At 38.5% G+C, this 139236-nt stretch overlaps 14 protein-coding genes across 22 annotated transcripts in view; 4 read left to right on the plus strand and 10 right to left on the minus strand.

Moving 5' to 3' along the window:
- LOC141432811 (uncharacterized) overlaps window positions 1–554 on the minus strand; it is a 4234-nt gene extending 3680 nt beyond the window's left edge. The window contains exon 1 of the mRNA XM_074094598.1: window positions 295–554. Coding sequence (XP_073950699.1) covers window positions 295–412 — 118 coding nt within the window. The 5' untranslated portion in view covers window positions 413–554. The remainder of the gene's footprint in view (window positions 1–294) is intronic.
- Window positions 555–6536: 5982 nt separating this feature from the next.
- Task7 (TWIK-related acid-sensitive K[+] channel 7) lies at window positions 6537–13665 on the minus strand. 3 transcript variants are annotated; one of them, XM_074094594.1, is made up of 8 exons: window positions 13409–13665; window positions 13118–13303; window positions 12491–12708; window positions 11738–11912; window positions 10849–10955; window positions 10444–10562; window positions 9344–9449; window positions 6537–8081 (listed from the first exon to the last, which is right to left on the minus strand). In XM_074094594.1, the coding sequence occupies exons 2-8, from the start codon at window positions 13242–13244 to the stop codon at window positions 7959–7961; spliced, it is 975 nt and encodes a 324-aa protein (XP_073950695.1). In that variant the 5' UTR covers window positions 13245–13303; window positions 13409–13665; the 3' UTR covers window positions 6537–7958. The 3 variants fall into 3 exon arrangements, with proteins under 3 accessions (XP_073950695.1, XP_073950693.1, XP_073950694.1); XM_074094592.1 differs by having other exon boundaries at window positions 6537–8102; XM_074094593.1 differs by having other exon boundaries at window positions 6537–8102; window positions 13392–13665.
- A 1371-nt stretch (window positions 13666–15036) lies between these two features.
- On the plus strand, window positions 15037–79906 carry GluProRS (Glutamyl-prolyl-tRNA synthetase). Of its 2 annotated transcripts, XM_074094600.1 has the most exons (31): window positions 15037–15177; window positions 15267–15599; window positions 16461–16611; window positions 18138–18254; window positions 19015–19141; window positions 19948–20140; window positions 21147–21318; window positions 22884–23042; window positions 24184–24258; window positions 25355–25499; window positions 26306–26553; window positions 27569–27776; window positions 29554–29742; window positions 62951–63148; window positions 63637–63849; window positions 64224–64424; window positions 65333–65533; window positions 66623–66811; window positions 68024–68125; window positions 68933–69034; window positions 70038–70196; window positions 70461–70578; window positions 71365–71513; window positions 72215–72415; window positions 73108–73225; window positions 74579–74718; window positions 75920–76046; window positions 77865–78106; window positions 78463–78623; window positions 78993–79136; window positions 79681–79906. In XM_074094600.1, exons 1-31 carry the CDS (start codon window positions 15141–15143, stop codon window positions 79844–79846), a joined length of 5085 nt encoding a protein of 1694 aa, XP_073950701.1. In that variant the 5' UTR covers window positions 15037–15140; the 3' UTR covers window positions 79847–79906. The 2 variants fall into 2 exon arrangements, with proteins under 2 accessions (XP_073950701.1, XP_073950702.1); XM_074094601.1 differs by lacking the exon at window positions 64224–64424.
- LOC141432816 (uncharacterized) lies at window positions 31361–36922 on the minus strand. 2 transcript variants are annotated; one of them, XM_074094603.1, is made up of 5 exons: window positions 36477–36585; window positions 34058–36268; window positions 33564–33832; window positions 32845–33212; window positions 31361–32341 (listed from the first exon to the last, which is right to left on the minus strand). In XM_074094603.1, exons 1-5 carry the CDS (start codon window positions 36488–36490, stop codon window positions 32117–32119), a joined length of 3087 nt encoding a protein of 1028 aa, XP_073950704.1. In that variant the 5' UTR covers window positions 36491–36585; the 3' UTR covers window positions 31361–32116. The 2 variants fall into 2 exon arrangements, with proteins under 2 accessions (XP_073950704.1, XP_073950703.1); XM_074094602.1 differs by having other exon boundaries at window positions 31392–32341; window positions 36362–36922.
- Window positions 37242–44713, minus strand: LOC141432821 (uncharacterized). Its single transcript, XM_074094612.1, has 2 exons — window positions 43679–44713; window positions 37242–37907 (listed from the first exon to the last, which is right to left on the minus strand). Exons 1-2 carry the CDS (start codon window positions 43982–43984, stop codon window positions 37242–37244), a joined length of 972 nt encoding a protein of 323 aa, XP_073950713.1. The 5' UTR covers window positions 43985–44713.
- Window positions 47379–49141, plus strand: LOC141432818 (EF-hand domain-containing family member B-like). The gene has a single exon (XM_074094604.1). The coding sequence runs from the start codon at window positions 47475–47477 to the stop codon at window positions 49041–49043; it is 1569 nt and encodes a 522-aa protein (XP_073950705.1). The 5' UTR covers window positions 47379–47474; the 3' UTR covers window positions 49044–49141.
- Window positions 49229–52391, minus strand: LOC141432826 (allergen Tha p 1-like). The gene is made up of 2 exons (XM_074094616.1): window positions 52169–52391; window positions 49229–49536 (listed from the first exon to the last, which is right to left on the minus strand). The coding sequence occupies exons 1-2, from the start codon at window positions 52350–52352 to the stop codon at window positions 49355–49357; spliced, it is 366 nt and encodes a 121-aa protein (XP_073950717.1). The 5' UTR covers window positions 52353–52391; the 3' UTR covers window positions 49229–49354.
- On the plus strand, window positions 49561–52162 carry LOC141432819 (uncharacterized). Its single transcript, XM_074094605.1, has one exon. It carries the CDS (start codon window positions 50066–50068, stop codon window positions 51623–51625), a length of 1560 nt encoding a protein of 519 aa, XP_073950706.1. The 5' UTR covers window positions 49561–50065; the 3' UTR covers window positions 51626–52162.
- LOC141432820 (uncharacterized) lies at window positions 53436–63944 on the minus strand. 5 transcript variants are annotated; one of them, XM_074094611.1, is made up of 4 exons: window positions 63882–63944; window positions 58097–58522; window positions 56306–56479; window positions 53436–54570 (listed from the first exon to the last, which is right to left on the minus strand). In XM_074094611.1, the coding sequence occupies exons 2-4, from the start codon at window positions 58484–58486 to the stop codon at window positions 53890–53892; spliced, it is 1245 nt and encodes a 414-aa protein (XP_073950712.1). In that variant the 5' UTR covers window positions 58487–58522; window positions 63882–63944; the 3' UTR covers window positions 53436–53889. The 5 variants fall into 5 exon arrangements, with proteins under 5 accessions (XP_073950712.1, XP_073950710.1, XP_073950711.1 ...); XM_074094609.1 differs by lacking the exon at window positions 63882–63944 and adding an exon at window positions 60516–60813; XM_074094610.1 differs by lacking the exon at window positions 63882–63944 and adding an exon at window positions 60494–60813.
- Window positions 79907–80506: 600 nt separating the features above from the next.
- On the minus strand, window positions 80507–81400 carry LOC141432827 (uncharacterized). The gene has a single exon (XM_074094617.1). The coding sequence runs from the start codon at window positions 81271–81273 to the stop codon at window positions 80656–80658; it is 618 nt and encodes a 205-aa protein (XP_073950718.1). The 5' UTR covers window positions 81274–81400; the 3' UTR covers window positions 80507–80655.
- Window positions 81401–81890: 490 nt separating this feature from the next.
- LOC141432825 (uncharacterized) lies at window positions 81891–83511 on the minus strand. Its single transcript, XM_074094615.1, has 2 exons — window positions 82723–83511; window positions 81891–82068 (listed from the first exon to the last, which is right to left on the minus strand). Exons 1-2 carry the CDS (start codon window positions 83323–83325, stop codon window positions 82012–82014), a joined length of 660 nt encoding a protein of 219 aa, XP_073950716.1. The 5' UTR covers window positions 83326–83511; the 3' UTR covers window positions 81891–82011.
- A 193-nt stretch (window positions 83512–83704) lies between these two features.
- Window positions 83705–89491, plus strand: LOC141432823 (ribosomal RNA processing protein 36 homolog). The gene is made up of 4 exons (XM_074094614.1): window positions 83705–83942; window positions 87305–87555; window positions 88743–89020; window positions 89328–89491. The coding sequence occupies exons 1-4, from the start codon at window positions 83871–83873 to the stop codon at window positions 89465–89467; spliced, it is 741 nt and encodes a 246-aa protein (XP_073950715.1). The 5' UTR covers window positions 83705–83870; the 3' UTR covers window positions 89468–89491.
- A 2080-nt stretch (window positions 89492–91571) lies between these two features.
- On the minus strand, window positions 91572–99168 carry LOC141432822 (uncharacterized). The gene is made up of 7 exons (XM_074094613.1): window positions 99071–99168; window positions 96666–96689; window positions 96051–96256; window positions 94624–94756; window positions 93919–94092; window positions 93340–93521; window positions 91572–92076 (listed from the first exon to the last, which is right to left on the minus strand). The coding sequence occupies exons 1-7, from the start codon at window positions 99117–99119 to the stop codon at window positions 91960–91962; spliced, it is 885 nt and encodes a 294-aa protein (XP_073950714.1). The 5' UTR covers window positions 99120–99168; the 3' UTR covers window positions 91572–91959.
- A 4396-nt stretch (window positions 99169–103564) lies between these two features.
- On the minus strand, window positions 103565–121146 carry LOC141432814 (uncharacterized). Its single transcript, XM_074094599.1, has 8 exons — window positions 121006–121146; window positions 116694–116717; window positions 116171–116376; window positions 113889–114018; window positions 112191–112355; window positions 107125–107303; window positions 104130–104236; window positions 103565–103734 (listed from the first exon to the last, which is right to left on the minus strand). The coding sequence occupies exons 1-8, from the start codon at window positions 121049–121051 to the stop codon at window positions 103626–103628; spliced, it is 966 nt and encodes a 321-aa protein (XP_073950700.1). The 5' UTR covers window positions 121052–121146; the 3' UTR covers window positions 103565–103625.
- Between the last annotated feature and the right edge of the window lie 18090 nt (window positions 121147–139236).

Consider the following 139236-nt stretch of genomic DNA (forward strand, 5'->3'; position numbering starts at 1 on the left):
ACAAGTGTACTGTATTCAAGAATCATCGGATTTTTGTAGAGCTAAATTATGTATCTTAGAATAGTTATAATATACAATACCAAGAAAAGTATAAATAACAAGGAAATAATGCGATTTATGCGGTCATAAAATGCGATTTGTGTAATAACGAATACTACGGAGATAAAATAATATTGTATATATTAAAGTGACTATGTACTATTTTTCAAATGCATTAGTAAATTCAAATTTAACTGTAAAACAAAATAATTGTAGGTACTTTCCTACCTCAAATAAAATAATTGTAATACTTACATCTCGACGCTTTGCTCACACCATCTAAGCCAGTATCGGACGAAGGCAATTTAAAGAATGCCACACTCCTGCCAAAATAAAAAACGAAAAACAAAAATAACGCCCAGTTTACGTGCATTTTGATGAAAAGCTGACTGGCCACTGGCTGGAATTCTTCGGGTTGAGTTTCTCACTAATGCCTAAGTTAAGCTAGTCACTAATTTCACTTAATTAGTCGTAGGTCAGTGCCACTCGATAATCTTACAATAATTACTTTTAAAATGTTCGAGCCAATGGACATTCTCGGGGTCCATTTTTAAATCACTTTTCAAAATTTATTCTAAATGGATAAATAACAGGTCTGATTTCTGAAACCGGTACCCTGAACAAAATTTCAAACTCCCTAGACAAGAGGATGAAAAAAGATTTTATCTTTACTTTTTGATGACACAAAATATAGTGATGCACTATAATTTTCTATCATTACATTACATTTATATTTACTACTATTCTGATTTTTTCCGCCCCAACAGTTTTGATTTTAGGGGGGGTGGGGGGTGACGCTCGATTTCAATGAAAACTTGCACTTTAAAGTTGAATACTTCGCAACCCACCAATAGTTTTAAAATACCTATCCAACGATACCCCAATAATGTTAGTCGAGAAAAAAAAAACACCCCCACTTTACGTCTATAATTTTTTTTTACTTTTTTTTATTGTAAGTACCACTTTGTCGGCGTGTCGGGAAACCTAAAAACTATAGATACTAATTAGCTATACAAAAGCGCAAGGGCGTCGCCAGCCGATGATCCAGGGGGAGGCGGGAGGGGGTAAATTGATATAGGGAATGAGAAAAGTATGAATTGTCGGTACAGTCGAGAGCACATGAAGCTATTCACTTGTAGTATAGGTACGAGCCTTACGAGTACATCTACGGCGTTTGTAATAATTTTAATTGGTTGCTTTACATTTGGCAACTTTTTTAGAATCTCTAGGAAGGTCCAGCTGCCCCTCCATGCCCCCTCTCGGCGACGCCCTTGGAAAAGCCTCGCGGTCATTAACAGCGGCATCTATCGTGAAATAGTAGCAATAATAAAAAAGACGCATTTACAACAATAAGCTAGAGACACACCTGTGCACGATAACAGAATCTAAACGAGTTAAGAATTACAATACAATACTATTTATGAGTCATCATCCTAGCCTATATACGTCCCACTGCTGGGCACAGGCCTCCTCCGAGAATGAGAGCGCTTGGGCCGTAGTTTTTTTGCCGGCCCCCTCAGAAACCCAATGCAGATCAGGAACTTCGTCACATCATTGAATTACTTCACAGTTGTTTGTGCTTTCCTCACAATGTCGTCCTTTATTGTATTTATAGTTCGTGGTAAATTTCAAAGTTATATTGTAAATGAATTTCCAAGTTTGAAACCACGACCCTCTGCTTGAAGGGTCAAACTCAAACCGCTAGGCTTTCACGGCTCACGTGTTTTATGAATAAAACACCTAAATAAAAATTAAATTATGCAACAAATAATGCATAACAAAATACGCGATACTTGTATATATTGTAGATGTTTTTACACTAAAGAAGCAATATACAGCGTGACATTTGGAGACGTAATCTTATTAAGTTTTTAGGCTAGTTAATTGATAACTATATGCACTAGTCCTTACATTAAACAAAAACCGTTTATGTTTTGTTAATTCTTCCCTTAATTAAATCAGCAATGCAGTAAATCATAAACAATAACAAAAAATAAACGGTTTTTGTTTCGTGTAAGGACTAAAGTGGCAGTGGGCGGGGCACATTGCTCGCAGGACTGATGGCCGATGGGGCCAGAAGGGTCTCGAATGGCGTCCGCGGACCGGGAGACGAGCTGTCGGTAGGCCTCCAACAAGATGGAGCGACGACTTGGTTAAGATCGCGGGATCGCGGTGGATGCGGAAAGCACAGACCGGTCTGAGTGGAGAGCCTTGGGGGAGGCCTATGTCCAGCAGTGGACGTCTTTCGGCTGACATGATGATGATGATGAAGGACTAGTGCTTGTAAATAGCTATCAATTAACGAGCGTAAAAAAGTAGTTTCTGATTACGTCTCCGTTGTCGAAAACGAGCGTGCGGGTCACCTGATGGGAAGCAATCACCACCACCCATAGACACTCGCAACACAAGGGGTATCACAGGTGCGTTGCCGGCCCGTTGAGGTTGATAGGCTCGTTTTTTAAAGATCCCTATGGCGTGCCGCTCCGGGAAAGCAGTACCTACCAGGATGCTGGTGCCATAGTTAAGTCGTATGTGGGAAAAAGTTCCGCTTACAACGGATGGTGCTAGATTGCCATCCGTCAAGGTGGTGAGGATGGAATGATTGAGTCTGATTGACTGCATATGATGTATGCGGTATAAGTAATAATAACCGTTAATAGATAAAACATTTATTTCTAAACATTTGGCACAACATCATATTGAAAACATTACTATTAAATAAATTAATATAAATTCAATGAAGGCCCACTTGTCTTGGTTTTACAAATTAATCAATAACAGTTAAACCTATGTAGAAAGAGATCAAATCATATCACAGCTAATTAATTCGTACACATCAGTGAACAGTAGTGATTAAATGTGTTCCGTGTTATTCTATCGTGTCATTTATCTTGCGTAGTGCAATATGTACTTTAACTTGCAGACAGAGGTTAAAAATATCCTTATACAGAAAATAGTAAATTATATTATACTTAGTATTTCAAGTAAACAAGCTTCCGACATTTTATGTCACATATAATCATAATTGTGGCAATTATGTATGAGATTATATATTTTTTAAACAATTACGTCGCAAAAGTAACTGGCGGCATCCAATAGGTTGAGGAATTTTTGGAAGAGATAATTGTAACTATTCTATAACGGATTTGCATTTATAAAGTTACATAGGGTCGCAATGTCCAATCACGTATAAAATAAGATAAAAAGTTAGATAACAATATAGTAAAAATAAATAACATTTCAAACTATAATTCAACTTCTGTCTTATGTATTAAAATACTTTAAAAATTGTGTACAAAATCACTTACGTCTATCTTGTGTTTTTATTTAAAATATGTATCTTATTATAGAGCAGACTTAGTGTTTGTTTGTTTGTAATTGTGACTTTTGCTTTGTCAGTGGGTAACTATGAACATAAGAACTGGGTTGATTCCTGGGTAGAAGAAAAAATATTAGCGCGTCATAGTTCGGGGTAGGGGCCCCGTGACGTAACTATATGCTAAAAAATGGTGCACAGCGTAACGTCATTGTTTAATTGACAAAAGATAAAAATCGTCACTACCTACTTTAAAAAAAATATCGTATCTTAAATCAATCTATCAACAAAATTGAAGCTTGACTTGGTTGATGAATGTTCATAAAGTTCACTCAGAAAAATTATCTATTATGAGGTACGACTTTTTTTTAAAGTAGTGACGAAATGCATGTCCAATCTTTTAAATAATCTAACTGATGTACAAATTAGATTTTTTAAGGACACTGACCTATTGTTAATCATAAAATAAAATAAAAATATAAAAATCATTTAATTCGGAAAGCTGGTTCCATATGTTGTAAGTAAGTAATTTTGGGATGTCCAATAATATATTATACCTACATTAAGTAGTTCCAAAAACTTTTACAACGAATAGCCGTACGCATACCTTCTTAGACTCTAAGATCCCAAGGTTTCAGTATGCGTATGACTAAGGCTTAGATTGCTTAGAGCAATCAGACTAATATTATAAATGCGAAAGTTTGTAAGTCTGTTTGTTTGTTTATTTGATTGTTTGTTACTTCATCCCGTCTAACCATTGAATCGATTTAAATGAAATTTGGTATACAGATAGTTTGCGTTCCGGGGAAGGACATTAGCGTTAAATTGACAAATATTATTAGACTAGTTTGTTGATATTGGAACAAAAAAAATGCTTTTCAGTTCAAATGTTCAAAGTTATACCCATCGGCACTTTACTTTAAGTGTCAATTTAATATACATAATTTTGGCACAAATAATACTGCTTTAAAATAATTTATTAGCTACGGGAAGATTCAAGTAACACCTATGTTGGCTAGTAAACTAACATTTATACTAATATAATGGTCTAAAAATTTTATACTTTAGGATTTAATCCTACTTTAAAGTCACCCAAAATGGAATAAATCAGGATGAAAAGTTACGATGATAGAAATGAACATAAAATTGACATTTTACTTTCTTATACATTTGAATAAAATCGGAATTTACCTACCAGACGGTATTGCATTCATCATTTATTGTATTAAGTTAATTTAAAAAAAAAGTTGTATTGCATTGAACTCATCAGTCATTGTCTTGAGTTCATCAATAAAGAATATTCGTACTGTATTGTATTCATTAGTATTTTACCGTTATAAATCGTTTATAAAGGCAGACCTTTTAATTAGCTATGAAAAGGTAGGCAATTTTCTCAGTTTTCTCTTTGACGTATAATTTAATACGCATTTCGTCACTACTTTAAAAAAACTCGTATCTCAAAGTAGATAATTTTTCCGAGTGGACCTTATGAACATTACGTCAAGGTTCAATTTTGTTGACATATTGATTTTAGATACGAGATTTTTTCAAAGTAGTGACGATTTGTACTTGCCTGCGGTACATTTATTAGCTTTTCATTCTGATTTATCTATAGTCAACTATTCTTGGAATCATATCACCCGTAAAAACCATTTGCAAGTGATACAAACAGGCGCGGTCGCAGCATACATTTTGGAGGGGCTCACTTATAATAATACATCGCGGCTAGGGGCAAAAAATTGCTTTTTTTTTAAGTACATTTGTCCCCTGTGGTTCCCCCCCCCCACCTTCGGCCCGCGCCTGGTTAAAAATTGTGCTGAATTGAAAATGGAACTGAAGTATAACATTACTGCTAATTTAAACCTTGTCAGCTAGTCAAAATTTCAAAACGAGATGTAGTTTTAAGCTGCGTTTAAGGGAAAGATGTGCCAAAATGTGTTTTCATTAACCAATAGAAACGCTTCATTTACCTATCCTCGCACAGCATATCTCTCGTGGAAACACCCGAGCAGAGCGAGGCGAGGTAAATGAAGCGTTTCTATTGGTTCATGAAAAACACATTCCTCTCACATCTCTCGTGGAAACAGAGCCTCATAGTGATATACATATTTTTACCAATTTGGAATAATATTTTTGAGTGATACAATTTCAAAAATGCCCTGCAGGCAAATTGGTCAATTTGGGTGTACAGTGCGACAAAGATCTGAATGAACGTGGCAAAAAACAAAACTCCACATTTTTCCGCGGACGCCATTTTGAAATATTATATAAGTATAGGTACTTATGTCACTCCGACAGTTTGAAATTGACAAGATTTCATATCTCTAAGACCGTAATTTGATTCGTTTTCTGTATTCTGTTTGGAAAGAGAAAGACGCTGATATTTTTAAAATTTCGCTTCGATTATTAATTAATTTATTACAATTTTTAAGATGTATTCTAAAAGGACATAACTCCTAAACTACCACACCATAGATCCATTACTTTTGTCTAGTCTCTATTAAAAAAAAGATCACATAAATCTGAAGTAGACGTTCTCAAAATTATGACAGCTCCTTTTTCTGGTGAAAAAGGCAAAGGAAACATCTATTCTGTGGTAGGGTTGGCAAATTCAGATTTTTTTTTCAATTTTTTGTATTTTTTTAAATATGGAGAAATAAATTATAATAAATATTTTCCCATGTTCAGGAGGCAAAACTCTTTCGATTCCTGTAGTAATTTACAGGTGTTAAAATAAATGAAATCTTGTCAATGATACCTCATAAGTTGAAAATCGACTAGCCTTTTAAGCTACAGACACACAAGCATACATAACCTTCCTTCCTTCCTTCGGGAAAACGTGACCCACGCACACATTACTTTCACGTTCATTACTTTCTTTGTTGCACTGTGGGTGAATACATTTTAAACACACGACATGCTACGCATTTAGTACACGAAACAACTTGGCTTGACTACCTCAAAACCAAATAAAATCACAGGATATAACTTAAAAATATGCTTATCTATATCTTTATTTATGCATAAAGTGAAACCATAGTGCAAGCACAGGTCTTGCCACAATATGACGCTCGAGTAAATCCCGATTTAGCATCGTGGGCTCCCCTACTACTATAGTTACGTCAGTTTGGCATCTGTCATTTGAATCATGTTAGAAAAAATAGACTATTGTTGAAAATAATTCAAGGTTCCGTAGATCTAAACAAATAATTACGGAACCCCTTGTCAATCACTTTTTATACAACCAGGTTGATAAATGTTCTAGTTTTTTCCTTATGTTCTAGATTTTGAAAGTTTATCTACTTGCAGTTTTACCGTAACATTTTTCATTATATATCAACCGTAGGACGTCCGCTGTTGGACATAGGCTTACCCCATAGACCTCCAGTTGCTTCGGTTGGAAGCGGCCGGCATTCAGTAAACCCAAGATGGAGGAATGACCTGCAAGGCTACTACGAAACTCGAAGTTCGTGTCGTACCGTCCCTCTCGCTCTCGTATTAAACAGTACAAGTGTCAGAGAGACCGCACGACACGAACTTCGAGTTTCGAGTTTCGTAGTAGCCCTGCTGAGGGTCTATTCCCTAACGAGTCTGACACTCGCGATCACAATCAAATCCTGATCCTGGGCTGAGATTCTAAATTAGTTTATTGTTTACTTGTATTCTGTGTGGCTATCCTGTATTGTTCATGTTGGCAAATAAATCAATCTTCTTCTTCTTCTTCAAATGACAGTTTTCGCATACAAAAACTGTAGCTTGATGGTGATCGCGAGTGTCAGAAACGTTTCTATTTAACACACTGCACAGCACAGGCCTCCTCACAAAATGAGAGGGTTTGCGTCATAATTCCCACGCGGGCCAAGTGCGGATAAGTAAATTCTCACAATTGAATTTCTTTACAGGTGTGCGTAGGTTTTCTTACGTTGTTAACCTTTACCGTAAAGCATATGGTCAATTTCAAATATAATTTGGCACGAAAATTCCGAAAAATTCAGGTTTGAACCCACGATCCTCTGCTTGAGAGGCCATAGATCAAACTATTAGATTACCTCGACTTTTTACTACACAGTGGTTAGATGTTAAACCATAACCGTAAAATTACAAAAGTTGCATTTACAAATAATGTTTTTTAGTTGTAAAGTCTTTTGCGGGTCTTATCCTTGGGAACCCCTGGCTAAATATAGCTAGACAACCCTAATTTCTTCGAGTAATAACATTTTAAATAATTAATTTGTTTATGTCAAGCGAATTGTAAAAGTTTAGTTTAACAACATCAAGGGTCGCACTGAAATTTATTTGTTTGGCACTTTAAATTCACCGTAAACTTTCATTTAAAGACTTATTTCTTTGACATGGAAGATTTGTTCACTTATTTATTACAAATGCAGTCCGCTAATTATTTTTATTGATAAAACAATTTTAAACAATTATTAACCGTATAAAACAGAAAACAACACGAGAACATCCAAACGACATACTCCAAAACCTCAAAACGAAATGGCGATATGGCCCGGCCGCGCGTTTGACAAGAACTGCGTCATAGTTTGCTATTGCGAGACTACAATACTTATCAACTCTCGGCGAAGTAGATCGCTGTGTAGCATTAGACGGAGGCGCGCTCGAATATGTCCAGGTCGCGAGCGGAGGCCGAAGTCTGTAGCGGTCGTGACGCGGCGAACAGCTCGGCCTCACAGGACTTGTTGCCGAGGCAGTTGCACGAACACACCTGCTCGACCGACAACCGGGCCTGGTCAGGCCCCTTCTTCATAAACGTGATAGATAACAGGAGACTGACAGTTCGGAATATATTGACTCTAGTGTAGCCGGGTTTTATATCGGCTAATTTAGACCGAATTGTCTGTTGCCTGTCGCCTTTGAAGTTTATGAAATAGGGGCCAATTTGACACGTTAATGCTAGGGTCTCGGGCCTGGTGAGGCCCCTACTTCATAAACGTGATAGATAACAGGAGATCATGACAATTCGGAATTAGGTTTTATATTGGCTAATTTACCAAATTGTCTGTCGCCTGTGGCCTGTCAAGTTTATGAAATAGGGGCCATTTTGACACGTGAATGTCAGGGCTTCTCGGACCTGGTCAGGCTCCTGCTACATAAACGTGATAGATAACAGGAGACTGATAATTCGGAATATATTGACTCTTTGTGTAGCCGCGGGTTTTATATCGGCTAATTTAGACCGAATTGTCGGTCGCCTTTGAAGTTTATGAAAAAGGGGCCATATTGATACGTTAATGCTAGGGTCTCGGGCCTGATTAGGCCCCTACTTCATAAACGAGATAGATAACAGGTGAAGGTGACAAACAATTCGGAATATATTACTGACTCTTAGTGTAGACGGGTTTTATATTGGCTAATGTACCGAATTATCTGTCGTCTGTTGCCTGTCAAGTTTATGAAATAGGGGTCAGTTTGACATGTTAATGCCAGGGGTTCACAATAGCTATCATATACTGGGTGAAAAAATGAACGGTCTAAGTGGAATGATTTTCGAAAAAAAACAAAATACCCGTCTACGCAAAAATAGTGTCCGATCGAACATTTGGTTTCGGTTTAGGCAGATTTCGGAGTTAAAAACGGCGGTTTTTGGGCAGAAAATTTGCCTTCAAATCAGTTATCAAAATCTGTAGTTACGAACGGTGATAGGAACGGGTGCGTTTAATTTTATTATCTTCATTATTTAGGGTACTTTTCTTGTACGGCTCCTAATTTTTTTCAGTTTTGGTGCACATAGGTAGATAAGATGAAAAGCAAATACAGTGAACAAAAAATAGTTACTAAAAAAGTTTCTTTTTTTTTAGTAAAAACTTATTTCATGTTCCTTATAATATGTGACCGCGCCATTAGTAAAGAACGAAACATTGTTTTAATGTAACAAGCAATTAAGAATAAAAAATATTTACATATTTTATTAACAGGGTGATTCTTCCTAACCCACCACGCTTTATTACGTAAACTATAAGTACTCACAGAGGCTTGATCGTCGTGTCGTCGGCCCGCTATCCCGTGTGCATCCAGGGGCAGAATAGTCCTGGCAGCTTCTTTCTCTTCGTCTCTCGCGTTTTCTTCCGCTTGCCTGTTATTAAAAAATACATATGTCAATCTTCACATTATTTACCTTACAAATCTGTAGTCAAGTCATTTTTCGCTATAGTGGATTTATTGAGTCGTCTATTTAAAAAAAAGTATGTTTGATACAGAGCTTGAGTCGACAGTTAAAGGAGGGTAGGCAAATTGTCCCTTATGTATGACCAATAAGGACAAGCGATATGACATCGGATAGGTTATTCTAAGTAGTAAAACTTTTACTATGGAAGGTTTTGTGTGAAAAAAGTTATCGCCGCATAAAACTAGCGAGTTAAAACGTCCTGTGTCGCAGAACATAAAAAGTTTTGTAATTGTTGATAATTATGTGTCTTGATGTTTTAGTTTTTTTTTTCGTTTTCTAATGTTTTTGGATAATTCTAACTTTTTTTTTACAAAGAGATTTGACAATGAGGGCTATCGCGTATGAATTCGCCGCTAGAGGCGCTAGTGTAGCGTGAGGTCTCCGAAATGTCAAATCTCATAGTTTTTGGGTGAGCTACGCGGGTTTATTTATAATTAGAATAATTTTGTGAATATTTTGCAATATCTGAAATTAATTATGGCAAATATGCGTTCCGGGGCAATGAATGTCTGTGTTTTGAGACAGTTTTGTCTTTCGGAAACCTTTGTCCTCCCTTTTTTCCGAACAAAACGGGGACTATGCAACACTGTGGCATGCTCGATATTTTTATGGTACGGTTTTAAGCTGTATTAAATATGATTTTAATCTAAACTTTGTTTTCACGCCCGTAATAACAGACTTTGAAAGTCATACTTAAAAACCTCACGCAACAGTGCGCCATCTAGTGAGACAAAAACGATAGCCCTCATTCTTACGGATTCTAGGTTTTATATGAGGTGCTTTATATGAGATGACGTCGTGTAATCAAGCAAAATCCATTATGGATGAAGTGACGGACTCTCACCAGCTAATAAACCCGGCTACATGTACCCCTGGAGCTTTCCCGTTTTGGTTTACTTACATGGTCATGAACCGTAGTACGAGCAAGTTGATACTCGCGGCCACCACGGCCAGTCCGAACAGGATAAAGACCAGGCTTAGGGCGACGTAGCCCGGCTTACTCGTTAGAGCTTGGTCGTTCTGTTAAAGTAAGCAAAGCACAGAGTAAATAATAGTACAAGTATGGAAATTTCCGCTATGCATATCTTGTGTTGGCTGTAACAGGAACAATCAGTGAATAAACCAAAATATTCTCACAATGGGTATAGGAGAGGTACCCTAAAAAAAGCATCCTATATACGAAATTACGTAATTTTATTGCGAATCGTACCAAAAGTTCGCTCTATGCAAATTAGCGTTATTTCTACTTTATCAAACCCGATGCGTCTAGTACTAAATGAGCTCATAAAACTCAAAAATTAGTTACCTGTAAAGCTACATAGTCCCCAAAGCCGATGGTGGTAAGTGTGACGAAGCAGTAGTAGAAACTGTCAAAGTAACTCCAACCCTCGTATCGGGAGAAGACAGCAGCGCCTGTAAAGTTTATATGGGTCACTCATGAACTTTATCGAAAATACAAACTGAGACATGGATGCACAGAAAAACCAGAAAAAGACCAACGCTAACGATGTCGCTAGTGCTGCTGCTCAAGTAGCGTACTCGTAGTAGAAAAAAGCAACCTGAGCTATATGTGTGCATAGGAGAAATTTGTGTCTAGACTCCTGTCCAGCGGTGGTGTAGGGGTTATAGCACGCAGCACGGATTGCTGAGGACCTGGGTTCCATTCCCAGCATTGTTCTCTTTTTCTGGTTTTCACGGGATACCCGTAAAAGTAACAAATTTGGAGTTGAAATAAAAAATACAAAAAGACTCCAAAAAAAACTTAGTATTTTTTTTGACTTTTTTTAAATCATAATGAGTACTTATCATTTTATACAACAATTGAGTAGTTTCCTGGGTAAAAAAAGTATTATACTAGTTACTGAATCAGTTACATCATCAGAAAATATTGGGCAGCAATATTTTCTTTTGTCAATCAAACAAAAAATGGCAAAGATTTAGAGCGTCAAGGTTCGAGACCAGTCCTGGATTTATAAATAGGCCGTATAGGCCTAGTAGTTCTTTCTTTCTTCTTCTAAATAGTGTCGCACGGCGCAACGACAGGTGGAACTTTAACTGGCTATAGCTTCATCATTTTTTTTTGTTTAATTGACAATAGAAAAACCGGCCAAGTGCTTCCATAAGATAAATTTAATCAATGGATTGTGAAACAGGGCTAACTATGATTACTAGCCTATTATAATGTAATACAGTACCAGTGGTAATTATGATGCTAGATAACATCCCCGTAGCAAACATGAGGTTCATCTCCGTAGCTTCCGTGGTCTCACACCGGAGATAGCACTTAGCTCTCCTAATCACCACGGAGGCAAACTTGTTCAGACGTTCACCAATGCTCTGGAACATGATAAGGCCAAGAGGGATGCCGACCTGAAATATAATGGAGGTTAAAAAGCTGTTTTGACATTGTATAACATGTACTTGTATAGTTTAAAAATATTTTTTTACAAAAACAAAACAATACCTTGTTGAGTTTCTTGCCGGATTCTTCTCAACAGAGGTTATTCCCAACCAAATGGTAGTTTTTTTTTCAAAGTCAAAGTCAAAGTCAAAATATCTTTATTCAATTTAGGCTATAACAAGCACTTATGAATGTCAAAAAAATCTACCACCGGTTCGGAAAAACCTCTTTTGAGAAGAATCCGGCAAGAAACTCAACGAGGACATTCATAAGTGCTTGTTATAGCCTAAATTTAATTAAGATATTTTGACTGACTTTAAAGTACATTAGGCAGTTGTTCTTCTTTTGTTTTATGATAGAGGAAAACGAGCAGGTGAGTCACCTGATGGAAAGCAATCACCGCCGCCTATGGACACCCATAACATAAGTTGAGTTATGGATGCATTGCCAGCTCTATGAGAAAAGAGTATGTTCATAGGGTAGGTTTGGTTTTGTTACTCCCTCATTTATAATATTAGTATGGAAGGATTTGTTAAGTAAAGCTTACCATAGCATAAGCCATACAAAAGGCCTTCCCTCCAACAGTGACAGGTGTGGAATGTCCGTATCCGATCATGGCCAGTACTACAGTAGCAAAATAGAAGGCTCCAGCAAACTTCCACTGAGGCCCAGCTTTGTGGGGTTTATTCTCTATGATTACAATCTCTATCATGTGATAATCTTCTGGCGTTATGTTGTATTTGCGCATAAGGCCGCTTCTCATATCTGGAATAACAATTAATTTTGAAAAACTTTCATACTTTTCATTCCATTTCAGATGTTGTATTTTATGAATTCCAATGTTGAAAAATGTCAGGAAGCTACACAAAATCAAGCACAAGCTGCATTTTACTGGGCTTGGGTTATATTATGATTGGGGTGCAGTTAGTGTATGACCGTGCATTGTTGATTCAGAATGAACACAATAATAATTTCAGGTTCTGCATTATAAGTAGTTACTCACTTCAGGTGGGTAATTAAATTAGAAGTTGTACTAAAACCACATCCTGGAATTGTACTCAAAGAATAAGAATAAAGAGCTGTAGCAAAAACTTCAATAGGTTTTTACAATTTTTTTTTTATATCATGTTTGCCAGTAACTTATTAAAATTGACATTAATGAATCGCTATTTACCTGATAAAACTTCCCATCTCTTGCTTTCAGTTTCTGACTCTAAAGAATCAAACACTGCAGCCCCGATCAGTAGATAAGTGAACGTACAAACCACCAGGGACAAAGTGCGGACGTTCTGGCGCTTCATGATAATTGCGGCACTGCGCCAATCCGCGCCAAAATATTATTTAAAACATCAATACCGACCTGAAAGAAATTGCGACAAAATACCGAACTGAGTCAGACCAGAACTGTTAATCATCAAAATAACGAGAAGTATGGAAAGTTCAAATACTTTTTAAGTTTAATTACTCTTCTTGTTTTGTATAAACTACGGAATATGATAATATTCGTGAGGTATTTTGTTCCGCATTGCAGATTATGATTTGATAAAAAGATATAAACGTCTAATGGTTTCTTTGGCTTCCGACAGTCTCATATTTAGTTTATTTAAATAGGAAGCTATTTTAACTTAGAGAAGACACATTGTGATCTTTTTCATTAACAAAATAAATAATTTCTAATCACAGCACGAATGAATACACAAATCATCGTCAGTCAGTTCGTATGATTTGGTTTGGTGTTGCTATTGTAAATATTTATCTTTTGTCAATAATAGTGATGCATATTTCTCATGACGTCCATTTTACCGGTTTTTCTATTAGATTTGGGAAAAAAAAACATTGAATATTGAATTGAAACGAAATTGCTAAATTAGTATATCTCAATGCCCTGAGGGGCTACTAAATTGCTTGGGCCTTAAATGAATAACGATATTTTGACTTTGACTACTACGAAATTCGAAGTTCGTATCATATAGATACATATCGTATAGATACATACACACACTCACACGCGCACTCACACATTTACACACACACACTCACACACATACACACACACACACACACACACGCGCACACACACACACACACACACACACACACACACACACACACACACATAATTTTATTAATTTTTCCTTTTCTTAATAAAAATGTTTCAGTTTACTTAGTAGCTACTTGGATATACGTAGTTTACTCTATTAGCTCGCATACGTGACGAACACTGACTTGCAAGATACGGGCCTTGCCTAGTTTGTGAGTCAGGATTCAACTTTTTTAATTGTGCTATGTTTAACCTAAGTTGTCTTTTTCTTTGTAATTGTTCATTCCTCTCTTGTGCAATTTTGTCTTATTGAATAAAGATTTTATTATTATTATTATTATTATTATTATTATTAAAAAACCGTCCCTCTCACTCTCGTTTTAAATAATTTAAGCGTCAGCGGGACGGCAAGACACGAAGTTTGAATTTTGCATTTCGTAGTAAAGAGCCTATTTACAAAATTTTAAGCTTCGGTGCACATTGTGTAATTTCGCATTTTATGGGATTAGACAAAAACATCAGAAGCCAGTTAACGTAAAGGTGCCACCACATGCAGTCGCTCGTCGCTCGATTGCAACGATAAATCTGGCCACTTGACCCCATTTTGAAGGTGAATTGGAATTTCCCGCGACTCAAAAAAGTAGCGTCAAAGAAATCGCTCGACGCTCGCTTCCAGTGTCAAATCAGGTCACGTGACATATAGCGATAAAGCTGAAAATGTTGAGCTTTATGGCTGGAAAAAAAAACACCTTCAATTTCGGCAAAAAAAAAATGTTTATTTTTTTCATTCACTCCTATTTTTTTTATTTGTATCACTGCCACGATGAGAATGAGATTAAGTAATCAGCTTACAAGGCCAAGATCAATCCTGCAAGAAGCAATCTTGTCACTACGGCTCCACGCGGCGACTTGACGCTACTTTTTTGAGTCGCGGTAAATTCAAAATCACCTTCAAAATTGGGTCAAGCGACGAGCGACTGCATGTGGGGGCACCTTTGACAGAACGGCAATCACATCACGTCAAATTCACGACAATTCACGTCTCAGTGACAGTGACAGCTTGACAGTTCTTCTTATGCTAACGTGGGTCGGCACACACGGTTTGCCTTTTCGTTACCAAAATAATTAAAGAGTGGCAGCCAAAAATAACTTCATCATGAAGATCGTTTGCAGCAAATCTAACCCACCTTTAGGTAAAAACCCATACTTTCACACAAAAGACAGGAATTGCGTCAGCTTTTGGAGCCACCCTCAATTAAAGTACTTTCTCTTTGATTTATAGGTGGTTTGCTGGCTGTGGAACTTTACCGCGCTTTGGGGAAGATTATCGAAGTGTCATGGGGCTCCGAGAGCACTGTTACTCTGCCCAATGGCTCTAAATCCGTGCCATATGGAACTAGTAATGATTTGATAAGGATATTGGAGAATGCTTTCAATAAAGCGGCTGGACCACTTCAGAAGGTCACAATGAACCACTGGCTGTCTTTCAGTCTCATTTTGGAGGACGAGATACCCAAATCCTTAGACTATTTGGACAAATATTTGGGTGCATTGACTTACTTAGTAGGAGAGGCCTTATCTGTGTCAGATTTGGCTGTGTTTAGTGTCCTCCATGGTAAGATATGCTATTATTATCAAGATAGAATCTTATTTATGTAAAACTTCATGCCTAAGTTGTACTAGTATTACATTCATTCAGGAAAACTTGATGTATCATGTTGCAATTATTATTCAACCCTTTGCATGTGGTAGGGAAAAGAAACCCTGCCTTCTAATCAACTGTCTGTCTCATATAATTCAAATATTAGAGATTAAAATAGTCTTAAATTTAGCATGTATAAAAAGTATAGTAAGCAGCTTATAAAAGGTTAATTACAAAAAACAAAAAATCTTAATTTTTTTAACTGTGGTTTTTCCATTCTTTATATAATTTTAGAATGATGATATCCTGTGGTCATTCGACAAAGCAATAGCAGGCCTGCATTAGGAACTTCCTTGCATCATGAAATTAGAAATATCTCATTCTCGAGGATCACAACAATTCTTCCTAAGCTCTTATTTCATTAAAGATTTAATCTTACTAGTTTTTATATATTCAAATCACATAAAATTCTGATATCCGTGATATGTAAATACATTTAGGATCATAAAAGTGTTTTATCTAATCTATATGTAGGTAACTAATCTTGTATTAAATAGGCGCAAAAATAAGTAAAATAAGTAGTAGTAAAAGTAAGTATTAACAAATTAAAAAAATCTCTGTCATATCCCACTAATATTATAAATGCGAAAGTTTGTAAGTCTGTTTGTTACCTCATAACGTCTAAACTGCTGAACCAATGTAAAGTAAATTCGGTATACAAATAGTTTTTAATCCAGAAAATTGTATAGTTCCTGTGGGATAGCGATAAACGAATATGCAGGCGGAGTCACGGGCCACAGCGTGTTGTCAATAAAGTTTATGTTGTTGCTTTAGTGTCCAGCAAGTTCAAGGAAGTATCCAAGACCAATGTTCCAGTAAACATCCAACGTTGGTTAAAGCTGATTGAAGCCCAACCACCAGTGGCGAAGGCCTTGAAAGAGCTACCAGCTGATGTCTTGGACAACCTCAGCAAAGCTTCTTCAAGGTAATTTACACTGTGTTAAAATTGACTTTGTGCTATGATGACTTTATGTTATACATACTGTGTAAAAATTACCATTTTTACAATTATTTACATTATTACAACCGAGAACATATTCAATGTTAATTAACTTCAATGTCACTTCAATTACCATGTGTGCCTCTCCATTATTAGACCCATTATAATACTTAAATTATCTTTTAGCTATCTATAAAATAAAAATGTGTTAACTTTGCACCAAAAATTACAAAAAAATCAAGGCATACGGTAGTGTGTCAGGTATACGTTATAAAATGGGCAATACTGCAGTGGGTTAGTAATTTACTGTAAAAACACCATAATTTGACTAAGAGTGCACTTCCAACTGTACTTAGGGCCTAAGCTAGCTGGCGCGGGTGCACTGTCCGGGCGCGGGTGCAGGGAAAATCCGTAGCACGCGACGCGACGTAAAATGATATCTTGAACATGAAACTACCGTGAGACTCACTCATATTAAATGATATTATAACGGATAACTCACGTCTTAAACCGAGTTTAGCTCGACATGTTTCGGGCTATTTCGTAGCCCTTCCTCTCAGGAGCAGGCGACTCGGCGGCTGCCGCAACACGCACACTACGCGCCACCGCTCTAGTAGTAGTAGTAGTAGTAGTGTGCGTGTTGCGGCAGCCGCTGAGTCGCGTGCTCCTGAGAGGAAGGGCTACGAAATAGCCCGAAACATGTCGAGCTAAACTCGGTTTAAGACGTGAGTTATCCGTTATAATATCATTTAATATAAATGATATCTTATGCAGTTAGCGCTGCTCATACTATCGCCTCAGCCAGCGAAGGCCCTTAGATTCTCCCAATACCTAACCTATAGATGCGGAATCGGCCTCAGCCGATCCAAAACGCATTATTTCCACGCAAGCAGAGCGAAAAAGACGTTTTTCCGTCAGTGTACGTCGCTTCGCGTCGGTCGAGTCGATCGACGTCTATTTCGCTCTTTTTTAACCCCCCGACGCTTAAAAAGGGGTGTTATAAGTTTGACCGCTATGTGTCTGTCGCACCGTAGCTCTTAAACGGGTGGACCGATTACAATGCGGTTTTTTATTTGAAATCAGGTTTTCTAGCAATGTTTCTTAGGCATGTTTCGTCAAAGTCGAAGTGACCAAGTCGGGGGTTTTCCAACTTTTTGTTGCTTAGGTTATGTGTGGACACGGGTGACACTTTCCCGGCCCGGATAACACCGACATGGAAATACCGGCCCTGTTTTTTGTGTACACGTCCATAGAAACTGACAGGAGCTTCGAAAAACAGGGTCGGTATTTCCATCACGGTACTATCCGGGCCGGGAAAGAGTGTCACCCTGTGGACACAAAGCATTTTTTGTATGACCCTAACTTTTCCTTAATTAACTACGAGTTACTATACCTTGCTCGTTTTTAATACCTACATAGCTATTTTGAACTGTCAAGCTTCCTAAATAGTCGTTTTGTCACTGCACTTGAGAAAAAGGCACTTAATTCACTTGACATTTTATTAATTTTAGGAGATCACCACCAGCCAACGATGCCGGCTCCGGTGCCAAGCAGGAGGGCAAATTTGTGGAATTGCCTAATGCTGAGATGGGGAAAGTGGTTGTGCGCTTTCCTCCTGAGGCCTCAGGGTATGTTCATAAAAAAATCTGTTTATTTCAATAAATGACAAAAATCTTCCACTTAGATTCTTTTTTTCGAGGCTTACGTGCACCTGTGTGACTTTGCCAGCCTCATTGGAAGACTCGACGGCACACTTAGATTGTAATCTTAATTTTTAAAGATTTTAACGAATCTAATTGTCGTTTTTTTAATTCTAATGTTATAATGACAGAATGTCTTGTCTTATCCTGGCCTGTATGACGTTCCACTGTTGGATACAGGTTTTCAGTATATTGGACCCGCGTAGGAACTACACAAGCCCTTTCATCCAAACAGGAGGCCTGTATATCATCTAGATATCTATTTATTGACTAGCTTTTACTCGCGGCTTGCAGGCGTGCACTGATAAATCCGCCAGTTGATTTTAAATTAAGGGTTTATACTAAATTGACATGGAATTTTCTGACCTAAAATGACTTATTGCGTCCGAGTTGAGAAAGTTTTGGCTGGTTGTAGGATTTGGAGTTTCTATATATTTGCTCACTAGATGGCGCCAGGCCACGGTCCTGTTTCTCAAAGCTTATAAGTCTAGTAAAATTAGTGTTTTGTCTCGCAAATTGAATCAGAAAATGAAACAAAAAACCTAATGTTCAAAGTGCAATGATGAAATAAATAAATAAATAATTTATTAGACTAATATTCCTTGAGAAACTGGGCCCAGGAGTCACTACATTAAATTATTATTAAATTCGCGTTTATACATTTTATAAACATTTTAAAATATTTCAGATACTTGCACATTGGGCACGCTAAAGCGGCTCTGCTAAATCAGTACTACCAAGAGACTTTTGAGGGGAAACTCGTCATGAGGTTCGATGACACCAACCCGGCTAAGGAGAATGTTGAATTTGAGAAGGTAAATTAGTAATTTCTCAGCCTTTACCTCTAGCAGTTGAATTGAAAACCCGGAATTTTTAGCTTCATTTCCATGGAAATTCTCATAAAATAACATCTTGGTCTTCATTTAGAGATTCACTGATTTTAATAATTCCCAAATATTCTTGTAACACTATACTAATCACTACTAAGTACAATATTAAAAATCATTATGAGAATTTACAGCTTGAAACCGACTGACAGCGTTGGCCGAGTTGGCGCGGAGACGGTACCGGTTGTAATATTCGTGCTAACATGAAAGAGTCCCTATAGAATACCGCGCCACGCTTATTTCCCGCGCGGTATTCTGTGTGGCCTCTTTCATGTTAGCTCGAATATTACAACCGGTACCGCCTCCGTGCTGCGCTGCACCGCTCCGCCACCGCTGTCAGCGGGTATCAAGGTTTAGTCATAACGCCGTCACCGGCACCTAAGTTCTCCACGTCCATTACTCGCTGGCTCCAATTTAGCCGCGTGATGTACAGTCGGTGCCCTACGTGTCCACATTTCTTAGCAGCTGGTATGAAAAAGTGGATACATAAGTCAGGGAACCGACTGTACTCTTTACAGATTCTTCTTCTTCTCTCTTCAGCTCATAGCCACGCAATGCTGAGTGTAGGCTTCCTGCATTGCTCGCCACTCATCTCGGTCCAGTGCTCTCCTCATCCAGCACCTTCCCGCCACTTTGACCAGGTCGTCGGTCCACCTCATCTCCTGTCTACCAACGTTTCTCCGGCCGGTTCTGGGGTTCTTTACAGATTGCTCACTCTCTATTACCCTGACCAGGTGATCCTCGAAGACGTGGAAATGCTGGAGATCAAGCCGGACATGTTTACCCACACATCCCAGTACTTCGAGCTGATGCTGCAGTACTGCGAGAAACTTATCAAAGAGGGGAAGGCTTTTGTGGATGATACTCCGGCTGAACAAATGAAGAACGAGAGAGAACAGAAGACTGACAGCAGGAATAAGAATAACTGTAAGTAGATCTCTGGCTTAGTTGCTCAGCAAGCTATAACATAGAGAAGGCTATGCTCAAGGTTTCTCTATGGGAAATGAAGAGATTCGAAGAACGAAGGTCAATATTCTAGGGTCGAACGGGTATTTTTTTTAACCATTTGGTGGGTTCAAATCCCAGTTCAGACACAACATTATTCAAAAATCTTTGGATGCAGTTTAAATAGTTTTTAAAATCAAAATGAAGTCTTATTTCGGTAAGATTTTCTATCTACAATATTTAAGATACTTTTCCTCCATGTGGCAAAACCGTGGAACACCTGTGTACGTGCATTTCTGGCACTGAATAAGTATGTTGAGAATGAAGCAAACCGCTTAGTGCGGTCCAATGGAGTGCTAACAACACATAGGCGCTCCCCTCGCCTGGCGTACCGTTGGCAACAAAGATAACACTCTATTCTTTTTTTTGCCGTTTTTCTGTATCACACTTTCAGGCAAAAGCCTCTCCATCGGACTTCCAACTTCCCCTATCGGCAGTTACATCTTGCCAATTGCTTCGGAATACGGCCAGGTCGTCCTGTCACCTCAGTCTCGGTCTACGGCGACGTCGTTAATGCCTTGATCGCACGTACCGAGCAAGCGCGCGAGGCAGTAAAATATTTCTCGGCCGAGACTGTGATGTAAGCGAGTAACTGTTCACACGTTTTGAAATTAGGATAGTTAATTCAGTTGCGCGCGGCGACGTGACAGCCGAGTGGCTAGACAGTGCACGTTCAAACCTGCCGAGTGAGCGAGCGAGACAGTGAGGGTAAGGCCACTCGGCCTAGTGATTAGAACGGGAGCCGAGCTACTGCCTCGCCGCTTCGTTTGAACGAGCACTCGGCGCTATGTTTATACGCACCGAGTACTCGGCCGAGAGCACTCTCGCCCGTTTGCTCGGTACGTGCAATCAAGGCATAACCGTTTTGGGGCGCCCACTGGGTAGTAACATGTGCATGTCAGCCTTACTAATCAAACTATTTTGACAGCGGTAGAAAAGAACCTTCAACTCTGGGAAGAAATGAAGAAAGGGACAGCTACGGGTGTGCAATGCTGCGTGCGTGCGAAGATAGACATGCAGTCGCCCAACGGGTGCCTTCGGGACCCCACCATATACCGGTGCAAGCCCGAGCCGCATCCCAGGACCGGCACCGAGTACAAGTAAGTTTTAAATACTTGAGCTTTAAAAAAGCCAAGTGGTTAGAGAACCTGACTATGAAGCTTGAGGTGCCGGGTTCGATACCCTGTCAGTGCAGATATTTGTATGAATAATATGGTCTTGGATGTTTAATATTTATTGTATAATACTTCCCCCGTGTGGTGTCGGGTTAGAATTACACCTCTCCATTGCTTCCGTGGATGTCGTAAGAGGCGACAAAGGATATAGGTTATGGTATACCGTAGGCGACAGGCTAGCAACCTGTCACTATTGTACCGTTTTTGACAAACTTTAACCTAAAATTGCTAAAAGTGGCTCCGAAGGTAACGTTTCGTGTGCTCTGCCTACCCCATTTGGAAATACAGGCGTGATATTGGCATTTGAATAAGACTTATGTGTCATTGCTGTTATAAATAAATTATTTTCTTTCTTCTTTCTTTCTTTACTTATAAAAGTATGTGTATCCGTTGCATAGTACCCATATTACAAGCTTTGCTTAGTTTGGGACTAGGTCAATTGTCCCATGATATTGATTTACTTACTTATTTATTTTTCATGTTGTGTACAGTCAAGTGCAAAGATATCTACACAGCCAAAGTTACAAAAATATGTATACACGATTTTAATGTTACATGCATAAAGTCGTCTATACATATGTATTTTTGTAACTTTGGCCGTGTCTTTGCACTTGTACAGAAAAATTATAAACTAAACAGTTTTTGGTTCTCTGGCTTTTGTTAGCTAGACAGATTTGGATGATATTTGATATGCAGATAGCTGGACGACGGGAATAACACATAGGCTACTTTTTATCCTGATATTCGGATCGGAATAAAACACAGTGCATCCTAGCATGGAGGCCAGGGACAATTTTATTGCATCTTCATAGCAAGCCTTGTATATATTCATGCTTGATTTCATATTGTTATTTGTTTTAATAAACTTATTATTAATATGATTAGTTTTTTTTTTGGAGTCTTTTTGTATTTTTTATTTCAACTCCAAATTTGTTACTTTTACGGGTATCCCGTGAAACCATATCGAAAATACAAACTGAGACATGGATGCACAGAAAAACCAGAAAAAGAGACCAGCGCTGGGAATCGAACCCAGGTCCTCAGCAATCCGTGCTGCGTGCTATAACCCCTACACCACCGCTTTTTTCTATGCATACATATCTCAGGTTGCGTAAAAGTAACAAATTTGGAGTTTAAATAAAAAATACAAAAAGACTCCAAAAAAAAAAAACAATCATAATTTGATTGCTTAGTAGCGACATCTCTTGTCTGAGTGAGCGGTTGGTTCCGAAAGAGTGTGACGTCTCTCGATGCGAGCGGAACATAGATGTCGCTAGTGCTGCTGCATAAGTAGCGTAGTAGAAATAAGCAACCTGAGATATGTATGCATAGGAAAAATTCGTGTCTAGATTCCTGTCCAGCGGTAGTGTAGGGGTTATAGCACGCAGCACGGATTGCTGAGGACCTGTGTTCGATTCCCAGCGCTGGTCTCTTTTTCTGGTTTTTCTCAGTTTGTATTTTCGATATGTTATTATTAATAATCGTTTCAGAGTGTACCCAACGTACGATTTCGCCTGCCCAATAGTGGATTCCATCGAGGGCGTGACGCACGTACTGCGCACCATGGAGTACCACGACAGAGACCCTCAGTTCTACTGGTTCATCGACGCGCTCGGGTTGCGGAAACCTTATATCTGGGAGTACAGCAGGTAACAAACTATATTGAAAGAGAGATATAACATTTATTCGTGACAATAGGGATTTTGACACCATTAAAAAATAATTCGAAGACACGATTCTAGTAAAAAAACGCTTTAAAAGCCCTGAAAACTAGATTAATTTTCGATTAACTGCAAAGATATTTTGTTGCTTTAAAACAAATAAATAGTTAGTTGATTGAGTTGGCGAACAAGTGACGTCATACGTTGCTATTTCCATTCAAACTCTATGGGAGAATTGTGTTTTGACAGCTCATAAAAAGTACGTCAGTTGATTTTGTGGAGTCAACATCTCTAGGGATTGCAGAAACAACAGACAAACGAGGAAACAATGTAGGCACAAGCAACTATCAGCATAGTGAAGGCTCGAGAGCCAGCGCTGGTCTTCAGTATCATCTTAGGGTGCACTTTGACCAGGAATAGTATCCGGGTCTGATGATGATGTTTTTGTAAGCTTTGTCGCCTTCCGTGAAGTCGCCATGCGATCACAGCCGAAGACCAGCGTTGGCCTACACGGCCAACACTGCTGAGCTGAGACCGCTTCGCGATTTCGCAAAAACTTGTTTATATTTCTATTTGTTTTTCAACTTGTCTATGCGTAATGTAAGTATATGTTTTTGCGAGAAGCGAATAAACGGGTAATTTTAAGGTTTTAGAACAATTCTTTAATTTCTAAGGTTCCGTTGTCAACTAGTATAGTGTGGGGTATCGTTGGATAGGTCTTTTAAAAACATTGGGGGGTTGCTAAGATTTTTCGATTTACTGATCTTTTTGCGAAATATTCAACTTAAAAGTGCAAATTTTCATTAAAATCGAGCGTCCTTTCCCCCCTCTAAAATTTAAACTGTTGGGTATTGTTGAGACATTTGAAAAAATTCAGGATGGTAGTAAGTTTATATCAAATTTACAAGGAAAATTATAATGGCTACGATTGCTTGAGAATTAGTAGTAGTTTAAGAGTAAAAAGCATCCTAAGGTATAAAATATACCTAAACTTGGAAGATTCCGTACACATTACGAAATCCTTTGAAAAATATTACTTAATTTTTTCGTAATGGCTACGGAACCCTATCTTGGGCGTGTCCGACACGCTCTTGGCCGGTTTTAATTGATATTTTCCGTTATTCTTTAGGTTAAGCATGACCAACACTGTTCTATCGAAGAGGAAGCTTACGTGGTTTGTGGAGCAAGGACTCGTTGACGGATGGTAAGTAAAGTAACATTCTGTCATACAATAGTTTTAGAAATATACTTGTACCTATTTATTGCCATTATCACACAAGTGCGACCCAGAGTGCGATGTCCGATTGTGCGACACTTCTATTGAACGACAGTGCATTTCTGCGATGTGATAGTATGCGACGTTCTGTTCGACAATACAAGTGTACAAATCCGTTTACCTTTACTTGCCCGAATTTCACTTACCATACCAACGTTTGCCATAAAATATATAGAACCGTGCTGTTTTCAGGATTTTTTTAATGTCATCATATAGAAGGCAGTAGGTTAGGTTAGGTTAGTTTAATATCAACTCTGAAGAAATTACTATTTTAGAAATAAATTACGTTATGGCAAATGAAAATTCTAGAAAACGATACATTCGGGCAAACGATAGAGAACCGTACAAATCAACGCACGTAAAAAGAGCTCCTGGCGATATACCTGCGCAGTGAGCGAAATACAGACCAAATTGGAGGCGGAGCAGTGCGGGACGCGGGAGGGGAGCGCGCGCGCAGCCGTCACGCCATTGGCTTGTTAGTTGACAGATGCGCAACGTATCCCCTCGACATAGCCACCCAAAGCTCTTTTTACGTGCGTTGACTTGTACGACAGTATCTATATGCGAAGTAATATTGTGGGCAAAAGGAACTGCTACAAGAAGAGAGTTAATAGTATTTTATGCAACTGTATCGTAATAGGGGTCCTTAAAAGACGAGTGTGGGTTTATGCCGAGTTTCATAATAGGGTCACATGAGTGTTTTAAGGCCTAATTACGTACAGTTGCATACAATATTTTATCTATATCCATATATTAAATCCACTATCATGTGTTCCGCGAACCATTGAGAATGACCTGCATTAACTCTTACTAGGTAGGTATGTCTGCCCCACGAGCTGCGCCCGCTGCGCGCGATTTCTGTATCGTAATGATTATTACGATACAGCCGTGTTCATAATAGAATCCAATGTCGTAATGCTGGTCTTTACCTATGGTTTTTGAACGCATAATTGAGGATTTACTATATGGGTGTAGATAAATTAGGTTAGAACTCCGATTCACACTTCGCCGGTTTTGTTTTTAGGGACGACCCTCGCATGCCGACAGTGCGCGGGGTGCTCCGCCGCGGCATGACCGTGGAGGGCCTGAGGCAGTTCATCAAGGCTCAGGGCTCCAGCCGCTCCGTTGTCTTCATGGAGTGGGACAAAATATGGGCTATTAATAAGAAAGTATGGAAGCAGTTTTTAATTATTGTACTGTAATTTGTACAGTCAAGGGCAAAAATGTCTTTACACTTTAGAACCTTTTCTTTGTATGCCTTTTATACAAAAATTCAATCATGAAGTGACAGCAACAAGGGCCCTATACCATAAAATTACAAGCGCTACAATTCTATATAATCATTAACTTTTCCTACAAAAAAAGCGACAATTATATAGAATTGTAGCGCTTGTAACTTTTGTGATATAGGGGGAAGGTACTAAAGTGTAAACATATCTATGACCTCGGCTGTACACTATCTTTTTTAACTTCCGACGCAAAAAGAGGGATGTTAAGATTGACCGCTATGTGTGTGTCTATGGCACCGTAGCTCTTAAACGGGTGGACCGATTTGAATACGGTTTTTTTTTATTTGAAAGCAGGGTTTCTAGCGATGGTTCTTAGACATGTTTCATCAAAATCGGTTCTGTCGTTTTTGAGATATTGAACTTTGAAGTGACAAAGTCGGGGGCTTTCCAACTTTTTGTTGGTTAGGTTACTTTTTCTTGATTTCCGTTGAAATCTTATGACGCCATCTGTTGCCGAGTAGGTGTATTACAATACTATAGGATTGCACTGCACCACAGTGGGGTATAAAAATGCGGTATTTAGGGGCTGTTTCACCATCCATTGATTAGTGTTAACTGACGGTTAAATGTGATGCCGTCTCCGTCTATTCGAATAAAACAAATAGAGACGGCATCACATTTAACCGCCAGTTAACGCTAATCAATGGATGGTGAAACAGCCCCTTAGTCTACTGTTTTTCTTACAGGTCATCGACCCGATAGCGCCTCGCTACACGACGTTAGAGACTAATCCTGTGCCTGTAAATCTAAAAGGCGTAAGCGCCGACAGCTGTTTGAATGTGGCTCTGCACCCTAAGAACCCGGACGTAGGGTCCAAAGAAGTTTGGGTCTCGAAGCGGCTGCTTATTGACCAGGCCGACGCTAAGGTCCTGAAGGAAGGAGAGAATGCCACGTTTGTTTATTATGGGAATATATTGATTGATAAGATTCACAAGTAAGTTCACAATGATGCATGAAGCGCAATATAGTCTTTATCATAAGGGCACACGGTGCCCGTGCCCAGGCCCCCCCGAAACGCCGATATACTAAAAAGAAGGGGAAGAAATGTAGTATTTACTTTCTTTAATTTCCAAAGGAGCTCCAAGTTCTTGTGTGGCCAGGGCCCCCGTATGGCTTAAGACAACCCTGGTGAAGCGGTCAAAGTTTTGTGCTAAAAAGTGTCGCGCGAAGTGACGTCACGCGGAATTTTAACTGGTCTGGTCATATCTTAACCCTTAATAAGGTAGAGGCGAATTAGCGACCACCTGCATTGAGTTGGAAACTGAACCTTATTAATTTCATAATACGTCACAATTTCCATTGTAATTATTGAAAATACGACTAGCTTTAAAAATATTCTTTGTCAGGTACATATGTATTTGATAGCTGCTTTTGATTCTGTGGTAGTATGCTCCAATAAATGGGGCCTTATTAAGGGTTACACATACAGTCGTACATCAATAAACATATAGGTAAACTAATAACAATATAAATCATCATCATCATCATCATCAGCTGGAAGACGTCCACTGCTGGACAAATGCCTCCCCCTTAGAACGCCACAATGAACGACAACTCGCCACTTGCATCCACCGGTTTCCCGCCACTCTCACGATGTCGTCAGTCCACCTAATGGGAGGCCTGCCAACGCTTCGTCTTCCGGTTCGTGGTCGCCACTCGAGGACTTTTCTCCCCCAACGGTTATCTGTTCTTCGAGCGATGTGGCCTGCCCGTTGCCACTTCGATTTGCATATTTTTCCAGCTATGTCAGTGACTTTAGTTCTTCGACGAATTTCCAACAGAACAATATAAATGTGTCCTATATTTTCTGAGAATCTAACTGACGTAGGCACTAATAAGTTTTTTTTAGGCAACTACCCTATTCCAGCTCACATTATGTAATTCGTGTTAAAAAAAAACAAATTTTCCCTAAACCGTGTTCTGCAAGAAATGTAATCTATTTCTTCCAGATCTCCCGATGGCACGGTGACAGGCATCGACGCAACACCCAACCTCGACAATAAAGACTACAAGAAAACCGTGAAACTGACGTGGTTGGCCGACTCGAACAAGTCACCCACCGTCGAAGTGTACTGCGTTTACTTCGACCACATCATATCGAAGGGTGTGTTGGGGAAGGACGAGGATTTCAAGCAGTACATCGGACACCAGACTAGAGTAAGTCCTCTGTTTATCTTCTTTGTCGGATACTCTTGACAGAGCAGTCGTGGTCACCGTAGCACGACGAACATTTCTACGCCAGTTGTCCCCGGCGCCATCACTTCTCTGGCGCAAGTGTTGAGAGGAGTGTATAGGAGAACGTCCTCTTGATCTTTTGCCATTGATCTTTCCCTGCACCTCAAGTTGCTCTTTAGAGTGCTCCCCACGTCAAGTCACATGTCCGAAGTATCGGAGGATACGATATTCCACTATGGATGACAGTCTCTTCTTCACCTGCAGTTCTTTAATGAAAGAAAGAAAGAAAGAAAGAAAACATTTATTCGTGACATTACATGACGTGAAGTGACATGGATAAGAATAATAATAATAAAAACAGAAATAGAATTCGCGCTGTCATCGTTCATCCACCATTACATCTCATATTTCGTATTCTAGAATTTTTACCGTACAACGGCAAAACCTACTAGACACTGGCAATATTGTCCTGGACAGCCTGCCTCCATTACATGCCGAAGGATACGTCTGCAAAACCGCATCTCGACTGTGTTGATTTTTTCGGTATTCATAGGGTTCGCACAGGCGTGGGCAAGATAAATTTTGCGAGGCCCTGTTCAATTCAATTCAATTTATTTAATTCAGATAAAAATCCATATTGGTTTAGTAACGATGTCCTATGAGCTAGTTTTAGTATGGTAGGTACCTACATTTAATTCAATTCAAATTTAGGAGAAAGTGGCTCCATCAATTTTTGATGATTCTGCCAGTGTCGAGGTTGACTGAGACACGGCGAGTAGGTGGACGTCTTGTTCGAGAATCTGCCAGTTTTCGGTGGGATAACTACCGTTACTATCTGCAATGAGGATATACACTAGGTTTCAAGAACTAATCAACAAATAATATGAAATGATATGATACAGTTACAGCTAAGATATGATATACAGTTCAATAATAAAGTTAATAAGTTTAAACAGAATGAACATATAATTTGTCTAATATTCCACAAAATCGAGGGAACACTAATGACAATAATGCTTTAAAAAGCGTTACTTTTACCGGTGTAGTACAACGCGCAAATCTGCGAGCCAGCATGTTATCTCGAACAGCCAGCGACCTACGTTCCCTCTCCAAATCAAAATTGTCCTTTAGCTCCTCATTCATATGGCACACCACATGACGATGACGGATTTTTAAATGAGCTAAAAACGAGAAACTTTCGAGGCGCCAGGCCCCTTCGACCGCGAGAGTCGGCGTAGGCGACGTGGACCACAAGCTCTGAGAGTTGGTACCCGAAGGGTCCAAACAGAACCCATTCATACACGTGTAAGTCCGTCCGTCATCTGTCACACATATTTTACAGTGAAACAGTCGGAGCTACAGTCTTCAAATTTTCACAGGATAAGCATCTTGTTGATTTAAAGCCATACATGGCTTAAATATTTACGAAGAATATTTCCTATAAGCCTGGATATTTATAGACACGGCCGTTTAAAGCGTTTTTTTTATTCTACTGGATGGCAAACGAGCAAGTGGGTCTCCTGATGGTAAGAGATCCTGCAACACCAGGGAGATAGCAGATGCGTTGCCAACCTAGAGGCCTAAGATGGGATACCTCAAGTGCCAGTAATTTCACCGGCTGTCTTACTGTCCACGCCGAAACACAACAGTGCAAGCACAGCTACACAGCTTTTGACATACCTAAAATTTTCTACGGAACTTTCGGTGCAAGAGACCGACCCGCACTTGACTGTTTTTAAGCTTCTACTTTTGTTTACAGTGGGAAATCCCAATGATCGGCGAGCCCGCGCTCTCGACCGTGAAAGTGGGCGACATAATCCAGCTGCAACGCCGAGGCTTCTTCCGTGTGGACGTGGCGCCCGCGCCGCCCTCCCCTCACTCCTCGCGTGCCCCGCCACTCGTGCTGTTCCATGTGCCTGATGGACATACTAAGGAGATGCCGGGACAGGTTAGTGGGTTCATTTATACACTGAGATATAACAATTACCTACAATACAATTATAGGGGAAATAAGGTCACGGTAGTCCGGTGAATGCGAGCGGCGGATGATTTTCTCCCGACTGCCCGAACTATGGATATGTTTATCGAGCGTATGTCTGCGTGTATGTTGTACATATGTTTTGAACATATGAGGTAGGTATCTTTAGATTTGTCATGATTGCCGGAGTGACATAGAAAGGATCTCGCGCTGCTAAGCAAATGTGATACCCTGTACCCTATACTGGTGACCACGGCCATTGCAACGTGGCCGAAAAGTCAAGGGAATGAGGGCTATCGCGAATGAATTCGCCGCTAGAGGCGCTAGTGTAGCGTGAGGTCTCCGAAATGTCAAATCTCATAGTTTTTGGGTGAGCTACGCGGGTTTATTTATAATTAGAATAATTTTGTGAATATTTTGCAATATCTGAAATTAATTATGGCAAATATGCGTTCCGGGGCAATGAATGTCTGTGTTTTGAGACAGTTTTGTCTTTCGGAAACCTTTGTCCTCCCTTTTTTCCGAACAAAACAGGGACTATGCAACACTGTGGCATGGTTGATATTTATATGATACGGTTTTAAGGTGTATTAAATATGATTTTAATCTAAACTTTGTTTTCACGCCCGTAATAACAGACTTTGAAAGCCACACTTAAAAACCTCACGCAACAGTGCGCCATCTAGTGAGACAAAAAACGATAGCCCTCATTGTTGTTGTTGTTGTTACCAGCGTGATAGATAAGTCCCGGGTGCGGTAATAGTTATATTATAGGTAAAATAGGTTAATAATAGGTATTATAGGTTGCCGTGGTGGCCTAGTGGTTTGACCTATCGCCTCAAGCAGAGGGTCGTGGGTTCGAACCCCGGCTCGCACCTTTGAGTTTTTCGAAATTCATGTGCGGAATTACATTTGAAATTTACCACGAGCTTTGCGATGAAGGAAAACATCGTGAGGAAACCTGCACAAACCTGCGAAGCGATTCAATGGTGCGTGCGAAGTTCCCAATCCGCACTGGGCCCGCGTGGGAACTATGGCCCAAGCCCACTTGTTTTGAAAGGAGGCATGTGCCCAGCAGTGGGACGTATATAGGCTGGGCTGATGATGATGAGGTATTATAGGTTAAATTTAAAGTTTTTAAGTCACGCCATAAACTGTCAGTTCCACTACCAGATTATTGTATCGCCGGACTTACGTAAATATGCCAAAATTCAGCTACCAACCATCGGATACCAGCAAGTGATCGAAAAATATTTTTTGAAGCAAAAAACATTTAGTTACAGCTACCTACATTAATACCTATCTGCCACAGCTGAGCGTGCAAAAATATCTTGACACATCCTACCGGCCCTAGAAATAAAGTTGTGTCAGATATTGGTGTTGGTGACTGTACATACGGATAGTGCAAGTTATATAAAAGTTTGTGAAATCGCGAATTCCATTCTGATTATCTTAAAAACGAAGCAGGACGTCTTCTGATCCATTTCATTATTTTCTAATGTGTAAGTGTACTTTTTTTCTACTGTGAATTACCAGGTTATTTCTAATTAAAGAATTAAATGAAACAATTTTAACCTTGCAAGTTTTATTTCTTTTTTGCTCCGCACTAAGAATAATACAAAAATAGGTAGTTGTATTTATACCTACAACTATAACAACTGAAATAAATACAATTCTAACGATGATAGTATTTTCAACTAAAATTATCTTCACTTCAACAATAATCATTTTAACAGTCATAATATCTATTGATATCCAATAGTTATGTATCCCTTTGAACTTTGAACGCCTCTATAGCATGTAAAAGTTATCTCAACACGCCATACCATTCATTTATAATTCCAAAAACTAATTTGAACTTTGAGCACACACGTTGGTCGCTATTGCACGTTGTAGCACAGAGTAAGTAATAATACAAGTACAGACGTTTCATTTCCTCGCAAAAAGGGCATTTAGCCATATCGTACATTTTTTATGCTTCTCTTTCCATCGCATAATTCGTATTCGTTCGCACGCGGCATGTGTAGGGTTGTCAAGCCAGGGATGCAGTGTGGGCATGAAATGTTCTAGTAAATAGAAAAATAGATACTGTAAGCGAAGTTTCAGTGTAACTTGTGAGGTTTTAATCTGTACCTATGCTTATCTAGGCACAAGACAGTCCATCGGCTAAGTTTACTAAAAAAAAGTCCGTTTCTTCGAACGCGGTTCAACGGACTCTTCGGCGGTGGCTCTGGACCGTAATCTCAACTTAATCTCAACCGCTTGGGTCAGGTAGGCGTTAAATGAGACAATGACGTAAGCACGACAGATACGAACAACTTGGCGTTCAAAAGTTAAAGGTTTATTAGAAAGTTTCGTAAATAAAAGGGTCGGCGAAAACGAATTCTATAGCGATGCGACTATTGGGATCCATCGTTAGCATTTTTTTAAGAAGTTTCCATAAGGCGTTTAATTTGCTCTTGTCTTCGGTCCGATTAGTCCCAAATTTGGCCCATTCGTTATGGTATACCTGAAAAAGCACACTGTGTATCCTTTCCTTCTTGTAAAAGTCTCGGACCAATACTTTGCCCTGTAAACAAATAAATAATGTGAATATTAAATTGAGGGTAGCTTTGGCTGGTACAGTCGCCATCAGATAGTTCAGAGCGGCCAAGGTGAACAAAAATATCGAAACATGAACTCCAATACCTTAATAATAGAGTGCATGTGCCGATATTTTTTAACACCTTGGCCGCTCAGAAATATTTGGTGGCGACTGTACAATGGCAAGCTACTAGCCGCAAGTATATACCAGAAACCAATGTAGCAAACAGTAGTAGGTCATAGAATTAAACTTGAAGAAGCAGGAAATGGACGAACGGAGAGCGACTAGCTAGGGCCTAGTCACTAGACGAACGGGAAATTGGACAAACGGTGCGGAATTGAAACAGATCGTTCTAGTATAAACGCCGGCAGGTCGAGGACTGATGCAAGACACCCACGCTACGCCACTGGTTACCATTACCATACTATGTTATACCACGTCTTAAGTACTTAGTACAAAATATGAACAGCAAAAATTAAAACACTTACTTCTCCTCTACTCCCGACGATCCTAACAAACGTATCGCCCATAAAATGCTGGCTCCTATAATAACAGCGATCCAGCATATCATAAGGAAAATTGTCCAATGTGCAGAACTGTTTGTACAGTATATCGTTATTGTAGAATCCGGGAAACAGTTGGCGGTTGGTTGCCATCTCGTACATGACCAAAGCAGTTGCCCACACGTCGACACCATAGTCGGCTTGATACCCGAGTATCAACTCTGGGGCCCGGTAGTTCACTGTACCGACGTTTGGTAGCATATCGCCCCCGTTGTATAAGAACGCTTGGTCGAAGCCACACAGCTTTATTCTAGTCTCTGAGTCGTTTATTAGGACATGAGATGGGTTAATATCTGAAACAATAAAAATGTTGCAATATTAAACGAAACTATTAACAACCTACGAAAAGGTACAATGACATGCAATGACTCTTTATTCAATATAACATAATAAAGAATTAAAAAATATTGTACATTGAAAATTCAGGTAGGGTAAGCTAATAGGCGGCCTTGTTAGAGAGTGATCTCTTCCAGACAAACTTTACAAAGAAAAAAAGAAAGGAACATATTAAAGAAGGTCATCAATGCAAGTATAGAGTCATTAATACAAATACATAAAATAAACATACAATGAACACAAAATTACATAGATGGATTGATTAGTCAATAAAAAACCATTATTTTCAAAAAGATAATTAAAAGTACCTGAGTGGATAATATTGTTGTTCCTCAATATGGTAACGGCAGCCACCAATTGTCTGCTGAATTCTTGCACCTTGTCAATATGGAAACTCTTATTGTTTATATTCATGGCTTCTTGTAAACTTTTAGGATAATATTCCATTACATAACACCATTGCCCTGCCACCAAAAACCCGTGTTCGTAACGGACGCAGTTGTAATTGCTTTCCGGTACGCCATATTGTAATTTCATCATCATTCCTTCTTTGTGGGCACCTATTTGCCATGCTTCCCTGTGAATAGTAAATTTAGAATGAAGAAAGTATTGGGAAGGTTTTATTTAAGCAGTACTGCAACTGCAGCTCTATTCGTTTCGCGTGCTGATTATAAAGTTTACATCGGATTTGAAGTATATCTAGAACGAACTTACGAAAGATATTTAGATACTGCAGTAAAAAGTAGAAATGGGATAAGGCTGCCTTTTTTTACTTTACATAGCTTTTGAGGAAAATACTTACTTGCTATCTTTCACAGCCTTGATAGAACCACTGCCATTTTTGCAACGATATATTGTAGAAAATCTTCCACGGTGTATAAGGTCAGTTATCGAATATTTTGCCCCAAAGTATTCCCGCATTCTACATTCCAATCTTCGGGCATAAAAGTCGATTTCTACTAAATTTTTGTCTGCCTGTATTGATCCAAAATTATTGGTTTTAGTTTGAGGACTACATTTATTTGGTACCTTTGGTTGAAATTTCGCATTCATGTTCTGTGAATTTAAATTATTAACAGTTTTTGATTTGACATCTTTCTTGTCCTGTAAGTTTGTTTTTGGCTGATTTTGTGTGGTTCTCGGATCACCTTTTACCAAGTTTGTCTTACTATCCTGTTTTTCTGTAGCAGGTGTAGGTGTATTCACAATCACAATAGATGCAGCTCCAGCCGAAGTTTTATTTGATTCATTTGGTTGACATTTCGCATTCACATTCGGTGTGATGTTATCTGTCATGTTATCCACAGATTTTGATTTACCATCTTTCGTGTCTTCTGGGTTTGTTTTTGGTTGATTTTGTACCACTGTATTTGTTCTTGTATCACCTTTATTCACCACCCACATCCTAATATGACCATCACGATTTTCATTGGTAGTTGAAGTTCGATTTCCTGTAGAAGCAGACTTTTTTTCATCTTTCTGGCCGTCTGTAGTGTTTTCTGCTTTTTCCTTCATATCTTGTGAGATTTTATTCTCTAGCCACGTTGTTATATTAATATCATCATTCTCGTTGATATGTGAAAGTTGCTTATCCGTGATAGCAGAGTTTACATCAACATTTAATTTATCATCTTGATGCGCCTGCTTATTTGATTTTGGTTGATTTTGTGTCACTGTATTGGGCGTTGTCGTATCACTTTTATCTACCTGCATTTTAATTTTATTATCATGGGTTTCCTTTGTGAGTGGGATTTCTTCTCTAACTATAGCAGATGTTTTGTCGTCATTTAGTTCTTTCTGCGTTTGAGTCTTTGTTTGTGATCGATCTTGGCCAGCTTCGGCACAGTGTTTAGTATAAACCGGGGTAGTATTATGTGTAACTGTACCCTTATTGGTAGTGGCATCTTTTTTATCGTCTAGGGACGGTATATTTTTCACAGTAGCATTTTTTATTTTGACATCATCTGACTTATTTTGGTTAGTCATAAGCTCTTTACCCTTATATTGATTATTTTTTGTTTCACTATCAGGTTTATGATTAAACAAAGTGCATGTGTCGGATTTTCTCAGTATTTTGTCCGATGCATGTATTTTATTATCAGAATTACAGAATAAATGTTTCTTTTTAATATCGATTGGTCCATAATTGTCTTTGGAATTCATGATTCCTTTTTTATTTTTTGAATCGCCATTAGCCTTTAATTCATCATAGTCAGTATCTAATATTAATATTGGTTCCGAGCCAGTTTCATTTGTTTTCAGTTTTACAGCGTCAACCGTAAGCACTTCTTTGGGTTTAGTATCGAAGGAGCTGTCCTTTTGTAATGTGAGATCAATTATATCATTTTCTATTAGAGCTTGTGTACCTTGCACTTTAGCCATGTCATTATCACAATCGTTATCAGAGTCTTCTATCAAAATAACTTCGTCTTGATGTTTATTGTTGTCAACGAAAATTGACGCCTTATCGGTTTCAACTTTAATCGAGTTAACAGTGGATGTATGGTTATTATCGCTCATAGTATTGCTTTTATACTTTACATCGCTTGGCAAAGTCCCATTTTCATCTGTGGCTAACTTCTCTACAAGCGTACCACTATCAATATTTGCAGTAATATCTGTTTCAGTATTTTCTTTTTTTAATTTGTTAGTATTTTTAGTGTCAAACTGCGTAGACGTTAAATTGTGAACTTCTTCGGACTTTATTTCTGTATACGTTAAAATGTTATCGTTTTTTGATTTTCCATATCCAGGAAGTGTGACAGACTTGGATAACCTTTTCATGTTCTTTGAATTTGTGGCACTTAAATCTTTACAGCACTCGGCGCAAATCATACTTTCATTGATATTACTTGCGTAATTTTCAATAGTCTTAACTTCTTCAACAGCATTTGATATCTTGTCTGCCTTTCCATTAACAGATCCAGCTTCTCTTTGAGTTTCTAGCATGTTTTTACTTTTCAATTCACTAGTATCAATATTATTTTCGGCGATAGTGTTGTGATCTGTAAGGCTGAAAATAAATATATCTTCGATTAATACAGCAACAGAAACACAATTAAGTAAGAATAAGTAATTTATTACGTCATTTTATTTTATTACCTACCTCTCTACTTTAATAACTAATTCTATAGCTTTGTTTTCTGTTTTAATATTCGACTTTTCATTACACAGTGTTAAACTAGAATCATTAGTTGTATTATTTTCAATGATTTTTTCACCTTTTGATAAGCATTCATAATTGTTAATCATTGTGTTTTTATCATTAAGTGTTGATAAATCGACATCCATATTTGGCGGTCGCCTGTTTTCTTTTAAATTAACCGAATTATCTATTTTAACTATGTTACTCTGACAATCATTTAGACTTTCGACGATTTCATCTACATTGAAATCGTCAAGAAAACTGAGGTCACTATAGTTTTCATAGTCTTCTTTATCCCCACATTTTGATGATTCGTCGTCAGTTGTGTCGTCTTTTTGAAATAGTATGTTTATTTCCAGTTTAATTTTTTTACATTTGTTGCCACCTGATTGATGCTTTCGGGTTTTAGTCTTGACAGGTTTGATTTTTTCTATGACTTCTTCTGTGTCATTTTCGGTGTCAAAGGATATTATTAAATTTTCACTAGGCACAAATCCTTTTCTTTTGGGCATCGTGGGAAATATGTTTTTGCATTTTCTTTTATCTTTGATTTCATATTCTTTGGTGATGTCAGGTGCTCTGCGTTTAAGTTTTGCCCTTAAATCAACATCAGAGTCGTTGGTATTTTTTTCTAAACGGTTTGAATTATGGTTAATTTCATATTTATTGGTGTGTTTTGAATCGTCTGAATTGTGGTTTTTAATTTTATTTACAACACTTTTTATTGGAGAAGTACTTTTCCTAGATTTAGAGGAGTCACGTTTTATTTTTTTACTGTTGATTTCTTTTGATTGTTTGTTTTTGTCACTACCCGATTCCCTTGATTTCTTCCCATCAACCTTTATTTTTTTCGTGAAATATTTTCTCTATTTGTTTCACTTTTTTGCGTTTTTGGAGGTTTCTTTTCAGTAATAGCTTTTAATATTTTAGATTTAAACTTTTCTTTGCGGAGGTTTTTATCTGATGAAGATGAAACTTTATCGTGAACTTTTGTTAGGCTAGTATCTGATTTACCAGACAGTTTAGTAAATTCATTCTGACGCTTTTTTTTAAATATTGTTTTCGTTTGAGAATCTTTTTTGGTATCTGATATTAGATGGGTCAGTTCGTTTTTAGATTTTGGGTAAATAGCTTCTTTGGTAGGTTTAGGTTGAGTAGCATCCTTTTCAGCTTCTTTATTAGCTTTTGTGTGGTTAGACTTCACTGTTGGTAAGAATCGTGCTTTGCTATCAATTGATTGATGAGCTTCTTTATTGAGTTTTGGTTGAGAACATTGTGCTTTTGATTTTATAGTTACATTAGTTCCGTTTGATAGTGAAAAGTCCTTGTTTGGTTTAGGCTGAGAAGTATTTGTTTTAGACGAAGCAAGTTCTTTGATAGATTTTGTCTTAGGGATAGTTGTATTTGTGTACATTTCTGAGCGAGCAATTGGCAAATAATTTATTGGTTGAATATTTTCATTGCGTAGAGAAGCCAGCTTCGACGCCGAAGAATGCCAATTATATGCCTGTCAAAGAAAAATAAAATTGTTATAAACCGGTAGCATGTTTTTCCATTTATGGTGTCAAGTCAAACAAAAAGTATTAATTTTTGTTTTGTAAAATCAAAGAAAGAATAGATAAATCTAAAAGTGGTAGACCTCAAACTGATCTATTACTATTCTATAGTTTTTTTTAATGTAGGTGTAATGAGCGTATGTTTACTGGCAAATTTAGTTAAACGCCATCTTGTATTGGAGATTACCGGAATAAATGCTGCAACTAATTATATCTAATTATTTAATAGGCAGCGTAATATCTCACAAAAAAGTCACAATTAATTTATCTCAATCAATCAATTACTGCCCTGCCTCAGATGGCTGACAGAACGATTTCCTTGCAACAAGTCTAACATTAGGCTCTTCTATCTCTATCTAACATTAAATTCTATCATTAGAGTTACCCACTTTACAGATTTTGATAGATGTCATTAAATTTTACGTAAAAATAAAAAATAAACAATGAGACATGTTTTTTTATTATATACTTTGCCCAATAGGGGATATACATTATGTATATGCCTGAACAATTTAATTAATCAAATAGTTTTTATCAAATTGCTATCTCATATTGGTAATTTTTTATAATGCCCGGTCATAAAGTATTTTCTTTCTTTCTTTAATTATGGAAAATTACCGATTTATCAGTTGGTCCACATCACATACACGATAACTATCGTAGCTATTTTTTATTTGTTACCGATTCGCCTCGTATTCCTGTTACGTTGGATTCTCGTGTCGTGATTGACAAATTTGCCGATTTGTAGTATGAAACACGAAATAATCTGTGTCGCGATTTCTCATCCTAGGTACATTCTGTAAACATGCGCAAACTGACGGTGCAGGCAGATACCAAAGGCAGATATAAAACTGTCGTGTGTAGCAAAGGAAGCAGGTCTCAATCCGTATCCGCGGATAGTTAAATTTGAATACATTTTTATCAATGGGAGCATGGGTGGATAGTGACATCACTATACCTAATATTGAAACAACAGTATAATTAATGATGATGATGCCTTTAGCCTACCAGTTTGTAAACTCCCATATGGTCCTATAAGTCGTGGCAGTTAGCGTGTTAGTTTGATGTATCACTAAAATACTTAACATTGTCCCTAAAGCTGCCCGTCCACTGTATCGGAATCGGAGCGTACGCACCACAGATATAGATTACACAAGATCACGCAAATGCATCTACTTCGCGTGTCCGAACCCCGATCAAACGTCGGGATTGGCACCATACAAAGACTGACCGCTAACTGACTAATCATGACTAGTGACTGACTCGAGCCCCACGGCGCGGGCGGGCGGCGCATTTGAATCGATTTTGCGCGGACATCGGGGAATTCACATCGCTAATTCGCTCTTGAGACGTCACAGTAGATGTAAAAACCGGCCAAGAGCGTGTCGGACACGCCCAAAATAGGGTTCCGTAGCCATTACGAAAAGTCTAAGGAATTAAAATATTATTTTTGGCGTTATCCAGTGTGATCTATATTAGCGGAATTTGCTGCGTATATTTTATTATTAGTAGGTACCATAGTTGCGCGTTATCCCGATGCGGTGGACGCGCAGCTTAATCTAGGCTTAGCTGAACTGAATGTATCGCACCGTAACTAGTTCCTCGGATCGGTTTCGGTCTCGGTCCGCGCTGGCTCCGGAGCTAAAACTGAGCGGGAGCTTTGAACGAGGAAACTTCGGTCGATGTGAACGAGACAAATAGTATTATTTCAAAGCGTATCCTGCTCATGTGCGAGAGAGACGCATTTATTTTACAGTACAGGATACCAAAGAACCATAATTAGAAATAAACGAAACTACGACAACATATCTGATTAAAGCAACATTCCGATCTTTAGCTCCCAGTTCAGTTCATCCGAGATCGGAGCGCTCCCTCCCGATGACCGAGATCGGAGCGCGCGACTCTATTAAGTCTGCTGAACGAACTGTTATCGGATTCGCATTTTACAATATACATAGAGGTCCAGTCAGTAAAAAAATCCCTACTGCACCACGGATTTTTCTTTATTTATAAATTTGCTGATGGTTTAAATCAGTTCCAAGAAATCGTGTCAGCATTGTCGACATGCAAAATAATATTTACTTATATGGCTAACCCGAAACCATACAAAGAATATAGCATATGCCTTAATCTTTAACAATATTATTTTATAATGAGCAAGCATCTAAGAAATTTTAATCAGACTTCGCTGAGTGACTTGTGTTTATACTTTATCACAAAATATATAATAGTACTAACGTACACAATGCCCACGCTCCGCACCGATTCGAGTTACCCCACCCCTCAAGCGCAGATTGCAGGAAAACCGCAGGAAAGCAGTCGGGTGCGCAACGCGATGTATGTCGGCCGTACGGCACTAAGTTCGGGAGCAATAATTTAGCGAAATGGTAACGGTACCCTACCTACTCCCTTTTATAATTAAAAAATGATTTCTGAAGTTATCGCGATTAATACATGCAATAACTACCTAACGGATAATTCGTTTAAGTTTGTAGTCGTATATCTATTGTAATTTAAAATAATAATGCTTAAATACACAGACAGACACATTTTAAGTAGGTTTAAATAAATAGGTAAGATTAACGATTACATTTATTTGCACATATCTAAGCCATACCTACACATAAGTACCTTTAAATGTCATTTGTAGTAGACACTTATAGTACTAGGGTTTTGCGATAGTCAGCCCTGTGTAGCTTACGCACACATTGACGCATATACAGCGATCGTCGTGCTTATGTAGATTCAAGTTGATTTAAGTTTTGTGAAATTATAAATAAATAAATAAAGAACGCGTATTTTGTACGTCGTGGCCGCCGTGTGACTTTATACAGCCTGGAGCGCAGGTGCGGGCAAATACGCCGCCAGCTATTCCAGTTCCATGTATTTTTTTTAATATATCCGAATTATAGGAGCCACAGTGATATGTAATTGAATAAAAAAAAAGCGAATTTATTATTTAATTTATTAGTACCTGGGCGACCGAGCTTTGCTCGGACTAAAACTCGATAACAAGCGTTTTCCCAGAAATAAGACCAAGCTAAATCGATTTTTCATCCTCGAAAACCCCTACATACCAAATTTCATCGAAATCGTTGGAGCCGTTTCCGAGATCCCCGAAATATATAAATATGCCACAGACTTGACCTAACTAACCATACAAATAAATAATTTATTGAATCAGGCGTTACTAAAAAAAAAAAACTGTTTTATCGAGCCTTGCGGTGAAAGAAAACATCGTGAGGAAACCTGCACAAACCTGAAAAGTAATGCAATGGTGTGAATTTCCCAATCCCCACGGGCCCGCGTGGGAATTACAGCCTAAGGCTTCTCATTCTGAGTGCCATGCAGTGTATCGTATATAGACTAGACACAGATGTTTTATTAGTTTATATCTATGTACTCATACCTGTCTATTTTTAGTAAGTATTTAGGCCAATTTTAGGTTTAACTTAAAACATTTTGTGATGTGTCTACTCATGTTTCTCCCAAATTATTGGACGGTTAACTGGAAGAGGTCTCTTTAAATAAATAAATAAAATAAATAAATATCATGGGACACTTGATACCAATTGACCTAATCCCAAACAAAGCAAAGCTTGTACTATGGATACTAGGCAACGGATAAACATACTTATATAGATAAATACATACTTAAATACATATTAAACATCTCTTTATGGGATAAGTTGTACTGTTTCTCACTGTAATCTGTTTTATTTATGTGTTACATACTCACATACAATGTCTATTAGGGTGGAGCATATATGTATGGAGAAAAAAAAAGTTGTTTAATCAGTCTCAAATACCTCTAAAAACTTGCAGTTTCTTAGGTACATAAATGTTTTTATATTATTTTTCGACATATGTTTTAGCCCTCTACCTTACCTCGAAGATTTTGATTCATATTTTCACATAAAAATAAATAAATATTTTTTATACTGAAAAGTGATGGGACATCAGTTTCAATCAAAAATTGTATCAATACATACAGTTTCGTGTTACAAGTCACATAAACATACTTAAATGAAAACATAAGTACTCACATACAAATAATAAAAAAATACCTACCAGCTTTTAAGTTAGTAGTAGTACAGACAGTCAACGTCATAAATAAATGATCACTTTTGTACCTTGTCGCTTTCAGTCGTTACATGACCACACGGCGGCCACGACGTACAAAATACGCGTTCTTGAATCTACATAAGCACGACGTCTGTACACGCGTCAATGTGTGCGTACGATACACAGGGCTGACTATCGCAAAACCCTAGTACTTACTACAAGTACTACCAATGACATTTAAAGGTACTTTTATGTAGGTTATCTTATCTATTTATTTAAACCTACTTAAAATGTGTCTGTCTGTGTATTTAAGCATTATGGTATCCAATTACAATAGATATACAACTACAAACTTAAACCAATTATTCGGTAGGTAGTTATTTCATGTATTCATCGCGATAATTTCAGAAAGCATTATTTAATAAAATTATTGCTCCCGAACTTAGTGCCGTGCGGCCGACATACATCGCGTTGCGTTGCGCACCCAACTGCTTTCCTGCGGTTTTCCTGCAATCTGCGCTTGAGGGGTGGGGTAACTCGAACCGGTGCGGGGCGGAGCGTGGCCATTCTGTACATTAGTACTATTATATATTCTGTGACATGACTTATGGCTTTTCAAACATGACGTTAAAGTGACAAGGTAGAAAAGTGATCACTTATTTATGACGTTGACTGTACCTAGTGGCTTAAAAACTATTTTGATATCTAATTTTCACTAGAGTTTTACTTGATTTTAAAAGGAGGATGAAGCTCAATTTGGTTAGTATATTTTTTGCTCACTCAAGTTTTGCAGGTATAAAACAGGTAAAGATCAGTCACTGCCTCACTAACAATTGCCTTTTGATAAATTGAGTGTGTCCCTAATTAGAGATAAGGCAGTAAAGCAATTAAATTCCCATATCTGCGTTACTAAAATCTAATTGTAACCATAAATTAACATTTGCTATCATAACAGCCACATATATCTGTCATCGAATAGGAAGATAATTGGTTTTAGTTCATGGGTTATATTTGTAAATTTTGGTAATGTTGAAGATATCTATAACTAACAACTTTAAAGAAACAATTCTTGCATATCATTTAAGTAATTGTTTCGATTTTTTTATTTTTTTTTTATACGACTGGATGGCAAACAAGCAAGTGGGTCTCCTGATGGTAATGGGATGCTTCATTTCTTGCATATTAAACAAGTTTTTTTCTGCAAAAGCATATTTCTGAGGTTGAGCCTGAACTAAGCCCGGTTAATGAGGTATTTAAATGTTTTACAATTCAACCCAATTACTAAATGACATGATCATGCCACACTTGCACCACACATTTAAGAATAATAATATAAATAGTTTTATTGTATGATATAATACATAACATTGAATTATTACAAACACTGAAATGGCACTCTCATACTTATGATTTTTTTTTACCTGCAACATACATGCTGTGTATAGTGTTAACTTTTTCAATCATACAAGACCAGAATAAAAATTGCAGAACTACTCATCTTTTACACAAGAATGTTTTTCCTTATAGGTACTTATATATTTTAATGAAAGTTTTATTAAGCAACCCACATGGATATGAGCTTGTTGCTAAGTACAAATAAATAAAGTCAAAATTATGTCAAAAACAGTTGTGGTTTTAAAATTTAAAACCAACTTACTCTGGGAAGCTTTGACGTAGTTCCGCCAATGCTCTGAAGGAAATTGGTTGCCCAACTATTTGGCTGCTTTTTCACTTTAGTAACATCAATCAAAACATTTTCATTCACACTAGAAACACGAGGCTTTACACCAGCATTATTAACGAAGGCACTTTTTTCACTGACTTTAGCAATCTCTGGCACTTTGGTGGAAGAACTGGTGTTGTTCAGCTTTGACTTTTCCGGTGAAGGCTCATAGCAGGCTACTGTAGGCACTATCACAAGATTGGGGCTATCTTGCTGAATAACGTACGGTACCTTCGACATTTTGTCTCAAAATGAAAATGATGTCACATTTCCAGAACACGTGTATTCATTTGTTATTTGCTTTGTCGACTATTCGAAAATACAATAGTGCACTAAGAAGGTAGGTATAAGAATTTGTTCTGTCAGCAGCTTGTATTTCTTGAAGTTTAAAACAGTAATTTTATGATATAACTGTGTAATAACTACTACTTGGTACTTTCGTAGGTAGTCCTTAAAATTAACGTGTGATCAGTATGCCACTTTTGTCGAGAATATTGTGTTATTTTACAATCACTATGATATGATGAATGAACTAATTCATTTTTCCACTCAAGCAACGTTACTCTATTAAAAAATATACACTTTACTGTCTGGATTTTCAATCACGCAATTCGCGCACATTTTCATAACCTCCATGAACTCGGCTAATAACTTTGATATAGAAATCTATTTACATATGCTAAAAAACTTGTTGCAGTTTGATTTTATTCGTGTTTCCACTTCCAACTTATGTTGTTTATTACAGGTTTAATTGGATTCACAAACTAATAAGAGATACTACGTTTGTTATGATCGTACTTGACAGATACCGGGTTTTTTTGACAGGACATACAGATTTCCATTTCAGGCGCCGGTTCGGTAGTGTTGCCAACGCAAAAAAAAAGCGAGTGCAGTTAATATACGCCTGAATAATTAACGCCCTGAAATGTACCTACGACAATAATAAATGCATGCAATTTTTTTCGGTATTACCCGGGCCGGGAAAGTGTCACCCGAGTGAGTACATCATTGTCGTACTCGTACAACAAATTATTCAGTCGTGGCGACAATTATTCAGGTGTACAGTCAAGGGTATAAATATATATATAATGTAGGTAACGCTACCGAGACGTCAAAAATATACTTATTACTTACACCACAACCATATCCGTCCGGATATCCTACTTAGAAACTTGTAGGTATAAAGGTAGCTCGTAGGTAACTCGTAGGCAGGCATAGCACAAGCTAAGAAGTCTGAAAACCATAATTTTTCATGTTTGCTCCGTAGCACTGGCTATTCATAAATAGGTATACGAATTTGTACGGAGCCCTATACTCGGGGCGCGAGCGCGATTATATATTTCTAATTTACTTACTTTAATCTCTAATTCTAGCTATAACTGGTTATAGCTAGAATTTTTATAATTGGTTATAATAGTTAAAAAAATTGTAATACACGCACATGACATTAAATACCGTATTAACTCAAAATAAGACGGTATTGAATAATAATTTTAATCTAACCTCTACATAGAACTCATTATGTAATACAGAATTTAATCATTTTGAGTTAAGTAATACGGTATTAAATGTCATGTGCAATTTTTGTTTTGGAAAAATTTATTTCTGCAAAGTTTCTTCTCTGCAATGGTGGTCTTTGCGAAAGCGCTGACTGAGCTAAATAACAAAAGAATAAGTAATCGTACTAACCACTTAGGTACCACTTATATAAAATTGTATACATGTACGTACCTCGAAATCAATTTTGAATCTTGCCGAAACGATGAATAAAGTACTACCTACGTTAGTTTTTAACATGAAATAAATTAAACCACTTTATTGTCAAAATTTCGCAAATTGCACACTTAACTGTAATTCGCACTCACAGACACTGATTAACAGCACTTTCTGACTTGCTTCCCAACAGCCGTTTTCCAATGAAATGAAGTATTTAGTGTAACAAGAACGCAAAAATTTGGCCATGGTAGGAAAAAGAGCGAGCGAGAAAAAACGAAAATACCACGACAAAGTAAAAAGGGTAGGTTTATTTCTCTCCCGCTTAAAGCAACGCGTCGGTGCGGGATGGCAAGATCATTTGAGACGATTTATAAGAATTGTGGCCATGTCTAGCCATTTTTTTGTGTCTCTCCTTCCTCTTTTACTTAAACAAAAATAAAGGAATGCAATAGACGAATGGCGCACGTGTAGTGTAGAGTTATATAGTGCTCCGTTTCTTTTCTTTTGATATCTCTTATGATAAAAACTTTGCAAAACAATGGCGGAGAGTCCTTTGAATTTAGTAGGCTATGGCTATGGCGTTTACTGTTTAGTTAAGCATTGAGTGATTTTCTGACTGAACCGGCACGTTTCGTATACCTACTTGACACACTGCAGATGTGTTGGGGGCTTACTACGAAATTCGAAGTTCGTATCGTACCGTCCCTCTTAATCTCGTATTTATTAATTGATATTAGCATGAGCGGGACGGCATGATACGAAGTTCGAGTTTTGCACTTCGTCGTAGGTATAGGGCCAATTCTCGCGAAATAATGTGAGCAGCAAGGCTACTACGAAACTCGAAGTTAGTGTCGTGCTGTCACTCTCGCTCTCGTATTAAATAGTATAAGTGTCAGAGAGGTCGCACGACACGAACTTCGAGTTTCGTAGTAGCCCTGCAGGTTTGGTAATAGTATTTTTTCTACTCGCGTTGTACAACTATAATGTGCTACTAACGATATCGCTATCGGTAATCCAATGAGTGCATTGTGTGATCGCAAGTGACATTTCATTGTGAAACGTTTCACAATGTTCTTTTTCGCACTATACCAAAAGATCTACTGTTACCCATGATCCACTGTAACCTACCTTCCCCTACTAATTATTAAGCAATCTTAGCCGTTATAATTTTTCTTGTAAATTTGATATAATTAATACTCACGTCTTAAACCGAGTTTTATCCGTTACAATATCATTTAATATGAGTTGGTGTCACGGTAGTTTCATGTTCATAATTAATAACATTCTGGAATTTTTTCAAGTGCGGGGGACGCTCCGTTTTAATGAAAATTTGCATTTTAAAGTTGAATGTTTCGCAATCAGATCACTGAATCGAAAAATCATCTTGAAAACCCAATGGTTTTATAAGACCTATCCAATCCAACGATACCCCACACTATAGGGTTAGTCTAGAAAAAAAATCTCCCCCACTTTACTTGTCTATGGGAGGTACCCTAAAAATACCACTGTCGGCGTGACTAATATGTAGGTATATTCACGCCAAATTAGTTTTCTAGTACTAACGGTCTCTGAGCTTACCTGCAAGCAGACAGCCAGACAGACATGGCGAAACCTAGTTGACTAGGTACGGAACCCTAAAAAACAGAATCGCGAGGTCTACAGATCGCAGAGTTACTAAACAACGAAATTATCTAAGGCTTAGTATAATTAACGCATATTTACTGCCGACATAAGTGTACCTAGATTCAAACCTTCGCCGGTCGTTGTTTAAATTGCTCAGTCCTCCAATCCAAACCAACTCAGGTGTTCACTTGAGTTTCATCCAGTGCTTTAATTAAAAGCACGTATATCTTAATAGTATCTATGCTTTGATGAATTAACTCTATGTTATCTATAAATAAATAAAAGTCAAAATTGTCAATACGATTCCACGTCACTTTAATGGCAACTTGTATTGATGAATTTATTTTGTAAAATTATTTACCTATTCGAAAACCATTAAATTTTTTTAAAGATGCCTATCGACTGCCAACGGTCAACCTCCGGGGGAAAGGGTAATTTGGGTATGTTCATAGAGAGAGATCCGCAAATCTGCGCAGCGGGAATACCATCAGCCCAACCTGATGATAAAATATCAGATTCTTTGCAACATTACCTGTTGAAAGACGAAGTAGACTCCCTCATCAGTGATGCTATCATCCCGCACAAGCCACCACGACCTCTGCCTCCCTTAAGACACCCAATGCCCCTTGATAAGCGATATGGAGGCTTATTTAGCGACATGGCAGCCCTTATTAATCCTCCCATCCTGACAAAGTTCCAAACTCTCGTCGAAGATTTCAAATGCACCCCTTATGCGTCTTACTGGCACAAACCTCTCGGTGGAGTTCGAGACCCTACTCCTATGTTGCCGGAAGGTTTCGACACCAAAGGAACTACGTTTGGGAAGAAAACACCATTTCATGGAACATTATATGATATAGTTATGCCAACAACACCGATGCCTGAAAATACGTCGCGTAAATTTCCCGGAGAACAAACGAATCGTAATTATTGTAAGCCTGCGTTTAATCCAGACTTAACGTTCGGTCATCGAACGGGTGTTGACAAACGAGGTACATATGCCAAATGCTGCCTCACCGACGACAGAGTTAAGATTGGTACTGGTGGTCGCGTCGTCATCAACAGTGTGTTAGCAAATTTCCAAGATTTCACACAACCGAGAATAGGCACTGTGCTAGCTCCTTGCGATAACATTAAAGATGTGCCATATGGCTACGCTTTTGGCAAACTCAAGCGTCCAGATAATTTGCCACAATGCCTCACAACTTGCGAATTGAACCCCGGGATAGACGTCATCAGAAAATGTTTGAAACACTTAAATTCTCTCCGAAAATGTCTATCTTCCCGGTATTTACCTACATTCTTCCATAATTTTTACTTAAGTCTCAAGTTTTTTGATAAATCGAAGTCAGGCTGGCTCCCAAAACAAGTTGTTTACGATTTTTGCGGAACAAAATTTATCAGATTTGACCCGTCTTTGATCGAGCCTTTACTATCTATGTGGCAAGCTTTTGATGGGAATTGTATCGAGTATAAGACCTTCGTTCGCGTAATTAACTATAGGGAGCCTTCTCCAGAAATTCCTAAAATAGCGGATTTACCAGATGACTGCATTGATTTTCGTACAACGTACACAGAAATGGTTAAACCAAATAAACCTCCGGATAACAGCCGTATGGCAGGGTTGCCATCAGGCAGATATTTTGATATGGACTACCCTATAACTCCAGAGGGTTGCTCGAGGGCTGCTCGAACCTGTCTTCCGCACGAATCTGACATGAAATCCTGCTTGAATCCTAGCGTTTTAACCTTACTCCATGTGTCGCATCGAGACATGTATGCAAAACGAGAGCCCGATGTTGTAAGAAGAGTATTTGAGAAAACCGGGGAGAAGTTCACTGATGAAAGATTTGAGACCGTTTGGGAGGAGGCAAAGAAGTTACATTCTGAAGGGTGGGTATGCTATGAAACGTTTAGATGTGCCTTGGAAAAACTTAGCAATGAAAGTAATCAAAGTTAATTGATAATGTGTGTATTTTATATACCTACCTACTTTGATAGACCATACTTACTTGATATTTGATAAATACCTATTATTAGCTTATGTTACGACAAGCTTTACCTAGTATTTAGTACTTATCTGGTTTTGTTCTTATATTTTATATTTTGTGGATACTACAAATGAATAAAGTAATACGAAGCATGCACTGTAATTCAATGTTTTATTATTATTATTTTATACAACACATACCTACTTAGTTTTTGACATCTTCTCAAACACGTCAATTTTAATAGGTGAGTAGCTATATTTTTTATTCGCGAAAATCCTGTTCAGTTCTTGAGGAAATCTTCGAATGCCTTGTGGTATTTTCCAGTAGGATCATATTTAGCAACTAGTTTCTGCCATAGATCAGGATGCTTCGCTTTCAACTCGTGGACCAACTTCTTTCCGACTGTCTTCTGCTTGTCAGTGCACTTCGCGCAATTGGTTTCCAGAGCTTCGGGCAGTTTTTCTGTCAAAAAAAAATTTTAAGGAAAAAAAACCATAAAAATAATGTTCTACCATTTTGAAGTCAAGAGCACTAGCCAGCAAGAGTGGTAGAAGGAGAAACCCAATAGATAGTATGTAGGTAAGATCGACAACTGTCTATTCATGCTGGCTCGTGCTAGGCACCGACTCCAACCAAGTCAGAATCTGATAGGTGGATATTAGACTGTTTGTATATTAGACTTGGAGAAATGGGACCTAATTGGAATAATTCCATTCCAAAAAAAGTTTTATATATTGGTTTATAAAATGATAACCTCCTTTTTTGAATTCGGTTAAAAAGGTAATCTCATCTCCTTCGTATCTATTGTGAATGTCAGTTACTTCAAATCACAGAATGTAATTAATAATTTCTTAATGACAATGACAGACAATAAAGATTCATTGTCAAAAACATTTTGTATATTACATAACAAATATTTCTAAGCGTTTATTGTAAGGGTTTTGATTAAGCTTATATTTATTAGGTGATTTTAAGACCAAATCAAACGAGAATGCCAATTGATTGTGCAAGAGCGCCCACTGGCGGCAAGGGTAACGTTGGAATGTTCATCGAGAGAAGCCCGATGGTATGTGCGGCAGGCATAGTTACAGCTCAGCCTTACGACAATGTGCTAGACAGTCTCAAACATTATCTACTTAAAGATGAAGTTGATGCACTTCTAAGTGACGCAATCAAGCCAGACGCAAAACCAAGACCCCTTCCACCCTTGCGTCATTTGCCACAAAGAGACAAGCGCAACGCTGGACCTTTTGGAGAGGTAGCTGAACTAATCAAGCCGCCTATAAAATCCAAGTTTCAAACTCTAGTAGAAGATCTAAAATGTACTTCGTATAGTTCTTATTGGAAACCCCTCGGACAGGTCCGAGATCCAGTTCCCAATCTGCCAAAGGGTTTTGATGTATATGGAACAACGCTCGGAAAGGCTCCAACACTCGGAAGCTACTCTTTGTACGATGTTGTAATGCCTAAAAATCCTCCACCAGATAGAACACCTAAAAACAAGCAAGCTGGTACTCAGGTTGATCGCAATTACTGCAGACCAGCTTATAATCCCAACAAAATATTTGGCAAACGAGTCAATGTTGATCCAAGGGGAATTTACATGAAATGTTGCTTAACCGATGACAGAGTAATGAGTGGTACGGCTTTAAAGATGCCTTTAGAAGTAATACAAGTGACCTTTCAAGAAGAGAAACAAGCGCGACTGGGAGTCCCATTAACACCAAATAACAATATTAATAACGTTCCTGAAGGATACAGCTTTGGAGTTCTAAAACCTCCTGATAATCTTCCCGAATGCCTTACGACTTGTGAAATGAATCCGGGCAGAGATTTCTTTAAGAAATGTCTTGGTCACTTGAATTCTGTGAGAATTTTTTTGAAAAAGCGCTACGAAGCTAGTTTTTTCAAACATTTTTACTTGTATTTGAGATATCACGACAAATCTAAATCTGGTTGGCTTCCAAAGGAAATTGTTTACGAACTGTGTGCTAATAAATCCATCAGATTCAATCCTGACTTAATTGAGCCCTTGCTCTCTTTATGGAAAGCCTTTGATGGCAAAGAAATTAAATACAACTCGTTAGTCCTCGCTATTAACTTTACACAGCCGTCTCCTGAACTTCCTAGGATTTGGGACATACCAGACAATTGTATTGATTTTCGTACAACTTATTCAGAAATGGTGAAACCTGGCCAAGAGGTCGGTAAACGACATATGGCGGGCCTGCCATCGGGTAGATATTTTGATAAAGATTATTCTGCGACGCCAAACGATTGCTGTAAGGCAGTTACCGCATATCTTCCTCAAGAGTCTGATATGAAATCTTGCTTATCCCAAAGCATTTTAACCATACTCGGAGTTAGTCATCGAGACATGTACGCCAAACGCGACAAAGCAACCGTCAAAAGAGTCTTCGAAGCAGCAGGCGAAAAGTTTCCGGACGATTCTTTCGAAAAAGTTTGGGAAGCTGCTAAGAAGAATCATTCGCAGGGCTTGGTTTGCTACGAGACTTTCCGGCGAGCCTTAAAAGAAGCACGCGGAGAATAACAATAATAGACATATTTAATCATATTTAGAGTTAATACATAGTTTTAAAGGTAATACTAATAATAAATAATAATAAATGTTTATTTGACATAAAACAGTTCTACAAGACTTGAATACTTATATCAGACTCCAAACTAGGCTGAGCCTGAATCTTGGAAGTCCGCGAACGCGATTTATCAAATACATAGGTTTCTTTGCCTCACTCTCAATAACTTACACTCAGAGTAAAGTGCATTAGTTAGTAGGATGCCGAAAAGGTTTCCTCGGCTAATGCTTTGAATCCATGCTATATTATAAATGCGAAATTGTGTTTGTGTGTTTGTCCGTCTTTCACGCCGTAACGGATCGACGTGATTTTTGGCATAGAGATAGTTTATGGGCCCGAGAGTGACATAGGCTACATTTTATCCCGGAAAAATGCACAGTTCCCGAGGGAACAGCACACGATAACCGAATATCACGCGGGCGGAGCCGCGGGCAAAAGCTAGTATATAATATAATTGTTACTTTAGCATAATTTAGTTTATACATGATAAAGCATACCTTTAAGTTGTTTCACTTCAGCGGTACAGGGCCCTTTATCGATGAGGCAATTGGTGTAGGCCACCAACAATCTCTCGTTGTTAAGCACATCCGAAAGATCAATATCATCAAAGGAATCGTCGTATTTCCTATCCGCTGCCACCACAAACGCGGTTAAGCACAAGACCAGAATAGCAGTCTTCATCTTGCGTCGTCTTCCTGGTTACTGTTATTGACATATTTGATTCGTTGTTTATATAGCAAGTCAACTAAGAAAAATTTATGTTCTCGGAAAGCTAGACACTATGGTCACGTTGTGAAGTAATTGTCAGCAAAGTTGATATAATTGCGCATACTAATAAGCTTCTGAGTACTGATGGCTACGTATGTGTCTGATACAATCAATATAGCTCAGACTGAAACGACATAATTGACGCATTTCAAGGAAGGATTTGATTGCGATTATTATATCCATATTGGAGTTCCTACAAAGAGGAAGAGGTTGCTAACTTGAAACAGCATTAAGTATTTTATTGACCAAATATCCTACGAATGTTAAGGTGATTATGTCAATAATGGTGGTATAACCATTACACTTTTTAGGGTTCCGTAGCCAAAATAACAAAAACGGAACCCTTAGTTTCGCCACGTCTGTCTGTCTGTCAGGTCTGTCTGTCCGTCCGTCCACGGCTTGCTCAGGGACTATCAATGCTAGAAAGAAATTTTGTACGGGTATATATGTAAACTATGCCGACAAAATGGTAAATAAAAAAACATATTTTTTTTAGGGTACCACCCATATACGTAAAGTGGGGTGTTTTTTTTCTCATCCAACCCTATAGTGTAGAGTATTGAAGGATAGGTCTTTAAAAAAAATAGGGGTTTGCTAGGACGATTTTTCGATTCATTGTTTTTTTTGCGAAATATTTCTTTTAAGTGAAAATTTTCATTAAAATCGAGCGTCCCCCCCTCTCAAATCTAAAGCGGTGGGTGGAAAAATTTCAAAAAATACAGTATGGTAGTAAGTTTATCAAACTTTCAAGGAAAACTATAACGGCTAACTTTGCTTGAGAATTATTAGTAGTTTAAGTGTAAATAGCAGCCTAAGGTATAAAATATACCTAAACTTGAAAAATTCCGTATAAAAAACGAAATCCTTAGAAAAATATTACTTAATTTTTTCGTGTCCGACACGCTCTTGGCCGATTTTTTCAAACATTAATCAGCATTTGACCGGCTTCATCGTAAAAAAAAGAATTAAAAAATCAACTCTTTAATATATTGTACTTAATTGGTTTCGATTATGAATTATAGATCTATCAACTAATTAAATCAATTAATTACTAGGAACTTTTATAAGGTTGCAACTTGATTTTTTAGTTACTTAAGTTGAAGTAGGTACACTTACAATCTAAGCATAATATGATTAACATACGACAAGCATTATTTTAATTGTTAAAAAATTATCGTTTCTTAAGTAATCGTATCGCTACATTGATACACTTAAATTAAATAAGACAAAGTATATTCTTAGAGGTACACCTAAAGCAAAACAATAATCTGTTCTCCATCCAAACGTAAAAATTCTAAATAAAAAACTTACTAAAATAAAACAGCACAGAGCATTCATTCAGATAGGTGGGTTAAGAAACTTACAGTATTTGAAATATGGAAGCTTCAATATATCAATTGGCAAGAACTGAAAATATTTATTATAGTTCTAAAAACCTTTCATAGCCTAGCTAAGGTTTTTCAATCTTCACAAAAACTTCGAAATTTTCATTTATGTCACAAGAATTTTCATTCTCACGTTTGATATTCTCGGTTTTAATTAAAATATTGTTGTTTTCGTTGATTTCACTTCTGAAGCTTTCTCGATTGTTAATAAAGTCTTCATTTTCACTTTCTTCTTCGCGTTTAATATTTTCAACTTTGATATGATCGCTACCATTAATTTTTGACGTAACAACCCGGCCATTTTGCTTATTATAAATATTATGCTTATCATGATTCTTATTTTTATGCTCTTCGATGGTTTCAATATATGGTGGGCTAGCAGGGCTATATTGGCCTGCTTTTACACCATTTCCTGTCTTACAATATTCATGTATGTCTTCATTAATGGCCAGCGTATTTGTTGGATCAGATGGACTGTACGGACTTTCTGTGGGTTTAAAATCTATGTTCATATAATTTATCCAATCGGGTGTCTTTATAGGAGAATATGGTCCGCTTACATTGCCCATGTAACCAGGGCTAGTTGTGGGTGAATATGCTTCTGTTTCGAGCGGTCGGAGTAATAGTGTTGACGTGGAGTGTAGAGACCCTTCACTGTATGTACTTGTGGCTTCTTCACTCATGATGGGGGTGCTAGACGAAAGGGCTGAGTATGCCTTTATAGGGAAGAGAAATTGGTTCTCACGCTGAAAAAGAAATGTTAATGGGTTGGCTTGATTAAACGCTCAGTGAAGTCACGCTTTAGATGCCGTATCAAAGGATGCAGTACACTTTGAACACCGATCAATGTATGGAAATATTTGTTAAACATAATTAAACATTTCCGAAAAAAAAGTACAGGGGTATTTAGTCAACGAACCCAATAATCTGCTGAAATTTTCAGGAAGAATTTTGAAGTATCACAGTTCCCAAGGGAATAGACCGATTTTGATACGTTATTTTAATCGAAGGCTATTTTGAACTTATCAGGTTACCTGATAACCGAAATACCTAACCAAATTAGAAAAAATAAAAAACACCTAACATTTTCATTTCAAAATTGAATCTGTAAAAACGGTCTGAACCGATTTTAATGAAACTTAGCTACGAATCTACTACTAGATCAAAATAGCAGATTCGTAGCTAAGTTTCATTAAAATCAGTTCAGACCGTTTTTACAGATTCAATTTTGAAATGAAAATGTTAGGTGTTTTTTATTTTTTCTAATTTGGTTAGGTATTTCGGTTATCAGGTAACCTGATAAGTTTTACATATCATTTCGTATGTGTCACAGTGAACATAATTTAATAACATAATTGAAACGCGTTTTATAAGGAACCATGATTCTAGTTATTTGACCTTAACTAAGCAATGAGTTGAGGCTTGATACATAAATTGTAATGACGTAGATCAATTCCACTCAATGCTGCTTGGCTAGGCATATCGGAACGGAATTTTCTAGTTGTGTAATCATAATCATTGTAATAATCACTGTATACAAAGCTTGTGAATTACCTATATCGGGCGGAACACGTCTGATTGGAATTTTCTTACAGACTTTGATCGACGCTTCGTTTAGATTAGCTATATAGGTAGTCAACCGCATATACCCCACTAAGCTTGTATAAGCGCCTCGCCTAGTATACAAATTATATAACGTTTTCAGTTATTTTGCTGTTTAATTCTATTCACAATCAATGCTGCGGCCCGCGGTTTAGATGACGCGGGAAGTATCGTGTGATATGAGTGAAATATGTGAGGGAGATTTAAGTTCTTGTGTACTTATTCATTTCGGAGATCTCGGATTTTATCTTATTCTGCCACATTTCAATTATGACAGTAATTTTTTAAACGAATTAAATATGTTTTGTCGCTTATATTTCAAGACTTGCCCGCACTCGGAAGCGCAGCGCATTTTCGGCCGCAGTTTTTGAGTATTTTATTTACAGGGTGTCCACTACAAATCCAAAAAAAAATCCCTGACTCCCTGACTACATTTCTAAGTTTCCCTGACCAATCATGTACATTTCAAAGCAGGTTATATGACACTTATATGATTTTTTTTAGACCTAGACTCGATAATGGGAATTCATTGACTGTTTTTATGGTGCCACTCTTTAATACGTCGCCCAGAACTGGAACGAATGGTGTCAAAATATCGAGCTAAGTTTTGGGAAATCACGAGTTCAGTCCGGCGCCCTGGGCGGTCGCCCCACCGCGCCCTACCCTAAAGCCGCTACTGACCTTGAGCTTCCCTGACTTTTCCTTGACTTTCCCTGACTTTCCAGAAAGTGGACGCCCTGATTTATGCGTAGTAGCAGACCTGCGGAGCTAAGTGTATTCCTTTGCATCTTGTATCTAAGCCACGCCTCGTACCGATTGTTTGTTTTATTTTCAATATACTTAACGCCTTAATATGCTTATAATTATAAAAAAAATAACCTGTTTCGTTCGTTTAATAAGAGTGTCCAACTCGTCCACAGAACTGAAACTTTTATCGCTCACATCTTCATAGGAAATATCTACTGAATCTGGCAAAGGACCCGAAGACACCGGTGACAGCATTCCGCTTCTTTTGATCGCAAGTCTCAGCTCAGTTTTCCTTATTCTGTATTCCTGAAAATATATTTATGTATATTGTGTAAACTTCATGGTTGGGCCTTATAAGGCCAGGAAGCGCCCGACGCTCGGATCGCCAGGCCGCATTGATGCAATGCAACAGCGCGGGGAGCGCGGATACTTATCTACCAGGCCGCTACCCGCGCCTTGGACCTCGTACTTCACTCACATACAACTACCAGACCATTCGCTACTACTACTATCATCAATGTACGCGCTACGCTTGCACTTTCGTTGTAATTCCACGCAGTTTCATGATTGTACCTATAATTTTTTTATACAGTCCGGTCTGCGTCTTTCAAAAGGAACCATCAAGTAATTACTAAAGATCTAGACTAGACTAAACACTACACTATACTTAATTTTTTTAGCATTAGAAAAAGGGTAAAAAATCTTGACTTGGTCTTTTTATTGAAAAACGTTTTAAAAAAAAAACAGTTAATATTATTTATGGTACCAAAAGAGTTCGGAGTAGCCCGTCATCTACGAATTTTTGAGACGGATTATAGTGAGGCTTTCCCGCGCCTAAAAACCGGTGTATCATACTTAATTATTCATACAATGATCATCATTATTAATTTAAGAGCTTAGCTCTTGTCGGTGGAGTAATCGCCACTCTTTTCGGTTCTCTGCCAGCGTTTTCAGCTCCTGATACGACATGACATTGACTTTTTCCTTGGCTTGATCTATAAATGACCGTCTCGGCCTTCCCCTGCCTCGCTTGCCTTCTATTCGCCCTTCCAAAATAGTTTTTTTTGTAACTGTCATGTCGTATCAGATGCGCCAGCATATTCCCTCTCCTATTTTCAATCGTCCTCAACAGCCGCCTTTCCTCTTCCACCAACTCTAAAAAACGCGATACAATGATACGCTATGTAAAATAACACAACCATTTAAATAATGACACGGGTATTGTGCCATAATTAGACAGTAAACAAATAATTTTCGAAGTTTGTTTTTATCAAACAGCTGGCAATAACGAGCAGGCGCGTCACCTGTAAGTGATCACCGCCGCCCATGGACACGTACAGCATTATTAGGACTGCAGGTTCGTTGCCGCCCTTGCAATAGGCGATACACTCGCCTTTTGAAGGTACAAAAATCATAGCTAGATGGTTAAACCCCAGCAGTGAGCCCATTCCATATTTTACACGTGCGACGTAAAAAGGATCGTTTAAACCGTTAAAACAGTGGAAGAGCACCAATCATAAAACCGAAATAAATAAGAACTGCAGCTGCAAAATAATCTATTGTTTGTTAATTGTTTTATTGCTTTATTGCCTAGCAAGCACGTGTTACCTCAACAAAACCGAATGTCGGCCACATGAATGGTTTTAAGTGATCTTTTGTTCATTTTTTCACGGAATTCATGTGCGAAATTACATTGCAAATTTACCACGAGTTTTTCGGTTATCGTCGACTTCGTGCCTAGTTTCGGCAAATTTTCTGCCCAAACCTGAGCTCCAATTAAACGCCGAAACTCGCCGAAACCGAAACTTACTTGCCGTCAATAATTTCACATAAGTAAAAAATTTAGGCAACACTGTGGGTATCGAGTTGTTACGGCGGCACGCCACTGCACCTAAGATGCCTATAAGTTCAAAACTTACTTACTCCGTTGCTTGCTGTCCTGCAGCATTCCGTTCCAGAAAAGCAGTTGTGTCGCGTACAAACAGGCACAATTCTGTTGTAGTAAGCTTCCCTCTTACATTCATTTCTAGATGTCCTAATAATTGAACTTGGATGTATTCTCTTCTTTTCCTTCTTAGGCACATTATTTACATTGATGATACAATTAAATTTTGTCTTCTTCACGTTTAGTTTTTGTGTAATGTAAAGGGTTTCCATATTTTTATTATTATTTTTTCCCAATTTCACTTTTCGCTTGTGGTGCTTTTTAGTTTTTGGCTTTTTCAAGTTTTCTTTGACTGTAATTGTTTCTTCTGCATCATCAATAATGATGATTTCTGGTTCGTCGTTTATTTGATACTTTTTATAGTCCATTATTTTGTTGTGGGATAAGCTCTTTGTTTTGAATTCCTTGGAAAAAAAAACGCATTATAACAAATAACTAACATACCTATTTAGGGCACCTGACCACATGTGGGACACACTAAATTAATGGAGGGGGAGGGGTGTAAGTCAGGGGGCAAATGCACCTATAAATTGTCCCTGTGATTTACAAAAAAACTTATTTTTTTTAAATTTAATATGCCTTTTCTTTTGCCGCATCCGCACCTGATTTACTTACAGTAAAGTCACATAATAAGTGACTTGCTTGTTTGCAATCTTATCCTACTAACGATAAATAATAATAAATAATAAAACAAATAAAAAATAAAGATAAATGGATGGATGGATAAATGTGAAGGTTTGTGATGTTTGGATTTTTGTTACTCAATCACGCAATAGCAGAGAGATAGTTTATGCCCCAGAAAATTGCAGTTTCTGCGTAATAGCGAGAAATGAATTTTACGCGGACGGAGTCCTAGCACCAGCTACCTTAAATAATAAAAATAAAATTGAGTGACACCCAGGGACAGTTGCCACATAAAAGGATTGAGGATACATAGCCAGCTTGACGGGCCAAGATGGAACACCTCTTGAGCCAGTACAGTTACTACCAGCATTAATATCTGCTACAGCGGAGGATGCAAAAATTTCTAACACAAGGAATAGGGTTGTATCAGATATTTCTGTTGTGTCAGATATTGAAGCTGATGACAGTACAATAGCTTTTCTGGGTGTCATATCCTTGCCGTAACACAGCAGTGTAAATACTGCTACTAGATGGCAGGATTGGCAAGATTGACATTGAGCTGTGTAGCTCTGTTTAACTAAAGATGGAAATTAAATTATTCACTTCTCACTTCCAAATAATAATGTCCCTATTAGTCTAATGAAGTTTGCTAAACTTTGAACATAATAAAAATGTTAAAAATACATTTCAAACATTGCATCATGGACTTATTCTGGAGTCATAGTTAGTAAGCCTCAAGTAAGCATATTCATGGAAATGCAATTAAACATTATTTGATTCATGTTGCTTAACTAAACAGAATGTTGTTTATAACAATGCATATACTGTGATATGACTATACAAGCTAGTACCTAGCTGTAACTTTATCCACAAAACATTAGTCCTAGTTAGTAAATATTTTTTAGACCTTTATTTAAAGGGTACATACCTACTTAAATATCTACTTGGTTAATATATGTAACAAGAAACACTTAACAATTATTATAAAGTAGTGGGTAAAAAACAATTAGAAGTAACTAATTAGGTAAATATTTCTTTCACAGAATACATTGAGCATGATGCACCAAAGCCATCAATTTAATACAATACAATTACTCTTTATTGGACACCACAGTAAAAGTCCTGCAGAAAACAAGTAGAAAAAATTACAAGATAGGTAATAGGCAGCCTTATTGCTTCAGAGCAATTTCTTCCAGGCATGTTATAGCAACAAAAAGAAGTAAGAACTGGATTTCAATAGTTCAAGGTCATTAGTGAAAGATTGGGTTCACATAGGTATAGTTTAGCACTTAAAAGTTTAAAAATACAATTGCCATACTATGATATACATTTTTACAATTTACACTCAATATTAGCGGTTTAATTACCGATATTGTACACTGCATAATAATTTCACGTTACCTGTGTAGGTACTTTTAGCTGCAATTACCTCGTCGAGTCGTGTCGTGATATTGATACCTATCTGTCGAGTTTTTAATATAATCGTAATAAGACTGATATTTATTTGTGCCTATTTTATTACCTGTTGTATCTATTTAAACTTATTTATTATGTACTCCGATCGTACCCGACCAAATGCGATTTTTTAAGAGAAACATGAACTTTTTTTCGAATTCTACTTTACGAACGATTAACTTCAAAATAAAGGGATCTTTTAATTACAAAAGATAATAGTTTTAAGTAAAAGATAATAGTTAAAGTAAAAAATTCGCGGCTTTCAACCCTTTTCGAATTCGTTTGACACTACTTACTTTTGACACTTTAGATACTCACCACCTTATTTCGCACTTGTCGTCATCTGCGTTTTGTTAGGCAGGTATACTTACACAAACTGTTTACAATATTTTTTATTCGGACTAACACCGGTTTTTCACTTCTCTAATTACGGGCCATAAGTAAATGAAAAATAAGTTGTATAAAACTTCGATTTGTTTACTTTTTGCCGATAGAAAAAATTTACTGACACACCATTTTGTATGGTATGTCTAGTGGTCTAATCTCGACTGCAAAATTTTAAATACGATGAAACGGTTCGAGAAAAGGTATGTAGTGCCCCGCCTTCTTTATTTTCGTATTGGTGGGGGCACTACTACACCGTGCTCCACGAGTCTACCAAAGGAGTCTGTCTACAAGTGTGACAAATAAAATGATGAGCACCTCTGCGCTAACCTTTTTCCAAAAAAAACGAAAACGTTTTGAAAATGAAATCTAAGAAATAAATGCATTAATTTTAAGGGTTCCATAGTCCTACAAAGCAGTCCTATATACTTCGTTTCGCCATGTCAGTCCGTCTGTCCATCTATCCGTTGGCGAGCCATAGCTATAGCTTAGAGACTGTTATTAATGTCAGGAAGCTTTACATTAATTATATTCCACTTTCATTTTTTTTTCACACTGGACTCAAACTTACAAATAAAAGGAAAACACAGGTCAATGAGCTTTACAAGTTAACTAGTAGTACGTAGTACCTAGACGATATCAAACTTAATATTGAAAAATTATGTAAGCATTCGTACGGTACCCTACACTCCGCGAGGCGCTAACGCATTTGGCCGCTTTTTGTATTCATGGGTAAACTTAACTTTAAACATAAATAACACTGTCTTGAAAATGAAACCCTTAAAGTGGAAACAAAGATCGTTCTGTAGAACTCTTTTTATGCCCTTTTTAGGGTTCCGTAGTCAACTGGGAACTCTTATAGTTTCGCCATGTCTGTCCGTCTGTCTGTCCGCGGGTAAGCTCAGAGACCGTTAGTACTAGAAAGCTGTAATCATCATATCAGTCACGCCGACAGTGGTACAATAAAAAAAGTAAAAAAATTTTTTAGGGTACCTCCCGTAGACGTGAAGTGGGGGTGTTTTTTTTTCTCGACTAACCCTATGTTGTGAATAGGTCACACCCACAATATGGGTATATTGTATATTGTGGGTGTGTTGGATTGGTCTTTTAAAACCATGGGGGGTTGTTAAGACAATTTTTCTATTCAGTGATCTGTTTGCGAAATATTCAACAGCCAGCCTAAGGTTTAAAATATACCTAAACTTGGAAGATTCAGTACACAATACGAAATCCTTAGAAAAATATTAAGTATTTGATTTTTTCGTAATGGCTACGGAACCCTATCCTGGGCGTGTACGACACGCTCTTGGCCGGTTTTTTTAGAGGACAACACTTGTAAGTCTTATAACAAAAACAAGCTCGTCGGCTCAAGTGCTCGGCTCTCATGCCCAGTTTTATTTTATTTTAATAAGTGCTTCACACATGCGTAGGTAAGTACCTACCACAGATAGAAAAAATATTCCCGCTGAATACCTATGTAGCCGATTGCAGCCGATATTTACGCTGGGTTTTCATACTACGAGTAGATTAGGTATAATAAATAACCCAAGTAGCAATAAGTACCTGCCTATGTTTTCGGAGCTTCAATGATGCATCATAATATCTCCTACTTTGGTTGCCCCGCAATCTGCAGCTCCTACGTACTAGTAGCCTACTTATTATAAAGTTGTTTTATGTTATGATTGAACGATACAAGCTGGCTGGATAACTTTTGGAAAGTTTTAAATATAAATTCACACATTTTGGAAATATTCAGAGACGCGAGCCCGGGTAAAGGTTGTGCCACGAGAGTTGAATGAATGATAATTTATTCGCTGGATATGGTTACAACAGACAACAGGTGATATATACTTGGTTGGATAGGTATTTAAGTAACTAAATGTAAACAAACTTCGGAAAATTGTTATACTGTGCTTCGGCTGCCAGATATATATTGGTACCTAGATTCAAGGATTTAAAACATTTTACTTAGCTATCATTGTATTGTAATACAAACTAGACTAGTGTATTTCAATACAAAAATGAAAAATTTTAGATAGTTTATTGGGGGAATTTCAATGTTTAGGACATCAATTGACGTTGTTTTGTTTACATAAGTTAAATACCTATCCAAACCAAGTATAGGTGGGGGTTGAAGTTACACACACAGCCTACAACATGTCGTGTAATGACAGCAGGCTTTTGACATTTACTCGTTCATTTCATTCTCCTTTTGTGCAATCAGTTCTTTTTATAGCTGTGTGGGTAATCATTCACTTCAACTCAGATAAGACTACAACTCAGACAAGTTTCATAATATTGTTGCTTCATAAATTAATGTAGGTCATTTTTTTACCATAAATATATTATGTATTTAAATATTGTTTCAGCCCAAACCAGTACAATCTGCACAAGCCAAACAACCCGTGTCAGCAATCCCCGATGCGGCCAAGCTGGGCGACGACGTGGCCAAGCAAGGCGAGTTGGTGCGCTCGCTAAAAGCCGCCAAGTCTGACAAGGCCACTGTCGATGCTGCTGTCAAGACACTGCTCGAACTCAAGGCCAAGTACAAGGCTGCTACTGGCCAAGTAAGTAAATGTTGCGCCATGTTTGGTGGGATTGTTATTCTTTTTATTTATAATCTGCATAAGCCAAGCAATCCGTGTAAGCAGCCCGTTACGCGGCCAAGTGAGTGACAATGTGGTCAAGTAGGGTGAGCGGGTACGCTCACTCAAAGCCGCTAAGACTGACAAGGTCACTGTCGATGCTGCTGTCAAGACAATACTCGAACTCCAGGCCAAGTACAAAGTACAAGGCCGCTTGGCTGCTACTGGCCAAGAAGTTAATTAATAGTAACATTACAGAATACATAATGTTGTGTATACCTAGTCACCTACCAGGCGAATCGAATTACCGCCAACGGTATTAGTAACAGTCACAGTGTACTCTTTCGAGTGACAACTGTTCTCGTTAAGTGCGAGGTGCAAACTAAGCTTGGTCGTGTTATAATCTGTTGTTGAATCAATCGTGATAACTACTCTATTTAATTTACTGAAGATATTGTTATTTGTTTAAGGATTGGAAACCTGGCGCGACTCCGGCTGCGGCTGCTCCAGCGGCCCCGGCCCCCGCAGCCTCGGGTGACGCGGCCAAGCTAAGTGATGACGTGGCCAAGCAGGGTGAGCTGGTACGCTCGCTCAAGGCAGCCAAGGCTGACAAGGCTGCCGTTGACGCGGCCGTCAAGTTGCTACTCGAGCTCAAAGCCAAGTACAAGGCTGCTACTGGCCAAGTAAGTTTTTATTATTATTTAGTAGCCGTTACCTTCAATTTTGTATTAATTTTCTGGGCTAAAAACTGCTTATCCTATGTCCTTCTTAGTCTCAAATTAGCTCCACACCAAATTTTACCTAAATCTTCAGCGGCTTAACTTAAGCCTGAAAAAAGATAAGGTAACAGACAGACAGAGTTACTTTCGCATTTATAATACATATTAGTAGAACAGTTGGATAGTGCGGACGTAAATTCTAAAAACTTTAATTTTAAATTTACTCTTAAAATTTGACTAATTGTCAACGGATTATTTTAATCGAATTTCACATATTATTATTATATTTGATCTAGTATACCCATCAGTATGCTATATTAATACTCACGAATCACTAGGATTGGAAGCCTGGCGCAGCCCCTGCCGCGGCCCCCGCTCCCGCAGCGTCTGGTGACTCGGCCAAGCTGGGCGACGACGTGGCCAAGCAGGGCGAGTTGGTGCGCTCACTAAAAGCCGCCAAGTCTGACAAGGCCACTGTTGACGCAGCTGTCAAGACCTTACTCGACCTTAGAGCCAAGTACAAAACTGCTACTGGCCAAGTAAGTATACTGAGAAATTTAATATATTTAGGACCCGTTTCATACGACTCAATGTTAAGTTCCTGTTATTTTATGTGATATAAAATAAAATAAAATAAATATCATGGGACACTTGACACCAATTGACCTAGTCCCAAACGGCAACGGATAAACATACTTATATAGATAAATACATATTAAAAAAAAAACCAAGACCCAGGTTCTCTAACCACTTGGCCATCCAGTCGTAAAATCTCTATTTATAAATATCTTTGTTTGATCGAATTAATAATAATATAATAATTTAAAATACTAAAAACACGCTATAATGCTAAATCAAATGATAATAAATCTGCGTGATTGCTCTATAATTATATTCTATGTATCGTTCTTGATCGAAGTACACCCTAAGACTATTCTCACAGGCCCAAATATGGATAGGTTACGTTGTTCTTTGTTGGAGCTCCAGTGCCCGTGAAGTATGTATGTATGTATGTAAACTACCGCTAAAACTCGATAATAAGCGTTTTCCCAGAAATAAGACCAAGATAGATCGATTTGTCATTCCCGAAAACCCCAACATACTAAATGTCATCGAAATCGTTGGAGCCGTTTCCGCGATTCTGATTATATATATATATTTATTTGTAAATATACAAGAATTGCTCGTTTAAAAGTATTAGATAAAATACAAAAATAATATAAAAAAAAAACAAAACACGAAGAGTACAAAGGCGAACTGATCCCTTTTAGGTTATGAAGTCTAGTGCTTAAGGACAAAAAGTTAGCTTAGCATAAAATAAACCATCTTGACACTTTCGCTTGAGCTACCTATGTCAAGTATTTGCCAAGTAACGGTTTAGTTACTTAATTTCGCTTTTGGAGATCGGGTAGCTTTTATGCGTGTATCAGCTCTAATTAACATGTAGGACTGGAAGCCTGGTGTAACCCCGGCCGCTGCCCCAGCCCCCGCGGCGTCTGGCGACGCGGCCAAGCTGAGCGATGACGTGGCCAAGCAGGGCGAGTTGGTGCGCTCGTTAAAAGCCGCCAAGTCCGACAAGGCCACTGTCGACGCTGCTGTCAAGACACTACTCGAGCTCAAGGCCAAGTACAAAGCTGCCACCGGCCAAGTAAGATATCTCTCTAGTTAAAACAAGTCTTCTTATTCATCGATCTATAAGCTAGAAAATTTCAAGTCCGTAGATGTTAAATCTCTGGTTTTGACCACTTCCTGCAACGTAAATAAATTGGCTTTTTACGAACTTCTTATGCAATTAATAGTGAAATTTTACTCACCTCCAGTAGTCAAATTGACTTGTGTTATTTTGTTTTGAGTTCCCGCAGAATGTCATAATCAAATCCCGTTAGTAAAGAAGCTTATGTTAAAATTATATTTTTAGCTAAATCTTATTTAAAAAAATATTGTAACGTAAAGATCAACAAATGTTTGTTTTAAACTAACTAATGGCCTGAACTGCTTCGAGATGGTACTTACGGCCGTGCCGCTTTTTTGCTCGACTTGGCGGGGGCACTACAGTGCCCCCAGATACAAGGCATAGTTTTGGTTATGCGGAAAAAGGTTTATTAAAAAAAAAAGCATAAAATAAAAAATAAAATCGATATGACCTTGAGTCTTAAGCTCGTGTCAAGGAATTCAACTAAAATGAACAGCAATGGATTTTAGTTTAATCTATTGTAGTTTTTATTACGTCACAACATGACCCAATATGCGGTAACAGTTGTGTAAATAGTCATGGCACGTTAGCGGTTATCGAATCAGTCAGTGCTTGCAGCCAGTGCCTTTAGATTATAAATTGTTCTTTTTAATTTATTACTTTGACTAGAGAGGAGGTTGGTTTATTGTTTTATATTAGTTGCTTTTAAATTATCCCAGAATATTTCAGTAAATGATTGAAAATATTTGAACGCATTGCGTAAAAAAAACATAGTTATTTTATTAAATCTTAGATTTTGTTGGCTATGCGGTTGGAAACGAAAAAGATTTTGGGATCGCCAGACGGAATTGGAGCCCGCACCTCCTGTAGGTTTACATATACCAACTAGACCACCAGGAATTTGAACAACCAGCCAAAAAATACGCTGCTGTTCGGGTATGCAAGCAATTACGATTTTCAGCTGGTTTTTCGGATTCCCGGTGGTGCGGGGTCAAAATCTGTTGGCGATCAATTTTTTTTAATTCTGTTATTTTGATTTTAAAGGACTGGAAACCCTCCTCCAGCCCCGCGCCCGCTCCAGCCCAGGCGTCCGCTACCGCTCAAGCTGCCGCTACCGCCCCAGCGTCCGACGGCTCTCAAGTGGCCGCCGTGTTACAGCAGATCACAGTACAGGGCGACAAGATACGAAAATTGAAGACCGATAAGGCGGCGAAGCTCGTCATTGATGCTGAAGTAAGAATTATTCATATTTGTTTTTAATTTAATAGAAATAAGTATGTAAAGGTTAACAATCAGGGGGGCTAGGTATAGGTGGTGCGACGATAGTTGAAGTGAATGATTACACACACAGCTACATGAAGAACTAGACTAAAGGAGAATGAATGAAATGAATGAGTATAAATGTCAAAATCCCGTTGTCATTACATGACATGTTCTTGTGTACGCGACTTCAACTCTGGTGGCACTCCTTTACCACGAAATTCGAAAATCGAACTTCGTGTCGTACCGTCCCTCTCACTCTCGTATTAAGTAATATTAGCGTTAGTGGCACGGCAAGATACGAAGTTCGAATTTTGCACTTCGTATGTATATAGGGAGGGTCAGATGTTGTTACAATCGTTGCGGGCGTTTAGTGGAACGTACCATAAGGTGCCATATTGTCGCTCGTCGCTCGTTTGCAGCGATAAATCTGGTCACGTGACCCCATTTTGAATGTGATTTTGAATTTCCCGCGACTCAAAAAAGTAGCGATTAGTCGCCGCGTCGAGCAGCAGCGACAAGATGGCTACTTGCAGAAATGATCTTGGTTAGTCTCATTTAGTAGTGGCAGTGGTACAAGTAAAAGAAATTGGAGTGAATGAAAAAAAAAACAGAGTGTTTTTGCTGAAATTGAAGAAGTTTTTTTTTTCAGCGATAATGCTCAATATTTTCAGCTTTATCGCTACATGTCACGTGACTAGATTTGACGTTGGAAACGAGCGTCGATGTGGCCGCGCCTTAACACCGCTTTCTGATCTCATCCTACACCGTGCTACGTAAGTGGGCCGCTATATTGCCAACTATGAACTCCGGACTCCAAGCCCTTTACTACGAAGTGCAAAATTCAAAATTCGTATCTTGCAGTCCCGCTGACGATAATATTATTTAATACGTGAGTGATAGGGACGGTACGATACGAATTTCGAATTTCGTAGTAGCCCCCCTGCTCTGCGGCGCTGAAGGCAAGAATCAACCACCACGCTATTTTCTCAAGAAAGTCGTCATGGAGGTTCACTACTGATATCCATCCAACGCATAACTCTGTCAAGAGTGTATACACGGGATCAGGATGAAATTCCAAACTCTACTCTACCTCTTAAGTTTTGAAACACGAAACTCGGGTGTTTTTCCTTTTAATTCAACTGCTAGATGTAATGTTTATATTGATGATTTTGTTGTTTCTAGGTTAAGAGTCTGTTAAGCCTCAAAGAACAGTACAAGACTTTGACGGGTACACCGTGGACTGTCAACGCCGTCGCTCCGGCTGCTGCTCCAGTCAAGACTGAGGTACACTCAACCAGTTGGTTTCAGTATGACAAAGTGTTTGTGGTTTATGAGAGAAAAAATTTTTTTGGTACAGTCACCAGCATTAATATCTGACACGTCCTTCCGGCCCCAGAAATAGAGTCGCGACAGATATTTAAGAACGCTTATTCTGTCAGATATTGGTGCTGGTGACTGTATATAGAAAATGAAATTAATTTGTTTTTCTTACTACTGTCTATTATCAAGGTTGCCTGGAAGACATCGCTTTGAAGCGATAAGGCCGCCTATTGCTTACCTTGGATTTTTTCTCTATGGACTAGTCATATAATTTTGGTTTTTACCTTTAAGTACATTTGATAAAACAACTAATAATTCAGGTCAAGATTTGTTTTGGTGGTTTATCACGTTTGTCATGCTTTTTCCCATATTCATCTCATCAAATTCACGTGCTATTTTTAACTGAATCAAAAAACCGAACAGAATAGCAAGAGGCTGAAGTCTCTATTACTATATAAAGAGGAGGAACGCACTGATGTTTTTATTGACTCCTCCATTTCATAGTAAGGGCGGCCACATAGGTAGGTACACTCGGAATTCCGATTTGGAATCAGCACAGGGCCACCATGCACCATACGGAATTCTGAATCGGAGAAAACTTGGGACGGAAAACTAGTGTTTGTGTGTGGTAGGTCCATTCGATTTGTAATAATTTACTTTCTGCGCTCGAAATCCCAAATCGGAATTTTCCGAAATTCCGAAACGGAATTCCGAGTTTATGTGGCGGCCCTTAATAGTTTATGAAATTTTGACTGAAATCATCATACCCAGATAACCATGAACGGAGGTGACGAGAAAGCGGTCGCGCTCGCCGCCGAAGTCGCGAAGCAGGGTGAAGTCGTGCGCGACCTCAAAGCGAAGAAAGCTGACAAGGTAAGCCCTAGTACTACAATTCTAGGGCAGGGGTCGGCAACCTGCGGCTAGCGAGCCTCATGCGGCTCTTGGGATGTGAAGGTGCTCTTTAGTTCCAAACTTTATTTATGCATGTACTATTAATTTTTGGCAAGAAAAAATGTGGCTCTTTAAAAACTTTGAAATTTTGTAAATTGTAATTTTTGAGTCAACATACCACAAAAAGGACTTATCACCGCCCCGCGCGTCCTATTTAGGTGGCGGCAAAATACTATAAAAATTTAATGGTATGTATGAAGTTCCTAATCCGCACTGGGCCCGCGTGGGACCTACGCCCCAAGTGTTCTCATTCTGAGAGGAGCCCTGTGCCCAGCAGTGGGACGTGTATGGGCTGGGATGATGATGATAATTCCATAACGAAAAAAAATGTCGCACAGGTCTACGCTTCGGACCGATTAGAATGAGTATCCTAAATAAGAGGGCAGAAAATATTCTTCCGCTCCGGACGGCTGATACCCACGCTACGCCTCTGGTGAGGGGTTGCGCCCGAGTAGGGAATGATTGTAAGACTCTCTCGGTTATGGAAAACCTTGGTATCTGGGAAACATACCACATTTACCTTGCCACAGTTACTTACCACAGTTACCTACCACAGTGATCTACCGCTGTGATCTACTAGAATGACTACCACAGTTACCTACTACAGTTACCTGCCACAGGCACCTACCACAGTTACCTAACACATTTACCTAACACAGTTACCTACCTACCACACGCCCTTTCTAACCCTTTCGAACCCAGCCAAGTATGAAAAGAATTATGGCAATGGACTTTATGTAAATTTTATGTCAAGTTCAAAATTCAAATGCAGAAGTTATGACAGTGGACCTTATGTACAATCCATGTCAAATTCAAATTCAAATGTAACTAACCCGCACGATCGTAGCGGCTGGGTTCGAAAGGGCTAAAAGAAAAATAATGATGTTACATGGAAAATCAATTCATTTTATCAATTTTGTTCCAGGCCGCGATAGACGCAGAAGTAAAGAAGCTTCTAGAACTAAAAGCGAAGTACCAATCGGAGACTGGTTCGCCGTACGTCGCGCCCGCGGCACCGCGCGAGTCCAAGCCCAAAGAGAAAAAGGACAAGCCGAAGGAAAAGAAAGAGAAGCCCAAAGAACAGGTGCGTGATGAAATCCTAGTCTTATTTGACTAATATTATAAATGCGAAAGTTTGTACGACTTATACGTACTATATATATGCCATATAGGCTACCTTTTATCCCGAAATAATGTATGGTTCCTGTGGGATTAAAAAAGTTAAGGGGGCATGAAAATATTATTTTTAGTTCGGGGAGTTTCGGTGAAATAAAGGTTGGGAAACTCTGTCGAATATTCCATTGCCTCTTGTAAACTATTCTTGATCTTTTACCTTTATTATTTGCAGTCTCCTAAGCCGCCTAAGGAGGATTCCGGGTCGGCCGTCAAGAAAGTGACCCGGCTCGGACTTGAGGCCAGCAAGGACACTGACCTGTCTGAATGGTACTCGCAGGTCATAACCAAGTGTAAGTTGACGAAGTAATCGCTAATGGTGCTCCCACACTGGTGTTATAAAGTGTTGTGTAATGTTATAAAACATTTTTTTTATAATATTGTATAACAAATTGTAACAAATGTTAAACATTGTTATCTTATCCTCCTAACGCCCTAAGTCCTTTATAAAGGACTTATTGTAATTTGAACATCAAACTATCATAAATGACAAAGTTTGATGTTCATAAATCAAAAATTTGACTTGGGCGTTAGGAGGTTAAATAACTATGTTATACCACAAATTAAAATATCTTAATTTTTCTATGGTGTTATATAACATTTTTATACTACAAATTCCTTTATTCAATTAGTCAATTCAGTAGTCAAAGTAGTCTAAATTTGATTTAAAAGTCACAATAACAAATTAAATTAAATCAATTATTTTAATTCATTTTTTATACCAATGTGGGAGCGTTTAAAACATCTAACAAGTTGTAACGAAAGTTGTAAAATGGTGGAAAAAGTTATCCTGTTTTTTAACGTTATATAACTAGGTAGAACGATAACGGGGGGGCTACAACGGAATTCAAAAATCGAAGTTCGTGTGGCGCTGTCCCTCTCACTCTCGTATTAAATAATATGAGCGTCAACGGGACGGCAAGACACTAAGTTCGAATTTTGTACTTCGTAGTATAGGGTCAGATGTTGTTACAATCGTTGCGGGCGTTTAGTGGAACGTACGCTGTAAAACTGTGGTATGGATTTCTTCATTTCTAAATGTAACTGAGGATCTCATTCGGCTTATTATTATTTTTCAGCGGAAATGATAGAGTACTACGACATATCCGGGTGCTACATCTTCCGGCCGTGGTCGTACAGCATCTGGGAGGTGATCAAGGAGTTCCTCTCCAAGAACTTCAAGAAGCTCGGCGTTAAAGACTGTTACTTCCCCATTTTCGTTTCCAAGGTTTGTTTAAAAATAAGGAATTATGAGAGTTTATTGAATCAGGCGTTACTTTGCAGAGGTAAGGGTTAGGATATCAATACACTAAGGGGCTGTTTCACCATCTATTGATTAGTGTTAAGTTACGGTTAAATGTGATGCCGTCTCTATTTGTTTTGTTCGAATAGACGGAGACGGCATCACATTTAACCGTCACTTAACACTAATCAATGGATGGTGAAACAGCCCCTAAAAGAATTACTTTGCTCACCTGCTACCTTATGATGGCTAAGTTTACGCAAGAAATGTGTGTTCATGCAGTTCCTCCACCTACACACTGTAAGAACACAAATCACACAAACCCATTTTTTCCCACCACCACACCACACTGACGCGTTTCGAACTCAACCAGATAATGAGAGATATGTTTAGAACGTAATTAGTTGTTGAATAATACAAGTTTTAATAATATAAAAAAAACGTTTATAGTACAAGCTTCTTTTGCTGGCAGGAACTTACATATGTATGTTCAAATGCCGTCTGGACCATTTGAATGTTTGACGTTTACAATAGTTGCCTTAAACTAGAACGAAAGTAATATTCCTAAGCTTTACGATTATACCGACTTCAACTAACATTGTGTTTCCCGTTAAAAAATAAGTACATATGGATGAAAAAAGTACAAGCTAAAAAACGAATTACTTATGCTTCCTTCTATTCTCAAGGCCGCACTGGAGCGTGAAAAGACGCACATAGCCGACTTCGCGCCGGAAGTGGCCTGGGTCACCCACTCCGGATCCTCAGAGTTGGCTGAACACATCGCCGTGCGGCCCACTTCAGAAACTGTCATGTACCCCGCGTACGCCAAATGGCTGCAGAGCCATAGAGACCTTCCCATCAAGCTGAACCAGTGGAACAATGTTGTTGTAAGTAAAATATTATCATTTATTTAACAGGTTCACAATACCGAAGCAATGTGCCTGCCTTCTTTCGACATTATGTTCCCATATAGAGCCAGAGTTAGTGGTAGCCAGACCTTCGTTTAGTGTAAAGGCTAAAAGATTTTTTTTATAAAAATTATGATACTAACACAGGTAAGAACGATTCCCAACTATGACATTTGGATATTGGGCGCTTTGGAAAATATCACGTATCAAACGGCATAAAATTTCACATCAAATTTGTCATACTGTAAAACTCAATTTTTTTACATTCTTCATTACCAGAAACTTTGTAGGGGTGCAACCCACAGCCTGATAACCTTAACGCATTTACTGCCAACTGACTTCCACAGGTGCCTCCGACGCACATGTGCGTTCAAAATGTATGAATAATTATGACAGCGGCACTGGGCGAAGTTTGGAAAACGCATATGTGCGTCGGTGGCAGTGAATGCGTTAAAATATGTTTAAATAGACGCCTGACAAAATTATATTACCAAATAAGAAGCAATCTTCTAATACTTTAATTAGTTAGCGTCTGTTGCGAATACCCAACACTCATGTGATTATTAAAAACTTTGCTAATATAATTTTGTCGATACCAAGTTTGAGGTTGAGTCAAATATTGACTGGTATTAATGTGTAATTTGATGCTTAAAGTACTTTATCCTCTTCAGAGGTGGGAGTTTAAGCAGCCGCAGCCGTTCCTGCGCACGCGCGAGTTCCTCTGGCAGGAGGGACACACCGCCTACCGCACCTTCGAGGAAGCTTCCAAGGAGGTGCTGCAAATACTCGGTAACTATCTTCTTTATATAATTTTTAAGTAACCAGCAATTAAGAGGGTTTATACCTGCTGAGCTGGCAACGTTGCATTTTTGTTAGTTTTTCTCGATTATTCCATAAAAATTGAATGAAAATGTATAATGTTGTCTGATAGAACCCTTCTTAATATATAAGTTAATGTGTCTACTCCAATAATTATTCGTTATTGACTTTCATTTTTTTTTAAAACCTGTCATAAACATTAATTCTTTTTTAAGGAATATTAAAGTCTTTTACGAATAATTATTGGAGAAGACACATTAACTTATATATTAAGAAGGGTTCTATCAGACAACATTATACATTTTCATTCAATTTTTATGGAATAATCGAGAAAAACTAACAAAAATGCAACGTTGCCAGCTCAGCAGGTATAAACGCTCTTAACCTGTATACCACATCAAGTAAGTGCAGAGGATACCAAAAATTGCTCAGCAACAACAAGATCGTTCAGTAATAGAAAAGTCGCTACCACAGTCGCACCAATTACCACAAGACTACTTTTAAAATGTGATTCCTAGCCCTAAACACTCCAAGGCCCTTTTTAGGGTTCCGGAGCCAAAATGGCAAAAACGGAACCCTTATAGTTTCGTCAAGTCCATCTGTCTGTCCGTCTGTCCGTCTGTCCGTCCGTATGCCACAGAAATTTTACTCGAAAACAAGATGTATATCAATGAAATTTGGAGTACAGATATCTTGTCAAAGCCGCTATTTAGTTTTGTAGTTAAATTAACTCGCATCAACGTGTGGCACATAGTTCGACAGCTCTTTTGAAAAGATAGTAAGGTTTCTCAAAAACTTTTTTGATTAAGTGAAGATTTCCGGAAATAATCGCTCCCAAAGTAGCAAAAATTGTCCCCCCCCCCCTCTATCTTGTAAACCGTTTGTCCAAAAAATATGGAAAGGTAACGCTTAATAAATACTTTCAACGAAAATTGGTTTCAACATGATCGGATATACCGTTTTTGAGTTATTGCCGAAAAACTGCGCTTCTCAAGAAAAGGACGGAAGTGCCGTGAAGATAGGTACACGCTCTTTTTCTGGTAATAGATTATAAGACTGTAGTAAGTGTTTTAATTGTGTTATAACGCACATAATATCACTTGTTTTTTTTCGTAATGGCTACGGAACCCTATCTTGGGCGTGTCCGACACGCTCTTGGCCGGTTTTTTTACACTCATTTATGTAGTTTCGCTTCGTTTCTATCTTTATTTGTTTGCTTCAAACTTCGCACAAGCAAAATAATTGTCCATATTGGCATCTTATGTGGCATTTTATAAAAATGCTATTCTTAAATTTCTAGCTTTGTTCTTGTCTTACTTTTAGATCTATACGCGCGCGTGTACGAAGAATTCTTAGCCATCCCTGTCATCAAGGGGCGCAAAACTGAGAAGGAAAAGTTCGCCGGCGGCGACTACACGACCACTGTGGAGGCCTTCGTGCCTGCGAGCGGCCGCGGCATTCAGGTAGGGCTCCGCTAGGGTCTGCATTGAGTGGCCGAACATTTTTAACAAGCTTAACATGCATCCTCCATGCATGCATGCTTCCTACATGCATGTTTATTTAACATGCATGTAGGAAGAGGCTCCAATAGAGATCTCTCTCCAGTTGGATGTTATGCATGAGGACCGAAGTCCGAAGGGGAAAGGGTGTAATATTTAGATCGGTCAGTAGGTATGGGAAAGTTTGAAACTATAAGATATGTTCTTAGGAACCATGTCATCGATTTTAATAACAAGAAAAACTGAATTCATACATTAAAAAAAAACTTGTACCATCAGCTAAATAAGTGGTCTATCAATTTTTAACCAAGTTCCTATCAAATTGATATGTCGCTAAAGTCGAACTTTCAAGTTGACAGACACGTCTATTGGCATTATTGTTTTATGACATGCAAACGATTATCAACTTTAGGGTGGTAGACCACATATTTGGCTGATGGTACCTACTCAGCTCGGGAATGAATAATAAAACTTACATAGCTGACTGACCAAATGTTACACTGTGAGTATATCGGGCCGAACATTGTTTAAGAGCTTTTATTTAACACTATAGTGTTCACCCTCGGCTTCGCACACGTAAATCATTAGCTCCAGCAGCTGAATTGAAATTTTGGGATTTTAAAAAATTCCCGTGGGAATTTCCAAAAATTAAGTCGTGGTTTTCATTGACATCATGTCAAATTTCATGACTCTAAACCCAGCGGTTGTTGTTTCGAGATTTTATCCCTATCCCGTGGGAATATCGGAATAAAAAGTAGCCTACGCTTAATTCCAGATGTCCAGCTATCTACATACAAAATTTCATCTAAAGCCGTCCAGCCGTTTCAGCGTCAAGGAGTAACAAACATACTCAATCACAAACTTCCGCATTTATAATATTAGTAGGGTGCATGTGGGAAGAGGCTACAATAGAGGTTTGAAGTCCGAAGGCAGAGCGTCGGAAGTTGTAAATGTGTCCGAGTTGACTTCGATGGAGCGACGTAGGATTTGGAGTTTGTATATTTGCTCACTAGATGGCGCTTAGTGTCGCCACGTGTCGCTACCATCTGCCTGAAGAGAGATCTTTCTATTTTAGCCTCTTCCCACAATGATAATACGGGTACAGTCAACAAAAAATCTTGTGTTGAAACTGATTTCTTTAACACACTTATCCTGTTATGTTTAGGGAGCGACGAGTCACCACTTGGGCCAGAACTTCTCAAAAATGTTCGAGATCGTGTACGACGACCCCGACACCCAAGAGAAGAAGTATGTCTTCCAGAATTCTTGGGGACTGACTACGCGTACCATCGGTGAGTAAACTAACTTTATTATATTACTCAGCTTACTTTAATTCGGAATTTTGTTTTGGAAGACCGATATCTAAATCGGTTCAGCAGTTTACTTTCGCATAACATGTATAGTATTAGTGAGGATACACTACAGATAATATCACGGTATCTTCAAATTTACAATAATATGCAATATTTACTAATAACAACTCTAAATTGCACGATGTTTTTAGGGTTCCGGAGCCAAAATGGCAAAAACGGAACCCTTATAGTTTCGCCATGTCTGTCTGTCTGTCTGTCCGTCCACGGCTTTGCTCAGGGACTATCAATGCTAGAAAGCTGTTATTTTTCTCGAATATATATGTAAACTATGCCGACAAAATGATACAGTAAACAATTTTTTAGTGTACCTCCCATAGACGTATTTTAAAGTGGTGGTGATTTTTTTTTCTCATCCAACCCTATAGTGTGGGGTATCGTTGGATAGGTCTTTTAAAATCATTAGGGGTTTGCTAAGACGTTTTTTCGATTCAGTGATTTGTTTGTGAAATATTCAATTTTCATTATAATCGAGCACCCCCCCCCCCTTCTAAAATCTAAACCGGTGGGTGTAAAAATTTGAAAAAATTCAGGATGGTGGTAAGTATATCAAACTTACAAGGAAAACTATAACGGCACCTCCCCCCCTCTAGTAATCTAAGAGTAAATAGCAGCCTAAGGTATAAAATAAACCTAAACTTCGAAGATTCCGTATAAAATACGAAATCCTTAGAAAAATATTACTTAATTTTTTTGGAATGGCTACGGAACCCTATATTGGGCGTGTCTGACACTTTCTTGGCTGGTTTTTAAATCCGATATCACCGAATTATCGTGACGAAGGAAACAAAATACAATATTATCCCATCACACTTTCTCTAAGACTTTTTTAGGTTAAGAAGAACCGCCCTTTTATAAAAACTCAGCATTTACAAGTAAGTTAAATCTAGACACGCGGCAACGTGTCCAGCCAAGTTCAAGCTAACAGAACTGGCGAGTAGCATAGCACCGTGTATATTTTATATAACTTACCCTGTTTGTTGTTGTTGGGTCGAATCTCGCAAAACTTCCAGTCGGATTGAATTGAAATTTGGTATACAACATGTAAGATGGATGACAATGCAAGTACAGTCAACAAGAAGTATAGTCAGCAAAGAAGCTTATATTAAATAGTAGATTGTACAACAAGAGCATAAAACGAGCCATTTTACCCAAGGCGTTCATATAGCCACACGAGCCGGTACCGCGAAGGTGGATAGACGTCGAGGGGAAAATGGGTTTAATGCTCGAGTTTTACACTCTTCTTTTCACTTAGATTGCGAGGAAATTAAATAGAAACATTGGAAACAATTGTTCACTTTCAATATACTTTCATGCATTATATATATATTTTTTTTAGTTTTATTGATTTATTTTGATTGATTTGATGGACTTTTAGTTTTATACGAACTAAAAATTATTAAAAAAATATGAAGAAACTTTTTTGTTTAAGAAAAAAAAAGAATAAATTTATTCGCCAAATTTCGGCACAGCAAAAAGAAAAAAAATACAATAAAAAATAAGACAACCTTATTACACACTCTTACATACTAAAAAAGGAAGGTGTTTCGTGGCTTTTGACACCTGATTACCTTGGTCTTAGACGAAGATTTTACTTTATGCACTCGAGCATAAAAAGTCATTTTATGTCGCTTAGATCCAGCATAAACACGAACTTTATGAGCATAAGTGAAAAATGTTTTTTTTTTTAACAGAAACTTATTTTAGGTACGCTTTCATTTCACCTCATTTTGACCGCAGGCGTGATGATCCTGGTGCACGGCGACGACCGCGGCCTAGTGCTGCCCCCGCGCGTCGCCGACATCCAAGTGGTAGTAGTACCTTGCGGCATCACCGCGGCCACGGCCGGCCCCGAAAGAGAGAAGCTCATGGACCAGTGCAAAGCCCTAGTGGACGAACTGGTGGCTAGCGACATAAGGGCCGAAGGCGACTACAGAGACAATTACTCACCCGGGTGGAAGTTCAACCATTGGGAGCTGAAGGTAAGATTTTGAAGGCTTTTAAGCTCTGTTTAAGAGCGTTTATGCCTGCTGAGCTGGCAACGTTTCACTTTTGTTAGTTTTTCTCGAGTATTCCATAAAAATTGAATGAAAATTAAAAATGTGGTCTGATAGAACTGTTCTTATATATAAGTTAATGTGTCTACTCCAATAGTTATGCTTTTATTTTCTTTAAAAACCATTAATAAACATTTAAGAATAAGTAATTATTGAAGAAGACACATTAACTTATATATTAAGAACCACATTTTTAATTTTCAATATAACCTATTCTCGGTTTTTACGACCCTGCTACTGAAAAAAATAATAAATAAATGTTTTTTTTTTCTTTCACACAGGGCGTTCCAATCCGCGTGGAGCTCGGTCCCAAAGACTTGGCGAAGGGCGAGTTGGTCGCTGTGCGGAGATTAACGGGCGAGAAGTTGACCTTCAAACGCGAATCCGCTACCAAGGACCTTGGGGCGTTGCTGGAGCGAACGCACAATGAGATGTTTGAAAAGTAAGACACAGCAGATGTTTGAAATGAAATGGTTTTATTTGCTAGATAATGGGTTGAATGTAATGTTACAAATATATTTTGAGTGCGTCAATATCTGCCATCTAACTTCTGGTAGCATGGTGTACGGTTGTGTTGCTCTGAAGATGATCTCTGGTTGAGTTCGAAACGCGTCAGTGTAGTGTGGTGGTGGCGATAGAAGGTTTTGTGTGATTTGTGCGTGTTCTTACAGTGTGGAGGTGGAGGAACTGCATGAACACGCATATTTTGCATAAACTGAACTATCATAAGGTCGCGGGAGAGCAAAGAAGTTCTTATAGTTCATTAAAAAAAAATTGATGGAATAAACATTCTTTTCATTTTCATTCACAGGGCAACAAAAGAGCGCGACGAGCGTCTATCGCTGGTTAGCAAGTGGGAGGAGTTCACGTCCGCCCTGGAACGCAAGCACATCTTACTGGCGCCGTTCTGTTGCGAGATACCGTGCGAAGATAACATCAAGAACGACAGCGCCAGGTATAGTCAAGTCAGCCTACGAGTATAAAGCACCAGCCTTTACCACATCCTTCTGGAATGTTCTGGTGTGGCTACAGGGCACTAGACCTTGGGTCTACAGGGTCACTCCAGGAAGTTTTCGGCAACGTTAAGGGTCGGCTAGGCTTTTTCCAGGAGCTAAGCTGGCATGAATACAGCCGCAAAATAGGCGCACGAAGTCGTCGAGTTGCGGAAAACAGCCCGCTACTACCTATACCTAATTGCGGCTTCGCTCGCGTCTAGTATCAGATCTGCCATTTAAATTGAAATTTCAGGATATGGCAACATTCATGCGGGAATTTCCAGAAATTAAATTCAATTGCTTGACTTAATACTTTACGGGTGCGAAGTCGTGGGTTAGGCTGCGGATCCACTGAGCCGGAGAATGAGACAGAGATGAGATGTGGATTCAACTAATATGATTGGTTGATACCGACACATCTCCTCTCCGCTCTGCCTCGGTGGAGCCTCAGCCTTAGGCCTATGTACCCACTGCCATACAACTCTCGGTTAATATTTCCCACAGGACCGATGATGATGATACAACAGATGTAAAAGCCCCAGCGATGGGTGCCAAGTCTCTCTGCATACCCTTCAAGCAGCCCCGCGAGCTGACAGCATCAGACCGCTGCATCCACCCAGCATGCAACAACAAACCCAAGTCTATCGTCCTTTTTGGACGAAGCTACTAATGCTAAATGTTCTAAGTTCAAATGTTTCCTACGCAAATAAATAAGTTATTTTAACAATTTGTTTCTTCTTTTCATTAATTAGTATTGTTTTGGGCCTTATGAGGTTAATACAGCAATTAATATTGAAGTACCTGCTTAGTACTTTGCTTAGGCTAAAGCTCGAAAACATGCGTTTTCTCAGAGATAAGAGCTAGATCAAATGTTCATCCCCAAAAACCCCTAAATACCTACCAAATTTCATTGAAATTGTTAGAGAAATAATTATACAGGAATTGCCTGTTCAAAGATATAAGATTACGTCTTATTGTCCATTATCCATACCAATAACTGTATTTGAGTTGTAACTGTGATTGATGTGCCTGAAGTGTAGCAGTTTTTATTTAACCCCTTGTATACTTAAAACAGATTTGTTTCAAATTTGAGGTATTCTTTTTTTAATCTACAGAATTTGTGCTTATTATAAACAGATAAGACTACAATTCAGTACTTTTTTAGTTTCCACATGAAGGGTTAAATTGTAATCCAAAAAACTGCTACACTTCAAAGACTGGGCAGCTGGCAAACAATGAGTAACTGACCATTTTACACAATTTTTATTGAGAATAGTTTGGTTTTTATCTCAATATTTTTTTCCAAGTATTTCAAATGTACAGACACAAATTCAGTTTTTATTTTTATTTTGGAAAATAAAGGGTTAACACACTTTGCATAGCAGATGTGATCAGCTACTTAACAATAAATTCATCAAATATTATAGCATAACCAACATCCAACATCAATAAACATTTTTCATCATCGTCCATCACTTATCACATTTGTTGCAAATTTTCTTCTAAAAGCTGAATTCTTCGTTTCTTTGCGTTTAACAACTGTACAAATTTTGAATACAAATCGGCCTCTAGTGAAGACTTAATATCTACGAATTTCTCCATTTCAACTTTGCATTTGTCCAACTCTCTTGTCAATGTCTCTGTTTTGTTTGTTAGGTCTGCTAATGTGTCATGTAGCCCTTTGTTTTCACCCAATAAGTAGTCTATTAAAGTGTCTTTAGATACTGGAACATCGTCGCGGTGCAGGGGAACGGAGCCGTGGAGCCTGGTTGCCGTCGAATCTTTAAAAGTCTTTCTCCAATTAAAAGTTCCCTCGTCGGGGTTATTTCTTGTAAAATCGAACACACATTCGTCACTATTCCCTGTCAAAAACAGCCTTATATTTCTCGTGTATTCATCTTTAGTCTCGTCCATGCATTCTTGGTATTTCTCAGCGAACTCATTGGAGAACCTTCCCGACCAAGATTCGTTTGCTTCGAATATTTTGATGTGAAACAAGTCTGTATCGTTTTGTTTCCATAGAACTTTTATGTAAATACTTCGATCTCTTATATTCAATTTTGTTAAAAAAGTATCACTGTCAAGATTTAAGTCCATTTTAAGTACATTTACTCTGTTTATTGAATTTACAGCTTTTTGGGTATTATACGAAAAGTAACAAAAAGCAAAGCCGGACGAGGACAAGACAAGACAGTGCGAACGGAACGAAACGAAAAGTGGTCCAATCAAAATGTCAGAGTGACGTCTGTCATATCACTTTTTTTTCCATTCATTCCTCTACGTACAGGCAAGAGGTACTACGCCTATACAGTAATAGTAATAAGTCGCCTCAAGAGCGGCTTCTGGACGTGACAAACAGGGCAACTATTTCAACTCTAGCCGTCTCACTGAATCGAACCCAGCTCAGAACTTAAGTCATAGATTTAGAATTTATTCCTTACTTCTGTCCATTATAAAGGTTGCCTGGAAGAGATCGCTCTGAAGCGATAAGGCCGCCTATTGCTTACCTTAGAAAATCTCTGTTGTGTTTTCAGTACTGATTAGTGATAACTATGATTTGGTGTGCAATAAAGACTTACTGTACTGTATTGTATCGCCGTAAAACTAGAATTTGGAATGATTTAGACTTATTTTATAATATACTGAGAGCCGAAAAAGGGCTCAAGCAGAAGTAAAAATACAAGCACAAGTAAATACTACTGGGAAACCAAACATATTTTACCGTAAAGAAATTTATTAGCAAAAAGAACGAAGCACATGTTATAATTAGCACCTACCAGATGTCTTGTGAAACAAATCAACATTTTTCACGTTGTTTGGGTTTTCGATGGAGTTTCAACATAAAAGTGAAACTTTGGCTTGTTCTCGAGAATGCTGAGGCACAACTTTGATCTACAACAAATGAGATGCTTGTTTAGTTTATCTAACAGTTAACATTAAAAATGGTTTCTTTATTTTACATTATGACCACGCAAATCCTTACAGGCAAACCATTGTTAGTCGTAGTTGAAGTCATCTATATTTTGTGTATGAGTGAGATGTAGGTATTTGGGTTATAAATCATCCATCACAGTTACGGGACATAATAAAGATCTAGTATAATATTGCTTCAAAGCTTAAAAAATATTTTAGATATAAGTTTACAATTTTTTTTATCGAACCCGTTTCATCAAATCGTGTAGGTATTGGCAACATCTTCACAAATGACAATTTATTGAATACTAGCTGTTGCCCGCTATGCGACTCCATTCGCGTAAAATTTGTATATCACTATCCCGCAGGAACCGTGCAATTTTCCGGGATAAAAAGTTAAAAACAATTCTGCGTCCTTCCCCGGGACCCAAACTATATTATGTATACCGAATTTCATTTAGATCGGTTCAGCGGTTTAACAGGTAACAAACCGACTTAAAAAATTTCTCATTTAACTATTATATTAGTGGGATTGATTAACATACAAGTATATTTTTTCGTTTTGCCAAATATAAGTGGTTTTTGCTAAGAAACTGCTCAAGTCATTTAGGCGTGTTCAGTTTTAATACTCACGGTAACTTTAGTTTCGTTGCTGTCCCGCATGATTTCCGTAACGTCCAAAGTACCCACATCTTTTTTGACGTTTAAAGTGTTTAAAAATTTATCACAGAGCGCTCTCTCCATATCAATTTTCAGATTCAGAAATTCCTCTGTATCCTTCAAACATTTTTGATAGTCCTTTTTTACCGTCTCGTATTTGGTTTTAATTTCACTTATTTTATACTTTAGCTGCGTGTTAATAGCCATCAAGACTTCTATTAAATCTGGCCGGGAATGTCTTTGCGAGGAATCCAACTCTACTGGCACGAAGCCTTCAATTACTATATAATCTTTTAGATTTCTTTTCCAATAGAAAAATCCATCTCTCAGCTCGTAATTGTAATCTTCCCTCTGCTCAGATAAGCATAGCTTGACACTGGCATAGTAGGATTCTTCAGACATCTGCAAGTTTCTGCTAAACCCTGCTAATCTGTTAGATGAGAATTTGCCATGCCAGAGGTTGTTCTGCGAGTAAAGATACAACTGAAATGATTTGGCCTGCCAGCCTATCATCAAGTAAAATCTGGTGTTGTCGATGTCCAACTGGGCTATTGTGATGGCTTCGTCTAAATCCATTGCGATTAGATAATTAAGCAGAGTTAGAGCTAAAATCAACTGCTTTTATGTTTGTTACCTTGTTACGTATATTTTATATTGGAATGTTGTATTGAGAGGTACTAAAATTGCTTCATTCTTTTATTTTGAGATTGGAGGCTTTGATACGGATTTGATGGAAAAGTTGGATTGACATGGATTGACAACTGTAAATAATTATGTCATTAGCTAATAGATACACAACTAGCAAGAAGGTATTATCCACTATAAATGTATACAGCACCTTGTGTAATTTATCTTCAATGTGATGTATGGCATAAATTCCTTTGCAATACGTTTCGTTTTGGCACTTGGGAGTATGTTTTACAAAGTCAGTATTTCGTTGTTACTAAAGTCAGTGTCGCAAACGAAACGTTATTTTTATAACCTAAAATCCAGACCAATCCAGCAAGACGTGTTTGTGTTTATTTGGTGTTTATTTATTTTGTTTCGATTCGAGTAGCTGCGAGCGACTGTTTATAAAATTTTGCTGATAGTCGTTATTTGTGTTCTATTTGGTTTCCAAAATGAGCAGCAGTGAAGGCGAAGAAAATTATGAAGATACAAGCGCGAAAGACGAGCTTGACGATGGTGAACGCGTAAGTTATCAAGGTTTACTTTATAACTAGCTTTTGCCCGCGACTTCATCCGCGTGGAATTAGGTTACCGCGCGCTGTTCCCTCGGAAACTATGCATTTTTCCGGGATAAAAGTAGCCTGTGTCACTCTCTGGCCCATGAACTATCTTTATGCCAAAAATCACGTTAATTCGTCGCTCCGTTTCGACGCGAAAGACGGACAAACAAACAAACAAACACATTTTCACATTTATAATATTAGTATGGATTAGAGATGCGTAAATTGGGATCTGAAGATTCAAAAAAGTCAGATACTCAAGTGGATCCGAATCCCTTATCCCAGGGTTTCTCAAACTTATGGCTCCACATACCCCTGTTAAAGTTTATAGACGACAGCGAACCCCTACCCCCCCAAACAAAGTAATAAAACTGGCTGTTTGAGAAACTAAGTTTTTATTTCAATCATCATGATGATATAATGTATATTATTTATTTCAATAAAAGGTAACAAATATAGGTAAGAATCGTCTTGCCAACGAAAATACAAACTGAAACAAACAACAACAAATTTTTTTTTTTTTTTTTTTTTTTTTCCAATTCTTTATCTTGCAATCAGTCCCTAGACTATAAGCAGATGGGTTGAAGTGAGATTGGCTTGTCGAGGAAGATCCCCATCGGGAGCCTCTTCTCTTTCAACATCAACGCTTCAGCTGTCTGTGCTGGTTACTAAATCCATTATAGCAGATCTTTTAAGACGCTTTTTATGAGCTGGCTTGGCTAAGCTGGTAGCAAGACGATTTGGATGCCTTTCTAGTCTTTCTTTGTAACGGTTAGCAACCAAGCTTATTTCCTCCTTCACTGTGTTCATTTTCAGTTGTTCGTGAACCTCTGAAATTTTAATAAACCATGGAGCATTTGAGATGCTTTTTAGGATGGCGTTTTGCATTCTCTGTAGGATGTTTATGTTAGAGGAGGCAGCAGAGCCCCAGAGTTGTACACCGTAGGTCCATATCGGCTTTAAGATGGTCTTATACACTAGTAATTTATTATTCGTGCTGAGTACAGAGTTTCTCCCCAGGAGCCACTGCATGTTCCTCATTTTTAGGTTCACTTGGTCTCTTTTTGGATTGTATGTGGTGTCTCCAGTTTAGTTTCCGATCGAGATGCATGCCTAGATACTTTACAGTATCTTTGTGGGGCAGTTCCTCTTCACCCAGCTTAATAGGCGGACAGTTCCCTTGTCGCAATGTGAAAGTGACCTGTACTGATTTAGTTGTACTAACATTCACTCTCCACTTCTTCAACCAACTCTGTATCTCGTTTAGGTTGTCCTGTATCATTTTAGAGGCTATGTACGGGTTATTGTGACTTGCTAGAACTGCTGTATCATCTGCATACGTCGCTGTGGTGATTCCTGGCCTCGCTGGCAGGTCCGCTGTAAAAATTGTGTACAGTATGGGCCCGAGCACGGATCCCTGTGGTACGCCTGCTAAGATGTCGTAGAACTTGGATGTACTATGTCCTTCCCTTATTTGGAATATTCTATCAGACAGATATGATTTCAATAGCTCAAACAATGTGTGAGGAAGCCATAGCTTAATTTTGTATAAAAGTCCACTATGCCACACCTTATCAAAAGCCTGTTTGATGTCAAGAAATGCAGAACAGCAGTACTCTTTATCTTCTAACGATTTCCTGATACTTTCGTACACTCTGTGTACTTGCTCGATTGTACCATGCTCTGTTCGAAATCCAAACTGGTGATCAGGTATTATGGATTTCTCAGCAAGTATTGGGAGCATTCTCTTAAGTAAAAGTTTCTCAAAGAGCTTTGATACTACTGGAAGCAGACTAATAGGTCTATAGGAGGTGACATCAAATGTTGGTTTGCCCTCCTTGTGAACCATAACTATTTGAGACACTTTCCAGAGTTGTGGGTAGTGCTTTGTTCTTAGTATCCCATTAAATAATGATGTTAAGAATATTACTGCTTTTCTTGGCAATTTTTGGAGTACCTCTTTAGTTATTAGATCAAATCCAGGTGCTTTCTTGTTATCAAGTTTAATGATTTCCTTGATAACTTCTGAAGGAGCAATGTGTTTTATGGGGAGTTCTAATTGGAAATCTTGATTCATTACCAGGTCTATGTCTTGATCATCAATATTGGGATTTCTATTATTAGGTACAAAGACTTGTGACAGATGTTCAGCAAACAGGTTGGCTTTCTCTTCATCAGTTCGGCACCATGTTCCCTCTCTGTTTTTTTAAGGGTGGTTTAGTTTTTTGCGGTTGATTCATGCTACGAGTTGCCCTCCAGAGTGAATAATCAGTAGCCTTGGTGGAGGTGAGTGATTCTAGCCTTGCTTGGACAGCCGCATTTTCAGCCCCAATGAGAGCTTCTCTTACTTCCTTTATGGCACATACAAGTTTATAGACGACAGCGAACCCCTACCCCCCCAAACAAAGTAATAAAACTGGCTGTTGGAGAAACTAAGTTTTAATTTCAATCATCATGATGATATAATGTATATTATTTATTTCAATAAAAGGTAACAAATATAGGTAAGAATCGTCTTGCCAACGAAAATACAAACTGAAACAAACAACAACAAATAACAAACAAATAAGTAACAAATTTGGAGTTGAAATAAAAAATACAAAAAGACTCCAAAAACTAATCTTAATCATCTTGCCAGTCTTGCAGCCACCATCACGTAAACCTTGTCGCGAACCCCCTACCATCGAATAGCGAACCGTACCCCACTTTGGGAAACCCTGCCTTATCCTTTCAAATCTTATTGACTCTGAGGAGTTACTAACTTCGACTAAGGCCTGCGATTGCCGAATCAGCCCTCACTTTGCCCGCGTTCAATCATGTGGAATCGGATCACATTATGTTCATTTGGGTGCTGAGCCGGTACGTCCATAGTAAATCTGAGCTGAAGTATCTCACAAATTCAAAAGAATCATTATGATGACTTCAGAAGTGACTTGGTACCATACTGATCTGGACGGAGTCAAAATTGTTTATCCTTCAGTACAGAGAAATTGGTGATAGTTCATAAGAACCTTTATTCATTAACCCCTTGTATACACGGATCTGTGTCAAATTTGAGGCTATCTTTTTGAATTTTTTTTTAATTAGCAGAATTTGTGCTCATTATAACAGATGAGACTAGAATTCAGTACTTTTTTTAGTTCCCACATATGAGGGGTTTAAGGAATTAGAGTTGATATGTGAAGCCAGTTCCTATATTGGAGTTGGATATGGTGCAACTGACTGCCTCTTGGAGTTGAGATAACCCATGTCTAATAATAGTTTAAGCAAGTAGACTGGCATTACGTCTCGATGATTGATAATCTTCCCAATTCTTTCACTTTCAGACTGCCATAAGGTCTGAATTATCAAGTTTGTCATTTGAAGAGTTGCAAAAATTGAAGGAGCGGATAGGGGCTAAGGTGTACAAAGAAGCGCTGTTTGGGAAAAAAGATGCAAACAAAGAATCTGCTAAAATGAAAGTTTTTAAGAGAGAAAACAAGAATAGACCACGAGAAATGAGCTCTAAGAAACCAGTCTCAATGATGATTGATGTGCCAAAAGTTCACAAGGCAGAAAAAGAGGTTCGGGATCCCAGGTACATAATAATATTACTATATTATTTATGTATGACTACATATTGATGATTTTTCTCTGTTGTTTGAGATATGTTTAAAAAAATGTTTCTTAGATTAGCCTTTCAACCGTTGATAATATGTTGTTGTACATATAGTTAGCATTTTATAAGCTGGGGGTTTTGGACTGCAGAACTCATCTGGTAAAGATAACATTGTTCTATAATGGACACACTACAACACCAACCACGTACCTGAGTACTGCTTACAATGACGAAAGGCCTTTCTAAATGAGTTAAGCTTTTACAATCTTAGAGAAGACAGTAGCTATTTGTTTGTATTTTTTTTACTTGTTCTGATTTGTTATTAGCGGTAGGCTTCAACAAACGAGAACAATGTTATCTTTACCAGATCAGTTCCGAAGTGCTACATCCCCAGCTTATAAAATGTCAACTATACAGTGATGTTTTTTTTTTCAAAACATGTTAAATCTTATTAAATATAATGACCCGGATAACTCACGTCTTAAATCGAGTTTAGCTCGACATGTTTCGGGCTAATCCGTAGCCCTTCGTCTTCGGGTAGTTGTGTGGCGATGTCAGTTTCGTCGGGTAGTCGCGCGAGCAGAGCGGCGGCGCGCAGTGCGCGTGTTGCAGCAGCCGCTGAGTCGCGTTGCTCCGAAGACGAAGGGCTACGGATTAGCCCGAAACATGTCGAGCTAAACTCGATTTAAGACGTGAGTTATCCGGGTCATTATATTTAATATGAGTGAGTCTCACGGTAGTTTCATGTTAAATCTTCTAAAATTAAATTAGTATTTGTATTAGTATCTCAAGTAAACCTATTTTGACAATATTGCTAAGTGAGAAAAACTGGAAAACAATCATAAAACAACAATATTTATATTATCCAATTAATTAAAATAGTAATATCATGGGACACTTGATACCGATTGACCTAGTCCCAAACTAAGCAAAGCTTGTACTATGCACACTAGGTAAGGGATAAACATACTTATATAGATAAATTCATACTTAAATACAAATTAAACATCCAAGACCCGAGAATAAACATTCGTATTACTCATACAAATATATGGCCCGGCCAGGATTTCAACCCGGGACCTCAAGCTTCATAGTCAGGTTCTCTAACCACTTGGCCGTCTGATTGTCCGTCTGCCATTCTTTACAATTATCCTTTTGACTTCCAGATTCGACCCGCTCTGTGGCGAGTATAACAAGAAACAATTTACAGAAGACTACAGCTTCCTGACTGAAATGCGAATGAAGGACATAAATGCCACAAGAGCAGAGTTAAGGCAAACTACGGACCCTGAGAAGGCACTGAAGCTCCGTCGGTTACTGCAGCGCCTTAATGAGCAACACAAAGCCAGCAAGATGAAAAAGCAAGAGAGGTTAGCAATGGAGCAAGAAAAGAAAGAAGTAGAGGCGGTTAAAGAAGGGAAAAAGCCTTACTTTAAGAATAAGTGTAAGTTCTTATGGTTTATTTGTTTGTTATATAAACATTGTCTGAATTCTTACTAGCTATGCCTCCTCTCAGAATGAGAGATTGGGCTATGGTTCTCATTCCCATTTATCCTAAATGACGATTGGCAACCTCAAGCACCATTAAATTGATTCATACGTAACCCCTGTTTATAAATTATAAAACTGGTCAAATACAACATACATCTCGTTGCTATCAATTACTTGGTCACAGTGGTTGCTAACAAAGTGACCAATTGCCACAAACAAAAAAGTTGAGCTTCACCTTATCATGTTGGCTTTTTTTTCAGCGGAGAAGCGCGTAGAGGCTCTGGTGAAGCAGTACGAGGAACTGAAGAAGGAAGGCGCCAGCCGCGTGCAGCGCCACCTAAAACGCCGTCAACAGAAGGTCAAGAAGCGCTCCCACCGGGCGCCCACGGGTGTCAGTTGACAATACACTGTTCATTGTTAGTTACCCTGTTTTATTTTTGACCACTGATAAAATCTCAGTTTCATTGGTCGATAACTCGGTCGTTATACAGATGTGCATTGCAACCCCGCAGACGGTATAACGACAGTGAAACTCAAAGTCAAAAACGGGACTTATCACACACAAGTAATATTTACCCTGACGTTTCGGCAACGTTACAGTTGCCGTGGTCACGAGTAGACTGAAGTGTGGGGTGTCAAGTCTGCCTAGCAGCACGAGTTCCTCGAACTACCCGCACTCGATCACTCGTACCGGCACTCGTATCACGAACTACCCGCACTTTGTCACTTTTATTAGTCACCCTTTCACACCGACACACGATCGTACCTCCGAACATTCATCCCTTCCCGACGCCGACACTTATTAATAACAGGATTTCACGAAGATGAAAGCTTATACCCATCGTCCCGGTTGAAATTCTTATGCTTTTTTATTTCAACTGCTTCACGTACCATTGAGTAAAAATGACGTTCCGTGGACAGAATTTTGGGATTGTGAAGCTCAATCCAGTGGTTTGGCCCTGACTCCAACGAATGCTCGGCTATGGCTGACTTGTTTACCTGGCGATTTTTAACAGCTGCAATGTGTTCCTTGACCCTCTCAGCTATTGTTCTTTTCGTCTGTCCGATATAGGAACTACCACAACTACAATCAACCCTATAAACACCCGGTGTTTGGAAGGGAACGACATCCTTGGGTGTCCTAATATGCCTCGCGACTTTGGACAAAGGCGTGTACACCACCTTGATGGAATACTTACCTAAAACGGCTCCAACTTTGTCCGTCACTCCTTTCAACTCGTCTTCAACAAATTCATGGTCACACAAATCAAATGCCCTATTTTGTAATGAACTCAAAAATAAATAAATAAAGAAGCTGACTTACAATATTATATAGTCGCTAAATCATCAATTTCGAAGGCAATATATTTATCGGTAGCCGAGTTATATTATAAATTTGTTGTTTGTAAATTGTCTCTCGATTTTGCATAATTTGCTGGTATTGTAAAGATGGCATATTAGTTTAATAGAAGCTGTTCTATTAACCCGTTGCTTACATATAACAGATGTTCCGTTGCGGATGCTAAATAAAACTTTAGTCGCTGCACTTATTATTCCATTATATATTATCAAGCGCTGATTGGATTAAATCAGATTGCAGCATTCTAATTACGCTAACGGGTCACTGGGTTAGATAATGCTTAGAAATAGTTGTTTATCAACAAATCGTATGTGTGAATTAGATATTAATATTTTTTCGCATTTTCCTCAATCAACGGTGTTATTAGAGTGTTATAAAGTGTGTTTTGAAATTACATACATGAAAATACCATTCGAAAAATAGTTTACATCGGTAGTTTTTCTGATTTGTGCGCTTTATTTGATGAATTTCTTTTGTGAAAAAAATGACGCTTTACACGTCGGCATTTACTTGCACAAAATAATCTGGAAAATGACTGATATGGTTTGACCACTTAGTAGGCAGGTAGTACTAACCGTTTGTTAGGTGTGTGTACCTCGAAATCATAAATTCGTTGTAGCTATTCACATATTTTGTCGCGAGCTTAAAATTTCTAAATAGCTTATTTTTTAGTGCAGAACAAAGTAAAATTCGTAGTATATTTATTTCGTGTGGTTCTTCACTTTCGTAGCTTTTCACCGCTATATAAATTTGTCTGTATACGCTATTACTTGACGCGATATTACATTTAGGCACTATCAGTCTCTCGAAGGGCCGGCAACGCACCTGTGATACCCCTCGTGTTGACAGGTGTCCATGGGCGGCGGTGATTGCTTTCCATCAGGTGACCCGCATGCTCGTTTTCCCCCTCTTATATATAAAAAAATACCCTTGATATAACATGCTACAGCAAAATTTGCTATCGCGGCAAAACGCGAATACCTATTTGAATAGCTACAATGAATCTATGATATCGAGATACATAGGAGATACCTACACGACTAACAAACGATACTAACTAGGGTGGTAATTTTCTGTTACCTACTCCACTCGAAATCCAAATACAACATAGTTTTTAGAATATAGACATAAATAAATCCATTCATTATTTCTATATAGGTATTTCGTTTATTTACATCCGTTGGCATGCCACTGCCACATGACATAACTAAAAAACCATATTCATATAAAACAGTTTCCTAATGTCGTTTGGAACTCGAAACAAGAAATCCATTTTCCTTTTAAAGAAAAAGATACAGGAAAACGAAGAAAAGCAACGAGTCCCAAGCGACAATAACACTCTGGTAACCACACTTAGGCTACGTACGCACTATGCGGCTAATCCGCATGGTTTGAGCGCGATACTTTGAAGAGGGACGGCACGCTGAAAGCACTGCTAACCGCATACTGCGTACGCAGCCTTATTTCAATACAGTCGTTGAATGTTTCACTAAAGTTGTTTCTGTAGGGCGCAGTCGGTAGAGTTGGCTTGTCTATTGGAAGATGCAGGTCACCAGCCAGGGTTCATTGACGTAGTAGACGTGCATAGTGACTACACCAGGGGAGTCGGCGAGCTCGTACAAGCAGTCTGGGCCAGAGGGCACAATGACCTGGAACAATGTTTATGTAGACATTTGGGGGATAATGACTTATGGTAGTTGGTAACTGAAGCTAATAACAAAGACTAGTCACACTCAAAGGTTGACTGGTAGAGATCCCTTAATTTGATAAGTTTGCCTTTGCACAAGTATCTCAAACTTTGTCAATTGTATTTTGTTTCCTTTCTTTTGTACAATAAAGAGTACATACATACCCACATAAGTACATAGGTACATACACTACCTACCTATTAGCAGGCAAATACCCGCAGCTTTGCTCTATTGTTTTTACTAAGTTGCTTTCGTATTGTTGTTTTTGATTTATATTTAATTTTGTTGTAAATACAATTTTTAATAGCTTCTTAACTCTTAGTCTTAAGGAATGTACAATCCGTGAGCTCTTAGAAAAATCTTCGGGTTTCGGGGGAAATCGGAAGGATTCGTTAGTAGAAAATGTTTTTTTTTTTGTCTTTTTGGCTTAGTAGCAATCCATCAAGCGAAGAGTGCACTCGTTGTGTTTTCATTTATTTATATAGAGCAGTTAAAACCACCACTTACTTATTTATCTAGTATGTTATTTTCGGAAATTGATTTCCATGGGGAGTCAACTTAAACAGGATATTTCTGTAATATTGTATATAAATATTTCGTAAAGAAGCTGAAAGTTTCAAGATAACTGTTGATCGTAAATATTTTAATAAGCTTCAAGACCGAGTTATAGAAGCAACGGGGATTTCGAAAAGCACAAAAATATTAAACGAAAGCAGACCAAAAAAATTAATTTGACATACGAGTAATACCCAAGAGAAGTAGATACAGTATAAAAACAGCGTGCCGTGATTCTTATTACAATGTCTAATTTTGACAAAATCACGTCTCTTCGTGGATGGCGCTAGGTATAATGTGTAAAGTAATAATCTAAGTAGAAACTATGAAGACGATGACCTTCAAACCTATAATCGTTAAGAGCGTGAAGATGAAGTATTTTACATCATGTCCAATCTGAACCGTAAGGGCCAACGCTAGCTGATGCGGGTACACTTCGCGGGGGTGGATACAGGTAAAACTCATCACAGTACGTGACGCGTGCGATTATCGCGGCTCATACTGTTTTTCAATAGGCGTTCACCCGCTCCGTGCAAATCGTGTCAGCGTAGGTCCTTAAACTCGTGTGAACTACTAAATACAGACAGTACATATGACAGGCGCCCATGACAGGCGTTCACGGCATTATATTAGGGTCCACCAAGACGTAAATGGCACTGAATAAATTACCTCTACAGCGGTCTGAGAAGGTGCTTCAAACCAGTTCCTGGCGTCACTGTCCAGGGTCAGATTTCCGAAGACCATGAAGCCCGTGGCGATCAGCTCTCCTGAGTCCACGATAGGGAACCACGGGAACAGCGGCTCGTCCGTACAGCTCGTGTTCGAAGACATATTGTAGTAGTAGTGACGACCTGAAGGAAGATGATGTTGAAAATTGCTTCGAGGTTAGTCTTTGAAGTTGTCAGCATGTTTATGTTGGCAAGAGACCGGCTGAATATGTCATTGAGCGTAGCTTTATGGGAAAGATCTGATGGCCATTGGGCCCAATCTGATGTGATCTTGAATGGCGGCCACTGAACCCCCGGTATGCTTAAGACGCGGACCCGTGTCAAATTTAAGGCATTTTTTTATCAGCAGAATTTGTGTTTATTAAAAAAAATGAGACAGAATACAGAACTTTTTTTAGTTCCCGTATACGAGGGGTTAACGAAAGCCTACCCACGCTGCGTGGGCAGGCCCCACAAAAAGGAGAACTGATGGCCTGGCAAAGGTACGGGTTCTCAAAAAACTATTTATGAAGAGCCTTACCCATCCAAGGGATGCAAGCCTGCTGCGTGAAGAGGCCGCCGCTGACCAGCTCGTCCGTGGTGTTTGCGACCTGCACCAGCTCCTTGCCGACTCCCATTACCCAGACGCCTCCGTTCTCGATGATCTTGTTCTCATTGTCCCGTGTGGCACGGCCCTTGCGGCTGCTGAGAATCTCTGAAACATAGCGGCCCTTGGTTTGAGCAGATGTTTTAATAAGGCCTTATTGTCTTACGTACTTGGGTTCACAATTGTTTTCATCAATTATTCTTGTAATACGGTATAAGAACAGGGTAGAAAAAGATAAGTAGGTAAATATGCGATCGCGTACATCACTGCGTTTAGCTATGCGGCCTTAGATTTAGACATTGCACGTCCGTGAGGACTTATTTTATAGTAGAAATGCTTTCATGGTATCTAAGTCTAAGTGTCAGTGACTTCCCAGTCAGTAAATGCCATGGCACTATGAGATTTTCTGTAAAGAGATTCTAATACGGGGCCATGCTTCAGTGGGTTCAATGGTACATCTAGATCCATCTAAATCTCTCTAAAGTCAGCGAGAGGGGAAGGCGTAATTTACAGCCTTGAGATTAAGAGGAGGAAGCGTCCCTGTGATAAACACTAAAACGACTCTTTTCGCGTAAGATGAATCAACATTAAAAGTTGTTTGGTTCTGATAAATAGGTAGTTTAGATTATCTCGAAATACCTTCCGTGGTGAAATACTGTTGGAGTGTCCAGTACGAGACTTCAGTCTCGCCATCTTCGACAGCCGGCGTCCATTTGGTGAAACCAGTTTCCTCCATATCGTAGTAGTTGTCGGTGAAATCGTCAACTGGCAGCTGGAAAAGTATGGCTACAATTTAGCTTTATCTTTGTGTCTAAAACTTTTCCGCTGGCTGGGAAGACGCGTTGCTACTACAATATAATACAAAGTTTTTGTTTCGCATTTTTATAAAATAATTGTTAAAGCTGTTTCCGAGATTTCCGACATAAATAAGTGATGCAATACATTAATTTTGCAGGTGGTAGGACCTTGTGCAAGGTCCGCCCGGATTGCTACCACCATCTTGCTCGCTAATCCTGCCGTGAAGCAGCAGTGCTTGCACTGTTGTGTTTCGGCGTGGAGAGTAAGCCAGCCGGTGAAATTACTGGCACTTAAAGTATCCCATCTTAGGCCTCTAGGCTGGCAACGCATCTGCAATACCCCTGGTGTGGCAGATGTTTATGGGCGGTGGTGATCTCTTACCACCAGGAGACCCACTTGGTCGTTTGCCATCCAGTCGAATAAAAAACAATTTTTCACTTTGGTATTATAATATAGACTTTAGCAATGAGGGCTATCGCGTATGAATTCGCTACTAGAGGCGCTACTGTAGCGTGAGGTCTCCGAAATGTCAAATCTCATAGTGTTTGGATGAGCTACGCGGGTTTATTTATAATTAGAATAATTTTGTGAATATTTTGCAATATCTGAAATTAATTATGGCAAATATGCGTTCCGGGGCAATGAATGTCTGTGTTTTGAGACAGTTTTGTCTTTCGGAAACCTTTGTCATCCCTTTTTTCCGAACAAAACGGGGACTATGCAACACTGTGTCATGCTCGATATTTTTATGGTACGGTTTTAAAGTGTATTAAATATGATTTTAATCTAAACTTTGTTTTCACGCCCGTAATAACAGACTTTGAAAGCCATACTTAAAAACCTCACGCAACAGTGCGCCATCTAGTGAGACAAAAAACGATAGCCCTCATTGAGCCGTTTGTTATCAATGGTCGTTAGTTCGGATTTGCGTCCATATTGTCTAACGCACATGGAATCGCAATCGTTTTCACCATTTCTTTCTGTCACATGGTCTATGATGTGGTTAGAAAGAGACAGTGCATTGCAATAGCAATTGTTAGCGTTATGTACTAATGCCGTTACTGATTAATTTATTAAATTAAAGAGACTGTTTTTTTAATATATTTGTCACCGAAAATACCAGGAACTACTGAAGTAGAGAGTGGTGAAACAAGCTAAAGAGCAGTTTTGTTAATCTAGACCTTTTTGATATTTCGTGCAGGTCTAAGCTAGTCGTAGACTTAAGACTTACTTAACTAAATTTAACTTAACTTTTTCATGATACTTACCGCAACTTGCATACCAGCCACATCACCGTTGGCGTCGTAGAATGTGCACACGATGAGATCAGAGTAGCAGTACATGTCCACCGAGGTGACCGGGAGGTCTGAGGGCTGGTCCTTGAGGGTCCATCCTTCGGAGACAGCGTCGGTGACATTGCGAGGGATGTCATAGAAGAAGCTGCCGCCGATGTCGGTGCCTACATCGAATCTGACTGCGAGAGAGGGCAGAGATGATGCCATTCAAAATGAAAATCAGTTTATTATAATATTTATGCAACAGTTGTAGGTAAAACAGGGTTCAAAAAAGGTGAGTGGCGTGAGTTACGATGTGAGCTTTAGCAAACTATGGCCCAAGCCCTCTCATTCTGAGAGGAGGCCTCAGCCCAGCAGTGGGATTCATTTGAGTAAAACCGTCTAATACCTATAAACCTTTGAGAAAATAGTCCCTTGTAATAGATACAGGTGGGTATGTACGGACGCAGAAATTCGTTGTATTGTTACCGAGATTAGATTTTAGTGCATCTTTGCATAGGTAACCGCAATACTTATAGATACTCAGTAAAACTTTTTAGTAATCTACTTAGCTACGTAAATTAATAAAATATTATCAGTATCACTTACTTCTAAATCCGCCGTTCCATACACCTAAAAAAGAAATCTTGATTAGGTAGGTAAATATGTATATCTAACTTATCATGTTATGATAGTATTAATTGATGATGTATTAATTGATGTATTGAATAATACAAGAAATTTTATTTATGATAAAGCTTACGTAACGTGATCTTTGCTAAAGAAAGTTAAGTCAAAGAAATTATTGACCATTGGAAGTGAAATCATGTAAATGTAAGTTTAGAAAATTAAATCTACAATGGGGTCCTGAAAACGCGTTTAAATTTACTATAAGTGTACAGCTGGGCTGACGCTTATTTAATACGAGAGTGACAGGGACGGTACGATCCGCAGCGGCGAATTTTAAGATTTGACGCCCTGGGCCCAATTGCATAACAAATTACAAGCTAGTATTAGCGATTTTGTATTGAAATTCACTTATACTATTTCCTTGTTTGTATGTTAATAATCTTTATTGTACAAAAAGAAAAACAAAAAGGTTACAGAAAAAAATTTGTAATTTGTTATGCAATTTGGCCCTGGACACAATTCTAAATTTACGGAGAGAAATGAAAGTGTCGAATAATTAATAATGAGTTTTAAATACTCCGAAATATTTTATTCCGAATTTGCTAATTCCGATTTTCAAAACTCCGATTTTCACAATTCCTAAGACATATTTCCGATTACTTAAAAACACGAAATATATTTTTTCGAATTTCAAAATATCATTTTTTTTAATATTCGATTCTTATACCTCCGAAGAATGTAAAACACGAAATGTTATTGGCCCGAAATAAGTACAGTATTCCGATTATCAATTTCCTGAAATGACATTGTTAATTCGGAAATATGACATTCGGCAAACTAAATTCGTGGTTTTAATAATCGGAATCTTGAATCTCGCGAATCTCGAATGAATATCAATCAATTTAGGTAAATTGACATGCGTAGGTTAGGTTAGGTTAGAATTGCATCAAGGCGCGAAGTGCCTTAACTACGCGGAATAGGAGCTCCGCGACGCGGAGCTCCGTCAACCTTATGTCACATTGCTGAAAATGAATCACAGTTACTACTGTTTCAGGCCAATCTAGCTTACGTTAATAAATCGGCATATATTATTGATCGGTGTAATGAATGATATTAGGAATTTTGAAATTCGGTATTTTAGTAATCGGTATTCGTATTTTTGACATTTGGGATTATTATTGAGTCGGACTTCTTATTGTTCGGTGTATTAAAGTTCGGAATTTTGAAAATCGTAATTTTTAACCTTAGATATTTTTAATTTTCGGATTTATAAAAATCGGATTTATGAAGAATCAGAATAGTCATATTCGGAGTTTTAAAACATTCGGAATTATAAAAATCGGTATTTTTAAATTCGTGATTCCGACTTTCGGAATTTAGTTTTTCGTATTTATGTAGTGTACCCGTTTTAAAGTAATCTGAGAATCTTAAAATACCGTCTAAAAACCCGGCTACACGTCCGCAACTCCCTGGAGCTTACTACGGGGAGGAGAGGGTTGAGTTATCTACCCAGAGTCTTGCTTCAGCCATTTGCTGGAAAGCCGGCAGAGGAGCATGCGTGTTCCCATGAGGCTCTCCGGGTTGCTTAAGTCAAGCTTTTTTATTGAACCCCATTGATTTTTCCTTGACCGATCCTAGCCCTTAAGTCATCTGTCAACCTTAAGTTATCACTGTTAATGCCTTTTGACAATTGTTTACAAAAGTTCAAACATGAAGTGATAGGATAGAAACAAGCAAGAAGTAAAGCCATAAAAACGCATTCACTGCCGGCGTTTTTGCCGAACTGCTACCATGTTCCGACTTCGCCTTCGTTCAGTGTCTCAAACGCAAATAAGCGTCTAAGGCACTGCGTGAAGCAAAGCGCTCAGGAATATGCGTCTAACGCACCTAGGGTTGCCGTACGTCAGGATTTTTGACCTTTGTCAGGATTGCGGCCGGACTTGGCAAGTGTCTGTCTTTTTAGAAATGACCTCATTAAATGAAAAATAAAAAATAAATATATATTTTCATGATACATATTTATTTCAAACTTTACACAGCTTTAATGAATGAAACGATAAAATTCGGTAAGTAGTAAGTAATCAGCAAAACCAATAATATTTCTTTTAAAACAATTAAAATAGGACAAATTATCCGCGCGTCAATCAAGCTACGCCAAATCTGTTACAAAAAATGTCACGACTTTTAGGGTGATGTCAGGATTTTTATGAGGACATTTCATTTTTGCATATGGCAACCCAAAACGTAAAATCGTGCAACTTCCATTATATGGCGAGGCCGTTTAGCGAACGAGTATGGAGTGGTCAAGCGAGCGGCGCAATGCATTGCAACTTCACGATTTTCCTTCATGTCTAAACTAGGTTTTAAATAATCAATTAACTTACTGCCGCTGCTGACAGCTATGAGAGCAAACAACACAAGCAACAGCCTCATTTTGGTATGAGAGACTAGAATTGAAGTAAAATGTACTAATTAATTACGGGCTTTTATAATTACTAGCTTATCGCTATCTTCGGTTGTCATTCCTGGCGCGATGTCGCGATAAATGTTTTTTTTTTTAATGAACTAAACGAATTTCCTTGCACACCCGCGACCTTACGATAGCTAAGCTTATGCAAAATATGCGTGTTCATGCAGTTCCTCCACCTCCACACTGTAAGAACACACACAAATCACACAAACCCATCTATCACCACCACCACACTACGCGTTTCGAACTCAACCAGATCTCATCTTCAGAGTGACACAACCGTACACCATGCTACCAGTTGTTAGATTAACGAACCACAACCACCGTTTTAATTTGTCACTGTAACTCCCCAAGTACCCACATACGTTTTATGAAACAAAACAAAACTACCCACAAATTATTAATAAATTTTTTAACTGTCCTTCAAAACTACCTTGATTTTTATTTATTTACTGTCAAGCACTGTCAAGGCATGTTTTATTAACTACCATCAGGGAGATGAAACTAAATTTACCTGCTCATTAAAATAGATCTCTTACTGTTGTATCTAATCATCTCCATGCATTCTAAAACATCGAGACGTAACCCCTTGCCACAATAATGTAACACTTCATACGAATCTGAGTCCGATAAAGAATGATTTAGTTCCAACAAATGTTTGGCAAAATTCGACTTATCAGGATGCTCATTCCTATATGCATATACATGCTCTTTAAATCTAGCATTAAAACTGCGACCGGTCTGACCAACATATACTTTACTGCAGTCATTACAAGTGAGCTTGTATACACCCGATCTAGTTCCTTTATCTACCTTCTCTTTGTGGTTACAAAGTTTAGAGTACAAAGAGTTGTTAGTCTTAAAGGCTACCTTAACATTGTTTGATTTTAAAATACCACAAATTCTATCAGACAAACGACCAACGTATGAAATGCTACACCTATATTTGTTAGAAGACTGCGATGGTAACACGGCGTAAAGCATGCTATTCACTATCCGTGCCTGCTTCTTCTGAACCAAACTATTGACCATTGATTTAGTATAACCATTCGACAACGCTATCTGATAAATAGTATTTAACTCTAAATCAAAATGTAATCAACGTACCTATAATCCACCTCTGAGTCCATTAATCGCTTATATGCAGAGATAAAAAGTAAGGTCTCACTGCTCGACATGCTAATACCCCATCGACGACACCATGCAGTCACCTCTATTGCTAATGACAACGACATACAATTAAATATGACAATTAATGGGACAGTGACGAGCATTGTAGTGCATTGCAGAGTAGTGTATGTTAAACTATGCTTGTCCAATGGTAGCATTCAATAAAAATATTTTTTAAATAGTTTATTTCCTCCCGCATTTTTTTTTTGCTTATATACAACGAAATTCACGAAGTATACCTACCTTCTTACTTTAGTAAGTAATGGTATGAATGAGGGTTTTCACAGAGGCGAAATATCGCTAGATGGCGTTAGTATCGTGAGGCTTCGTTTGACGTTTGCTTGTAATGAGGGCTATCGCGAATGAATTCGCCGCTAGAGGCGCTAGTGTAGCGTGAGGTCTCCGAAATGTCAAATCTCATAGTTTTTGGGTGAGCTACGCGGGTTTATTTATAATTAGAATAATTTTGTGAATATTTTGCAGTGTCTGCGTTTTGAGACAGTTTTGTCTTTCGGAAACCTTTGTCCTCCCTTTTTCCGAACAAAACTGGGACTATGCAACACTGTGGCATGCTCGATATTTATATGGTACGGTTTTAAGGTGTATTAAATATGATTTTAATCTAAACTTTGTTTTCACGCCCGTAATAACAGACTTTCAAAGCCATACTTAAAAACCTCATGCAACAGTGCGCCATCTAGTGAGACAAAAAACGATAGCCCTCATTGGCTCTCATTACGGATAAGTGATTTCCCGGTCCACGTTAATGCCCACAAAAGGCCCATGTTATAAAGCAATCCAACGAGTTAATGAACTAATGACTATTTTCGATTATTAATTATTTTAATATTTGGGATGGGTACGCTTGGTGTTCCCGGATATTTCATTTAATGTGGTTCGATTTCAGCAGCAGATTAAAAAACAGATATTTATCGTTAAAACTCTATCGTTAAAGTCTTTTGGTATGAACACATGTTATCACCTACTTATACTAATATCCTCGTAATGCAAAGATAATCTAGATAAAAGTAATCGGCTCAGTGCGTGTCGGTGCAGGGTGCAGGGAGGGGTAAAATGTTCACAATGTGCAAGTTTTGACAGACTAACTTGTAAAACCTAATGTAAAATTCAAATTAAATTCCTATTAAAGTAAATTATTTTCTACTATATTTTGTGTCTACTCTACTACGATTGTGATTTTTTTTACGTTATTTTGCAACGTCACGTTTTCCTATTCGAAAACGAATTGTAACGCTTATTCTGTGTTTTTTTTTGTATATTGTGGTTTTAAATTTGAGGGTTAGCTTTGTTTTTTACTTATAATAAAAGATTATTAAGTTATTTCGTAAATAAATGCGTCAAAACTGCATTCAACCGAAATCACATAGTGAACTTAAACTTTTAACCGAAATTACTGTAGATATATTAAATAAAAACCACCAATTAACCGGTTGGTCGTGAGGAAACCTGCACAAACCTGCGAAGCGATTCAATCGTGCGTGTGAAGTTCCCAATCCGCACTCTGAGAGGAGGCCTGTGCCCAGCAGTGGGACGTATGTAGGCAGGGATGATGAACCGGTTGGTGGACACAATCTAAACGGGGCACCAACAAAAATCTGTAGTATTAGGTAAGCTTAATTAATATTTCGTAAACAAGTTACTACTACAATTAACTCAAGAGTCCATTAGTTAAGCCGGACGGACGGACATGGAAATCCTTGGGGTCTGTTTTTACCGTTTTAAACAAGTGTTTCTAAAAAGATGAATAAAACAAATAGACATAACTTGTAAACTTTATTTAAATTTATTACTGAGCACACTGATTTACAACTTATAACTAGGTTTTACAATCTAATTCATACCGATTATGTTGCCGTATACTTGTTACAAAAGTACCCGTAAAGCGGAAAGTGGGTAAAACGGTACCTTATGTAAAATCCATTTACAATATTTGAAAGCCATAGTATCACTTTATAATTTACCGCAAAAAAACATTAATTTTTTCACTGACGCAACTGACGCTTTTTTGGGGATGAAAAATCGATCTAGCTTGGTCTTATCTCTGGGAAAACGATTATTATCGAGTTTTACTTTAGCTGAGCAAAGCTCGGTCGCCCAGGTGCTGACATAGATTGTGTAAGTAAGGGAACACACGATAATTTTCCATTTCAGTTAATATTTCTGTATATTCTAAAGTCAATATTTACAAAATGAAGTTTACCTACCATTCCGTAGAATAGTCTAGTCTTAAATAATATACAGCGTGTATTTTTGATACTACCTCAAACTTTACTCGTAAGGGTAGTTAGTGAAGGACCTAATAAAGACATGATGCAGCTTTTAAGCTTTCATTTCGTCCCATGCCAGGAGACTGAGAATTTGGCACTTTAAAGCACAATTTTTGATAGAAATATTTAGGAGTGAGCTAATTTTTAGTGTCACTAGAAACCATTTAGTTGTACAGTTCCCCAAAAATAGATCCCCAATCCTATTACTTCTGTGTCTGAGCACAGTCGTGGCCGCAATATCGTGGGCGAAATTATATCCTATTCATCATGGTAATGCGCGTAAAATGAGGGCAAAATCATTTTTAATATACCTAACTACGTTACCTTTGAACTTTATACAGTGTGGAAAAATAAGTCGGACCCTAAAGGGAAACTACCTTAAATCCTTAAGTTGGCTCATTTAACTTAAAGGTGACATACCTTTATTTTTAAAAAGAAACAAAACTGCATTCAAAGATTTTCTAAAACTTGCTTGCCTCGCCCGGGACTCAAAGCAACTAAAATTAAAAAAACAAACACACGCTATTTTATTATACTAATCGATAGGATTATTATTCAGAATAAAAATTCTCTAACAAGCATTTGATCTTAAAAATAAAAATGATCGGAAAATCTAACATTAACTTTTTTATATTATCAATTTGTTACACTTAAATTATTTAAGTAACTGATAAATTGTTCGAAATGAACAGTAAGTACTAGGTAATGGTCATTAAAGAACTTGTGTACTAAATAGGTATTCTTCATGGATCTTGTAGGATAGACGAGAGTAAGACCAAATGTTTGTTAGAGAAATTTTATACTGAATAATAATCCTATCAATTAGTATAAGGCCTCCAGGGCCCGACTTATTTTTCCACACTGTATATACATAGTTTTGAGCATCGTGTTAACTAAAAACTTATTTGTATTTCCATTTTTCCACCCGACCCTATTTTCTTCTTCCTATTTTCTTTTTTTTTCTTATTTACTTGAATAAAACATCAAGCCCATTCCCAATCGGCGTGTCGTTTAGCCGCTGAACAGTTTTTTCACCTCGTCGGCGACTTGGTTGGCGTACCGGTACCCGTTGAGGACCAGACGGTCCAGTGCTGGAGCCGGCTTTGCAGAATCACCACTCCTGGATAGACGATAAAAATAATAGTAGATTACGCATGGTTACGTACACAGCGTCAGTCTGCTGGACCTCTTGTTTTCACTACTTCTTTATGTCACACGATATAAGATCAAGGTAGAAAGAGATGTCGAATGCGGTTGTGAACGTCAGTGCGCTAGACAATACGGCCTCGGGTCGAACGGAGCCGGAAAGGCCCGAGTGGCTCCCACTAGCCTGGGGTCCATCATGGGGGTTTGTAAAATCGAAAAAGTTCTTACAAAATTTATAGACGCCCCTTACATCTTTTTAAATAAGATAACGTCGCCGTTGATTCAAAAATCACATCCGTAAAATTAATTGTCCAGTTGCATTTTCGATTTTTTAAATCGCACTCCAGCGCAAACCAATAGGATACCTACTTGCATTTGATAGTCCAGGGCTTGTCAACGTAGTAAATGTGCAGTGACACCACCCCGTAGGAGGAGGCCCACTCCAGCAAGCATTGCGGCGCGAACGGGATGGTGATCTGGGACAACATGGTTAGTAAATTACACTCGTGACTCGTACCTGTGGTAAGCCGTGGTGGCCTAGTGGTTTCACCTATCGCCTCTCAAGCAGAGGGTCGTGGGTCCAAATTCATGTGCGGAATTACATTTGAAATTTACCACGAGCTTTGCGGTGAAGGAAAACATCTCGAGGAAACCTGCACAAACCTGCGAAGCAATTTAATGGTGGGAACTATGGCCCAAGCCCTCTTGCTCTGAGAGGAGGCCTGTGCCCAGCAGTGGGACGTATATAGGCTGGGATGACTCGTACCTGTATTAATATCTACTCGTACCACAGCGGAACGCGCAAAAATATCTGACACGTCCTATCGGCCCTGGAAATAGAGTCGTTTCAGATATTTTTATGCACACTTTGTTGTGTCAGATATTGGTGCTGCTGGGCTACTACGAAACTCGAAACTCGAAGTATGTATCGTACCGTCCCACTCGCTCTCGTATTAAATAGTATAAGTGTCAGAGGGACCGCACGACACGAACTACGAGTTTCGAGTTTCGTAGTAGCCCTGCTGGTGACTGTACGTGTACTTAGGAGTCGATTTTTGAAATCTAATCCCTCCAAAATATCATTCGAATGTGGTGAAAAATTGTAGGTACTGCTTTTGAATTAAGGTTAAAGAAGTAGAAACTTACAGCTGTAATGAATCTTGTCAACTATTTTTTTTATTCGACTGGATGGCAAACGAGCAATTGGGTCTCCTGATGGTAAGAGATCACCTCCGCCCATAGACACCTGCAGCACCAGGGGGATTGCAGGTGCGTTGCCAACCTAGAGGCCTAAGATGGGATACCTCAAGTCCCAGTAATTTCGCCGGCTGTCTTACTCTCCACGTTGAAACAACAGTGCAAGCACTGCTGCTTCACGGCAGGATTAGCGAGCAAGATGGTGGTAGCAACCCGGGCGGACCTTGCACAAGATCCTACCACCTGCAACTACTAACTACTTACTCAAAAATTAAATCTGAGTTCTCTCAATCCTGAGAACTCAATCCTATAACTAACTATAGTTTTGAAGAATACACAGATTTTTATCACTACTAAATACCATTGTATTTTCGAGTAAAGGCTTATTATCTCTGAGTGACTACGAATAAGTAACTTACATAAGATATACTACAGCTATAATTTACTTAGTACATCACATGCAAAATATGTTAAGCGACACGATCACGACGCTATTAATAACTCAAAAGTGCTCTTGCATCCTACTTTGACATCAATATTCATTTTTCCGTCAGCCGAAAGTTAAATATACATAGCGTACGCTTCAATTTAACCTAGCTTACTCTATCTAGTCCCGTATAAATTGATCAAAGAGGATTGTGCCACAAATTGTGCCCGGGTTCGACGGCATTTTCAAATGCCCCATTAAAATCTGCCCGTTTTACGCACCTGTAAAATCAAAGTAAGTAGGTACTTTGAGCTCATACTTTTATTTTAATTTTCCATTTGTAAAGGTTTACTCTATTTTGTTTACTTCGGCATTGCAAATTTTGCCACGGTTGTACAAAATGGGTAATTCTAATTATGAATTGTTTCAGATAAGTTTTTTTTAAGTAAAATTGAAATGCTTTCGATTCGATGTGGGCTTCCAGTTTACCGATTTGTGTTAAAAAATTTAGGAATTTGAAATACGACTACCTACTTATTACCTCTAAATACTTAGTAAATAATTATAACTCTAACAAGACTAAAATTAAATTAGATTTTCGACAGTGACAAGACAAATTGAAGCTGTAATATTTTAGTACTCTGCTTACTCATTTTAAATTCTGTGAACTAATTTTTGAAATCATTATACATGGATATTCCCGATATACTTATGATATGATATTTCATTCGAAAGTAATGAAAAAACTTCTAAATTACACTATTTTAAATTAATCTTGTCTACTGGTCGATATTTTTTATCTAGTAAGTATTAAGTTTTCAAGTACTTAGGAATTTAGTTCGTTTTTATTTAAAGTTTTATTTGTGATTTTACTATATATTGTGTCGCACTTAATTATGTCATTCAATTAGAGTTAAATTAAAATTACTTAGTATAAAAAATCTTATTATCTTTTATTTTTAATATTTTCTAATGGTATTTCCGAGCGATGTGATTTGAAAAATCCATCCCTTGGCTACATAAAATACTCATACATTTAAATATCTATCTTTCTTTTTACCGCGCATCCCCTTTGTACTAGGTAATATATTCCAAACCTAGATAAATCTGGGAAATCCTTCTGCATAAAATATGACGTATTGTTATTTCTGTATCTTACTATGTTAGACGTAGGCGTACATACCTGGCAGCCAAGTTTTTAAATCATATCCTTGAAAATGTCATTGTAGAGTGGTAAAAATCACTGTATTTCTAAAAAACTGATTTAAAAAAACTGAACCAGCTGTGTTTTACAGCGCGGCTGCCCCGGTTACTACAGGACGCTGCGTGCGCCAGCACAACTTAACCACTTAATTTTATCGATCTATTCTAAAGCTAAAGGATAACTAGGCTTAACATATTACATTTCGTAGACTTAATATCTTGTAGGAGTATGAGTTCTATATGTAACAAACACGAACTGTATTTTTTTTCCTGTCGTATCTAAAACCATGACAAATGCCCGGGGCGCCTATAGATGGCTAAGGCCGGCCCTGGCTGTAGGCCTAGATGTTCTCCATTGAATCCGACCCAGAGTTTTGTAGAAATACCCTCTTTTCAAAAATCGGTGCCCAGCGCGAACTAGTGAAATATATTTTTAATTACTAAGTAAATAAGTAATAATAACAATGTCAAGACCATAGAGAGAGGTATATATCACTAGGAAAGTATATCTACGCACAATAGGCATTATTTTAGTACCTCTGCGCTCTTTTTAGGTGAAGGTGGGCGCTCGAACCAGTCACGGTGCTTCTGGCGCGCAAGACGTCCGAACATCTGGAAGCCGGTACCCACGAGCTCCCCCTGGCTGATCAGCGCGAACCAGGGGAGCATCTCTTCGCACTTCATCTCGCTGGTCATGTTGTAGTAGTAGTGGGTGCCTGGAAAGAAATTGCAGAACATGTTCAGACAACCTATGCCTAGGCTCTGGTATGATTATAATCTACACTCTACACGTACGTGAATCATTTTGCCGGCATATAGTTAAATTTATCGAATAAAGGTCTCTACTCGAATAAAGTTTCTTGCGGCGCATTCTTCTTGGCAATGATGGTCTTTCCGAAAGCGCTGGTAGTTTTAAAAAATGACGTGTAAAAGTGCCCATTGCGGCCTATTTACTGAATAAATGATTTTGATTTTTTTTTTGACTCACTTCACCGTATCTCGCCATGAACGTAATAGGAACGCGTTATTAACGGAATGCATTGGCGTATCTAGGGTTATTTTTCAGGGAGGGCCTGGCCTGGATTTTTGTGTGAAGATATCAGCATTATAGAATTTTGAATCGGTAGCCCAACATCCTGGGGTGGGCACGACCCCACCGTCTCCCCCCCTCCCCTATATACGCCTATGATGGAATGTCAAGCGCTCTCTCTAACATGACACGCGGGACGTGACGGCGACGGTCGGTTAGGAAATGTGCTACCGAGGTAGTGGGCTTAGTCTCATAGGTACTTTTTTAATACAAAGAATATATTCGTACCAGCAGGGCTACTACGAAACTCGTAACTCGAAGTTCGTGTCGTGCGGTTCCTCTGACACTTATACTATTTAATTCGAGAGCGAAAGAGACAGCATGACACGAACTTCGAGTTTCGAGTCTCGTAGTAGCCCTGCTGACACGTTGCTATTACAGTAGGGTTGCAATAAGTGTGGGGACGCAGACCGGGACATTTAAAGAAAAAGTAGTCAAGTTAGAAAAAAAGTAACTTTTATTACAACAATAAGTAACTTTAAAAGTTTAGTCCTTGCCTAACACAAAACCACTTTTGACACAGTCCTTCAATGCCAGCAACCCGCCAGTCGGGTTCTCTGATCGTAGGCGCTTTTCGCTACAAAGTGGAAAATGCACGTTATAGGCTATGTATGTATAGCTTAGCTAGTTAGTCGTGTTTATTGTAGGTATATTATTATTGACCAAGTCCAGCCCCCTACTAAATAACTTTGATTTTTAAACCGGGACAATTTGCTTATCGGCCGGGACGCCGGGACACCATGCTTCAGACCGGGACATGTCCCGGCGTACCGGGACGTATGGCAACCCTATATTACAGCCATGCATGGTATGATAGAGATCTTTAATAATGTTGTGTAATGTTGTGTAATATGGTGTTATGGCAGAGATCTTTAAGTGCCTTGCCCGGTTTTAGAACAGCAGGACTACTACGAAATTCGAAAATCGAAGTTCGTGTCGTTGCAATGGGTCCCTCTGACACTTATACTATTTAATACGAGAGCGAGAGGGACGGTACAATACGAACTTCGATTTTAGAACTTCGGAGTAGACGCTCTGAACGAACCCATCTCGTCCCATGAGTAAATATATCATTTCAAAGACCACGAATTTCCGACTAACTAATAGATTAACTAGAGCTATAATTTTCTACTACTCTACTAGTACTTACCTAAGTAGGTACTTATATTATGTTAACCCTCACCGATTTCGAATAGTATTTCGAGTGATGTGATTTAAAAAATCGAACCCCTTGACTTGTAAAATAAAAAGTGGGGATTATTTTTTAAACAAAATTGATCGAACCCTTGACTTCTATTTCCGATTTTATCTCAGAAGCAAACAATGGGATATGTTTATTGGATAGTATATCGGAACTGATTATAAGCGCAAAATCACCATTCGAACAATAATGACTTAATGAAAAGTCATTAACTTTCGCATATTAGCACGAGAACGATAGAATAATAGAAGTTTATTGCAGTCCTCTCCGGGCCAGCATGCTTGGTTTTGATTCAGTTACTTATTTTTATTTTTTACTATAAATTGTGTTTATGAAATCAAAGTGTATTTTATCGCTTATCATTCGGAATTTAGTCAATTTAGTAAATGCTTAATCGATGATGATAGTTTGTAATGTTGATGTTGTTTTTGGTCGATTGGAAAATATATACAATAACCATTATTGCAAATAGCTGTTGTTTACTGTGCTGTTGCTTGCTTGCTTTGCTTTAAGCTGTTGCTTAAGCAGTTGTTGCAGCTTGTTATTTACATACATAGGGGGAATCCCCTTATTAAAACTACAAATGTAGTTTAATTTTCATCACACTTGCTCGTAAACTGTGTCGTAACATGCAGGCTACCTTGGTTGCAACCCCCCAAATAAAACCGTCGACCTTTTGTTCTTGTCATGAAACCTGTGGTCGGTAAATGAGTCATTGCTCGTAATAATGCTGCGCGCGCTGCTGCAGGAGGACCTGCGCACGCACGACAGGCACATGCTGCGCAGAGGGAGGGGGGAGGGCGGGGGGAGCTGCCAAGAGCGCAGCCAGCGGTATCGGCAATTTTTGAAAAGATATTAGTTTTTAGGGTTCCGGAGCCAAAATGGCAAAAACGGAACCCTATAGTTTCGCCATGTCTGTCTGTCTGTCTGTCCGTCCGCGGCTTTGCTCAGGGACTATATATCAATGCCAGAAAGCTGTAATTTTGCACGGATATATATGTAAACTATGCCGACAAAATGGTACAATAAAAATAAAAATAAAATTTTAGTTAGGGTACCTCCCATAGACGTAAAGTGGGGGTGATTTTTTGTTCTCATCCAACCCTATAGTGTGGGGTATCGTTGGATAGGTCTTTTAAAACCATTAGGGGTTTGCTAAGACAAATTTTCATTAAAATCGAGCCCCCCCCTCTAACATCTAAACCGGAGGGCGGAAAATAAAAAAAAAAATCAAGATGGTAGTAAGTATATCAAACTTTTAAGGAAAACTATAACGGCTAAGTTTGCTTAAGAATTATTAGTAGTTTATGAGTAAATAGCAGTCTAAGGTATAAAATATACCTAAATTATGGAAGATTCCGTATAAAATACGAAATCCTTAGAAAAATATTACTTATTTTTTTTGTAATGGCTACGGAACCCTATTTGGGCGTGTCCGACACGCTCTTGGCCGGTTTTTTTTGCTACGTCTGGTAACACTTTCAGCTGTTAATCTAGTTCGCCAATTCTGAACTCGAGTATAGTTCCACTGTGCTAGTCAGCCGCGACTGTCTCTGAGTAATTGCTTTTGTCTGTTTACTTATCGTTAAAGCTCTGAGCTCGTATCGATCAAGTGGGGATGATAACGGGGTCTCCTACCGCTTCTGCCCACTTTACTCAAGTGGGTAATGCTTATAACTACCACACCCGTGACTTCTCACTGAGAAGTCACGTCTCACGCTAACAACGAGTAAAAACTACCTCGAGTTTCGGCCACATTCCATTGCCACCCACCAATAAAAATGTAGCCATGTCCTTTTACTTTATTTAACATTTTACGTTAAAAATGTGATGGTTATATTAAATATAATGACCCGGATAACTCACGTCTTAAATCGAGTTTAGCTCGACGTGAGTTATCCGGGTCATTATATTTAATATGAGTGAGTCTCACGGTAGTTTCATGTGATGGTTACGAATAAAGTGGCACCCAGGCATCTCAGGTACAGTTGCAGCACAGTCAGATGTTTCTATAACCTAACCAAAAAAAAGTTGGAAACCCCGACTGTCACTTCAAGGTTCAATATCTCAAAAACGGCTGAACCGAATTTGATGAAACATGTCTAAGAACCATCGCTAGAAAACCTGATTTCAAATAAAAAGAAACTGCATCCAAATCGGTCTACCCGTTTAAGAGCTACGGTGCCACAGACAGACACACTGACACACAGCGGTCAAACTTATAACACCCCTCTTTTTGCGTCGGGGGTTAAAAATTATCTAATTTTAGGAGATTTATAAAGCCGTGCTGGCCTAGTGGTTTGACTCATAGCCTCGTCATAAACGTGCGTGGGTTCAAACCCGGGATCGCAACTTTGTTTTCGAAATTAATGTGCGAATTGCATTTGATATTTACGGTGAAGGCAAACATTGCGAGGAAATGTGCACAAACCTGCGAAGCAATTCAATGATGTGTGTGAAGTTACCAATTCGCTCCCCAAGCCCTCTTATTCTGAGAGGAAGCCTGTGCCCAGCAGTGGGACGTATATAGGCTGGGATGATGATGAGGAAGAGGTTTATCATAAGCGCCAGTCCTCTGACCCACTTTGGACCATTACTGTAGCGCCCTCTCATAGTAAAAGAGGAGAAGTATGCACACTCCGACCCTTTAGGAGACTTAACTGCCTACTCCGGCGCGGACACTTAGGGTTGTCGATGTCTATTTTAGATTAATTATTACCTACCGGCAAATAATTTTAGTACGAAAGTTAACTTAAAATTGTCTTATGTCTGTGTCTAGACAAAAAAGATTCTATGCCGTTATATTATTATTATTATACTAAATTTAAAAATATTATTTATAAATTCGCCGGAGTGGTGATGGCAACTGTATACATACTACTCATGTTTACCTGCACATAATACTATAACTATATTGTTTACAGGTAGGTAGGTAGGTATCTATTGTTTTTTCATGTGTTCACGAAACTATTACACTATCTACACTTATATACTACTAATTTACAACTATACCTAATACAATAAAATACGTAAGTACGAGTACGCGAACGTAAAAGGTGATCATCTCGCGAAGCGAGCGCAAGACGAGCGAGCTCAAATCAAAACGTACGCCACCGACGGCAGCGCAGCCTTCATCAGTCTTAACTACAGAAAGAAAACTTAATCCTCCTTAAATTATCAGTGTGTGCGTGCAGCAGGTGCGTGCGTACCGGCGCCAACCGGCGCGCACACATTTAAGCCGCACGATGTACTTTTGTTTGTAGTGAACCTACTTCTCCTCTTTTACTATGGTCCTATCATACTTCCACGTACCCATGTTAGGTATGCAGTTCTGCTTCTTAAACATGGTGCTGTTGATCTCAGCCTCGGTGCTAGGGATGCGCATGAGTCGTCCGTCGAGCCCGGTCACCCACACGCCGCCATCTTGCAATGTGGCGCCGTTCTCTACTTGCGGGCCTGCGCCAGCCTTCAGGGATTCTACAGACAAAAAATTAATAACCAATTTAACCAACAAAAAGTTGGAAAACCCCCGACTTTGTCACTTCAAAGTTCAATATCTCAAAAACGGCTGAACCGATTTTGATAAAACATGTCTAAGAACCATCGCTAGAAACCCTGCTTTCAATAAAAAAACGCATCCAAATCGGTTCACCCGTTTAAGAGCTACGGTGCCACAGACAGACACACAGACACACAGCGGTCAAACTTATAACACCCCTCTTTTTGCGCCGGGGGTTAAAAATATTCATAAATAGGTCTATCCCCCTGCGTGAAATGTCGAGTATTTTCCATATCCTCGTCCTTTCGAGCACACCAACACACACAGAAAACCTCTACCTTGTTTTTATCGACCTAGAAAAGGCGTTTGACAGAGTCCCGAGAGAGCTGGTTTGGCAAGCGTTACGCGCACAAGAGATCCCAGAGGCATACATCACTCTAATTCAAGATATGTACGATGACGTCAGCACGCAGATAAAGAGCCCAGCAGGGATTAGCGACCCGTTCTATGTCCGTGTAGGAGTACACCAAGGTTCAACAATAAGTCCACTACTTTTTAACCTTACTATGGACCATATCACGAAGAACATACAAGTGGAAATCCCATGGTGCATGTTGTATGCGGATGACATCGTGCTTGTTGCAAAAAAGGCATCGGAGCTACAAAATACTTTCAACTCATGGCTGAGGGAGCTTGAACGGCACGGCCTGCGAGTTAGTCGTACCAAAACAGAATTCATGGAATGTGACTTTGGGGGCTCTGAGGAAATAGGATGTATGTCACTTATTGACTCCACAGCACTACCCAAGGTCTCCCGCTTTAAATATCCCCTGCCCTGAATATCTCACCAACGACAACCCAGGACAGAGCGTCCTGGCGGCGGTTGAAATGGGGCAAGAAGATGAAGAAGAAGAAGAAGAAGAAGAGTTCTTTCGAGCATCACGTGATTAAAAAAGAACTTATAAAAGTACGTAAGTATTTACTTTCAATTTGAAGAAGTCCGGGACTAGACTCCAGTGTCACATGGCCTGATATCCAGTCACTTGAAGTTCCAAATTTATTTATTTACTTATACACAAAACTCAAATCCCTTACAAAGCTAACACGTACGACGAGACATCACAGGTATCGACGCCAAAACGCTGGCCGCATAACCTTTGTACCGCTATCCCGAGCCTTTTAGCGAGATAAGCGCCAGCTCTAGAATCCGAGGCAAGAACTAACCTCCTGGACTGGACACGTCTTTCCCCTCTTTATGTGTCGTCCACGGTCCCATTGTTTCAATCCGGTCATATATGGGGCCAGCAGGGCTACTACGAAACTCGAAACTCGAAGTTCGTGTCGTGCGGTCCTCTCGCTCTCGTATTAAATAGTGTAAGTGTCAGAGGGACCGCACGACACAAACTTCGAGTTTCGAGTTTCATAGTAGCCCTGCTGACAGGAGCAATCATTCGTACAGTATCCCCGCCCCATTTTGCAGGGGATGAGAACCCTCGATAGCTTTATTTTACCTTCCGAAACGAAGAACTGCGTGACGGTCCAGTAGTCGCGGGAGGGCTCGCCCTCCGCGGCCGGCGCCCGCCACTTCACGAACTTCTTCTCTGGCTTCACCGCAAGCGACTCGTACTCGTCTACTGGCAACTGGAACAGAATAACATTTAAAAAAACCGGCCAAGAGCGTGTCGGACACGCCCAAAATAGGGTTCCGTACCCATTACGAAAAAATAAAGTAATATTTTTCTAAGAATGTCGTATTTTATACGGAATCTTCCATAGTTTAGGTATATTTTACACCTTAGGCTGCTATTTACTTTAACTACTAATAATTCTCAAGAAAACATAACCCTTATAGTTTTCCTTGAAAGTTTGATATACTTACTTACTACCATGCTGAATTTTTTAAAAATTTTCCACCCACTGGTTTAGATTTTAGAGGGGGGGGGGACGCTCGATTTTAATGAAAATTTGCACTTTAAAGTTGAATATTTCGCAAACAAATCGCTAAATCGAAAAATCATCTCAGCAAACCCCTAATAATGGTTTTAAAAAGGCCTATCCAACGATACCCCACACTATAGGGTTGGATGAGAAAAAAAAATCACCCCCCCACTTTACACTTTTTTTAGGTTTTTATTCTACCATTTTGTCGGCATAGTTTACATATATATCCGTGCAAAATTACAGCTTTCTAGCATTGATAGTCCCTGAGCAAAGCCGCGGACGGACGGACAGACAGACAGACATGGCGAAACTATAAGGGTTCCGTTTTTGCCATTTTGGCTCCGGAACCCTAAAAACCTGGTCAACTTAGAACAGTTAAAACTGTCCAAATTGACATTTAAAATTTCAATATCTCAAAAACGCACGAACGCTCCGGGTGGCAATTTGGGGAGGGGTGGGGCGGCAAAATTCCATAATAAATAATATCTAGATTTCACTATTTTGTCGCACCGATTACTATACGATTACGATACGATTCGGACTGATTACAATGTGCCCGAAATTTTCTATTACTTATACCTTTATTCTATACGGTGATGAAATCGGGGATTTCCCTTTCCACAATAATTAAATCTTAGTTTTTTAAAACCTAAGCAAGAGGGCGGCATTTTTTTCTGCCCCAGGCGGCTTATACCCACGCTGCGCCACTACTTTATGGCATTTTCGAGTAGGTAATGATCATTCTAAAAATCGATCTCCTCGATTTTGCATTACAAACGCGCTTGGATTCCAAAGTATAAACAACTTTATTTATTAGTTAAATGTATTGTTGTGGCAGCGCAGGAATCTGCGCAGGGGCCGGCGGCGCGAGCGCATTATTTAATTCTCCGAATTAAAGACGGGTCTATCATCGTCATCGGTGATTTGCGGAACGCGGCAGCTGGCTCTAGAACTTTCTGCGAGTCGATAGTAGGTGCTTCGACGACATTGTATTATTTTAACTGACAAATAAAGTATCACCATCAGCCTAACCGATTCTAGACGGATCTCCGTAACACTTAACACCACTCTCTACTCATTGCTTAAAATGACAAAATCATCAGGGACCTCGGTCCGGGATTGCGTTCAACCGTTTGAAGAACATCAACTCTTTTCAAGGTCAATAAAATCACTGTCAGCATGAGTCTAAAAAATACGTACATTTTAATCACTTTCGGGGTGATAATGATTTGAAAAATCAGTCTACAGTTTTATTTTTACGCTACTGAGAAAAATGCCTAGTGGCTGTTCTATTTTTGCAGTCTTGAATTATAACGACTATTGAAATCAAGATTTATGTGAACTCTTTTAATATGTCTGGTTCCGGAGGCTGGCGTGCTTCCAGACAGGGAGTAAAGCGGGTTTAGGTTTTGGCAAATTTAAGATAGTGCCTAAATAGCGATAAAGTGGAGGTCAATCAGGCACTTAGATATAAAGTATGCTATGCGATTTGATTTACTTATAGAAGTTTTTTCGAAGGTCAGGCTCTATTTTAGATGAAAAAACTAACCAATTACGAAAGTGGCCCGTCTTGTCCGACAAAACATGCGGTAAACATTTTATATTAAGTTTTGGTCTTGTCGAGTGTTACTTGCTAATTTGCAAAGCATAGGTACACAAGCTGTAATAGTTTTCCTTTTAACTTGGTTATGTATGCACCTGCTATGTTTTACTTCTAATTCCAATTAACACAGTTTTTCACCACTTTCAAATGTTTTTTTTTTGAGTGATCTGATTCTAAAAATCGGTCAGTCAGGGCTGCTTGTAGAAATCTCAAGCCTTCTCCTCCACGCTGATGGTACGAGGGACTTACAGCCAGTTGCAATCCTGCCACGAACCCGCCAGCGTCGTAGAGCGGACAGACGCCTCTCCCCGGGGGGCAGTACATCCTCAGCTCGGGCAGCGCGCCAGGTGGCCTCTCAGTCCGCCGCCACCCCTCGGCTTCCACGTCGCTGATGGTGCGAGGGATCTTGTAGAAGTGTTCCACGTCCGCCAGGGCGTCGGACCAGCCAAATTTTACTGGACGTAAGAAATGTTTTGATTACCTACTCAAAAGAAAATCTTTTAATCACATCTGTGAAAAAACTAATTGAAATTAAGAAGTGTTGAATTCGTAAAACGAAGAAACATGACAACTGTTCAATCTTTGTAAAGTAGTTTAAAGTACCTAATAAGTATACACAAGGTTTTAACCACTTTCAGGTGGTATTTTTTATTAGCAGTTATTTGAACGCACATGTGCGTTTGCGGCATTGATAGCCGTCAGTATAGAATTGTCAACTGTACGCCTATAGTATTTTTGATTTGTAAGTAGGTATATCTTTTTTATAGCTTACCTCTCAATCCATCGTATTCAATGCCTGAAACAAAAGAAAAATAAAAATAACTGAATTTCTAACCATTCCGCCTGAACAAGTTTCTCAAGTTTCACATACTTAGCTATCTAGCACGTTTGGACAGGGAGTAGCAACGCAAAAGGTTGTAGTTCAATTTACAATAAATCAAAAATAATTAGAATAATGAGGAAATCTGCACACAACAGCGAAGAAATTTCATTTTGAGAAGAGGCCTGTGCCAAGATAAAGTTATTAACAAAAGTTTCATTCTACTTTACCTTCGCTATATTGGGGCTCAAAGGGCGTAACGGACATTTGGGCGTAAAGGCACTCTCTATGGCATCTTATAAAGTTTTATTTCTCTATCGATCTGTATAATCCACGAAAGGAAATTCGTTCAAAAATGTCCTTTACGGCCTGTGTTGTTTTAGTCCCTAAACACTTTCAAAATTTGGGATATAAAGAACAAAAAAAATACTTTGTATAATCATCAAGGCAGTAAATATAAAGTATGTTAAAAAACACCGGTATTGAAGCGACCCATATTTCTACACTCCCTTTATTGCCTCGAAAAAAAATTAAGACATACGGCGTAAAAGCTGTAATTTATTCAAGTGCCCTTTACGACCACCAACTATTATACCGTTTATTTTGATTTCTTAAGACCGCGGCCTAATATAATCAAAAGTATGGGATAATACGATTTTTTTACTCTTTGAAACGGCCTAATTTATTGCTATAAGAAGAAGTTGAACTTTCCTATACGACCCATTGAGAGCAAAATTTGTGATAATATGATTTACACATTTGAACCAAAAGTTTACTAAGTCTTAAAGTACATCTAATTCAATCCTTGTGTTTTCACCACGGCAAATAGCGCACGTATCTCTGTAACCATACAGTTTGCGTCCAATTGGAGTATATTAACAAAAACTACATGAAATTCTAAGCTCTTCGTCAATAGAAAACTTTTATGTAACATTAGAAACAACAAAACTATAGTTTATTTATTTATTTTTTCCAGTTTTTTGCTTCTCCTGAAAAGTTTTTTTTTGTGCTTTACGCCCTTTGAGCCCCAAGGTATCGACATTTAACGTAAACGTCTGAGTGCTCGACCGACACGCTAGTGACATAAAGATAGGAACTATTGAGACGGTGACGAACACTCATACGTTTTCCGTATTACTTCTCTGTGTACTGATTTTTGCAATCTATATCACTAAGTCACCCTTCGAAAGTAGTGACAAATTTTGCTGACTCTAAAATAATATTATGTAAATAAGTAAAAAAAATACAGTTTAAATTAAACTTAATATAATTATATAATATTAATTAATTATATACTTGGTGTCAATCAGTGCACAGATTTTTAACACTTTCGATTCGTATTTTCGAGTCATGTTAAAATAGCGGGCCCCTGGTTTTTAGACAAAGGATTTTCCACCAGTCAGCCACAAATATAGGAAATGAAGGTATGTTTGCCCTTGATTTTTTGTTGTTACACTATCTATTGAACCGTTTGATACGGTTTTGTGCGTCACAAAATTACGCTCCAGTGGCCAGCGATCGCACTAATCGAATTATACTCGTAATATCGACGTTTTATCACAGATATTTCCTAACTATAACTAAGTAGGCTTAAATACCAGACAAACGGACATTTTTTGAGATTACATCACTCGAAAATGCCACTCGGAAGTGGTATAGTATTAGACTAACGACTAATACAAAATTGCTTCTCGAATAAAATTTTGGATAAGTGTATTAAATTATTTGCAATTGTAATTTGCTAACTTCTTGTTCTAGGTAATCATTATCAATGAAAATCGATTTGGAAATGTGCTTAGAATCTCACATTATGAGAGATCACCCGAAAATGTTTCTGAACTATGATTTGAAGGCAGTTGCGTAGCTACCGGAGGGCTAGACGGGGCAGTGCCCCGGGGCCCTCAAGCTCAGGGGCCCCTCGGATTCTGACTTACAAACTATAAGTGACAAATCTGGAGTACGACGAATATGGAACACACGATTTTAAATAGTTGGAGGCGTACTTTATTTTTTGCCCCAGGGCCTTTGGTTACCTAGTTACGCCACAGTTTGAAGGTGCTGTATAGAGTATTGTGTGACTGTAAGAAACAAAATAAAATAGCGAAAGTTCATCAGAAATCACTTCAATATTTATAGGTATCTGGACGATTGTAAGACCGGCAATAGGTACATGTTATGTAGACTCGTTAAGTGCGGCATTGTTATCATGATTCTCTTATAACACACAACAATGCTGTTTTCATTTCATTCTATGAAACGTGTTTACTCGATTCATAATGCTTGATGGACCTACAATAGCTCCTGGGGAGCGACAGTAGAAAACTTACAACTTAAAGTTTCGACTAGTGGACAGAATTGATTTGCTTTTATTAAGTATTTGTATTAGTTTCTGCATCCAAATGGTTGTCTGGGAGATATAGCTTTTAAGCGATAACTGCCTATTGTCTACCCTGCATGTTGTGTCTGCATAAAATTATTGAACCTACTGATTTATAATTTTAAAGAATATAATTTATAATAATAAAGAATATCTGTTATTGTAGGTATTGTATTAATATACATATTTTTTTTAACTACTTCAAATATTTAAATTTTCGAGTGATTCGATTTTAAAACTCTGTAATGTCGACCAAGAAATTATTTTTCTCAAACATGCTCGGAAATGTATGCGTTAATGTCACGAAATGGAGACATGAAGTTTCTCATTTATGCCTCCCTACACCTCCCTACATAACTTCTTGGCCTAGGCCATGAAGTATGTATGAAAATCCATTATTGTCCGCTGCTCTAACTTTTTAATTTTGCTTACTAACATTAAACTGACCAAGGAAAAATTACGAACAGCCAACCACCACTAACTACTCTGTAAGCATTTCCGATACTGCGATGCGATGCGATGCGATGCGAAGCGACGCGACAGGACGCGATGCGATGCGATGCAATGCGACGAAGCGATGCGAAGCGATGCAAAGCGATGCGAAGCGATGCGAAGCGATGCGAAGCGATGCGAAGCGATGCGATGCGATGCGAAGCGATGCGAAGCGATGCGATGCGATGCGAAGCGAAGCGATGCGATGCGATGCGATGCGAAGCGATGCGAAGCGATGCGAAGCGATTTGAAGCGATGCGAAGCGATGCGAAGCGATGCGAAGCGATACGAAGCGACGCGAAGCGACGCGAAGCGACGCGAAGCGATGCGAAGAGAAGCGATGCGAAGCGATGCGAAGATGGATGGATGGATGGATGTATGAAATATTTCCTCACATTGTTTGAGAAAAGCACTATACAAGCCTCGGCCAGAACAGGGATTGCTGGACTCGTTTTATCCGGCCTCGTCTACGACTCGGCCGTCTACCCCGAACTCGTCCATCAATCCCTTACTTCATGGCCTCTGCAGTAATGTACTATTGTCACCCTGAAGTTCAATGTCAGTTGGGCATTAATAGTAGTACATCACTGTCGAGGCCCAGAATGTAGCAAATTTATGTTTCCGTCCAGAAATGTATGTAGTACCTATAGTGCTTTACTCAAGCAATTCTGACTATACCTGCATTGCCATTCAAATTACACCTAATTTGTACCAATCCGATTATTATGACTGGACGAAATTAAACATGCGATATTTGACCAGAACAAACAAATATTGCAAATTAATTAAAAGCTTATTCTTTAACTTGTTCAAAAAGAACAATTCGTAATTACTTAACTTTAAATAAAGGTACGCGGAGCAAAACCCGAATTTAATTCATAAAATTAATAAATTAGGTAAGTATACCTACGTTTTCAAAAAATAGATTCTATCACGCTGACCCAACCGATTTACCGCCTTTCTAAAATCTTAATTCTAAAATAAAATAACTAAAAATAAAAATAAAAGCGCGTAGGCTCGGCTGTATGGAATTATTCTATGGTCATCAACTATCCTTAGTTTTAAAAAGTTAGCGAAGCGGGAAATACTTAATGAATTGTTCTGAAATCCGTTATTTCTTAACAGGTAGGGAAGTTTTCATTCTTTAATTTTAAGAGCTAAAATGCGACACTTCTCGTGTTCTATTATGTATGACATAAGTGAAAATTTCCGAGCATGTTTGAGAAAAGATTGTTATCATATCATACAAGTCTGGTCAGTTGGTGTCAATTGTCTCGCGATATTTACATCTACAAGTCAACGTGACAATCAACTTTATTGTTTTTTTTTTTATATTTGATTTGTCAAAATAACAGTAACACACATAAGTCGATCGACTGTACCAAAAACACTTACCATGGACTAGCGACACCGCAGCAACTATCGTAAATAACGTTTTCATTGTAGAAAAAAAACTTTTCAAATATCCCGAGTACCTAGCTCCGTCCCACTGCGCAAGAGTCGCCTAACTGGCGGTCGCGATCACAATGAGATTAAGTACTATATTACAGTGGCATTGAGAGAGCCAATTCAATGACTCTTCCTAGCTGTCAGTGGCTTAATTTCAAAGGATATATCTAAGTGGTGTTCATCAGTCAAGCATGACTAGTGTATAAGTGGCAGAGATTGATGCAAAATTTACATACGGTTTTCTTGAATTTTGTATAGCTACATCAGCACATCAAACGGTTAGCTAGTAAAACCAGCTAAGTGCGGTGCAAGTAGGACTCAGCCCGCAGGTGGGCGCAATTTTTAAAACGAACTTATATGGAATAGGTACACAAATTCTAAATTCTACAAATTTGTACGGAATCCTCGACGCGCGAATCCAACTCGCACTTCACCAGTTTTTATATAACAACCGAAACGACCGAATGGCCAAGTGGTTAGAGAACGAAGCTTGAGGTTCCGGGTTCGATCCCCGGCCGGGGCAGATATTTGTATGATTAATATATACGAATGTTTGTTCCCGGATCTTGGATGATTAATATGTATTAAAGTATGTATTTATCTATAAAAGCATGTTCGTCCGTTGCCTAGTATCCATAGTACAAGCTTTGCTTAGTTTGGGACTAGGTCAATTGGCGTCAAGTGTCCCACGATATTTATTTATTTATTTTAAACAACCGAAAAACGTGCTCCGAACACAACTGCAGAACAGACACATATACAAATGTGTGCATACTGGTTTTCTAACGTATTTTATCGAAAAAGTTCGAATTAATCGTGCTCCCTCACGGCAGTCCTTTTCTTCGACGTCACGTCAGCTTGGTAGAGACAACAAGTGTCCCCTTTTAAGGATTTTATTAAAATAAAATGTCATATCTGCTTCTTTTAGTATACTCTATATATAACGTGTCGTTTGTCTACCCTTTGGACAATCACCGAAATCCCGAGTAGAGTCACTTCTCAGGAATGTTGTTATATTGCTAATTATTTGATAAGATTAATTTTATTAACACGGATTAAAATTATACAAATAATAAAATGTTGAGTACAACTGAATATGTAAATTTTGACAGCTGAAGTTTGTTTACATTTAGTTATATATCTATCCGAACGAAGTATACCTAGATGAATATATAAAAAAACAAAAAAAAAAAAATTATGTTTCTTGAAAGTATGTATGAGTTTGGTATAAGCTTTTGTACATAGGTTAGAAATACCCTCTCAATGTAATACACTACAACTAAATATCAACATGTTCTATTCATCTTTTTCCAGAAGGCAGAGACAGTTATATGAAATATCATTATACTTTATGGTGCTTTACAAATAATGACTAAACATGTCTGACAACGTGACCAGTGAAATGATTGGCTAAGTTTAGTCCTAGATCGGCCCACGGCGCATTACAGCCCAAGTATGCCTTTAATAGCGGAAATATACTGACGACAGTTGTTCGGAGTTCGCTAGTAGCCAATGGGCAATTTTATACATCGTTGTGAAATGGCACGGGTCGATTGTTGCCGCACACAGGAAGGGCGACATGTATGAATTTGTATAAACTTTAAATAAATAAATAAAAAATATCACGGTACACTTGACACTAATTGACCTAGCCCCAAAGCAAGCAAAACTTATATGTTATGGGTACTAGGCAACGGACAAACATACTTAAATATATAGATGAATACTTATACATATTAAACACCCAAGACTCGAAAACAAACATTCGTATCATTCATACAAATATCTGCCCCGACCGGGGATCGAACCCGGACTCGAAATCGAAAAGGACCGGTATGAGAAATAAAATCACTCGGTGCGGATTGGGAACAATTCGCAGGTTTGTGCAGGTTTCCCACGATGTTTTCCTTCACTGTAAAGCTCGAAGTAAATTTTGAGTGTAATTTCGTACTTGGATTCCGAGAAATTCAGAGGTATGAGGCCAGGTGAAACCTTACTTAAACTTACGTCCAAAAAAATCAAACAAACAGATGAAACAACCCCACAGAAGAAAGTTTACACAAAGCTTAAGCTGTCTGTGACATGTTTTCACAACCTTTCCTAAAAATAAATGTGGATTAAAGAATTGCGCGCTCATTTACCCTCTTCAAACATCATTATGGCAAAACGGGGATCGTCCGAAAAAACGGCGAGTTGAGAGTAATTTACAACCTTGTGAGCAGCAGACTGACTTGTGAGCACTGTGCCGTGTCCGGTTTTACAATTGGAAGGACCAATCTCTTACCTTGGACGTCGTAAAAAGTGCTCAAGGGAATTGATGTGAGAGTACGCAGCAGCGATCTCTATTGCCAACTGGGAACTCCCGACTGCGGTGTGGAAAATTTTCCCAAGAAAGTCGTCATGTAGGTTCTCAATTAACCTCAACTGACAACAGCGACCGGTCTTTCCGGAGTGTAGCGACTTCTGAAGATCTGCTCAGACACCCTTGTCCCTTGTCTTGGCAGGATCCCTATCCTGCCAGAGAATTCAAGCTTCGTACTCGGATCCTTCAATTAGTCCGGATCTGATTACAAGTTTATTCTACGCCATTCAAGTAATGGGGATATGGGGATAATTATAGGCTCTTACCCGCCTCGAAGTTACACTAAATAAATTAATATTATGGGTCATCTGAAACGAATGAGGGCTATCGCGAATGAATTCGCCACTAGAGGCGCTAGTGTAGCGTAAGGTCTCCGAAATGTCAAATCTCATAGTTTTTGAGTGAGCTACGCGGGTTTATTTCTAATTAGAATAATTTTGTGAATATTTTGTAATATTTGAAATTAATTATGGCAAATATGCGTTCCGGGGCAATGAATGTCTGTGTTTTGAGACAGTTTTGTCTTTCGGAAACCTTTTTCCTCCCTTTTTTCCGAACAAAACGGGGACTATGCAACACTGGCATGCTCGATATTTTTATGGTACGGTTTTAAGGTGTATTAAATATGATTTTAATCTAAACTTGGTCTTTACGCTCGTAATAACAGACTTTGAAAGCCATACTTAAAAACCTCACGCAACAGTGCGCCATCTAGTGAGAAAACGATAGCCCTCATTGATCTAGTCCCAATCTAAGCAAAGCTTGTATTATGTACATTATGGCAACGGATAAACATACTTCGGGGATTGAATCCGGGACTACAAGCTTCATAGCAAGTAAGAATCTCTAACTACTGGACTATCCGGGCGTCAAATGTATTAAAAAGTCCTATCAAATAATTGCAAGGCATTGTTGCCTCAAGATATTACGTAAATTGTAAAACTCAAAGCTCCTCAGCCAAATAAAAAGCAATCACAAGAAGAGTTGAGAATTTGTCCCGGCTTATATTTCCCGATTTAACTTTCAATGCAATCACGGCGGAAATCATCGGGATTCAATTTGGCGGGAAACCACAAAACCCGATTGGAAATCATAATTCGTTTTAGAATTCGTCGCCTTGGTCATTTTAACAGACGAAATTGCTACAGTATGATTTTTGTTAAAGGAAAACGTATTAGAAGAAGGTATAGAATAAATACTTTAATTGTACCTATCTATCTGTATGATGATATACGAATTGAAAGGTTAGTAAATATTTATTGGTTTTAGAAAAAAATACCTAAATTTAATAAAGACATTTTGCAAAATGTCCATAAACAGCTTGAATGTGATGATGATGATATTTAAAGCAGAAAATTTCCAATGCCCATATGTATTGGTAAATCAAGTTCATCGCAATTTTTTTTTCTCTTTTGAATAATATTTCTACGGATATCATAGAATATATATTATGAGTTTTGTAGTCGATCCCCAGAACCTAAATAAAAAAACATTTAACTTAAAACCCAAGAGTCTTGCCAAAGACGCACCCATCCATGACCCAAGAGGAGATGGCGGGACGACCTGAGCGCTGTTCAGCTCGATTGGCAGGTGGCTCAGGATAGGGAAGAGTGGCGGAGGAAAGGGGAGGCCTTTGCCCAGCAATGGGCATTACGAGCTATGTAAAAAAATGTTATCGCCTACAAAAATAGCGCGGCAATAAACTGTATTGGGAGAGCTACAGGCGCCACGCGGACGCAGCGGCAACGTTATATTGTTATATAATGGAGTTCTATTTACACTTGTATGCAGCCGGAATTATGCGATTTACTGCTCTAGTGTGGTAGTACCATTATTTGTATGAAAGTTACTTTTGAAGTCGGTCCGTTGTTTCGTAATTAAATTATTAGAATTTAACCTAATGTAACGGAACGTGAGTGAGTAGGTATGTTTATTACTCCTTCACGCTGAAACGGCTGGACGGATTTGGATGGACATCTGGAATAAAACATAGGGTACTTTTTATTCCGATATTCCCACGGGATAGGGATAAAATCTCGAAGCAACGACCGCTGAGATTAGAGTCATGAAATTTTGACAAGATTGTTTTTAATGTAACGTCAATGAAAATTTCAATTCGGCTGCTGGATCTAATGATTTACGCGGGTAAACACTAATTTAAAATATATATTACTAGCCTGTTGCCCGAGACGCCGTCTGCGTAGAATTTGTTTATCGCTATCCCGCGGGAACTATGCAATTTTCGAGGATAAAAACAATCCTATGTCCTTCCCCGGGAATCAAACTATCTGTATTCCGAATTTCATCTTAATCGGTTCAGCGGCTTAGACGTGATGAGGTAAAAAACAAACAGACTTACAAATTTTCGCAGTTATAATATTAGTGTGATCGGAAGAAAGACAATTTTTATTCGGTACTATTCTGAGAGGTGGCATGTGCCCAGCAGTGGGACGTATATAGGCTGGGATTATTTTTTATTTTTTTTACTATTGAAAAAATAAACATTACTTGGACCTACTAGGACGTATCCCCATCTCTTCTCATGGGTATCGAAAGGCAACTAAGGGACAGTACCACTACTATGAGTTTACAGTGACCGTACTCTACAAATAATTTACGCCGTCGCTATCGAGTACGGTCACTATAGACTCATGGTAGTGGTTCAGGAGGGGCTACAATGAAATTCGAAAATCGAAGTTAGCATCTTACCGTCCCCCTCACTCTCGTATTGAATAACATAAGCGTCGGCGGGACGACAAGAGACGAAGTTCGAATTTTGCACTTCGTAGTATAGGGCCTGCAGGGCTACTACGAAATTCGAAAATCGAAGTTCGTGTCGTTCGCTCCCTCTGACACTTTATACTATTTATTACGAGAGCGAGAGGGATGTTCCGATACGAACTTCGATTTTCGAACTTCGGAGTAGGCCCTCTGATTTGAGAGTGCGCAGTAGCGCTCTCTATTGCCAACGACGAGGTCCGGAGCTGCTGCCCGTATTCGTCTTTACATTTTCTGATGATTAAAAAAAAGTAACATGTTAATCTCAGTAACATTACTATTTAAAATTGTAAATTTTTTTTGATTAGATTTTTTGTTTTTAGGATTCTCTTAGCTTGAAAAAGAAAAACGGGACTCTTATTAACATTGAAACCGTCTAATTCTGCTTCCTTGATGTATATTTTGCCCGCGTCGAACTGTTTAATCTGTACTGCTTTTATCTTCCATCTTAAGAATCAAACCCTTTGAAGTACAAGTTACAAGTACATCTCCCAACCGAAGGAGGTACTCAAAGACTTTCGCCATGTCGTTAGGCGGTCCCTAAGCAAACAATGAGTCGATATATTTATGCAATATGTATCTACGAAACTCTGCCAACTTACCGGTGCTACCACACCGTTTCATAGTGAACCTAGTGCAGTTACATTGAGGTTGAATGGTGTTTCTTTCTAATAAAATTGAAGTGGTCATTTCATTTGTAGTTCTGAATCTATGACTTCGTTCCACTTGGGAGCTTACGTCCGGTCACTTTGATCGCCAGAGAATTATCAATAATCCCAGAGCACGGAAGTCTTGTGAAATGTCATTCCATTGTTTCTCGCTTCCCTACCAGGATATTACAATTGTAATAAATGCAATAAGTTATTTGTTCGTGCTCGATGTTTTGATGTAATGTTGGATGTGGAAATGACAACGTTCGAAAGCGATTTTATTGCATACTTAGTTTGCGTAGTACCATTGGACCATTGCTAATGACAGTAGTTTTTGTTTTGGTTTGCGACTATTATCACAGTATATAGGTATATAAGCTAAAGCAGTACCTACCGTAAACTGCTTCAACTTTGCCCTTTGGCCCCAACATTGCCTGATTTGATTTAGAGTCGATAACTTAGCACCCGTATAGGTTTTTAAACTTTTATCTATACGGGAATTATTATTACGGGGATAAAAGTTTAGATACCTATATATATAGGTATCTTTCAACTGTTATATAAATATAAAACTGCCGTAGGTAGAGTAGTAGGACGTCCACCAACGAGATGAAAAAACCGCGGGTTTATGGTGGATGCAGGTCGCGTCCAAGTACTTCCAAACGAAGCAACTATAGATCTATGGAGGAAGCCTATGTCCAACAGTGGACGTCCTAAGGCTGAAATGATGATGAAATGACAATATGATTCTACAGAAGTTGTTTTAAAATTAATTCTGAATATATTAGCATGGGAACTATGGCCCAAGCCCTCTTGTTCAAAGAGGAGGCCTGTGCCCAGCAGTTGGACGTATATAGGCTGGGATGGTATATTAGCATAAACAATTACTTTAATCATCCGCGACTTTACAGCGGCAATTCTATCTTGGCTATCGTAAGGTCGCGGGTGGGCAAAGTAATTGTATATAAGTAGTTCATTCATATGGACCTCAGTAAAGTAACGCCTGATTATTTATAGATGCCAACTGTACTCGTAAATGTTTTTTTCTGTATCACCAGTGTATCACGTCAAAAGTGTGCGTTTTAAATCAAAAAATCCGAGAAAACCTTTATTAGGGTGTTCAGGCCGTCCCCAACCTTCTGCTGAATTAATCCGTATTGTTTTTAAAACAATAAATATATGCATACACGATACAAAAGGTGTTTTAAAAACAATACGGATTAATAAGCGAGTCTTCGTAACAACTCGATTCCCACCGGGTTGCCTAAATTTTTCCCAGAACGTCCGTACACTAAGGGGCTGTTTTACCATCCATTGATTAGTGTTAACCGATGGTTAAATGTGATGCCATATCGGTCTATTCGAACAAAACAAATAGAGACGGCATCACACCTAACCGCCAGTTAACACTAATCAGTGGATGGTGTAACAGCCCCTAATTCCTCAAAAACACACCTAACTCGCGTTTTTCCCCCCGGATTGTCTATCATGAACAAAATAAGCTTTTGTTTTAGTTTTTTTATTTACGGCTTAATGTGGCTACAGTATGTGGGAAACTTATAAGAAACTTAGCGGCTCGTGAAGCTTTAAGTCAGAAGTTTAAGAACTTCTAGTTCAGACCACATTAAGATATAATTACTAATAACTTGGCACAAAGCCATTATAGAGTATGCCCCGTAATTTGGCAGAGTCACGTATTATAGGTACCTACGGTATTTCGGGTGCTTGTGCTTGAGTGTACTCGTAACTCGTATTGGAAGACGGCCCAAAGCTCTCATTTTACGAAATTCCAAGTAGCTTGTTGTCCATGTCTAGCTATGTGAAAGCTAAATAGGGTAGGGTTTTAATATCTAAAGTATAATGCATTATTGTCATTATTTGAGCTTTTATTATATGATTTTCGTGGGCACATTTTTGTTGACATGGTAGAAGATTCTGTTACAGTTTCCAGGTTATCCAGTATAAGTACAGGACGTCTAAAAAATAATCGAAAATGGGATTAGGTAAATGCTACAAGTCCATTAAAAAAAAACAACTGGACGTCGAAAAAGAGGCGCTTGAAACTCTCGAATAAAGAACCTTTACCATTTTCCATTTTCCATTCTTTATGAGAGAAAAAACACTAAGGATTATCACATTTATTTGTATAAGAAAGAGGTCTTTGTCGGTTCTACTTGCACATAATTTTACAATCTTCATTTTTACCAGGTAGAGTCATGTAGGGTAAACGTACGCAGTGGGTAAGTGTACGCAGTGGGTAAGTGTACGCAATCCCATTAGAGATTGCAACCCGATAACGGTATGTTTCTCAACCCGGCCGGGCCCGGTTGCATTCGTCGTTGCCGTGCCAAAGTACATTCTACGAGGTGGCGCTCCCGCGCCGCGCGCCGCGGTTTACTTTCCGGGACCGGTGACCCAGCCCGGTAAGAATGGCCGGTCCTGGTGTGCAGTCTCTAAATACTATACATTTCAGTCCGAAATGTATGTCATTGCGTACACTTACCCACTGCACTGGCACGTTTTCCCCGCATGACTACCATTTTTACATACGCGTAGAACTTTTAAACTACGGAACGAATTTTACCTAATGCACTTTTCAGCATAACTTTGATAATTTTTCACGGAAAATTTATTCATATGACACATATAGCAACGCACCCTAGCTTTCCACGGGTATAATTTGTTTTTGGAAAAAGGAGCTGAAAAATGTGAAAGGCCTTTGACTAGTGACTTTTTTTTAATTGCTTCCATGCGAAGCCGGGGTGAGACACTTGTATTAAAATGAAATGAAAAATACTGGTAAAGTGTAAAAAAAATGTTGCAATGGAATGGTAAAAGCGGGGTAAATAAATCATGGTTTTTGGCGAGATAAAGCTTTTCAGTAAACTGATAATTCATGGGCAGGACGTTAAATTGAAATATTTTTGCGTTTGGGTACAGTTGTCTCCTTGTTATACTAGTTCTAGACTAATATATAAGCTTACTAGCTTTTGCCCGCGGCTTTGCCCGCGTGGAATTCGGTTATCGCGCGCTCTTCCCTCGGGAACTGCATTTTCCGGGATAAAAAGTAGCCTTTCACTCTTTGGCCCGTAAACTATCTCTATGCCAAAAATCACGTCGACCGTCACTCCTTTTCGACGTGAAAGACGGACAAACATACAAACACACACACTTTCGCATTTATAATATTAGTATGGATGTATCACATTATTGTTTTCAAATCTTAATTCTCTGTTCTAAATCTTAATTCTGTTACTCATTTGTTACATAGACGTAGATATTCTAAGGTCGCGGGTGAGCAAAGTGATTGTTTATACCTCGTTGAGTTCCTTGCCGGATTTTTCTCAAGAAAGGTTTTTGACATTCATTTGAGCGCTTGTTACAGCCTAAATTGAATATAGTAGATTATTGTCGTGGCCTGGAAGTAGCCAATTGCTGGCTGAGTATGAGTATTAAAAGGACGAGCTTGCGAGTCCGCTTAACTAATACGAAGCCAGCAATTGCTATTCCAGGCGAGAATAATATAAAGCTTTTCTCAAAAATGGTGAATAATTCTGAAATAGAATAAACTTTTTCTCAAAATATATTATAAAATTCAAATTTATTCCAATATTTTTCTTATGCTTTCCCGCCTTTTTTCATTAAAAATAAACTGCAGGTGTATTTTTCCACCGAAAACACCACAAGCTATTTCAGACCCAATAGAAAAAGTCCGGAGTTCCAACAAAATATCTGATACCGGCCATTAGACTTGGCTGTATACGACTTGTGCCAACATTTCCATGGCCTTTTTAACTTAAAAAAAATGTTACTGATTGCAGGCGCGCTAATTCATTATTGTCGAGCTAGTGCGCCTGCAATCTTTTTAACTTTTTAATTTTTCGCTGACCATAAACTATGCACTTCACCTTCTGATATATGTAAAGAATAATGTCAACTTTTACGGACATTTTTGAGAAAAAGATAATATGACTCTGACTTGCATTTTAATTCATTTGATATCGACCTCTACGAAGTAGCGCCTGATTCAATAAATTACAGCTTAACTATTTGGTTGCGAAACTAAGTGTGTGTCAACACCGCGTTGGGAAGGCCCGCGCTGAAACATCGATTCGTTACTAGACCGAGGCCTGCTTATATTATCGTGACTGATCGTGACCAATCGAGGATCCGGCTCCCTGTTCAAGGGTGTTTGTTAGTAAATGGGAGTACATACAATGTTACACAAGGTGTTAATTAAATAACGGAAAACCCGATAGTAGTTAGTACAGAACGAGAGTATAATTGATTACTCTATACTTTAAAGCAGGTTGTGTGTGTTTTTAAATCCTATTTTTGCTGTGCTTAGCTTAGAAGTTACGAAAACAGCATACGCCAATTAAATGTTTAGCGAGGTTGCATACTGTTTAGATAATTGAATACTGGCAGTTTTCTTTCAATTCAATCTCTTCTGAAAACGGCGCAGCCATCGACAAATTACGTAAATTAACATAAAGAAACCTGCACAACCTGCGAAGCAATTCAATGGTGCGTGTGAAGTTCCTGATACGTACTGGGGCCGCTTGGGAACTACGGCCAAGACGGTCATTCCAAGAGCAGACCTGTGCCCAGCAGTGGGACGGAGGCCGCATTTCTACCAAAGGTATGCGAGGATGTGTTGAGAGGAATGGGTTTTTTATGAACCAATAGAAACGCTTCATTTACCTACTCGTATTCTCGCACAGCACATCTCTGGTGGAAACAGCTGAGCGGAGCGAGGCGAGGTAAATGAAGCGTTCCTATTTGTTCATGAAAAACACATACCTCGCAACACACTCTCGCACATCTCTGGTGGAAATGGAGCCTTAAAGGCAAATTCATTACTGTCTTTAATCTATGTAGGGGAGACCGAGGAGAGTTGTGACAGAGGAGAGTAGTGACAACGTCGATTTTTGGGAAGTTATTAACTGCTAGCGAGCTCGCAACAGCAAGCGTTTGATAGTTCGAGACTTGTACTAAGTAACGCGCGCTATTGCGAGATCGCTAGCTGATAATAAGCGCCAAAAAGTCGATGTTATCACTATTCTCCTCTGTTACAACTCTCCACGGTCTCCCCTATATCCCTAAGTATAGTAATAATTTCTTCATGTAAAAGAGCGCATCAACACACTGGAAAAGCCCGCGACTGAATCCGATTCGTTACCGGAGCGAGGCTTGCATGCATTACACCTCGCTGCATACATAATGACGTAAAGACTTAAACCTTATACTTCGATAAGCAATCGTGCTACGTTTACAGACGGTTAGTTTTCAAAGGCAGAGTGTAATGGAGATAGTATAAAGTTTCGTGAATTAGGTTATTAAGATCCGACCGGTAGTAGTTGAGTAACAGCCGTTAACAGATCTAAGTGTATTTGTTACACAATTTGTTGTTCAGTTTCATATTATAATCTATTCATGAAAATAGTTGAGTAATTTTATTACTAAAGAATAAAGTTTTAATCGTTTTCGTTGCAGTCAGGTTTACGATTTTAGATGTAGGTTAATGTGATCGATATCATAAATAAAAGTATAGTAAGGCCCCAAAGCATAATTCTAAAGAAAAAAATCCGAAATATCCTGTTTTTTTTCGTACGTAAATACTGCAATTTTTTAAGTGATTTTAAATTATATTCCACTAAGTAGAGTAGAGACCCCGTGCAATAGGTAAGTATAGATCAAGAAACTCTATTAGGTACCTACTACAAATCGTAGATTAGGTACCTCTCTATGGTTCAAAGCGGGTTTTGCTTTTTCGCAGAATTATGGTTTGCCAAATGTTTCATTTGCCAACTGAATTTTCTCCGAAACCAAAAATTTTTCTCAATGTATTTTCTTATGCTTTTATGTGGCTTTTATAGAACACAGTAGATTAGGTTAGGTTTGTTTTATGAAAGTTCCGAAAAAAAATCATAGAAAATCGCGAGTTGGGAAATGAAAGAGTTTGACAAGTGAAACAGTTGGGTGCCGTCAGTTGGGAAAAGGCAGAGAACCAGTTCAAAGACGTATCCCTAGCCCTCGACGGTAAAATGTTACTAATTTTTTTGCAATCGTATTCAAAGCTCGTGAAAAAAAAATCCTATGAGATGCTAACGTAAGTAACTGTAGAGCTACGAGTACTCTGGGGTAGCCGGGACAGTAGGGCTACTACGAAAATCGAAATTCGAAGTTCGTATCGTACCGGCCCTTTCGCTCTCTTATGAAATAATATTAGCGTCAGCAGGACGGAACGATACGAACTTCGATTTTGGAATTTCGTAGTAGCCCTACAGATAGCTTGTGATTTGATAGAATTATTCGCCCGCAAATTAGTTTTAAATATTGATTATAAATATGTATGTTAGCCTGTAAGGTATTTATTGTATGGGCCAAGTTGCCCGAAATAAATGAATTTATTATTATTATTATAACTAATGGCTCTCTCCAAAATTAGCCCAGCAAACGGAGCGTCTGCAACCGCCTTGTATTTCAGATACGACCTTGAAAGCCTGAAATTAAGATTTATAGCCAGGGGGCTATTATGAAATTCGAAAATCGAATTTCGTTTCGTACCGTCCCTCTCGCTCTCTTATTGAATAATATAAGCGTCAACGGGACGCAAGATACGAAGATCGAATTTTGCACTTCGTAGTACAAGGCCAGGTGTCTGTTTTCTTTATAATTATTTGAGAGCTTTAGGGAAGGGTCGTTTGCCGCTGGTTTAAATGAACCATTATGTGGGTACATAAATACTGGAAAGTTAAGCACAATTGGTCGTTAAAGATTTTCTTGGCCGTGTAGCAATTAATGAGCCCTGATTGTGACTGCGTTTAATTAAACTTAGTAAACATCTACGCCAGAGTAAAGCACTTTTTACTCTAATGGTACTAATTACTAAACTAAAGTACTTGTATTGACTTGCATCATCCTTACTAATTTAAAAAAAATGCGAAAGCGACGTCTATTTGTCTCTTTATTCTATTAGCTCTTCACGCTTCAACCGCTGCTAATTTTGATGAAATTTAGTATGGAGATAATTTAATAATAATAATAGGCCTCGACATCTTTTACAGATGATTCAAGTCACAACGACACTTGCGCTCGTGACAGGATCCTATAGGACAGATATAGTTTAAGACTGAAATAAAGCACCAGGCCGGATTAACCATTTCAGGCCCTAGGCAAAGCAAATTCTCGGGGCCCTTTTCAGCAATTTGAAGATCATCAGCTTTTTTCAAGTTCAATCAAATTAACTGACAGCATGCGTCGAAAGGATTCATATTTTTCAACAGAATTTTTACTTTTTGAAACAACTAGCTTCTGCCCGCGGCTTTGCCCGCGTGGAATTCGGTTATTTATTGCGCGCTGTTCCCTCGGGAACTGTGCATTTTTCCAGGATAAAAAGTAACATGTGTCACTCTCTGGCCCATAAACTATCTTTATACCAAAAATCACATCGATCCATCGCTCCGTTTCGACAGACGGACAAATATACAAACACACACACTTTCGCATTCATACTATTAGTATGGATTTTCAATTTCTTTAATGCGCGCGCATGCCCCTAGGCAGTTGCCTATAATGGTTAATCCGGTCCTGTAAAGCACAACCTGAATCACCGAAGGTAGAGACTTGAAATTTGGTAGACATTCTTTGTCTTTCTTTGTTTCTGAACGCGGAACTGAGTGAGTGGCCAGATGTGGCTCTGATAGGAAGATGGACCTAAAGGTCAAGAATGGAGACCTTGGCCTGCACTGGGACATAAATAAAGGTAAAGAAATAATCTGAATATATTCTTAGAGGATCATAAAGTGCAGTGCAAGAAGTGATTTCGCAAAAATGGCTTTCGCATGGATTTCGCAACGGAACCCTTATAGTTTTGCCATGTCTGTCTGTCTGTCTGTCCGTCCGTCCGCGTCCGCGGCGCTCAGGGACTATCAATGCCAGAAAGCTGTAATTTTGCACGAATAAGTACAAGTACAATAAAAATTTCAAAAATATATTTTTTTAGTGTACCTCCCATAGACATAAAGTGGGGGTGATTTTTTTTCTCATCCAAACTTGTAGTGTGGAGTATCGTTGGATAGCTCTAATCTTTCAAAATTATTAGGGGGTTGCTAAAACGATTTTTCGACTCAGTGATCTGTTTGCAAAATATTCAACTTTAAAGTGCAAATTTTCATTAAAATCGAGCTTCCTCCCCCCCCTCTAAAATCTAAACCGGTGGGTGGACAATTTCGAAAAAATTCAGAATGGTAGTAAGTTTATCAAACTTTAAAGGAAAACTATAACGGCTAAGTTTGCTTGAGAATTATTAGTAGTTTAAGAGCAGCCTATGGTATAAAATATACCTAAACTTGGAATATATAAATTTTTTTTTTTTGTAATGGCTACGGAACCCTATTTCGGGCGTGTCCGACACGCTCGTGGCCGGTTTTATTCTTACACTAGGTAGAGTGAATCCGCGATATAAAGCTAGTTATTTGTCCAAAGAACATCAACTCAGAGCTACAGCAAACGAGCTCTAAGCGTACACAAAGGGCCGAAAGAAAGGTGATTACATGCCTTATTCAAACGCTGATGAATGGGTGTAATCCATCAGAGATACAAAGTTATCGCGGCCTCTTATCTGCTTCCGAAAGCCAGGGCGCATCAGAAGGCTCTCTAGCTAACCGAATCGTGGACGATATCCAATACTGGTCCTATTTTGAGAAACATTTTTCATCAAGCAGAAAATACGGTATTTATAAGTACGTAGTCTAGAGACCTGAGGCCGTATTGCCTGACGTTTCTGACGCTGTCAATCGCAATGAAAATGAAAAAAAGTGAAATGAAAATGAGTGAAAATTTTATCGGTCTCACTGTATTTTATGATGTATTTTTTTTAATGTATGATGACCCCGATGGTCCCAAAGGAAGACCAGCGCCGTTCGCAAGACCGGCAGATTGCTGATTTGGGACCATTTCGTGGCATACCGTAAACTGCTTCAACTTTGCCCTCTGGCCCCAATATTGCCCGAGTTGATTTAGAGTCGATAACTTAGCACTCTTATAGGTTTTAAACTTTTATCTACACGGAAATTATTATTACGGGGGATTTTTAAATAAAAAACCTAAAGGGTGCTAAGTTATCGACTCTAAATCGAATCAGGCAATGTTGGGGCCAGAGGGCAAAGTTGTAGCAGTTTACGGTACATAAAACTATATTTTTCTTTATTTATTTTTTTATCCATTGTTCTTGTTTGTCACGAATAAATGTTTATTTCTTTCTTTCTTTCTTAAACATTAAATTAAAAAAATCAAAAAAACCCAACTGCCAAAACCAAAAGGAAGAAAATAAGTCTAGTGGTCTAGAACTCTGTTAAGTAGCTAATTTAGAGTTCAACAGTCGGGACCCATTACTAAGAGTTTTTGAGCGTCACAATTTAAATGGGTCCCGACTATTGAACTTTAAATTAGCTACTTAACAGAGTTCTAGACCACTAAACTTATTTTCTTCCTTTTAGTTTTGGCAGTTGGGTTTTTGATTTCTATAATTTAATGTTTTATTTTACACTTTTTGATACATATGTGAAAACGGGAGATTAAAAGTATTATAACCCATATGTATTTAGAATGGGCTAATTTTTTTTCATTCCTCCGCCATATTTTTTTTTGCAGATGCTATATTGAAATATAATGTAGCCTATGTCACTCCGACCGAATATCGAGATTAAAACTAGGCGTCTAGCTGTCAACATAACAAATTACATGAAAATCTGTCTAGCCAATTGAACAAGAAAGTTTAAGAAACATACACACATACATAATATTATTGGCAGGGCTTAGGACATCGGGTCCGAACCTGAGGGTGATTCATCAAGCATTTTTACGTTTTCTTACTTTTGTTACGTCCTTCGTAATTTTTTAGTCTCTACCAAAACCGCACCAGTTAAAGCATTAACTTTGTAAGGAAGAGTCCATACGGAAATTACTGGCACTTCAGGTATCCCATCTTAGGCCACTAGATTGGCAACGCATCTGCAATAACCCTGCTGGGCTACTACGAAACTCGAAACTCGAAGTTCGTTTCTAACCGTCCCTCGCGTTCTCGTATTAAATAGTGTCAGAGGGACCGCACGACACGAACTTCGAGTTTCGAGTTTCGTAGTAGCCCAGCTGGTATTGCAGATGTTTATGGGCGGTGGTGATCTCTTACCATCAGTAGACCCACTTGCTCGTTTGCCATCCAGCCGAATAAAAAAAAAATACACTTCTACAAAGCAATGGATCAGCACCTCACCCTCCTAACGCTTACCCTGATTGCGTGAGGCCAGGAACTCGGCCCTTCGCCGACTCATCCACTACTAATTACCTATTCTCACATGACCTTGCCCGTTTTGCACAAACGGCACGGAAGGATAGGTTTCGTGATAGAAAACAGTCACGGAATGGAAAGTTTGAAAGTTATACAGCGGAAATACCAGTCGAAAGTGGAAAAATGTAGTGTTGTAATGAATGATACAAAATCTCAAAATTCATTTTCGACTTCTCTATTCGTAGGTACAGTCACGTCTAAAAGTATGTATACACAAAAAAATTTGAAAAATATGTAGCCACACATTTTCATCATAAATATGTATCTATTACTGACACCAAAAAATTGTATTCATTAAACTGTTTCAGTATTATGTAATCACAAAATGCTTCAGAAAGTTGCATACTTAAATAAATTCCATTTAAATGTATCCACCTCGTAGGCAAAAATAAGTATACATGAATGGGTTCCATATACATATAACCACACCAATTTGGCAAATATTTGTATACGCCGTTTGATTCATAAATATGTATCCAGACTGCAACAACAAACCTTGTCTGACTGGCATAGAATCGTAAGTTGTATATTTAACTGATTTGACAATTCACGAAAACAGTGCGGACTTGTCACTGCATACGTCTATCTCACGATTATTCTATGACGCACTTGACAGTCCTTAGATTGAATTGACTTGTAAATATTGAGTATTTCAGTTTAGGGTCATTCTCAGAAAGGTGCACTAAGCATTTTTTTGTTTTTATTTTAATTATATTGTTAATTGTTAGTGGTAGAGCCGCACTGTAGCCAGTTCTTGGTTTGCAGTACGAATGGGCGGGCTCGACCGGGGTAGTACCACACTCTCACAGAATATCGACGTGAAGCAGGAGCTGGCTAGTCCTGCTACTGTGTTTCGTACGATGAGTGAGAGATCCGGACGCCCGCCTCCCTCCCACCCTTCCCTCTTCCTCTTTTTCCACGTAGTTGGCCTCCGTCGACGACTATGACGGGTCGTCCATGTCTTTGTATATTTCTAATTAATAATTATTTGTTCGTAACCCAACTACGTAGAAGGAAATAAAAATTCTTAGTTTGTAACCTAGCTACGTAGGAAAACAAAACCATCAAAATTTAATTTCTTGTTTGTAACCTGGTTACAAACCAAGAAAAAAAATTCCTAGTTCGTAGCTAGTTACAAAACTTGGTTACGTACGCGGACGAAAGCAATTTAATCATAAAAAATGCTAAATATTCATGCATTACTGTGTATGACCAGAATTAGGATGTGGGTTGATACCACCCCATGGCCTGGCTAGAGTTTGACTATGTGGGAACTATCCATCCCATGGCCCGGGAAAGTTTCTTGTCGTGTCATAAAAACTCACGTAACGTAACTTCAGATAGGTTATATATTATAAAAGAAAGTCACTGGCTTCATGGAAGAACTTCATTTTAAAATCAATTACTTACATATACTTATACTGTCAAGTGCAAGATCGCCATTCTGTCATTGTCATTCAGAAGCTGCAGGGCTACTCCGAAACTCGAAACTCGAAGTTCGTGTCGTGCGGTCCCTCTCGCTCTCTTATTAAATAGTATAAGTGTCAGAGGGACCGCACGACACGAACTTCGAGTTTCGAGTTTCGGAGTAGCCCTGCTGTCTTCTATAATTAAAATTACAATGATTAAAGATTGCAAATTATAGATGCTTCAGTGGATCTGTCCTCAGTGGATGACCCGAACAACTTGATCGCTTTGGCTTAGTCGATATTAATGACCACTCTGGACGTTTCCAAGTATTTGGTGATCTTGATGGTGTATAAAAAATTAAATATATCCATACCAAATTTCATCCAGCTCACTCCAGTCAGTTCATCCCCCATTTTCTCCCCTTAAGGGTTGCTTTTGGAGATAAAAACTAAGTACCCTATGTTCAGCCCCTTGACAGTCGAAACCAGTCGGTTTCGACGTGATACCGGAACAGACAGAGTTAATTTCAATTCATCACTCCATAGTATAAAAACAAGTCGCTTTTTTTGTCTGTACGCTTAGATCTTTCAAACTACGCAACGGATTTTGATGCGGTTTTCACA

Source organism: Choristoneura fumiferana, chromosome 11, assembly GCF_025370935.1.
Source record: "Choristoneura fumiferana chromosome 11, NRCan_CFum_1, whole genome shotgun sequence".
Classification (NCBI taxonomy): Eukaryota; Metazoa; Arthropoda; class Insecta; order Lepidoptera; family Tortricidae; genus Choristoneura; species Choristoneura fumiferana.

Excerpts from the sequence above, each read along its gene's own strand:
- LOC141432827 (XM_074094617.1), bottom strand. The coding sequence starts at position 81,273 with ATGGACTTAAATCTTGACAGTGATACTTTTTTAACAAAATTGAATATA.
- LOC141432816 (XM_074094602.1), bottom strand. The coding sequence starts at position 36,912 with ATGCCCAAAAGAAAAGGATTTGTGCCTAGTGAAAATTTAATAATATCC. Across the intron at positions 36,269-36,361 it reads TTAGTTATTAAAGTAGAGAG|CCTTACAGATCACAACACTA; the intron begins GTAGGTAATAAA and ends ATTTATTTTCAG. Across the intron at positions 33,213-33,563 it reads CAACAATATTATCCACTCAG|ATATTAACCCATCTCATGTC; the intron begins GTACTTTTAATT and ends TTATTGTTTCAG.
- LOC141432822 (XM_074094613.1), bottom strand. The coding sequence starts at position 99,119 with ATGAGGCTGTTGCTTGTGTTGTTTGCTCTCATAGCTGTCAGCAGCGGC. Across the intron at positions 94,757-96,050 it reads TGGCTGGTATGCAAGTTGCG|CTGCCAGTTGACGATTTCAC; the intron begins GTAAGTATCATG and ends ATACTTTTCCAG. Across the intron at positions 94,093-94,623 it reads ACAGTATTTCACCACGGAAG|AGATTCTCAGCAGCCGCAAG; the intron begins GTATTTCGAGAT and ends GCTATGTTTCAG.
- LOC141432819 (XM_074094605.1), top strand. The coding sequence starts at position 50,066 with ATGCCAATTGATTGTGCAAGAGCGCCCACTGGCGGCAAGGGTAACGTT.
- GluProRS (XM_074094600.1), top strand. The coding sequence starts at position 15,141 with ATGAAGATCGTTTGCAGCAAATCTAACCCACCTTTAG. Across the intron at positions 23,043-24,183 it reads TATATCTGGGAGTACAGCAG|GTTAAGCATGACCAACACTG; the intron begins GTAACAAACTAT and ends GTTATTCTTTAG. Across the intron at positions 27,777-29,553 it reads ACATCGGACACCAGACTAGA|TGGGAAATCCCAATGATCGG; the intron begins GTAAGTCCTCTG and ends TTTTGTTTACAG.
- LOC141432818 (XM_074094604.1), top strand. The coding sequence starts at position 47,475 with ATGCCTATCGACTGCCAACGGTCAACCTCCGGGGGAAAGGGTAATTTG.
- LOC141432820 (XM_074094611.1), bottom strand. The coding sequence starts at position 58,486 with ATGGACTATAAAAAGTATCAAATAAACGACGAACCAGAAATCATCATT. Across the intron at positions 56,480-58,096 it reads GCAGGACAGCAAGCAACGGA|GAATACAGAATAAGGAAAAC; the intron begins GTAAGTAAGTTT and ends ATATATTTTCAG. Across the intron at positions 54,571-56,305 it reads TTATTAAACGAACGAAACAG|CGTGAGAACCAATTTCTCTT; the intron begins GTTATTTTTTTT and ends TTTCTTTTTCAG.
- LOC141432826 (XM_074094616.1), bottom strand. The coding sequence starts at position 52,352 with ATGAAGACTGCTATTCTGGTCTTGTGCTTAACCGCGTTTGTGGTGGCA. Across the intron at positions 49,537-52,168 it reads TGAAGTGAAACAACTTAAAG|AAAAACTGCCCGAAGCTCTG; the intron begins GTATGCTTTATC and ends TTTTTTTGACAG.
- LOC141432825 (XM_074094615.1), bottom strand. The coding sequence starts at position 83,325 with ATGGATTTAGACGAAGCCATCACAATAGCCCAGTTGGACATCGACAAC. Across the intron at positions 82,069-82,722 it reads GCAACGAAACTAAAGTTACC|ATCAAAGTTGTGCCTCAGCA; the intron begins GTGAGTATTAAA and ends CATTTGTTGTAG.
- LOC141432823 (XM_074094614.1), top strand. The coding sequence starts at position 83,871 with ATGAGCAGCAGTGAAGGCGAAGAAAATTATGAAGATACAAGCGCGAAA. Across the intron at positions 83,943-87,304 it reads AGCTTGACGATGGTGAACGC|ACTGCCATAAGGTCTGAATT; the intron begins GTAAGTTATCAA and ends TTTCACTTTCAG. Across the intron at positions 89,021-89,327 it reads GCCTTACTTTAAGAATAAGT|CGGAGAAGCGCGTAGAGGCT; the intron begins GTAAGTTCTTAT and ends CTTTTTTTTCAG.
- Task7 (XM_074094592.1), bottom strand. The coding sequence starts at position 13,244 with ATGAAGCGCCAGAACGTCCGCACTTTGTCCCTGGTGGTTTGTACGTTC. Across the intron at positions 11,913-12,490 it reads TTTGTATGGCTTATGCTATG|GTCGGCATCCCTCTTGGCCT; the intron begins GTAAGCTTTACT and ends ATTATATTTCAG. Across the intron at positions 8,103-9,343 it reads GACACGACGATCAAGCCTCT|GCCCGGTTGTCGGTCGAGCA; the intron begins GTGAGTACTTAT and ends GGGCCTGACCAG.
- LOC141432821 (XM_074094612.1), bottom strand. The coding sequence starts at position 43,984 with ATGTCGAAGGTACCGTACGTTATTCAGCAAGATAGCCCCAATCTTGTG. Across the intron at positions 37,908-43,678 it reads CTACGTCAAAGCTTCCCAGA|GCATATAATTGGCATTCTTC; the intron begins GTAAGTTGGTTT and ends TTTCTTTGACAG.
- LOC141432814 (XM_074094599.1), bottom strand. The coding sequence starts at position 121,051 with ATGAAAACGTTATTTACGATAGTTGCTGCGGTGTCGCTAGTCCATG. Across the intron at positions 116,377-116,693 it reads TGAATACGATGGATTGAGAG|TAAAATTTGGCTGGTCCGAC; the intron begins GTAAGCTATAAA and ends TCTTACGTCCAG. Across the intron at positions 114,019-116,170 it reads TGGCAGGATTGCAACTGGCT|TTGCCAGTAGACGAGTACGA; the intron begins GTAAGTCCCTCG and ends ATTCTGTTCCAG.